Genomic DNA, 129,259 nt, shown 5'->3' on the forward strand with positions numbered 1-129,259 from the left:
TGTTCGCAAAAAAGATACTTCGGATGCATTTATTTTGTTTAGTACTGATCTTATTTAAATTAATCTGGTAAGTGTTGCCCCAACACATTTCACCATAATTAAGATAAGGGTAAATAAGTGCATAATACAGTTGTCTTGGCATCTTTAAATTTAGGTAATTCGGCAGTTGGTAGAAGATTCCATGGTTTTTTAGTCAGTTTGATTTGTACATGTGCTATTTGAGTATTCCAGTTCAAATGCTCATCTAAGTAAATGTCTAAATATTTGATACTAGCTTTGCGATCAATGTTTATAATATTAATATTTTGTATAGTTGGCTTCTGTGGAGATGTTATAATCATAAAATTTGTTTTCTTCATGTTAATAGACAGTTTATTGAGGTTACAGTAGTTAATTACTTTCTGAAGTTCTGAGTTCATAACTGCCTCAAGATGTTTTGATGTTTTAGTGGCATAGAAAATATTAGCATCATCAGCAAAAAGTCGAAAGGAAAGCATATCTGAAGCGTTGGCAAGATCATTTATGTAAAGAAGAAATAATAGTGGTCCAAGGGTTGATCCCTGAGGAACTCCACAAACAATCTGGAGATATTCGATTCAACATTACCTAGTTTCACATATTGAGTTCTATTAGTAAGGTAACTTGTGAACCAATCTAAAGCTTTTCCACGTACTCCATATTTATGTAATTTCCTTAGCAGTATCTCATGGTTGACAGTATCAAAGGCTTTGGAGAAATCTAGAAAGACCCCGCATGTTATGAGATTGTTATCAATTGAGGTTTTAAGAGTGTCAGTTATTTCTAAAATAGCAAGCTCATTGGAGTAGTCTTTTCTAGACCCAAACTGGTATTTGAACAAGATATTGTATTTGTCTAGAAATGAGGTGAGTAGATCATTAACAATTTTTTTACTAAATGGTGATAAAACTGCTATGGGTCTATAATTTGCAGGATCTGTTGCATCCCCAGATTTGAATATTGGAGTTAGTCTTGAGACCTAGTACATTAGGTACAATACCTTGTATTATTGACTGATTGTAAATGCATGAGAAAGGTTTCGATAATTCATGATTAGCAAGTTTTATTAACTTATTAGGAATATCTAATGAAGCCTTTCTTTCATTTAGATTTGAAAATAGCCGAATCACATATTCTTCAGTGACAGCTGATAAGTAGAAGCTATTTGTGGGGCTATTACGTATATATTTAGTGGGGTCGTCGTAAGTAGGATTAATTACACTAGGAAGATCAGGGCCAATTGTAGTGAAGTGCTGATTAAATTGGTTAGCAGTGTCGAGTTCATTAGTGTAAACCTTACTATTCTTATGATCCTAGAATGGTAATTTTATTGAGCTTTGGTTTTCCTTTTAATGATCACACCAATAAGCTTCCATGTTTCTTTCAGATTTTCTTTGTACAGCTGAAAATATTTGTTATCATATTTATCTTTGACTTTGGCCTTTATTTTGTTAGGTAGGTTGGAGTATTGTTTGTACTCTTTTATCTTCCTTGAATTCTTGCTGAGAAAATGCGATTTGTACATCTTTTGTTTCCTTTTAATTGATTTTAAAAGCCCATGTGTTAACCAAGGTTTATTGAATTGTTTCATTTTAGAATTGGTTACTTTTTTAAAGGGGCATGCTTATTGACAATATATTTCACTTTGTTTATACTTGCATTAGTTATCTCATGAAGATAAGTGGAGGTGGAATATAAGCCTGGCCAGTTAATTTGGCTGAGGTCAGCTAAATATTGCTCTTTGCAAAAACTAGTGTAATCTCTATAATATGTTATCTGCTTGTTCTTGGAGGTGAATACATTACAGATGCAGAAAACAGGCAAATGGTCAGATATGTCAGCCAGAGCTCTACCAGAAGTAGTATTTTGAATGGGAGCATTAGTATAAATATGATCAATTAAAGTAGAAGAGTGACTAACAGTGATCTGTGAATCTAGCGGGCTTAGTGATGAGTGGGAGAAAACTGTTAGAATACAGCATATTAAGATAATCTTCAGTGTTAGCATGCTCGTCGTACTTCAGGAAATTTATGTTTACATCTCCTGTTATATAGATATGTTGTATCCTATCGCTTAGGCTTTTAATTGTGTTTTTTAGTTCTTGTGTACAATCTAGTACATTAGCTAAAGGATTTCTATATATGTATCCTATAATAATATTCTGTTTGTTATTGCTAGTAATAATTTCTGTCCATATTTTCATCGCTAATCTCGCTTTGTGGACTTTCTCGGTGCATTCCTGAATAAAACGTTGTACATGAAAGAGAAAGGAGGTGTAGGTTCTAATAACTGGCATACCTGGTTCTTGGTATGCCAAAATTCTGATATTTCCTCAACTAGAAAACCATCGTAACATTAATATTCGTGTGAACATGAGTTTAATTTTCTGGTGAATGAGAACGTATAATCATATGAAAGTATGAGAAACAAGACTCGCTTCGAAAAATAGGCCGAAGGCCATTTAGAAATGGGCCATTGCCTACCGGCTCAGTTTACTTAGTTTTGCATTCTAATGATTTCCTTGGGACATTAATACGAATAGGTGTATCCACATAAAGGAGAATATCCAATGGAAATAAACAACAACTTAGGGTTGATACACATTTTCTGACTTTCTCTCGTTTTATATTTAGGTTGTGGATCACGACCAAAATCTCTTGCACTCGGAACCACTAATTTCTAGAGATAGATCATTTATTAGGACCTACACCTCCTTTCTCTTTCATGTACAACGTTTTATTCGTGAATGCACCGAGAAAGTCCAAAGCAGCGAGATTAGCGATGAAAATATTCTGTAAAAAGCGAGCAATGATCACAAGAACAAAACCATTGCCTAGTATGGAGACTTTAAATGGTTTTCAATACACTTACAATAACCTTGGCTGAAAATGTGTTTTTTGGTGACATCTTGACTGGTTAATATTAGTTAAAATGGCTCCTGCTAAATGGTAGAAGACTGAGTGCACAAAGAAACGTGTTCAAGGAAAAACGTGATTATAAAAAAAAAACCTTCATAAAATGTAAAGATGCGAAAAGAGAAAGGGAAGGCAACAAAAACCTGTGTCCGCTAATGGCGTGCATCACGTTTAAGTTTCTGACTGAAGATCATAAACTAGGGATTAAGCGTAATCACGTATTAGCGATGTCGGAAGGAAAATCAAAGAAAGTTCACCATGGTACTCGAAATTAGTTAAAAAGTGAGCGCAGCTAGATTTGTATTTTGTTACTAATAGTGACATGACAAAATGGTAATATGCTTGTGCATAAAACGAAACTGATGCCTTTTATTTTAAGCAAAATAATGAAAATAATTTCACACATTTGTTTTGCGTGTTGTAACAGAAGTAACCAATCTAAGACTTCTTAACGTACCGCCACCGATTCAGAACCATAATATAGGCGACCATTTAGTATGTGGCTATCAGCTTGACTAAAAGCGTGGGTTCTTGAAACGAATTATCTATAAAAGAAAAAAAAAAAGAAATTGCTCTGGTGGACTGCCGTAATCCCACGGTGAAATGGTGTAATAATCCGAATAACGAGCGGCTGATTCTCAAACATGCCCCCTAGTTCTTGAGACCATTCGTATCAAATAACGCAAAAAAGAGATGCGGTGAAAAACAAATCTTAGTCGTCTATACGGAATATTGATATTTGAAATCGATAAACAGGTAGCTCTTACACAGCCGCCTTTAATATGAGTCCGAGTGTAAGTTATTTGTACTGGGATTTGATGACAGAGTCAAATTGATGGAAAGTTGATTTTAAAAAAGAGTGTGCGTGACAGAGTCTAGAACAAGTTCGTCTGCTCACAAGTTCTTTTCGGCTGTTCTGCAGGAACACCTTATTACGAACTTCCTTTGAAGTCTAGGAGAATCGAACCTGGCACACTTTACTCGCCAGCTAGAGGTTGGCGAGTCAGGTAGCTTGTACACACTTCACTTTTACTTTTATTTTTCTTATGTTTGTGGATAAATGATTAGGAGGACATGCTGCTAAAAGTAGCTTCTGCGACCCATGTACACACAGCTCGAAGAGCTCCATAGAATAATGTATCCGTTCGTTTGATAAGTAGTCGCTTTTTGGGCATTATTCTTGGGACCATGTCATCACGATCGATTTGACATTCAGTATCAAATTGAGTAATGACTTTGACGCATTTCTGTCAAAAAATGAAAAATACAACAAAACAAATTGCGATGATGCCCCAAAACATTTAAAGTACACTTTCAGTTTTGGTGACCAGCATTGCATTCATTAAATAAGTACGAAATGCGTGTATGTGTGTCACCATTAAGGTCCTTTCGGATGGAAAGTATACTTCGTCGAGAACCTCGTTTCTTCAAGGATGGCAAGATCTTCATTTTTAACAATAATTCTACACGGATTGCGGCTTCTGCCTTGTGTTCTCTTGTTCTTTCCTTGGTGCTGTTCTGCCAAGACAAGTAGAAGGAACGTCTACGTGACGCAAACATTTCAATACTAGACTCTAATCAGAGAGGCAACTGTAAATTTCGAAAAAGTCATTTTCTATTCATTACCTCTAATTATAACTTATACTTATTTGTAAATCATGTTATGGTTGTATTCGGCGATTTACGGCTCGAAAATACATAGGCAGACAAAAAAGCGTGGCAGGTCTTTTCCTCATTGTAAGCCTTTGGTTAGATAGCTCTATTTAAATTTACTATGAACATTTCTGGTTTATTACGTGCACTGCAACTCAAATACAAAGCAAACATCTCACTATTACATAAGCGTCGTCTAGTTTCCTATATCACACTTTTCTCAGCTGGTCAAGTAAGTTCTTCTCTTGGAAACAGATTCTACAAGTTAGATATATGACGAAAAACTTGCCACGAAATTTTTATATATTTTCACTTTCTAGCAACGTCAATGAGAAATACACTGAACAATCATTATTTCCTAGAGAATAAGTTTTTCTGTGGATCTGTGACTTTTGGTCAAGTTCAATCTTTCATTTATGGAAGTTTTACGATTCCTGGTTCACAGTTATAGTCGTGTTAAATGACACTCAATACCATAGCTATAATCCAAGACAACGTATCCTAGTATATTTTCGAAAACGTCTTTGAACAAATCACAGGTTTAGTCTCGTCTTAAGTTAGTTTAGCTCAGAAAGTGTCAGAACCGTTTTCTTCCTCAGGGACTTGCCATGCCGCCTTCCGCACTTCATTTGGTAACGCCAGACTATTTGAAACGGTGGCTATTCTTCTTCCGGATAACTCTGGTCTTTTTTCTTCCTTTCTAAAGTGGTGAGCGGTTTCTTTTCGTTCTGCTCCACAAGAACCCTCAGCTGCAGCGTGCATTACAACCACTTCGTGAGAATGAACTCCAGATGATGAGCGCAACCGTTGCTGAATTTTTTGTCTTCTCGTCTTATCTAGTTCATCATGCCCTCCTTTCGCTTCCTCTTCGCTAAACTTATCCAAAGCTTGGACTCTACATTTAGACCTTTGTCCTGCCCCACTCAGCTGTTTTCCAGATGCATTATAAATGCCTGCATTTACGCTGTCAATTGATAGACTAACCATCGCATTTCTTTGTTTGCCTGCAAACGCTTCTCCTGTTGAGTACCCATCCATTTTTAGGTCAAGCCCATGTCTGTGTTCGACACTGTCTTTAGTTCCTTTGAGCGCTGGAGATTCATTAATGTTCGGCCTCTCTTTGTAGTCACCTGATCCAAATGGGTTTCTTAGTAACTGCTTGAAAGCTGAGCGGCAGCGCCTTGTTCGTGTAAAGTAGATAATTGGGTTCACTGTGCTCGAGAAGTCAAGGCTGTAAAGAGCAATAAATGTAAACCAATCATTGTAATTTATAGTTTTTTTCCTTATAAAGTACTGCTGCAAACGCAATGGAAGGAATAAAGCAGAAGACGTAGGCAGTTATTGTAATAGCGATGGTTTTGGTAGCTTTCACGTCCGCTCTGAGTCGTGCTTCATTTTGAGAGGAAGGCAAATGCATTTCTTCTCTCTGTAAATAAGTAGAGGATATAAGGTAAGTTTACCGTTTCCAGGTCACCTTTATATAAAATAATGGTTAAAATACCAAGAAGAGATACGCTAGGATGAGGTATCAACAAACTGTAGAATAAAGGGTAGAGTAGTCAAGGATGTGTTTTTCGACTGCCTGACTATGAGCTTTGGAGCAATGATCACCGACACAATCTGATTCTTTCCACCAAATGTTGTGTTATGAAATACACAAAGAAGGCGCACAGCTGAAAAACTCCATTTACTTCAAAAGCCTTTACCAGTTGTCGATAAAAACCATTGAAGTGGCTTCTCGGTTTTTTAATTTTCTTTGGGTCATTACTGATATGGATAAAATTCAATCTTGCCAGGAAATCCTGATAAACATCAAACCATCATTCAAATCCCGCATATCGTCAACTCCCCGAACATTTTAGCTCCTTGATCAGACAAAGCCTACCTAATATTTCCTATGACTACAAAACTTATATGGAAAACATTTATACCTTCATTCTCTCCCTCTTTATGGCGCAAGTTGTTAGAAATGAGACCAAAGCACAACAAACAAGGAGGATTGACGTGCCTGCAGCAACAAAATATTTTGTTTTTTCGAAGATCTCTGCTCTGTATTCGCTGACATGAGCATCACCAATATTAACATCGAGTAGAGGGAATGCGAACAAGATCGCCACTACGATACAGATGAACCAGATAAGAAACACACAGATCAGGGCTTTTGTCTTCGTCTTCCAGGCGAGATATCTCAAACCAAAAGAAATGCCCAGGTACATATTTGTCATCATGGTGAGCATGGAGACAAGGTTCAACACCAAGAAGAGCCGATTGAGACTGCTGCTGACGAGTGCCAGAGTCTTTCCTCTCAACCAACTGGCCTCCCAGGAGTTGCTAAGAATATGCACGGGAACGTTTATAGCTGCGCTGAGAAGGTCCACGACAGCGAGATTAGCGATGAGAATGTTTGGAACTGTTTGTAAGGATTTAAAGCGGCCAATGACTGCAAGAATAACCCTGGTAACTAGTGGTTTTTCTTCGTGTGTTTCGTCGTGCATTTTTACCGTTGTTGAGCAGGAGGTAGAAGGCTTGGTGCTGTGTAACAGGAAGATAAAGAGGTTCGATTACAAATGAACATGTAAAAATAATTTCCCGTGGAAATGTTATTTCCTGTGACAATAATAAAAAGAAAATAGAAGGCCGGTCTTTGTTAAAACCGATCTACCCAGATTAATTTTTCGTCCAAGATTAGTAACACCGAAAGATATTCATAGATTTAACCAAAATTCGATATCATATCACCATACTTAAAAGCAGCATTTTATCTTTTCTTGCCATGGTCTAAAAGCCACATGGTTTAATCAGTTGTTTTAAAAATCCTATCATGAGAACACTTGTAAGAGGAGAGGAGGATAATTACCATGACCTGAGTCGGCGTGAACGTTTCTTGAATTTAGTGGAAAGTCCAGTAATGACAGATGATGTTTATCTCATAAGTCCAAATGTGAACCACGCGATAAGGAACACTTGTTACTAGTGTAAAGAAAATTCGGGAAAAACGATAAACTTTTTAAAGCGTTAACTTAGGCGGAAAACATAGATAACAGCCCATGTTAAAAATGATGGGTTCGGCTGATTTAGCATTTCCTTTAATTATATTAAATTGCCTCTGACACGAACTGATTTTTTTACGTTTTCTGGTTAACAGCTGTATTTAAAATTTGAAATAATCGACTTGGCGAATTCGCCTTGATCATTTTTTGTACTTAAAAATATACGATTTGGCGGTCAAAAAGTATCCACATTTAGCGCGCGGCTATAACAATAATGGTACACGTCGGACGAAGAAAACTATGAGGACATGTCAGCAACTAAGGTAAAGAAAGGAGAAATCAAGAAGAGGGAACGAACATATTGCGTGGCTGCAGTGGCAAATGATGTGCGCAACATGAATGATACACCTACACAGGGTATTTCTACACACTAATTTCTAAAGGATGTAGCTATATGGCCAAAATAGACGCGTTTTGATGGTCGACATCGAGGAGATTTTACTCTTCAAAGTCGTCGGCCTTATTCTCCGTCCCGGCTTCAAAGACGGCTGTTACGAACACCCACCACTGTTTCCACACCGAACACGATTGTTTCACATTCCTTTCGGATAACATTTCGTAAGCGTAGAATGGTGAGCTTCTTATAGTTGTTTATTTCACACGCTTGCGATGAACTTATACTCCTCGTCTTTCCACATGACTTCATTTACACTTTTGAACTTACTTTGGTAGGTTAGCATGCAATCCTACTAACTTTTTGGGGATGGCAGGCTGAGGATTGCCTCAAATTCATCAAGTTTAATACCATCTTTGCCAGTTTTTTGGCTAATCATATCACAGTTTGCAATCGTAACGTTGCCTGCTTCACGTTTATGCGCCATAACAGTGATTTCACTCGTATTAACGGCGTTATGGAAAAATGTGCATCTAGATATAATTAAATCAGTATTACCACCTGTGTTCATAACTGCCAGGGTACCAGCCGCGGACCTACTGTTGTTTCTCCACGAAGAATCATTAATCACCACTTTGCCATTAATTAACATGAGGCTAACACTGTCGCATCTGTTTCCGTAGCCATAACAATCATGCACCCTGATATTTCGAAAGCTTGCAATCAGGTTAAAAGAGCCTGCTCTGTTTTTTTGATCTCCAACAAGTATTGCACAACCAAAAGTTTCTGCCGCACATTCTGTAAAGTTACAATTAGTGATCTCTAACTGCAGGGTTCCATCTTGACCGTGTGCAAACAGAGCCCCGCCGCCCTTAGCTATGTTGCGGTGAAACATGTTGTTGGAAAGAGTTAGAGAACCATGTACCGTTGAGTTAAAGAAAATCGCTCCCCCACGTTCGTTTGGAAATTGTAGTTCTATGAAGGTCGAATTCTGAATTTCCAATTGCGACTCATCAGACTGAATTTTGATGCATCGCAAAAAACGACTGTGAGAACACGTTAGGTTACGGAAGCTCACATGTGTTGTCTTAGTTAGAGAACTAAACAAGCTGTTTACCGTGCCGTACTTTTTCCCATCGAAACTTGGTTCAGTGACGGTATTGTTGATTAGCACGATATCAGTATACATTTCGCTCGTCACAGCTTGTAAAAGATTAAGATGTACGAAATACCCCTAGTTGTTTGTCACTGTGACGTGCATAAAAGGGATTTGGACGTGCAAATGAGGTGGATGCTTGAGTTCTGATTGGATGGTAACTAAACCCCCTGCAAGTTGTTTGTGGAGTCCGTTTCCCGAAAACATGACATGTTTCATATTTACGAATATAGTTTGATCATCCACCAGAGCAGGGTTTCGCCAAATGACATCCAAACAAGAAGTGTTGTTCTCGAAAGATGAAAAGCCATCTATGTTTCTACGAATAACACAATTACTTATTGCATAAACGCTTATCGCATTGAAGCTTTGTTCTTTGAAAGAGCAATTTGAAATCGTTAGATTATCACTGTCTTGGAAGGTTAGCGGCGTTTTCCGGAAGGCAATACCAGATAAAAAGATCCTTAACGGCTGACTGTCAGACTTGACGACATGAAAGCCATCGGGGCATGACACAAAGGGCCTGGAGTTTAAACCTTCAATTTTCAAACTCTTCAGCACAATGATACCGGAATGGTGTTTGGATACCCCTAACGACCCACAGTCGTAGGGTTTTTGCTCCGTGCCTGCGCCATCAAGATGAATGTATCCACCTGTGTCCACTATTTGAACAGCCTTAGCGATGGACTTGCATGGCTGAACGGATGTGCCACAGCGGTCGTAATCGCGTCCTTTCAGGGAAACGTAAACATGCTCATATCTTTGGTGTAGTGCACCTTAAATGAGATGATAACAAGAGTGATTATTTAGTCTAGGCTTTTTCAAAAACTCAGCCAAGCTGCAAGCAACACTCGGTTGGTGAATGTCTACCTCAACAAATTCCTCTTAATTCACAGCCAACGGGTTTTTTTCTCCTTTTGGTTTCGCTTTTCATCAGATTTTATGTGATGTATGCACCTCTTGGGAAAATTCGCATTAAAAAAACGTAGTTGTTGGACGACCCTTTTTTCCTTCTCACCCACTCCTTTCCATCGGACTGTAAGCTAGAAGTACTCGTTGTGAACGAGTCTGCGAGGCTCATGCTAATCATACAGCACGAGAATTTCAACCTTACACCACGACAATTCGTCAGCTTTAGCCTCCTCCATCTCTAAATTATAACAGTGAGCCAGTTCAAACATAAATTTTAAATTCCAGGTAAAGGGAATATAAACACGTAATTTTCTAAGCACAGATTTTCTGAAGTAAGAAATTTGGAAAAAAATCAAACTTTGCCTTGGTATAGTTACTAAGGTTAAAGCAAAGAATCGCCAACATCACCGAGCGGCTGTCCATGAACTAAGACCTACGGCTCAATCAACAATTTCAGTGACTCAATCGGCCATCACAATTTATATTTGTTTCAGTTAATTTCAAAACATTTTAATCGGTTTCTTTCAACTTGTTACTAAACAGTAAAAAATGAGCATGTTTGAGTCTACTTTTCCAGTTATCAGTGGTGAACGGTACCCTAATATTATGGTAACTCGCCCAAACAGCAGCACATATATCCCTCGAATGGTTAAGTAAACCATTTAAAAGTGGATTTATTTTTCAGAGAAGAAAACTTGTCAGCAGTATTTATGATTTCAATACAGTTGAGCCACACAAAAAGGCAATGGAAATTTCCATGTAATACTCATTCACGTATACTTAACATTATCAATCATTGTTAAACAGAATTGAACGGGTACATGGAAATTTCCATGTAATACCCATTTACGCGTAAAAAAATAATTTCAAACACTTTTGGCCAATAAACGGGTCCATGGAATTTTCCATGTACATGTAATACTTACTCGCGTATTCAAAACAGTATCAAACATTCTTAATCAAAACAGGTACATAGAAATTTCCATGTAATACTCATTTACTTATACAAACAGTATCAATCATTCAGAACCAATTTAAACAGTTACCGAGGAAATTTTCATGTAATACTTACACGATTTCATTGTGCCGGATAGTGCCTCACCAAAATGATCTGTGGAAATTTCCATGAAATAAATATCCTCGTATACAAACAGTCCTGACCAAAGCGGTACCGGTACGTGGAAATATCCATGTAATACTCTTTCACACGCAAAAATAATAATAATCTCAAACTTTCTTGGCCCAAAATGGGTGTATGGAATTTTATAGTGACAAGTTTATAGTGTCCAAAATTCCTTTTCAAAACAAGTTTATGGAAATTTTCATGTAATACTCATTCGAATATTCAAAATAGTATCTGTTTCATGTTTTGCTAAACAAATTCTCCACTCGTCGTTATCTTTGGACCCTGATCCCGGCTTGCATCTGAACGGCTCAGCGTGACAGCTTCTTTCCTAAAACCAGAAACAGGCTTCTCGTCCTTATATACGGATAATAAGTTCACGTTTGTTTGAACCGACAGTTTCAGGCAGAAACTCACTGAAACACATAAAAATAAGGGATAAACAAGTTATTACTTTTTGCAGCTATTGGCATTGTTTACAGATGTTTTGACTGCAGGTTACTGCAAGTCAGCAATTTTGTCTCACTTCTTTTAGCAATTTAGTAACTGTATTATGGCATAGAAAATAAAGGAGTCAATGTCTGTAAAATGTGCAACTTAAGTACATTTTGTGTCTTACCTAGAGTATACGAGTCTCCAAACAATAATACAATCCCTCTTAGAGGCACGAAAAGCTTTATGATGTGCTGCATGAGGCCCACCTCATTCTCAGCCACAAACCAATTTGTGGCACTTTTCGATGTGTGCCAACAATAATGACACTTGAAACATATGTATGAACTGCGGTTATGAGACGTATATGTGAACGATCCTATTGCTCAAATAGTGCTTCACTGCGAAGGATCGTTCACATATACGTCTCATAACCGCAGTTCATACATATGTTTCATATGTTTGTTGTTGTTTGACAGGCCTGAAATTTTTTTCAGGTCTGATTTTCACTATTGCTCAAATAGTGCTTCACTGCGAAGGATCGTTCACATATACGAATAATGACACTGGCTCTTACGTTTACGTTTATCGACGTAAACGTCGTAATCGACAAGGTCTCAGCATCAAAAGAAAATGGTTCACTTGGTTGTACGGAAATAGTGTTTGACTCATTCTCACCTCACCGTTTTTTTGGCTTGATTTTCCTCGCAGCCACTGGTAGAGGAACTATTTGCAGGTCGTTTGTCAGAACTTGACGTGGGGAACAATTCTACTTCTAGTAATTTTCTGACTTGTTTTCCAAATCTTGAAATGTCAGAAATTTCTCGGTACAAAAGTTTATTGAGGTCGTCGGTGGGATTTAAGAACAACTTGAAACGTCCGGGAGAAGACTTTTTCCGAGGTTTATTTTACCTAAGAAACAATTAATACCGTTTGAAATATCATAAAACCATTTTACCGTATCTTTTACGAAATACGTTGGTGTGAAAAGTAAATTCGATTGAAAATGCGGCATCGCCGGCTCCGTCCAAACACGTTTAGCGGAAACGGAGACCAGAAGCGGAACTTTCTTGCGGCATTTTTGAAAAGTGTAAAAGTGTTACAGAAAAGTGTTACAGATTGATTGCTATTGTGCTCGCATTGCGAAATGCTTTAGATTTGTGTGGGAAATTTCATGTAAAAGGTAGTAAAAATTGAGAGTGAATGGTCAGAGTAAGCTAAACGCCGAAAGGAGGGAAATCCATTGCCATAGACAGGTCAAGTTTACTCAGTGCGGACCTTTTTGGAAGCCAAATCAAATGCAGCTAATCCAAGACACAAGAACATTTTTTCCTCCAAACTTATTTTTCTATTGCACGATAGTAAATGATCCTTATCTCGTACAAACTCAAAATGATCTTTCTTAGAGCAAATTCTCTTTTCTTCTGACTGAAGCCTAAATTTTTCAGAATTCTCGAAACGAAACGTACCTTGAGTTTCCTTCGATCTTCACTCGCGGGCTTCATGTGAACAACAGACCCAGGATCAGTGCCATCCTGCGCTAGAATGGATGATTTATTGTAATGATGCAGTGTGCCGGCGCACCTCTCCGTTTTCTGCTTTCGCGAAGTACCACTTTCTGTCGGAATAGTGCCGCTTTTCCCTTTTTCCTTCTTTCGAGTACGGTAGCGAGGACCCTCTACCACGTGTTGTTGCCATATCTTTTCACTAACTGAATTTTTTGAGCCTGGCTTGTCAAATAGCTGACCTGCATGAACCCTGAAGAATGTGCGACCACCATTTTAAATTGAGATCATTTAAGCCGTATCGTTTGTTTATTGGTTAATATGCACACCCCATAAGAAATTCTTTTGTATGCCCGATGACGTAGGAGTTTTCAAATTTCCGACAGCCGCATCACGCTGTTGAGGAAATTGTCAGTTTTTTCAAACTCAAATAGGAATACATGAACGGCTATGGATATTATGGATTACTCTAGTTCGGTAGCAGAAGAGCCACTGTCACTCTCGATTCCTTCAAGTCTCGCCGAAGAGCCTTTGGTAGAAACATCAGTTACTGAAGAAAGCTTTGAGAGCCGAGCTACGAGAATAGAAGAGTCAGCCGTGAAGGTATTTCAACCTCTCTTAGCAAGCACGCCTGCTAAACGGAAAAGGGAAGCCTCGATCGAGTACCGAATCGTTAGACTCTTCAAGAGCTGAAACACCACTCTCGCCTGAGCACAGAGCTTCCAAAGAGTAAGAAGTAGAAACTTCTAGCGCTGCAGTTTGTGAGGACGATGACAATGTGGTCCTTTCTGAAAATGAAAGCTTCAGCGGTAACAAGGCGCAAAGCGGCAACCTTGAAGGTACATTTCTAATCAGCTCTTCCCTAACTTCAAAAAATGGAACGTTTTTCTTTCTGTTTGAGGATAATAATTCTCAATTCAGAAACACTGCAGTTGATACAGGGGGAAAAGTAGAGGAATTCTTTGATGTTCTCAAAGTAACAGATCTCGTTATGAATAGCCGGAAAACTGTTTGCCAGCTTATACCGTCCGTACAATTCAATACCTATTCACGCAGCCAAAGAGCAATTAAGGGCTCCTCCAAGTGTGTTTCCTCCAGTGTTTTAAGATGATGCTAAAATCGTGGACGTCGCTGAAAAAAAAGGATATCAGTGTATTCCAAAAGTTAATTTTTCCGACTTATCCAAAGTCAGTGAAAAACGAGATAGGAACGAACGGACCTCAAAAACCCAACGCCGGAAACGCGCAAAAATGAGAGTACTAAAACTTCATTTTATCAAAGTTGAAGATCAGTCCAGGAGGTTTTGCTCCATTTTGAAAGAATTTGACAAGTTTCCGACTTTACTGCGTAGAGGAAGACCGGGAATTCAATCGGGCTTTGGGCGGCGCATCCAAAGCAAGTAAAAAGGCTTATTGTGAACATTGTGAAGAACACGTATTAGTGAGCTGGATTTGCACTGCAAAGTGGACCGTCATAAATCCATAATACAACAACTAGGATAGTGGAACAATCTTGACGCCCTAATCTACAAACTACCGTCTATTGGGAAATTAGAGGATCAATAAAAAAGGCAGTTTTCATTTCGATGTATTTTGACAAATTTTTTGATGTAAACAAGAATTGTAACAGAAGAGCCGAGTTTACGTAATCTTTCTTATTTAGTCATATATTTTAAGCCTCTATTATGTGCGGGCAAGGTGGAAGGAATGTCTGACCTTATAATGTAAGATATTTCAAGTTCTGATTTGAAAATATCTGACAAAGACACATTGTCTGCAATTTAGAAAGTTTCATCATACTTCTTAGTTGTCATCTTAACCAAATTTAAAGAGGATAAGTTGATATTTCTAACCTAGTAAACAAAGAGACACGTATCTGTCGCAGGAAAAGTTCGCAAAGTGAAAAAACCTGGAGGTTGTGATCGCGAGAAGTGTCATGCTGCTTCTTTGAAAGAAGGAAAGGCTTTAAAATCGAAAGCAATAATTGTGGTAATTAGATAGGAAGTATCACGAACTCCCGCAGTGACATATCGTAACGCATTCCTTAGGCCTAGTTTATACGTCGCCCTACGGTCGAATTTAATTCAGACGAACTCGTCGTTCCGTCGACGTAAATCATGGCGGGGTTTTATGCGTCGAAATCAATTGGATGGAATGTATTTCTCTTCCCAAATGCAGTGCCTCTGGTCAGAGGTGTCATTTTGAAATAAATTGAAATACATCAAGAAAATGCATGTATTTCATTAGACGCGACTCTCGGTGCGACGTTAAAACTGAAGACGCGTTATCGATATTTTATCCGTCTTACCAAGACGGATAAAATGTCAAGGACGAATTTAATTTACTAGACGAATTTGATTCGTTTTAGACGTCGCGCTATCGTCGAATTTAATTGCTTGTGCGACCTTGAATTAAATTCGTCTGAATTAAATTCGACTGTAGCGCAACGTATAAACTATTGGTGTCGTTTATTAGAGAGACTGGGTTCGAAATAGCCATTACAGAGTGGACGTAAACACCAAAACAGCCAACAGCGTAACGACTTAAGAAAAAGAAAACAATCAGTCGATATTATTTTGTTGCTGGCTATGCCATATAGAGCAGAAGAAGTGGGGAAGAGTAAACGTTTTGGTCGTTTTTTGTAGAGAGAGGAAAAGAGGCTGCTTGGGTGATTTGTTTCCGATGTTCGCTGTTTTGCTGTTTCCGAGTTACAGTCCTTTACTTCAAGATGAAGGCACTAAGGCGATTATTTAGCCTGTTTCTCTGACGATCCAAGGCGCCCTTGCGATTTTGACGGATATTTGAGAAACTGGATTCAGACCGTCTGAGATTTAGGCTAATATCGACTCAAAGTTACGAAATATTCATCAATTCTGTGGGTTTCTGTATATTTAAGGCAACAAAATCTGGATGTGCTGAGAAATGCTTAGAAGCCGTGGATCTCGCAGAGATGTGCATGATACGTAGGAATCTTCAGGGCAATAACTCGCTGCAAACAAGAAAAATCGTACTTGATTGGGTATGGATGCACGCCAAACCAAATGAAAGGTACGGTACATCTTATGTTGTCCTTTAGTTGCACCAACAAGTTTCTTCTCGTATATAGTCTAAATCATAAATCAGACTAAATTAAATAAAACGAATTTGTAACCATTCCTTTTATAACGTGATTCATGAACAAAAAATTCCTTCAAATCTAATTTTTGTCTTTATAGGTAAAACTAAATTTGGACACACTCATGAAGCTGCTGACCAGATGTCTAACAAGTAAGAATCAGAGTTTCATTTTCATTGAATTCAGTTGAGAGGAAAACTCTCTTTGAGAATAGTTACATTGCAGAACCATCTTATTAATGCTGCCGATTTTAGTCAAAGTTTCACTGCTGGGATGCCTAATTGCCAGCTTCAAAATACTAAATGTTGTTGTTAATTGATAGTCATATTAAATTGTGTCTTACAGGCTTTCTGAATTTTTGGTAAAGAAGGACACAAGAACCTCTATAGGTACTGTTAGGAGGAATGCAATCAGTAAACTTCTAGCTTGGAAAATGAGTAGTAGTAGTAGTAGTAGTAGTAGTAGTAGTAGTAGTAGCAGTAGCAGCAGTAGTAGCAGTAGCAGAAGCAGTAGTAATAGTAGTAGTAGTAGTAGTAGCAGTAGCAGCAGTAGTAGCAGTAGCAGAAGCAGTAGTAATAGTAGTAGTAGTAGTAGTAAAACTTTATTGAAATTGTCATTGCATGAAGAGCCATCCTAAGCTAAGGAAAAATCCCTTACTAATTTGGGGACACTAAAAAAGAAAAAAGACCAGGAGCTATTTACAGTAGTATATATATTAATTAGTTAACTAAGAGAAAATCTATAGTTAACTAATTACAGATTTGTAATTAAAAATATATATAAAATTCAAGAGGAGCAGAGTAGATTTGTATAACTATTGAGATGGTCATGTAGTTATATTTTAAGCCTTCAATTGATTGATGTTTATCCTCTCCTGACAATATAGATGGATACAATATCTTAAAAATGTTTTCTCTTGTTAATTGATAAAGCTTGTGACCTCCCTTGAGAGTTGTTACACCCCAACTCCAAAGGCTGCCGAGGTTGAGCATGTTTTTGCTGTGAAGGAGGGGATGTCGCCCATTTCACTGGGGGAGTGGCAAAAAGGAAAACTGGAAACCGGTAAACCCTCATCCACTGAGAACAGTGGTTAACTGTAGTGAAAGTAAGTGGAAATATATGCTGTACCATGGAGAATAAATAGAAACAAAAAATCTCAACAATACTTTCCATTAACAATTATACTCTGTTCATACACTGAAGATATCTGTTTTGCTCAGTTGGATCGAGTGTGATGATCTTACATTTTAATTCTTAGCATTATACAAAACCAATAATGATAATAATAATTATAAATAACAATAATATTAGTAACAATGACAAGTACTATTAAAAAAATCACAAACTGATCTCTGTTACAGCTTGATGGTATTACAGCTGTAAGTTACTTAAATTAGAAGCTTATTTATTGTTGAGGTCATTTCATTCTCTACTGTTTGGTTCATGTCCTTCAAATATTAAATTTCTGGAATAAGCGTTTTTGCTACGGTTTTCTAAGCTTGCTTTTCTTTATTTATGTCAGGCTGATGCAGAAATAAATGTTGATGTCCCCCCCAGATTATGTTATTCCAGATACAGAGAAGCTTGAGCTTCAACGGCTCAGGTCAGAAATTGGAAAGTAGATTGTCAAAATATAAGATTTTCAGTTATAATCGATTCACACTTGTGAATGGAAATTTCCATAGATCTTCCAGTAGAATGGTAAAATATAAGATTTTCAGTTATAATCAATTCATACTTGTGCATGGAAATTTCCATAGATCTTCCATTGACATGGCAAGATTGAAGATGTTCAGCTATGATCAGTTCACACAAATGTACATGGAAATTTCCATAGATATTCCAGCAACATGGCTCAAATGAAAGAATTTTTCAGTCATGATCAATCCAAACAATATGCATGGAAATTTCCAAAGATCTTCTGTATGATAAAATGACGTATCTTAGATATTCAGTTGCAATCGACTCACACATGTGCATGAAAATTTTCATAGACCTTCTACTAACATGGTAAAATGTAAGATGTTCAGCTCTAATCGATCTAGGCACGTGCATGGAAATTTCCATAGACCTTCCATTAACATGGTATAATGTAAGATATTCAGCTATAAATCGATCTAGACATGTGCATGGAAATTTACTTAGACCTTCCATTAAGATGGTAGAATGTGAGATGTTCAGCTCTAATCGATCTAGACATGTGCATGGAAATTTCCATAGACCTTCCATTAACATGGTATAATATAAGATATTCAGCTGTAATCGATCTAGACGTGTGCATGGAAATTTCCATAGACCTTCTACTAACATGGTAAAATGTAACATGTTCAGCTCTAATCGATCTTGACATGTGCATGGAAATTTCTATAGACCTGACCCATTAACATGGTATAATGTAAGATATTCAGCATGGAAATTTTCATAGACCTTCCATTAAGATGGTATAATGTAAGGATGTTCAGCTCTAATCAATCTAGACATGTGCATGGAAATTTCCATAGACCTTCCATTAACACAGCAAAATTTAAGATGTACGGTTATAATTGATCCTGACATGGTGGAAATTTCCATAGACCTTCCATTAACATGGTATAATGTAAGATACTCAGCTATGATCGATCTAGACATGTGCATGGAAATTTCCATAGACCTTCCATTAACATGGTATAATGTTAGATGTTCAGCTCTAATCGATCTAGACATGTGCATGGAAATTTCCATAGACCTTCCATTAACATGGTATAATGTAAGATATTCATCTGTAATCGATCTAGACATGTGCATGGAAATTTCCATAGACCTTCTACCAACATGGTAAAATGTGAGATGTTCAGCTCTAATCGATCTTGACATGTACATGGAAATTTCCATAGACCTTCCATTAAGATGGTACAATGTAAGATGTTCAGCTCTAATCGATCTAGACATGTGCATGGAAATTTCCATAGACCTTCCATTAACATGGTATAATGTAAGATATTCAGCTGTAATCTATCGAGACATGTGCATGGAAATTTTCATAGACTTTCCATTAAGATGGTATAATGTAAGGATGTTCAGCTCTAATCAATCTAGACATGTGCATGGAAATTTCCATAGACCTGCCATTAACAACAGCAAAATTTAAGATGTACGGTTATAGTTGATCCTGACATGGTGGAAATTTCCATAGACCTTCCATTAACATGGTATAATGTAAGATGTTCAGCTCTAATCGATCTACACATGTGCATGGAAATTTCCCTGGACCTTCCATAACACAGCAAAATTTAAGATGTACGGTTATAATTGATCCTGACATGTATATGGAAATTTCCATAGATCTTCTATGGACATGGTAAAATGTAGATGTTCAGTAACGTTCTAATCGATCCAGAAATGTCCATGGAAATTTCCAAAGATTTGCTTAAGTGGCATGGTATAATGTAACATGATTTTTTTTAGTTCTTTTGGATTATCGTCTCTATGGTAATGTCTGCATATACATTTGTAAAAAAGATTCTCAGAAAAATCGCTGTCAGATATGCCACATCCTATTTTGTATATTTAAAGCACGGATGTATAAATTTCAGTAAATAGTTCTCAAAAGAAATTCTGTCTTTGTTGTAAAAGTTTTTGTAATCAATTCAACTGTGGAGTGGCTTTTATAGACTATTAAACTTCTTTTTCTTCAACGTAGTTGAGTGTCCTGGTCAAAATGATACATTGTAGAGCACAAGTTACCCAACATATACTGAAATGGCAAGGAAGCATCTCTTTCATTGTGGTTTTTACCAAATTTTCTTTACTTCAGAAAATCTGCACTTAAAAAATTGTGTTATATATTTTTTTCTTCTTTTCTTGGTGCCACTTGTGAAAAAAAAAAAAAAACAGCAATCTGCTTTCTACTTGTTTTGGACGACCGAGCTCAGAAATCGCCAGGCCGCCTTCTATATAAGTGCAGTGTGTTTGTCATAAATGTATCTAGTATAAAATTATGACCTTACTCCACAACGAGTCCTCTCAAGCATAGAGGGTATGGCTTCCAACCACAAATTCACACCGTATGAGGTAAGAGTTTTCGTTTATTCGTACCAAGTTCTGGTAAAAAAGTTGTAACTGCTCTCTTTACTCGATTATCGAGTTCAAAACTACCACACTTTACTATAACTTAAATTCTTGTCTGTAGATCGGAACAAGCGCCGATAGTAATTATATCAAAAGCTTTGATTGTCTTTTTTTTCCTAACTATCCATTCGATTACATAACATTTTTTAAAACTTAAGAGTGAGGTCATGCCACTCTCACTGAGGCTCTGCGCTTCAATGCTAAAGCTCAGATAAAAAAAAATTGTTTTTGCTCGATCGTTTGTTACTCCTACTGGTCATTTTCACACTCTATATATGTAGTTTCATTTTCGAGGAGTTTGAATTATAGGTTCCCACCAGGATGAAAACTATTTTTTACAAATTATCGAGTACCTTAACATTCTTTATCCCTTTTCTTGCCTGCATGTTGCTCCACGTCAACGGCTAAATTTATCAAAAGATCAAATGCATAACTAGTTCCCCGCACCAATCGCTAAATCAATATGAATTATTGATTCGCCTAACCCTAATCCACAATTTATTTGCTAATTACCACATGACTCTTGTTTCATTAATAGGCCATTTTACAGTTGTGTACTTAGTTGCCAAGCCTTTGATTCAGAGTGAGGCTGAAGGTGACCTTGTTGTGATAGAGACCTGTATCTACTTAGCATGATAACAAAGTGATTTACATTTGAAAGGCAGCAAGGTTTATATCATAACAAGCTCACCCCTAGCCTCACTCCCATTCAAAGGCTTGGCAACCAAGCACACAACTGTAAAATGGACTATTGTCCGTATAAACAAATGAAGCAGGCCTAAAACAGAGTAGCATACAGCCTTATTTCCTTTGAAGTTGAAACCTAACAGCTTTTTGTAAAAAATACGGCTCGACGAACATAGCAAATCCCTAATGTCGCGAGAAAGTTGTTTACAAAACGTAAACAACATTTCCTCTCCGGCAATTATCATGAAAACATAACAATGAATCTTAAGTTGGCTAAACATTTCATAAACGTCCAATATCGTAACATATCTAACGGCCCAAGGTAGGTCTGTGAATAATTCTATTTGATCTCGATATGAGACGCAATCGCCTTGTGTTTTAGCGAGGCAAGATAGCGGATCTGCTTTTGATTTTTTCCTCAAGATTCCTTGACAGTCATAACTCTTTTAAATTGCAATTATCTGACTTGTTGAAATGAAGAAATAAACGCAGCAGGGTCGCAGTAACAAGCCACCAAAGTTCCATATAGACGATTACCACTTGAAGGAAGCGCTCGAATTCTTGGAAGAATTTCTTTATTACCGACTGCTTGATATTTCCTCCGCGAATTTAGAAGAGTTTTCTCCGGTTGTTCGTGAAGTTGAAACCAAAATAACTTGGATGGAAAGCAGTCGTCTTTATAGCTCACGCATTTATTAAATCCGCTCTTGTTTACTTTCGAAAGATTAACTAAGTTTAAAAATATGAAATACTTGAAATGTAAACACTAAAACTCGTGCACTGCATAAAATTCAGAGGTCTAAAATACAAAATCGCGCATCATCTTCTTAGGTATCGTCTGAACAGATAGGCTGTTAAAATTAAGTTCCCTAAATGATGGGTCCAGTTTCACTTTTCTGATAAATTGTTTGAGATTATGAGAATCGTTTAAATAATCGGAAACAAAGTTTTACAGTACGGCGCCTCGAAAACGTATCGAGTGTTTCATGAATTGTGTTGAAAATCTTGGAACGATTGCCTTCTTATGTCCTCTTAGGTTATATCGACTGTCTCTCTGCGTAACTAAATCAGAAATCAAAGGGGGCGTTTTGTCGCTAATTATACTATAAAACAATTTGACAAGATTTTGTACATATCGTATATCGAGTCCCAGTTGCTAACTTCCATAACTGTTTTCGATGGCGTATCCCATGCATGGCAAGTTCTAAATCAGCCTTGCTGCTCTACAATGTAGTACTTGTAGGGATTTTATATGGTTTAAGTTATTGCAATTTCCCCAGATAGTGATCCCGTATGACACAGAAGGAAGGATCACTTTAAAATATAAATCCAGGAGTGATTTTGTAGTTAGAAAAGAGCACTTTTTTGGCAAATTTAGTTTGGTGACAAAGCTGTTCTTTAGATCCGTAAATTGCTTCGCTCACGTGAGTTTATGATCTATTGTAATCCCTAACAGTCTTGCGTGACCTACCCACCAAATTTCTGCTTTGCCTATGGTGATCAGAGGATAAGGTCCAATGAATGATCCCCTATACAATAGCATTGCTTAGTATTTTTCTGGGTGTGGTGTTAGCGAGCTGGCTACACACCATTTGTTAAGTTCGGCTAGCGCTTTGTTCAGAAGGCTGTATGCTTCATCCACAGTTGTTCCGATACAGTAAATTGTGGTGTCATCGGCGTACAGGTATAGTGTTCCAGATGTAACGCTGTCTGGCATGCCATTGGTATACAAACTAAATGAACACGGGCCCAGCACTGATCCTTGCGGAATTCGGCAATTCACATACAGTTCGCCTGATCGAGTACCGTTTACCACTGTAACCTGAGTCCTGTGATGCAGGTAATCTGTAAGCCAAGATAGAAGATTACATTCTATCTTGAATTTGTGCTTCAGTTTATGCAATAGTGTTTTATGCGGTACACAGTCAGAAGCTTTGTGAAAATCCACGAAAGTAGCGGCAACTACCAAATTAGTATCAATAGATTGCCTCCAACATTCCGTTAAGTAAGTAAGTAATAATTGGGTAGAGTAGCCCTTGCGGTATGCCCACTGCCTCTCTTTTAGCAGCTCGTTATCGACAACATGTTGTAGTATTGTGTCAAATACGCACGATTCGAGAATTTTACTTCGCACGCTAAGTAACGATATAGGTCTATAATTACTTCTGTCAGTTGGATCATCTTTTTTAAAACTGGGCACACGTGAGCTTTTTTCCAAAGGCTAAAAACTTCACCTTCTTTGGTGCTTAACGTATATAGCTTGGCGAGTAACGGAACAACTGCAGGCTCAGCCAATCGTAACAACTTGGGACTTATTCCATCAGGTCCCTCGGCCTTATTAATCTTTAAGGCCTTGGTTTTTCTAGATATCGAATTTTGCGAAATTAAAACGTCAGAGATTGCTTGTATTGGTGCATTAGCAATTCCCGCTTAGTCAGGCACACAGGTGGAGTTGCTTGAAAGGATAGCTCCTACAGTGGCAAAGAAGGTATTTATCAGATTTGCCTTTTCTTCGTCACGTACCGCTAGGGTGTTGTCATCCCGTTTTAGAGGGCCGATCAGGTGTCTTCTCTTTGGATTCGTAGCCCGATAACACTTTCCGGTACAAAGCAGTGGACTTAACAGCATCAATGTTTTCGCGGAAAAATGTAGCTTTCGCGCGTCTCACCTCGGCTGTTATTTCATTCCTGATCTTCTTATAATTCGCCCAGGCTATTTCATCTTTGATGCTCACAGCACACTTGAATAATTTGTACCTATAATTCATATTTCTCCTGATTTCATTTGTGATCCATGGGTCGCTCTTGTCACGGATTTTATCCTTTTGAATGGTGCGTGCTTATCACAAATTTGTTTAAACATCAAGTTCCATGCCCAATGTTCATCATCGTAATCTTCAAAAACATCTACTACATGGAACGGTGCACAAGAGAGATCCGCCTCAAAACACTTTGCGTTAAAATGCTTAAAATTTCTAGTCGTGATGATTCTTGGTGGTGGGCACCCTTTCCTTAGTTCGAGAGAGGCGTAAATTAGACAGTGATGTGAAATCCCTAGCGGTAACACGCCTTCTATATTAATAATTTCTGGTCAGGTGGTGACGATTAAGTCACTGAGTAAAGCGTCTTTCCGGTATTACCTTCTGAACTATGATCTTCCTTGGACTTGCCTCTTCTGCTCTATACCAAGGTTTAGTGACTCGTTCTTCGATGAATTGAACGGGGAGGATTTTGAAATCAATCAGCCGGCAGCCACAGAAATACCGGAAGGCGACGTAGCCGTTGTTGATGACCTCGCACAAACAGCATCAAAGCTCGCTTTGGCACCAAAAGATTTACGTGTGGTACATTTTAATATTTGCAGTATTCGAGATAAGATGGAGGAGCTATGGGCAATGCAGTTTGCGTGTAACTTTGATATTATTGGCATCACTGAAACGTACCTGGATAAATCGGTTCCTTATAAGGATGTTCCGACAAGACAGAGAGAAACGTAAAGGTGGGGGCTGCCTGATTTAAAGCAAAATTTACCTTCAAATCATACACAGAAAAAATCTGAGTACCAGAGATCTGGAAGCTATCTGGGTGCAGGTTAAATTCCCGACGGCCAACGTCCTGTTCTCTGTCATTTACAGGTCCGAGCTCGAATGCCCTAATTTCTTTCAAACTGCTTATGAAATGCTTGAAAAGGCGTTGTTGAAGACAGATCATTGATATTTTTGATGGGTGACTTTAACTGTGATCTTCTAACTACCCCCAGTAGTAGTAGAATAGTTAAGTGTTAAGTTTCCAAGATTTTCTGCCTTGGTTGAAATTTTAAAATCATTTTCTGATTATATTCATTATTTATTTTTTAAGGAGAAGCAAAGTTGTCCGAAATATGAACGAATAAAGAGGATAAAGAATGTAGTCAGGAGGCTGGAATTAATGACTGAATTTTGGGTGGGTACAGCAAGCTAGGATAAGAACCTTGCCATTATTGGGTGACAGTAGCAGAAATGGTGGCTTTTAACAAATCTAGCTAGTGTACGCCAATTGTCTGAATAAAACTGATTACTCTATCCCGGTGAGTGAATAGGTGGTTTGCAACCAATCTCTAGAGAAACAGGTAACAATGGTGAAAGGAACAAATGCTGGTAGACGAACAAAAGAAGCTAATGAGATATCTATTGTTAACGCTCACCAACAGGGTAGCGATGACGTAACGTGCAAACCACCTATAGTTTTGAATTTGCCACCATTTTTGAAATAGCTTGTTATGGTACGGATTATTATGCAGACCTGGAGCGATCTCGATATTTGTTTGAACTACTAGTCATAATTTGGCGGAGCAATGAACCTTGCTGAGATGATCTTATTACATCGAATTAACCAAAGTAGCTATTGGAAATTAAATCAATTCAGGCTACCGAGAAATCAAACTAAAACTGTTGATAAAAAAGCATTGTTCACCTATTGTTCAGTTTGCTTAACATTTTCGTATCACTGTTACATCCACGTTGATATCTTACAAAGGTGATGTGATTTGGGATGGCCCTCTAACAAAAGAACTCATAAACCAAGTAAGGTTAAAATCTGAAATTTTTTAAGAGTTGAATCTCATTGATCGCATTTCGGTTATGGCGAAAATTTGATTACTTTGCTGCGCACCATCGACTTATAAACCACTTTATTAGCTTTTCGATATTAGTACCGCTATCTCTGACGACTGACTTTGAAAAGCTAGTTCATTGACTTGTTGGTTCTCTACTCTGCTCCGAGAGGTTTTTCCCTGGTACTCCGGTTGTCCCCTCTCCTCAAAAACCATCATTATTTGAATTTATTTAGTTTAAGTTTATTTGTTGCACGGAGATATTAGCACTTGCGTGCTACCTTGAAATTCGAGGATAAATAAAGTTTTTGTCATTATTATTACGTGTATTTTAAAAGACTCCTCGATGCCACAGATGACACGACTTCACACCACCTTACTGCCAACACAATCACCAACGGACGAAAAAAAAAACCAACAAAACAATACCGACTGATAAAAACTGACTTATCAACTAACAGATACCACTTGATTCTGACAGACTGTGCTTTTATTGCAAAACTGAAGAGACTTTTTTTAGAACATAAAAACAATTCCTCACCTGACTCTTAAGGTCGGCACACACGAGGGGACTAGTCCCTGCGACTAGTCCGTGCGACTAGTCCCGGCGACGTCTTTGAAGGGTTTACACGAGGGGACCGGTAGCAGGGACTAGTCCCTTAAGGCGTTCACACAAGGGCACTCAATTGCACAAGAACATAGGAAATTAAGAGGCAAAAGATTTTTCTTAGTCTGGGGCGTTACACGAAAACAATGAAAATTTGGTAACTTTTCATTGTAGCACTATTAAACATGAACGCAAATAAACTACACTTATTCAGTGGGATTATTCATGCTTTTACGTGTTCCGTTTTTGTTTTGTTTTGTTTTGTTTTATTTTTAACAGACACAGAGTCAAATAGGGTAAAAATTCCATCAAAACGGCTCTGTATATGTTTACAAAACCAGAAATAGTTTTTTATTCTTCAGATGTAAAAATCTAGAATTCAGGGAAAATTCATAGAAACTGCAATGTTTAAAAATACCGGAAGTCACGCATCATACTGACCCGTGATTGGCTTATGTACCGTTTAGTCGCAGGGAGTGGCCGCACAAACAGTTCACACGAAGGGACAAACATTAGTTTCACGCGACAAGTCCTTGCGACTGGTCGCACGAATTCAAACCAGTTTGAATTCGTGCGACCAGTCGCAGGGACCAAATTTTGGTCCCTGCGACCACAGAAATGTGTAGTTCACACGAAGGGACTAGTCGCATGAAAATGGTCGCTGGGACTAGTCGCAGGGACTAGTCCCCTCGTGTGTGTCGACCTTTAAAACGAGTTAGGCTCAGGAGAGCAACTTATTTCGACAGTGCTTTCATGATTACTTTCACTTGCACGGATTGCACGCTGGAATGCAATCGAGGAAGAGGCTTGCGCGGCACATTTTGATGTACTTGAAAATTGATTCCTAGGATTAACCGAGTTATACTGTTAATTTAACCATTTTTTCAACGAAAAGAAAGGGTTTTTCTAGTCATACATGAAACAAACAACTAGTACATATAGTGCCATTTTGAATCTATATATTTCTTTGTGCCATGAGCTGAGGTCGGTGTTAGTCTCTAAGTTAATGTTTAAAAGTCAAATGCCTGGTTACGAGCTCTTTCAAGAAACCGATTTCTAAGCTTTGGAATTTATCGTCATTTGAACCAGTTTAATTGATACCTCTCTCTAAGGGAGAAATCAAGCTTTTTAATTTATCGAGAATATGTTAATAAATAGAATTGATGACGATAGAAAATCGTTTTGAAAATCGTTAAAGAATAACTCAAGCACTGGATAGCGTGATCATAAAACAATACTTTGACAAAAAGGCCAATTAATACGACTTAAATAGCAAAAGTTAGCTGTTATGATGAACATGAAAACTTACAAATTATAATTTTTATTTGCCCAGAACAGTTTAAAATTTGGTAAGGCAAGGTGATTTCTTTCAGGTAAACGTGTGAATCAGAAATACAAATTTAAATAGACTCAGTCAATTCAATCGATAGTTTGCCAAAATAAAATATATGAAATTCATATATTTCATTGTATCTCAAAATAAAATAGGTTAATCTGATTTTTTGAAAACTTTGTCCAAAAATTCGTGCCACCTTCTCTCGGCTTGCATTGGTCGTCGGCGTTTTTTAGCGCTTAAGGCAGTTTGGTTGTTTTTGCTTTGAGTTACCATTGGCTCTTCTCCTGTTTCAGTTCTATGACAAAAGCGCCCTATTTTGAGTTTCATCGAATGCTCGCTCTAAAAGGGTATTCTTGCTTTTTCATTTCTATCGCGCTATCGTTATCTTTCTGCTGGATTATAAAAAAATTGTTTTTTAAAACAAACTTTCTGGCTGATCCACAGAACTTGAAAATTCGGTTGCACCGAACAAAAAAGGAATCACTTCTTGCTCTTTAGACCAGGCATTTGGTTTTAAAATACATCGTAGTAGTTGTATTTACACTGTAGTATAAGTAGAGGTTGTATTTAATTTGTATTTTGATCTACATCGTATACTTACTATACAACCGAAATTAAACAAGTTTAACGACTAAATCTCTCAGAATAATTTGCTGCGGGAATTTTTGGTAGATTGCTTGGAGCCTGACTGTAATATCAAGCTCTTATTGCTAAATTCAGATTTGAAGAGTTTGCTCCAGAATTCGATACCATTTCTTTCTTCAATGTATGGATATCCACAAATTTTTTTTTGAGAAGTTGGAGCCTAATTGCATAATTTCTTAGCTTTTGTGGCTAAGTTCAATAAGCTCACACTAACATTTTATTCATAAATTACCTAATTTATTAAATTGCTTCACCAATGTAGCCTGGAGCTTAATTTGCAGTTCATGGTGAAGGCTAAGTTCGATAATTATGCTCCAATAGTTCATGATAGTTTTTTATTCACTCTAGTCCAAAGAAGTAATCTGAATCGATATGACTTAAGTCAAAACCTTGCATATATTTTCCGGCGCTTTTTCTTTCCGTCCCCTGTCTTACATTCGACAAGTGGCTGCTTTCAAGCTCATCATGGCAAGCTATAGACTTGAAAATGCGATTGTATATAAAAGAACCTTTGAATCAACAAATCAACGAAAACTTATGAGAACCGGATTATTTGTCACGTAGCTTGTCATATTGCTTTTTCGAACTTCCATCTATCGTCTCGTGCAAAGAGAAGAAAGGGTTGTGAAATAAGTCTTGGATTTTGTTTAGGCAACTAAACGGAATTTTCCAAATTATTTGTTTTACTGAACGAAAAAAATAGAGTCTACGTTAAGTTGTACGAGATGCTGTTTTAATGTTTTTTGGCGGGAAATTTTAAAGCAAGCTTTATTAAATTTTTTTTTCAAAAGATGCAAGGGGAAACTCTTCATATGGGTTCAAATTTTCCCGCCAAAAGTTTTGAAACACTTGTAGTTTACCTAGTGAATATTGTAAGACAAAAATTGGAATCGATCACCATAAAATTGATCACTTTACTTTGACTTGTCTTGTGGATGATATAAATTTAAGACAAAAGCAAGGAAAGAAACATGAAGCTTGTTGATACTGTGGTCAATTTTTTTGAAATGACTTTCATTAAAAGAAAAAACTTCGTCGCATGCGTATTTTTAGGCACCGTATTTTTTGAAGTTTTTTGGCGGGAAAATCCGCCACTTTTAACGGATGTTACAGAATAAGCAAGATGAACATAAAATTCAATGCATGCTTACTATAAGCATCTGTATCTAATTTTTGCAGAAGTTTTAAACAGCCCTCAACATGCATTGAGTTAGGGGGTAATTTTCGTAAGAACCTGTGGTGCTGCTTCGGTAATGTAAATTGGCCACCAAAGAGTTTCTAAGCTGACTTTCGAGCGTTAGTCCTTCTTTATTGAGCTGACAAAGTTTTATGTACAAAAAATCTTCGATTTTATCAAATGAATTCTAGCTCTGACTCGACGAATGGTTTTTAGATTTACGCCTGGCATATCCCTTTTATACTTCTAAATTAATAAACCTTGTCCTTAACTTGGTTTAAAGCCTTTCTTGCTGGGTTTTCGCTTCAAACACTATGGATTTCCACCGGTCAGTCTGCAAGAAAGCGATAAGAAACCGTTTAAAAATACATAACCAAATTCTTGCTTTCTTAAACGATAACGGAAATCATTTGAATATTGAAGCAATGTGATACCACACAAATGTACATACAAAATGAACATAACCTGGATTTAACGACAAATCGATGCAATGGCGCACGCTGAAAAATACTTTAACGAATTCGAAGAGTTTTGTTAATGTTAGGGTTTTTGACTAAGGCCCAGTTCAGACGCCGTACTTCAGCCGAGCCGAATCGAATTCAATAGTTTGGCCGACCTAAATTAGTTAATCCTGGCTGAATTGATTCAGACGACGAACTTCTATCGGTCGAAATTAACTGAAGAAGATTTGTGGCTGGGGCCGGTGCAGTTTAAAGTAGCAAATTCGATAAGTGTTATCATAGTTAATAGAGGGGACTGGTTCACTATGCATAAGTAACTATGCATAATCCAATCAGAAATTGTTTTTACATGTGAGCATGTGCGAAGGAGTGTTGCAGAAGAAAAATGACGGCTTGAAAGGCCGAGCAAAACAATGCTGACAGATATTGAATGGGCGCCCTATTCTACGCCTTTGGAACTGACACTGATACTCTGCTCTGTCGGTTCTTTGGGCATTATTATGTAGAAGTCCTCTGCGTCAACAACGTCCTTTCCTGCCTCTTTTGTGTATCGCTCGCCAAAAGCGGCGCTTTTACCAGCATGGTAATCTTTGTTTTCTACAAAAAGTGAACATTTACTTCATACTGGAATTTCACATTTGAAGCAAGTATATATGGTCGCGCCGAAACTCATCATGATACTGATCAACTGCCGGTCTTCATTTAGGTAATTCTTTAAAGAAGTGACCAAATAAAATACTTCCTTACAACGACCACACAAATCACTTTCGTTCTTTATAACACCACAGTTAATAGAGGGACGTCACAGTGCAGTGCAACAACAAATACGAAAACAATACGCCGCACCTTTGATGTTCGCCGGGTCTCCTAACCAGTCCCCTCTATTAACTATGATCGGAACTATTTCAACATGGCGTCAGACATGGGGGGAAAGGTGAGTTCGAGTGCTGTGCAGAACTTCTTGTAAATGTTGTAAATGGAATGTTATCGAGAACTTTTTTCGCATATTTACATCTTGACGAGCTTTTAGAAATTCTTGTGTGTATTCATGGTCGAAAAAAATAGTTTACGAGCGAAGCCACCGCAAGACTTCTTTTATTTCGTTGATATTTGCGATCGACTGTTTCCGCAGGGTTTTCACAGTGCCGTTTGTTCATTTTCAGGATTCCTCGTCAAATAGAACAATCTTATTGGACTTCAGAAATGGACTTCTAATTTGAACAATGATGCGCGCCTTTTCAAAACGGATACGGCTATCGGGTTCAATATTCAAAAAATCAATTCATTATTGCATTCGTGAAACGGCTAGCGGGTTAAATAATCAAATAATCAATTCATTATTGCATTATTGAAACGACTGGCGGGTTCAATACCCAAATGATCAATTCATGAATGTAATATTGGGAAGTACGCTTCACTTAGTTTGACTGTAAGTACATGATAAACAAAGGTTATTCCGCATGCTCTACACTCTCATAAGACACGCTTAAAAAGCCAATCAGAATCCTTATTAGAATGGTTCAAACAATATGATTGGTTACATAAGACCAAAGCTCTCAAAAATGTCAAAACATCAGAGTTTACAAACCCTCTAAGTTCGCAATCTGCATTAGTTCACAGACTGAACAAGTTCGGCAGGTCAAAAGCTTTTTTTCAGTCTCAATTCAGAATTTGAAAGTTAAATGTTAAGTGAAATCTGGCCATGGCTTTTGTCTGGCTCTTAAAAAGAAGCAAGTTTTTTCTGCATGACAATTAGTAAATAAACTGCTCAAAACATGCGTTTTATGGAGTAACGACAGCCGAATTTAGAGGCACGTGAAAATTGCGGGAGACGAGTTACATGGGTTTGCTTAAGTCTGTGCAGTTTTTGGGTCTGTGTTTTAGAGAAAACCCAGGGGGTTTCTCGAAAACGCAGAACCCGAAAATTTGCTTACGACATTTCAAAGAGAACCATGGTTGTGAAGCGATTTTGTTTTCTTCGGCGGCGCCGAAATCTGAAGATCGTAGCAAAGGAGACGAAGATGTTACATAATCTGCGGCATCTAAAGGTCGCTGTGTCCTAAACCGATCGCTGTAATGCCCGAATTCCCAATAAAACATCAATTAATGTTAATGACCCTCCACGTCTTTCTACTCAAACTTACCACCCACAATTTTCAATCAAGCTCCCTTTATGTCAATAAAAACAAACAATACATCAACGGAAACTGAGTAATGGAAAATACTTTGATGACCAAGACAACGATGGGCTGGAGCACAATTTTTAATTTTTGTTTAACTCGACTATTTGAATGACCGACAAGTTCGAAAGTAATTAGTAGTTTTAACCATTTTTCGGATTCTCACGCTCAGAAGAGAAATTTGACAGTCGTAGCCTTGGGCAAGGTTTGCTTTCGAGCGTGAGGGCGATGAGCAATGGCACTTAATAGGTCTGAAATGACATCGAGTTCCAGTTACCTAAGGTCCAGTGTTTATAATCAGGATGACGATATAAGCAGATTCTTTCTGTAAAATAACACATTATTAGAAACAAGACTTAACTTCATGACAGGACGGAAAATGCGTGAGCTGTAATTACCTCCCGTTGTCCCATATAACAAAGCCATTGTATAGGACAACAGGAGGTACTTACAGTGCACGCTTTTCCGTCCTGTCATGTGTGTTCCGTGAAGAAAAGTTAAAAATAGTAGTTGCTGATATGACATCGACTTCCCGTGACCCAAGGTTTAGTGTTTATCATCAGGATGACAATATGAGCAGATTCTTTCTTTAAAATAATGTATTATTGGAAACAAGCCTCAATGTGTGTTTAATATGGAAAATTTAAAAATAGTAATTGGAATGTTTGAGTCCAGACCGTCGAAATGGAAAAGGTTTTGAAATTCTGAACCAAAACTTTGTTGATTATCAGATGTTCTACATGTGTATCAGTAAAATAGTCCATTTTATAGTTGTGCGCTTGGTTGACAAGCCTTTGAGCGGGAGTGAGGCTAGGGGTGACCTTGTTATGATACAAACCTTGCTACCTTTCAAATGTAAATCACTTTGTTATCATGCTAACTAGGTACAGGTCTCTGTCACAACAAGGTCATCTTCAGCCTCACTCTGAATCAAAGGCTTGGCAACTAAGTACACGACTGTAAAATGGCCTAATCGTCACCACAGTTGTCAGCTTTGTAGAACTTTTGATTCACGCTAAAATTAGTGTAAATACTATGATTGACAACTTTATCTTAACTATACGAAACAGGCCCTATCCCTGCAATATATCGGTGAGTGTCTTCATGATGTCCTCCCGGTTATCTCAATGGATAGAGCGCTGGACTGTTGTGGGAGTTCGAGAGTTCGAGCCCAGGCCTGACCAACACTCAGGGTCTTAAAATAATTGAGAAGAATTTGCTACCTTTCTATGACATCAAGAAATGGTTAGATATTCTAGTCTTCTCGGATAGGGACGAATAAATGGAGGTCCTGTCTCCTGCAGGGTTGGGGTAGGACACGTTAATTTCCCACACACGACATTACTGTGTGATGGATGTCCTCCCCTGGGGTGGGATAGGTGGGTTAATAGAGGGCCACAGGATTATCAGTTTAACTTACTGTCATGTGCTGCCCTCTTGAAATTAAAGTCTCCCTCTCTCTCATGTCCCATTCCCACTTACATAATACAGTTGTAAAAACTGTCATCATTAAAAGCTCTCAATCTAATAATAGTCTTTCACAATAGCGGGCATGATTATTATTCTTTTATGCTGTCGACGTTGGTAGGGGTAATTTACATGAATTTGGAGGAAATTTTTAATTTTACAATTTAGTCAAGTTCATGTTTCTAAGAAGTATTTTGTTGTTATCACACATAATTATGCTAGATGGTGAAAAGCTCGACCATGCATATTCACGAGAAACTGACATGCATGTTGAAAATAAAATGGTCGAGATAAAGGAATAGATAAGTGATAGCCAATTATATAATGGAGAGATCTGCGAATCAGTTAGCGAATCAGTTATTTGCGCAAACACTGCAACAAGGTCCGACTAGATTAAATTGCTGATATAAAGCATGGCTGGCGAACGAGTTGATGGAGTCCTGAGATGAAAATTGAACATTTTCGTTTCATGCAACATCTGGCCTTGTTAGCTTTGGCTTAATTACTATGCATTCATTAACAAGCGGAGGACTTTATCTCAATTGTAAGTCAGATTTTCTACAACGCGATGCTTTTAATTTTGTGTACGAGCAGATGGTCCTTTTATCTCTTAGAAAATATTAATTTCTTGTTATTTTGTTACGCTCAAGTCTGAATAGTAACCCGTTGAAATAAAGTACTTCGCGTCTCTTTCGTGGAGGTAAATTATAGGTCAACTTAAGTGGCCTATGAACAGGTCTGCCATATATACTTACAAATCATAATGTACATCATCGTAAAGCTTTATCCTTGTATTTTAATTCCTCCGATTCTCTATCTTGGCCCGCTATAAGCGGCACTTCCAGGTTTACAAGAGTTTGGGCTATTTTGTCAAAAATGCAATGCGAACCGCTGAACAGCTGTCATGACCCATTTAAGGCCTTTTAAAGGTCTTGTATGATATATTTACAAATCAAAATATATATCTTCTTAAAACTTTATCCTTGTAGCTTAAGTCCTTTAAGTTTCTTTCTTGGCCCGCCATAGGCGGCGCGTCCAGCTTGAAAAGAGTTCGGGCTAAAATGACAAAAAATGTAATGCGATCCGTTGAACGGCTGTCACGCAAGAGGTTATGTATTTGGTACATTCCTGGCCAAGTTGAAAGATTTGCTTTGACCTCTTCCGTGACAACCATTCAACGTACTTTATTTGAAAGGGTTACTATTCAGACTTGAACGTAACAAAATAACAAGAAATTAATATTATCTAAGAGATAAAAGGACCATCTGCTAGTACACAAAATTTAAAAGCGGGTTGCATCGCGTTGTAGCGTACGAAGTTGCCAAAGTTGTATCATTTTTCATTGCTTTACGGAGAGGACAACGGCCATTTAGGCGTATTTCGAACTTTTCGATTTTTCGGAGAAAAAAAACGCCATAGAACTTTTTGATATAATTTTCGAAAAAGGTTCATTAAAAGAGTCCTTTAGAAAAAATAAAACGAACTACGAAATTTTGCTGTCGGCGACACCACGGAAATACGTTTTGGTGACGTCACAGTGGTCAGTGGTCATCAACTTTAGGCTGCCAAATGCTTTCAGGTGTTTGTAGAATGAGTTCGATGAAAACATCGGCCTTTTGCGTGGTTTTAAGTCGGAAAATATCCATGATGCTTCCTCTTGTTCATATATTTGATCCTTTGAATGGGTTTTTACTACTAAAACCACGTCTTAGCAAATAGCGCTACAGGGGAGTCATTTTGTTTGGAGTTGTGTGCTGTTTGTTTTGACTTTAGCTGGCCGATCGTGGGTCTTCAGTCATGGTTCTTCCAGATCGTGGTTCTTCAGTCGCCCTCGCCTTCAAAATTGTCAAAAACAGCGATAGTTATCCAGAGAAAGTAGGAGATTAGTTCTGTAAGATACTTTTCCAGCGAGCCTGAAGACTGGTTGGATTTTTAAGTGTTTAATTAGCATAAAGCGATACGGGTGATTATTGTGTTGTGAAAATATTCACACTCACTTTGGGCGACGTGCGGTGCCTTTTCATTTTGGAAATCATTCGCTTGGATGAGAATATTACTTTTATAGACGGAGTTTTTGCCATTTCACCTTTCGGATTTTCTGTGCCTTTAAGAACGGGTGTCCGTAATCAAAATATGAAAACATTTGTTCATTTCATATACTTGCAGTTTTAACAACCAGTTATCTCTCGTGAACAGACTAACGCTTGTTTATGGTGATGTTTACAAAGGGAGCGGAAATCGAGGAAATTGTGAATTTTTTGCTGCGCCAAGGCTCGACAAAGATTATATAGGCGATTGATTGAGGGCGCTGAAAATATGTAATATTTGAGACCGTCCAACATGATCGGTTCATTTACAATTTATCTTAAATTAAGTCTTTATTGATAGCAATTGATTGTAGATCTCTATTACATGTCTTTAGAACGTTTCCTTGTAACTGTTGCTACAACTGCTACTTTAACTTCCCCACATGAAACAGTTCTAATTGTTTTATACGAACGCCATTTTCAATGAAACCCACTTTTTTATTATTACTACCGAATCCACCGTAGTGTGGAATGGGCACGAATTTTTGTATCGCTGCCCCGCCCACTTTTGTTGACAAATAACTGAAATTCCTTTAAGGCCGCCATCTTTGCTGTTCACCTGTTTGAGATGGAGCGTTTTCAGTTTAAGGTGCAAGGACCCAGAGGAAAATGGGTAAAACTGTTTTTTTCGTCTCACGAAGTCAAATTTCTAACGTTAGAAAGTTTAACCGAACGCATTTTAACAAGATTCTCAAATATAAACAGTGGATTCACTCTGAAATACTTGGACGATGGGTCGGATTGGATCGAGCTGCCGAGTAATGACTTAGATTCCTTCATAGATATGATCGAAACAGCCAACGATTCAGGAAAAGAAAATCAAAAAAGGATAACCCTAAAGGTAGTAGAGCTGGCCCATACTCCACCTCCGAATACTAGTCGTACATCACAATCGCAGAAGCGTTTACGTAGCCCTTATTCTCCATCTCCCGAAGGCGGGAAAATTAAGATTCATCAAGACAAGAAGAAAACTAAGATCAGCGGAGTAAATCGACCACTCGAAAGTTTATTCAACTCGGATACTTGTACTGCCGGTAGTACTTGTTCAAAGCAGCAAGATGATGTGTATATTTATGAAACGCCAACGCAAAAATTTTTCAAAAAGATGGAAGAAGATGTACTGGCTCAAAAGAAAGTACTGACCATGAAAGAGAAAGAATTAGCAGAGCTAGAAGCAAGTTTTCAGCCGCCATTTCGTAATAAGAAACCGCTCTGTTCAAATTGCCATACTTCAGGCCACAACCGAGTTATGTGTTCGTTTGCACCTTGTGTTTCAGCGACGATATGCAAAGATGTAAAGAAACATCAAGACGAAGAAAAGTACTACAAGTCGTTACAGATGCAATTAAAGAGCGAAAAAAGCAAGTTGAAAAGATTGGAAGATGATAAGAACTCCAAGCAAGAAAGTTGTCAAGCCAGCATAAACACTTTTGCAGGTGAAGTCCAGACGGACTTAATTAACAGCAATCCTTCGAAGTATTTGCGTTCTACATTGCCCGGAACTTCAATTCCAAACTGATTATTAGTGCAAACTGACATAAGGAAACTTGAAAAAATATGTGGTGGAAAGGTCCCACAAAAAGGAGATATTCCAGATTTATTAAAGCAGTACGATAAAGAATTGGCAGGAGCAACAAACAGACAAGATGTCTCGAAACATGTAAACCCCGTCAAGCGTTTGTGGGAACAAAAAGGGATTACTTTTCCCGGGAGAGGAGTGCTTCCAAATTCAGGTGGGCCATTTTTCTCTGAACAACCAAAGTCATTAATTGAAGAACAGTACCAACTAGAATTGGGTATCAAAGAAAGCCTCAAATCTACGGCGACCACTGCCAGTACTAGTACAACGACGGTTTTAAGTAACGTGAAAGACTCGGATTACGGTCTGTCTTTATTGTTTGCCGCCACCGAATTACTTGAAAAGTGAATTACATGTAAACACTTTGTCAAAAGTTGACTGAAACGTTGTGTTTATATACTCCTGAAAACCTGGATTTTACGTTGTAACACCTACGATAGACTCATCAGTAAATTATAAAGATTTCGCTCTTTCTTCGCCGACATTGATTTAATCTTGATAATTACTATGTTGAGATTTTTAATGTGTATTAAAAGCATTCAAGGAACGTTGCGTTTATAAATCAAATACTACCAGATCTGTTCATCAAGAAGTCAATATACGAGGTTCTTATTACGTTCTAGGAAGAGAAATAAAACTTGATCACTAATAAATGTGGTTTATTTACTGAGTTGATTTCATTTTCGAATTAATTACGATTAGCGTAATGAAGCCATAGAAATTACAAAAGTATTTCAGTGATTCTTTCATTTTAATCCAAATAGTTAGTAAGCTTAAAAAATCCACGCATATCGTCTGGAGTTATTTCCTTGAGAGCTTCCAGAACAGCAACGTGCAGGTTGTTTCGCAAAAGATTGCGAAATTCATATCTTTTAAGAATTGTTTTGAGCTTGTTAATAACGTTCTCTGCAGGATTGAGTTCTGGTGAATGTGTAGGCAAATAGACCAATGAGCACCCTATATTATCGAGCCATTCTCCGAGAGCTTGACCTGCCCCATGATGATGGATAGATGCGTTATCTACAATGACGTGGTCGCCATACGGAAACGGAGGTCGTCCATCGGGTAAGAACGCGTGAACAGCATCTTGAAAAAAGTTTGAAAAGGTGAATGTGTTACTTGCTCCATTGACAGTATTCGCGTATATTAGACCATCAAGTCCACACATGAGGTTCAATGTGATTGTTGGAGAGGTCATGTGCCGCATGATCTCCACGGCCGGAGTTCCCACTAAGCTGTGTCCGTATCTGGGGTTTCCCACGTCAGGAAGTTTGATTCCAGACTCATCAAAAAACTTCAGTTTATGAGGATTCACTGAATATATGTAATCAATATAATTCTGACAATAGTTTATATTGGGTACCGTAAACTTTTCAGCAGCAGGTCGCGTCATCTTCTTCCATGTCCACTTTCCGTTTCCCATATCGTTTTGTACAGCTCGTATTAAGGCGGTGAAAGATGTGCCGCCGGCAACATTACAAAAAGTGTCCACATGTTTGTATAGCTCACCTGTGGTCATCGATGCTCGCTGAGTCTTTAAAAATCTTATGAACTCATTATCGTCGGGTTGAAGATGTTTCACACCACCGCTTTTGGCTTTTTCCTCTAGCTCGATGAAACTACTAGTAAAGTTGATCCATATTTTTTTCACAGTGTCATACTTGACCTTGCATTTTACAGCGACGTTAGAAAAATTTCCTGAAAAATACCCAGTTACAATATCTCCACCCTGTTCAACTATATCTTGAATAATGGTCATTTTCATGTCTTCGGATAAAGCCTTTCCTCTGATATAAACTCTTCCCGCTTTACTGCTCGTATACTTTTCCATTATCACACCGCGACGAAGGAGAAAGGAATTTCAGGTATTTATCAACAAAAGTGGGCGGGGCAGCAACGTGAAAATTCGTGCCCATTCCACACTACGGTGGATTCGGTAGTAGTATTATTTTTTATGACCCATTCATTTGAAACTTTTACAGGCACATGTATGTTTACCTGAAGTATATTCCACTTTCTTGCATGTGCATTGCATTGATTTATGCAAATAATCAACTACTCTTCTTCTTCCATCCATTTTTTTAGATTAGCTTAGCTTTGCTTTGCTTTACATGGTTTCTATGTGCTTAAGGAATCATACACATCACATGCTCTGAACATAGTAGAGGGGATTACTAACTATGCTCTGAACCACTGTAAGGATCATTATGATCCCCATCAGTAATATTACATCGTATTCCCATTGAACATCATTATGAAACATTCCTATTTGACTTGTTACCATTTTTTTTTTCAAGGTGGCTGCATTTATGAATATTGCTGAAACTAGTTGAGAATTTCTTATTAACTACAACTAGTGTAGCCATACCAGTGCTCTCCTCCCCAGTAATAAGTTGGGAAAAAGACATCTGTATGGTGTTATCATTGTTCATGTTTGTGAATATGTCATCCCTGATTTTTATTTGACTAGATAGGCACAGCAGTACACAGGATAATTACAAGCTTCTGGTTTCTCCTCATGACTTGGTGTTAAACTGGGAATTGACAGCTGACTTAATCTAATCAATTTTCTCCTGAACATTTTTAACAAACAACTTTGACTTCAGAAATACTTCTGATACTTTCCCACTGACATTTCTAATTTGGAAAATTAATCAACATAATCATTATGTTCTTTACACCTCCATGAACACCCAATAAGAGTTCTTCTTTTATAACTCAGCAGGCAGCTTCTGAAGATAAGAAATAAAGTTTGGAAAATAGTTGATTCATTCAAGGCTGTTGTAATACGAGAAAAGACAATACAGTGCTTTAACTATTCACATAAATTGATTAAATTATATTTAACAATTATTCGCCGACGGCGAGGTGAATATCGTTGAATAATCCCCGAGACGAAGTCGAGGGGATTATTCGACAATATTCACCGAACCTGAGGCGAATAATTGTTTTAGTATAAATCAGAGCTGAACAACAGAGAAATCTCTGATACAATGAAATATATGAAGTTCATATATTTTTAACTGCGGTATTAGAAACGTATGATGCACGATCCTCGCAGTAGATAGCGCCATTTAAGCAATAGCGAAAATCAGACCTGAAAAAAAGATCAGGCCTGTTCGGGATTCGAACCACTGACCTCTGCGATACTAGTGCAGCGCTCTACCAATTGAGCTAACAAGCCAACTGGGAGCAGGCCGTTAAGTTGATTCGTAATAAACCCGTGAAAGTGATAAATCAGATACAATGAAATATATGAAGTTCATATATTTTGAACTGCGGTATTAGAAACGTATGATGCACGATCCTCGCAGTAGATAGCGCTATTTGAGCAATAGCGAAAATCATACCTGAAAAAAATCAGGCCTGTACGGGATTCGAACCACTGACCTCTGCGATACTAGTGCACCGCTCTACCAATTGAGCTGATTTTCGCTATTGCTTAAATAGCGCTATCCACTGCGAGGATCGTGCATCACACGTTTCTAATACCGCAGTTCAAAATATATGAACTTCATATATTTCATTGTATCTGATTTATCACTTTCACGGGTTTGTTACGAATCAACTTAACGGCCTGCTCCCAGTTGGCTTGTTAGCTCAATTGGTAGAGCGCTGCACTGGTATCGCAGAGGTCAGTGGTTCGAAGCCCGTACAGGCCTGATTTTTTTCAGGTATGATTTTCGCTATTACTTAAATAGCGCTATCTACTGCGAGGATCGTGCATCATAAGAGAAATCTCTAAAATCATAACATTTTAGTAACATTAACATTTTAGTTGAACATTTTACATAAACTACATAAACCGCGCGGAGCGGTTTATATAGCGTCATATAAGGAACCGCTCGACCAGTCAGATTGCTGGAAACTCTTGCTCAACTCTGAAATTATACTAATATAAATTATAATTATTTTATCTTACAGTACTTTGTTTTTTAAAAATTTTTTTTCTAGTAGTACGAAGATGTTAGTTACTTTGTGAATCAGGGAGCTAAATAAACCAGAAGTACTCTGTTAGCTCAGTACATTTTATGTTACAGATGGCATTAACAGACCAATCACGACCGACTTACGTCACTTGAGTCTTACAGTCAATAACATCGCGGCAAAACCAACCGATCATTTTACACGAACTGGAATAAGAACATTCTACTGACAACAATCATTCACTTGACTCGGATGATGACTTCCGCACAGGTTGTCGAAACGTCAGTCACTACCACCGACAACAGTCCTTCTCAGGACTACACTCGCCCGGACGATCAGACTACACCTTCACATGTTACCCCCGGGTTCAAGCCATTTACTGCTGTATCGTGCCCTAAAAAACGTATTTCCGCGGTGTCGCTGTCGGCGGATTCTCGATATTTACATAGTTAATTTCCGGTCAGTAAACAGACTGGTCACCAGGCAAGAATAAATTTTCTTTGAGAAGGAATCGGGAGAATAAATTATAATGTTTAACTCAGGTTCCACTCGGTTCGTCGGAAAAATAGAATAGAAATTGAGACATCGTCAATTTCCGTTCTGTTTCGCCAATTTCTATTTCGCTTTGTTGGGGTGTTCTAAATTCCGTTTTGTTCACTCAATTTCTGTTCTAACTTCCTAAATTCTAATCTTTTGGTCCAATTTCGGTTTTATTTTTATGAGAAAAGAATTTGATAAAAAGCAATAGCATACAGGTTCTTCATAACAGAATTTGAAACAGGATATTGGCGGAGAAAACCCCTCATAGTCAATTTAATCGATGCTAGTTAGCCATAGCACAGATAACAGTCGTCGCGCTTCACACAAGAATACTATTTTTTCCCGTGTATTTTCTCGGAATTATTTTTATGGCTGTAAGTCTATATCAAACATTTCGAAAATAGATTCGCAAACCCTGACAGGTATTAAAGCTTATGTTGACACACCGATATGAAAAACTCTTCGCTGTTTAAAGCATCTCGATTGAAAAACAACAACACGCAAAATTTTTTAATAGCAATAATCCGGCAGATCCACACACTGACAGCTTTTGACCGAACGCAGAGGTATATTGTACTGCCATTTGAAACTTTTCATTCAATAAGAATGATAAACAGCACTCTTTCATAAAAAAATAACTCAAATAAATTTAAACTTACGTGGTCGCTTTCACCACCTGACTTGACATCTGCTGTGGAGAGGAAGGAAACTTACGTGGTCGCTTTCACCGCTTGACTTGACATCTGCTGTGGAGAGGAAGGAAACTTACGTGGTCGCTTTCATCGCTTGACTTGACATCTGCTGTGGAAAGGAAGGAAACTTACGTGGTCGCTTTCACCGCTTGACTTGACATCTGCTGTGGAGAGGAAATAAACTTACGTGGTCGCTTTCACCGCTTGACTTGACATCTGCTGTGGAGAGGAAATAAACTTACGTGGTCGCTTTCCCCGCTTGACTTGACATCTGCTGTGGAGAGGAAATAAACTTACGTGGTCGCTTTCACCGCTTAACTTGACATCTGCTGTGGAGAGGAAGGAAACTTACGTGGTCGCTTTCACCGCTTGACTTGACATCTGCTGTGGGGAGGAAGGAAACTTAGGTGGTCACTTTCACCACTTGACTTGACATCTGCTGTGGAGAGGAAATAAACTTACGTGGTCGCTTTCACCGCTTGACTTGACATCTGCTGTGGAGAGGAAATAAGCTTACGTGGTCGCTTTCACCGCTTGACTTGACATCTGCTGTGGAAAGGAAGGAAACTTACGTGGTTGCTTTCACCGCTTGACTCGACATCTGCTGTGGAAAGGAAGGAAAATGAGTTAAGAGGTATGACATTTACCAGTTGAGCTCCAAGGCTTTTATCGAGCGACTTAAAAAAAATGTAATTGTAAAACATTATTAGTAGTATACGGGGCCTATATGGGGATTCCGTTTAGGTCTGAGCGCGAGTGACTCGGCCGAGGCTAATTTATTCACGTCGCGTAGGTGTACAAGGGATTTCAAGGGTATGGAGGATAATATATTCATATGGCGTAGGTATACGAGGGGTTTTTAGGGTTAATTGTTCATGTGGCGTAGGTGTACGAAGGGTTTTTTAGGGTTAGGGCTTGTAAATTTGAAAAGTAACGGAACAATAAAATACAAGATGGCGTCGGAAACAAAGGAGACAAAAGAATCCAAGATGGTGGAGGGATTAATCACAATCAAAATAATTAATTTTCAAATCAAAATGTTTATTACGTTTGTATACAGTAGTGCGAAAAAAATTAAGAGTTTAATTTAATGGCAATTAAATGTTCTGGAAATGGTTCAGGTGAATAGGGTTTCTTAATGTCTTTTTTAGTCTCTTTAGGTGGCACAATCACTTCATCCTCGTCGCTGCTGTGTTCATCGTCTAACTTTTTGAGGTAGAGTAGTTTACAATGTTGGGTATAAGCGAGGAAAGCTTTCATGACCTCTCTGTGCAGTTTAAGCAATTGATCTTCATCGTCTTCTACTTGTGCACGATCAGTTTCTTGAATGTACTGTTTGGTATATCTTAGCATTCGGCAGTAATCATCATAGTCTGCATTTCTCTCTACATTGTGTAACAAATCCTCTAAAGCCACGGCACACCATTTAGGATTATCGTCCAAATGTTCAAACATGCTGCTGTCTGTGTTGTAAATGATAAAAAGGAATGAAAGTAAAAGTCTTTTAATAAGAGTTTGTGGTGACAGCTGTCAATCTTCGTCATCAGAAGTTCCGTAATCAGAAGAATCGCAGGGTGAAGGTTTGTCTTCGCAATAACGTACAAATGCCATGAATGACTCCATCACACCATTGTAGACTTTGTTAAAGTGTTTCTGCTCACGAGTGGCTCCTGGTATATCATCCCGGATGGAAAAACGGATGCGAGTTTTGATTTTTTTCCAAATCATACCATCTGGTGCGTTCGTCTACACAGGATAGGACTTCGTCGAGTATCACACAGGCCTTGGACGGTTGGTCTTGCAAGTCTTTAGTTACTCCCAGGAGGTTTGGAATAAAATGATGAAAAGGTGTAAGAAGGAACAAAATGATGAAAAGGTGTAAGAAGGTCAAGTGTTTTATAGTAGTAAGCTGTCAATCACTTTTTGATTGGCGTCTGTTCATCATCCGTGAGTAGGAGACGTTTCTTACAAGAAAAAATGGTACCATCGTGATGATATCGAACAAATTCCAAGAATGCTCGCAAGACTTGACAGCATAATTCCCACGTTCTTCTATCGTAATCGTTCTCGTAGGGTGCAAGGTCAATTAAATACTGCTCCACATCTCCAATCACTCTTCTCAAGGAATCGTCGTCAGAGTGATATTCCATCGTATCTAAAAGTTCATCCAAGGCTATCGCACCTAGTTTAGGGTTCGTTTCCAAAGTAGGGTTCATGGTGAATGATACATGTGTCATGTCAGTAACGGTTCATATATAGAAGAAATGTCAATCAAAGTAAAAACAATGTCTGTCAATCAAAGTGGGCGTAGCGTCCCTTTTTAGTTAGCGTCGCGTCTTTTTTTAGCTTGGCGTCGATTGTAGTCGGCGTCGCGTCTATTGTAAAACAAGGGCTGTCAATCAAAGTGAGCGTCGCGTCTCTTTTTAGCGTCGCGTCTCTTGTAAAACAAGGGCTGTCAATCAAAGTGAGCGTCGAGGCTCTTTTTAGCGTCGCGTCTCTTGTAAAACAATGGCTGTCAATCAAAGTATAGGGTATTGTTCTCGAGTGTATAAAGCTAGAACGGTTTCACTACTTTTCACAGTTTACGAGGAGCAGCAGCAGCAGAATGGAGACACCGATGAAGAAACCTACCAAAGGAGTCAAAGGCAAGAGACATCACCCCTACGACAAGGGTGTGCCTCAACAACCCAAGAAAAACTGGCTCAAAAAGAAAAATATCAAAAACCTGTGATTTGAATTCTCATGTGCCTGTCATGCAGACCCCAGTGAAAGTGGTGTATCCCTCAGATATCTCTGAGATAACAACAGAGGAACCGTTGAAACAGCTGACTCATTTGGTGGAATCTATTAAGCCCGATGTACCACAGCCCATACAACAGCAACCCATTCCACAGCCACCACCATCAGAGGAAGTGAATGTCTTGGAAGAAGGCGAGATACCTAAAGAAGGTAATTATCAATACGCTACTCTGGAGGAGTTACTGGCCAGTGTAGGAGCCGGCTACCCTTGCCCCATTCATAATTCGGGTATGAATGAAGTGCATTCGTAGAAAGAATGGGTACAAGATGTGTTTCTCACCTGTTCCGTCGATAATTGTCCGGTGTTTACCAGTTTGAAGGAATACACTACCTATTACGACGGATGTCGCAGACAGGGTCACGAATGGTTTACCCTGGATAGGATGGCAACGATGAAGTGCGAGTGTGGCGAGACTCCTACATTGACCATGTCCAAGTCAGAGTACAATTACAATCAATTGTATCTGCGCGGTCGAAGGAATTATTGTAAATTATTTCAGTGGTGGCGATTCCTTCCCAAAGAAAGAAACATGGCTATTCTCACGCGTTAATTTCATTTTTTTCTTTAGACTCTGACGCCACTGAAGATTTGATCACCATAAGAGTGCAAGTAGGAGAATATTTTTGTGTCGGATTGTTAACAGTATTACGCGAAGTATTTTTATTCGGTTTAGAAGTAATCGAGGATCAATTTATTTCGTAGATTTTCAAGAAGGACTCCAAATAGCTCACGCCATGGGAAACGCAACTAAGCTGGAAGAACTCTCTAAGGAGGACATCTTTTAAATAGCATAGTTGATTGGATTTGACAAGTTTAAGAAAGTATCGTCAAGATTAAATGTCACCGAAGACGAATTACAATGTATTAAACGTGATCTAGAATTGTACGAGTATGCTATGGATAAGTAAATAAAAATGTGTGATGCAAAGAGGTGTCTGTCATTTATATTACAATCATGGGGAAACGTAGAAGAAGAAGGAAAGCTAAGAAAAATCAACGAGGAGGTGCTTCTATTAGAAAAGTCAATCGACGGCTTAGAAAAGGCCCTTCACTCACAGATAAGATAGCTTATACAGCCAGTATGTTTTTATCGGGTCCCGCCCCCGGATTTGGAGGTTTAGGCAGACTCTTAGGAAAACAAGCTTTGAAAGAAATCGTCGATAATGTGAAACATTATAAGAAAAGACGCTGATAAACTGCTTCAGTGTGAGCCATGTCTCTGTGGTCGAAACTACTTTACGTTCACTACTCTGTAGTCTCCTTCTTTTGTCGGAGAATAGAGAATATCGTCTACTCGTCAGAACACAGTCGTGTACCGTATGATTGGATTCCTCGTGGTTGTGAACTTACCTTGTTCACATACGTAGTGAGACCTTCTACCTTTTCCCTGTCGCAAAGAGTCTTTCATGTCATGTTATTCATGAAATGGTATCGGGGAAAATATACATATAGAGTCTATTCTTCATTTGCAACCACGTGACAAAAATACGTTACGTCATCGAAGTCGGCCATGTTGGACGATATGCAAATCATAAATTTACAAGCGAACATGGCGTCTTCAAGTGATACATTGGTTTTTTCGGAATATTTTTATACTTTAGATGGTCCTACTAGGGAAAGGTACAAGCAAAAAGCTAACTTAGTGGGTTTTGACCCTTTTGATTTAAGAAAATGTGATTTGAGCGAAGATTTAGGGCTAATTCCTGGCGTCGAATACCCTGATATAGTGAACTATTTGATCCTTCAAACATCGTGGGCAACCAATTCTGAGATGAAGGCTTACAAGTCTTTGGATGCCTTTAATTTCTTCATTTCTGGATGGGTGAATACACTGATGATGAAGGAAGTTACTGAAACTACAGTTGTCGTATTAACAAGGGTAAGTTAAGGTTTGACTAAGTTATTCTATAGCTTCGGTTGTACAACAACAAATTACTGGTAGTTTATTATTGTAGGTACGTATGTTAAAAATACTGCTTCTAATTATTTTCAGGTAAATCACTCTCAAAGAGCGAGTGAAAAGCCATTAAAAGCCTGGATATTGGCAGAATACTCAGGAAAGGTTATTACAGCACATTGTGACTGTATGTCTGGAAAAAGTGAGTGCTGTTCTCACGTTGCTGCTATATTGTTTGCTTCAGAAGCTGCGTGTCGAATGCATTCATCAACAACCTGCACCCAAACCAAAAGTCAATGGCTGATGCCAGGTTATGTTAAAGAAATACCTTATGCAGCTATAGAGGAAATCGATTTCACCTCAGCAAAGAAAAAACACTCACAACTCCTTGAAGACAAAAAAGTACCAACAGCTCTACGAAACAGTGACGAAGTAGTTCAAAGACCACTAACCATAACGAGTTATGAAGAACAGTTGAACTTTTTTCAAAAGATTTCATTGTCCGACAGCAAGCCTGCCATCTTATCTCTAATATCCCCATACAATACCAAGTATATCCCTAAAGAAGCAGCTTTACCCCAACCATTGACCCACCTCTATGATGCAAATGCTACAGAACTAAACTATGATGAACTTCTTAGTAAGTGCATAGACATAAGCTTACAGATTTCAATAACAGATGAAGAAATAAAGGCTATTGAGGAGGGTACTAGAGAGCAGGCATCAACTAATGTATGGTACAAGCAGAGGGCAGGAAGGATAACAGCCTCAAACTTTAAATCTGCATGCCACACAAACATCAGCAGGCCCTCCCCAAGCCTTATTAAGAGAATTTGCTACCCAGAGTCTACTAAGTTTAGTAGTGCAGCAACAGCATGGGGCTGTAAAAATGAGACCAATGCCCGTAAGGCCTATTTAGAAAAAACGAACAGATGCCATGATGACTTTAGTATTTGTGATAGTGGACTGCAAATAAATAAGCAGTGGCCTCATATTGGAGCATCACCAGATGGATTGGTCAATTGCAAATGCTGTGGGGCAGGTGTTTGTGAAATTAAATGTCCGTACAGTGCTAAAGATCTCAGCCCAACTGATCCACATGTAATAAGTGACAAAAACTATTGTCTGCAGAATGACAGTGATAGCATCTATCTTAATAGAACACATGCATATTACTACCAAGTACAATGCCAAATGTTCATTTGCAATGTGGAATATTGTGATTTCATCGTATGGACACCACATGGACTTTATGTTGAAAGGATAATGCCAGATGTGGAGTTTTGGAGTGCTTCTGTTGCCAAGGTAACAGAATTCTTTAAAATAGGTATTCTACCTGAGATTGTTGGAAAGCTTTATACCCGTCCCTCACTACCCTCAACACTCGTAGCACCTAGTCCTGATGATGATAGCGCAGAGTGGTGCATCTGCCAGCGATATATTGAAGACAGCACTCTAGTTGGATGCGATAATGATGATTGTAAAGTTAAATGGTTTCACCTTCAGTGTCTAAGACTAAAGAATCCCCCAAAAGGTAGATGGCTGTGTATGGACTGTCAAAAATTGGACTAGATGCAATAGTCATATATTTTTCGTACCAAATTAAGGCAGAGAATTACAAGTACAAAACAGTGTTTACTATGTTCATGATATCACTAGTAATAGAAAGAAGTCATTCAATCCATACCCATTTACGTCAATTGGAATATTGAGTACTGCACTGTATGTTCTGCCACATATAATAATAGAAAATTGACAGGGTGCTCACACCTAAGTACTAAATTGTGTTTACTAAATGGTGTTTAGTGATTTGCAAAGTTATAACCACTTTGTTTACATTGTTAAATCATGAAATAAACTGTTTATTTCACTGCTATATTGTTGTTAAAATATTGCTTTCTATTTACTGATATTTTTGAAAGGACTAGACCAACTATGTATTAAATACTTTGACTACTCAAAAGGCACAATTGAATCTGACAAGTTAGTCAGGGCACAACATAATTTTGCAATTCTATCAATGGATGCTTGCTTGCCACTTTTTGCTTTCAACAAGGTAATTGGCAGAATACTTTGTAAAATTGTATATTTACGCCGGGCAAGTCCGATCACTCTTTCCACATGTATCCGGACATTTGCTATTTTCCTGGTAGTTTCCACTTCAATGGCTGACAACTGTTTCTTTCCTCTGGTAAATGCTGGTATATGCAGTTTGGCTTGCTGTAAGGCAACACTATCTGCGATATCAAAACCTCTGTCTGCAAGCACAATGTCACCAGGAAGTAATTTCCTCAAGATTCCACAATTTTCTGTCAGGTATTTATCACTTACTCGACCACCCCATGCTTTAGATATAAATGATATAGAGCCTTGGGGAGTAATACCTATTAAAAATTTTACAGTGTTGTGGTGTTTATAATTTGACCATGTCATTGCTCGAGCAATCAAGCTAGATGGTCTTTCAATAAACACCTCAAAACAATCAATAATCACTGACACCTTGTTCCCGAAGTTTTTTTGAAAGACTGATGGCATTGTGGCTCTAAGTTGATCTCTGTCAGGCCAATGTATAAGAAAACCAAGACGGTCAGACAACACTTCACTCCAACGATCAAAAATGCGCCTTGCAGTGGAAGAGGCTATCTGAAATCTATAAGCCAGATCTTGTAGTGGGACATTAAGCCTTACTCTTATAAGAACAAGCAACAGCTCTTGAAATGGTGTCAATGCATTAGTACTCGTTGACTTGATATATGGTAGAACTAAATGATATACTTGAATTAACATAAAAAAGTTTGGAAGACCAGTGTAAAATTGGGTTTTCTCGTTGTTATTTTGAAATGTTTCCATGTTAAGCTGAGCATCAAGGAGCTTTTGCTTGAGCTCAGAAAGCTCACACTGTAGGTTGCGAGTGTACTCGTCTTTATTGTGTAGGTCAATAATTGTCTCTGTGGTCTGCACAGATGCTTCTAGTGTAGCAACATGAAACTGACATCCCTTGTCTAAATCAGAGTCTTGACTAACATACTCTGTAATATTAAATAAGAAATGTTAGAATAAGAATTCATATACAGAAAATATTGACATCCAGTTATATACCCACTCCAACAAGCTATAGAAAAATGGTTTTTAAGAACAAATTCTACTGGAAATATTAATAGTGAACCATATTAATAACATATGACTTTAAATATAAATACCTTGGAGTGGAATATCATGAAAGTAGTTGTCAAAGTCGTGAGAGCTCGCTGAACTTGTGTCAGTTGACTCAGTTGTCACCTCAGACTTCTTCTTAGCCCGCTTGTTCTTGACCGGTTGGATCGATATTTTTGCCCTTTTCTCAGCTCTTGATCCTCGGGATGCGGCAGCAGCAGGGTCCTTTATGTTTGAATGTCCCATATTTACTGTAGGAGCCCAATCCACATTATTTTTATCGTAAAGATCCGATGGCTTTCCTAAACAAACACATGTGATTTGATGTTTACAGTGTTTCGCGCGAAATATTTTACCCGAGTTTTTTGTTACTTTAATAGCTAAACAAAGCCCAGAACTTCTACAGGAATATCTGACTTACCTGAAACAAAATGTGCGCTACAAACTCGGGTTGTTTCGGCTTTTTTCTCGGTCAGATCTTTGTCAGATCGGTAAATATTCTTGAACCATCGTTTCCTTCTTTCAGTGCTTAATCGTTCTGTTTCTTCACCATTATGACTTATAATTTTCGGAATTCGAAAAAAACTGTATTTTCCTTTGTCGCGAACATTGTTGTGGCCACAACCAACTACAGCACATAGAGTTGGCATGGCAAACTTAGATAACTTACATATTCACTACTGTGACCGTGCCCTAAAACACGCTTACATATCGTCCAACATGGCCGACTTCCGGTTTTCTTAATTATGCGTGACGTAACGTGCAAATGAAGAATCACCGGCTTTACTCGCAGTACCTTGGCAAGTATTGGATGACTTACTACTGCGTCAAAGTGTGGATGACGCTGATACTCCTCAAAGCCTATTACGGAATGTAATGTCCAAGACGAAAACTCAACGCCATGAATACGAATCACCTGGACATATTGGGAGTTTAGAAAGATCATTTTAAAAAAACAGCAACATATGATTTAACAACACACAAGTGAATAATTTTTCAATAACAGTACACGCAACAGTAAAGTGAATAACGAAAGATCATTAAAAAAAAAAACAACATATGATTTAACAACACACATGTGAATCACATCATGTAATTTTTCAATAACAGTACACGCGTGGGTAAAGGTATATAATTCAAAAACAACGGTCAAATAACAACATTGATTATTCGCCGGTAAAGTAAGAGACATTTGAATATCCTAAACGCGTTTCAATTCTCAGAGGATGTCTTAGAAGAATAAAGCTTTCTTCTATAAACACTTACGTTATTGTTAGGCATGATAGTAGTGGATAGACTTTTGTGACTTCTGACTTTCTTGTTGCCTTTAGCTCTTTCTTCTGGCTGGAGGAATCAACTACTGTACTGAAGCTAGAACTTCGGCTACTTATATAGGAAAAAATATAGCGTCACCACGTGAGGACACTGCGTGGGTATATATCCAATGATATTTGAAAATTTTTTAACGGTAGACTATACATTTTACTGCGTCCTTTGGGTGATTGACAGCTTGCGAACTTTGCTTACCTTGATTGACAGGTCATTGTTTATTTACTTACCTTGCGAATGAATGATTGACAGGTAATTGTTTTTTACTTACCTTGCGAATGAATGATTGACAGGTACTTGTTTTTTGCTTTCCTTGCAAATGAATGATTGACAGGTCCTTGTTTTTTCCTCGAATTTGTGACACCTGTCACTCATGACCCAGTGTAGTATATATAGAAGACGCTAACTTTCGCATCAGTTCATTTCCGACTGGTCTTCTCTTCGCGTCGCATCAATATTTTTCGATACTCGCTGCGAGTTAGCCACCTCGCGGCTTATGGAAATTTTTCATATTTTTCACCTAATCCTCTCTAAACCCGCATTGTTACCATGAGCCATTACTTCCCATTCACCTCATATGCAATTACGCTTGTTTCATTACCTTTTGTTTTTTATTACACTCATCCGCACGGAATAGAACCGTTTTGAATTTTTATTTCAGAGTTACTTTTTTTACACAGTTTTGTTTGCATATATACTTTGACGATGCATGGAGTTTAAATGATATCATTTCGATCTACAATTTACAATCCATTCATCCTTATCTATCTCAATTTTTTTGGTAAAGGATGTGTTTCGAATTTGGTTAGGCAATATAACTAGTAACGGTTGACGCAATATTCGCTTTTCTTCATTTCCTTTATAAACCTTTTTTCAGCACACAACTACACGGATTAATTTTGTAGTGCTTGGGAATACAGGAAACTATTTTATTTTGCAAAGTATTTCTTACAAATCGTGAACTTTTCTGTATTTCGTTCTAAAGTATTTAATAAACACATTCAGTTCAATATGTCTTTATTGAGTCTTTGACGCCTATTTGTACAGCACATGTCGTACCAATGTTTAGAATATTTCACTTCTGTCCACGCTTCTACCTCCCCCATGAGTACGTTTGTTTTTTGCTCCGAATCTTGCCATGTTTCATAGACTTTTATGACATCCTCGAACGTAAAACAATTATCCTGTATTTTCTTGCCGACTCTCGCAAATTCGTACCAATGCGTAAATAAGTACAACTGCATGTGGGCTCCTTGGGGAATACCGAACCCCCTTAGTTTTTCAGTAACCGTATGGTCCATGAGTTGACACCACTCCTTAAAATTCGTTAATTCCATTTCGCTTCGGCGTGGGGGAATAAACGGTTCATCTTGTTTTAAAATCTCGCGCACGAGTACCAGAAATATCCACACATCTCTATAATCAGCGATGCGAGAAATAAGACGATGACATATTTCTAAAGTCGGAGTGGTTTCAATTCCTAAGATGGCATGTAACAAGACGCGAGCACGGCCAGTTTTGGTACAGGCATGTGTATCAAATTTATAAATTTTGTAAGGGAAAAGATAGGATTGATAATATACTTCTTTGGGATACGATTCGGAAAGTTCTTTACAACACTCCATCGGTAAATAAATGCCTACACACATTTCCTGACAATCATATTTATTTGCAATGCTCACTGTAATATCGTTACACACTACCAGTCTTTAATGAATCTGTGCGACTCTGCTGTTTTTTTAAACCACTCTGGGGAATATTTTTTACATGACAATGTCACCATTTCACTCATGACCTCTGCATGGCTTAACATGGGATTACGAGACGACGCAAAGACTTCTGTCGCATCATCGATAAAAAACTCATTCATCCTTAATCGTTCCCCCAACTGTTCAAACGTATCCCAATGTTTGAACATGTACAGCTGCATGTGTCCTCCTATAGGGTTAGGCCATTCGTTCACTTCTCTCACGGTGTCGTCAATTACTTTTTCACAGGCATCCATGAATCTATACTTGCTAGATGGGTCTTTCATCTCGAGATCTGGGAATTTCTTTTCAAACACGGCTTGTAAATACCGCAAAAAATAATACACCTTCATAGAATAACGCGATGTATAAATGATCTCGTGGCGTCTCTTTGAAGATAAGAGGGTGTTGAAATATCCCAATATTCCACGTATGACTTCTCGCGGTCCACTTACTTTTTTAGTGACATTCAAATAAAACAGATACTTGTTCTGGTATAGTAATTCACAATCGTTCAATATTCTCACGTCGCTCATGATGTGACTGCTTTACCGTCTTCACACGAAATGATGAATCAGTGTCTATCGCATAAGTTTTTTATGGAATATCCATCGGTCTTTCGTTGACCAGTATTCGTACTGGTAAATGACATCTCAGACAATAACTGCAATAATGAGGTGTATAATACCAACAGATTGTACATTGGAACCATCTTTCACTCTAACTGAGGTATTTAGGCATCATTCAATTTTAAGTAAAGCCAACTTTTCTGTAATGTCTTCAATCCACTTTGGCAAATATACTTTTCTAAATTCTCTGATGTCAACTCTGTGCCACGCTTCTTTCTCCATCTCTTCAGTCAATAGACAAGTATCACAATGACCGCATTCGCATGATACCTCTTTCTCAGAAAGCATCGCAAAAATGATTCAAGTGAGTAGCAAACGAACGATTTATATAAAATATTTTTATGACAGCTTGTCAATCAAAAAGTGACTCTTTTTTTTTACGAGTATAACCTTCAACATACATTTCAACATTTCATTTCAAACACCATGTCGTACGAAAAACATCTGTGTCTTACGCATTTAAGTGGTGAGATTGAACAGAATCCTCAATGGGCCGGAACGGTACTGGATGAATTATTTGCTATCGTTAACAAAAAAGCTACTACACAAGATCTTTGTAAAATACGTCGACAAGTAACAAGATACATTGACGAGATTGAAGATTCGCAAGTGGGAGACTATTCTATATCCCAACAATTGTACAAGGACACGATGACTGCTTTTCTAGCTTATGTGACTTATTTACAAGTCAAATATCGACCAGAGTGATATTTAAAGCCGTGCTGGAATATTCAAAACTAGTATACGCTAGCAAAGGATGGCGATGAATACAGTCGATAGACGACTTTACATTGTGGACAATCCAAAAGTAGCCGTTATCGAGTTAGAAAGTATCTTGGATATTATCTCTTTTGCCGATCGGGAATCTTTTGAGAAGAATGATGCGACATGCAAGAGCTTATATGAAACCTCATAATTTTGATTATGTGATTAGAGATTCTAAGGAGACAACAGCAAACGAACAATTTAAAAGTGATGAAACATTTCAAGAACACAGGAACCAAATCATGAAGGCAATTTATAATTACGCGAAACACATATTAAATAATTGTAGAAATTAATTTTTTTCGCACAGGTCTGTATTCAAGCGTGTGAGATGATAATAAACGTTTTGATTTGAAAATTAACTCATTTGTCTGTGATTAATCCCTCCACCATCTTGGATTCTTTTGTCTCCTTTGTTTCCGACGCCATATTGTATTTAATTAACCGTTACTTTTCAAATTTACCAACCCTAACCCTAAAAAACCCTTCGTACACCTACGCCACATGAATAATTTACCCTAAAAACCCCTCGTACACCTACGCCATATGAATATATTATCCTCTCTACCCTTAAAACCCCTCGTTCACCTACGCCACATGAATAATTCACCCTAAAAACTCCTCGTACACCTACGCCATATGAATATATTATCCTCTCTACCTTTAAAACCCCTCGTACACCTATGCAACGTGAATAAATTAACCTCGGCCGAGTCACTCGGGCCCAGACCTCAACGGAATCCCCATATAGGTCCCGTATACTACTATTATTAGAACAACAACCTAATTGAAAATCTAAATGGATTTACTTTTAAATAAAATAAAATGATTGAGCATACTGAGTTTCGTCTGGCCTCAAGCTAAGAGCTAAGAGCTAAGACGTTTAGCTCCCAAGTTAATAAGAATCCACCAGTGTATGCTAATGCTAATTATCCCTCCATGATGTTACCGCAGCAACAGGATACCTCGTGAGAACCAACCCCTTCCCCTCCCCCCCCCCCCCCCCACACACTCACAAACTGTTATGAATGCTCTATCGCTGATCACTCGGAGTTTTTTTTTAATCAAATTAATGTTTCGTACTTTCTTGTATCTTGCCAAAATAAAACATCCCCCTCCCCCCAAAAATCAAGCCATCTTGTCATCGTGGCCTAGAGCAATATTACATTTATGTAAAAGTTATACAATTGCAAATCCTTGAGAGAAACCAAATCAGTAGCCGAACGTCTGCACATGTGCGAATGCTGTCGGAACTAAGTTGTTATAGGGGAGCCAGTAATTTACGTTGTTTTAAAACCACAGAGGCTTTGAAACAAAGTTCAGAAAAAATAATTCATGAACAAGAAACACGCAGCAAAATGTCCGACAAGAGTACCATTATGTTGTTCAATGAAAACAATAGCGATAACAATAGAACTCCGCAGAGACTAGTAGTAGTTTTTCAAAATTTAGATTTTTATTGTCTTTTTTGAAACAGGGTAAACTCGGCGCGTTTTGGCTTTGCAAAACGAGAAATTTAAGACATTTTCCAGAGGCTTTTAACCCTTTGCATACTAAGAAAACACATATGTCCAGATAATACCGTTACTACTTTTGATACTTGTTTCTTGTCGAACTTAAGGCATAACATTATGTAAGTGTGTAAATTGTACCGGCTCGTTGATGTGACACCTATTGCAATGCCTACAATGATTCCTGATTTTCATTGCAGTGAACCGTTCGTATGGCAACAAACCCCAAAGTCCAGCATTTTGCTCCAAGAGCAACACCAAAAACATGTCGATCTTTTAAGATAAAAACTTGCTAAAAAAATCAAAAGTTTACGTTCAAATCACACTTCAGGGCCAGATCTTGGAGTTTGGCAAGAAAATTCCTTCTCACTTTATCTGCCAGCCCTTGTTTCTCCATTTGGTGAAAGCCAGTGCCGCGAACACAACCGTTGCCTTGTTCATGCCCGAAAGATTTCTGGGTAATTCCGCCATAACTCGAAAAGGCAACTCTATCATTTCCATTTCAAAGAATTATTATAAGTGTCGGGCCATCCAGTCCTACCAGCAAAATATCGCATCCGAGAGACAACTTCACTTGTGAACTCGCCAAGCTGGCAGTAAAGCATCTTTGGCGGTCCAGTCTGCATGAAACCATCTCTCGCCTCTGTTTTCCTTCAGAGGCTTGCCTCTACCCACATTCCAGCTTAATGATGCCGTCGTGAGGGCTTCTGTAGAGGGAAAATGGCTCGAAAAACACTTATAAACGGCCAGAAAAGCGAGAAACCGAATCGATTTGAACGCATCCAAACACGAACTATTGATCTAGGTCATGTGACCCCAAGGTCTGAGCCCATGGTGTCTCAAAACCGCAAATATTGTAACGGATGATCCACATAAGAACCAACGAAGTGAAGTTAAGTTTGTAACGCCAAATTACAACTGAAAAAAATATGGTCTTTTTCGTATTCAAAGGGTTAATTTGAAATATAATTTAATGTTCAGTTTCGCGTTAAAAGCTTATGGGTGGCTATCGTCAGGCTGTAAAGTTTGTCAATGCAAACTTTAAATAAATGTTGTATCTTACCTGTTCTTGTGGTTTTGGTTGATTCTTTCATTAACTTTTCGTGCCCGAGTGATGAAAGTAGATCACGAAGGCCGGTGCCTACGGTGATGCAAAGAAACCTTTATTAATCTAGTATTTCTGGCCTTCATAAAGGTAGGCGAGATGTTCGATAATGATTCCAAAGGGATCTTTTCCGTAGTGCTGACGCCACATATAATCTTGTAGGTAGCCATCAAAACGTCCTTTGGATGTTCCTGTTTGGGGCAAACCTCGCTTGATTCCCTAACATGTATTTCCGATGCCCTTTGTGTGGGCACCAGTGTTTGGGTCAACAAAGTTTAGGCTGTGGTTTACTGTGAGATGATCATAGCCCTCGTCATTTAGGCAATTGTAAGCTCTCCATAAGTCGCTCATCACGCGTGTCCCTGGCAGTATTTGAGCGCGTATGATGGGCAATAGTGTATCTTTGTCCCAACACTCTACCGGAACAAAGAAGAAGGCCTTGGTTTCTCGTTAAATGCCACCGAATACCCACTTTCCTTCGATAGCGCGACCTAGGTGATACCGATGAATAAATTTTGTTTTTTATGTGGTATTTTGCCAATCGTAGAAAAGAAGAAATGTATTCTTTAGTGCAAAGGGGACCTTTTGGGCATTATATCAATGCATATATTGTTATGAAAATTTTTTCAGTGAAAGGTAAAACAAAAAGTAATTTTTGGACGATATCTCCTAACTTATTTGTGTAGCATAGTGGATAAAGCAATAGGCTGGTAATGGCCTGGTAATAACGTGTTGACTAAAGAGCAATGGTTCAAGGCTCAGCAGGGCTGCTCAGAAGGTAAAAAAGAAAACAAAAGGAGAAATTAGTGGGAATAAAGGGGAGAAGGGAGACGAATGTGAGACAAGCATAGAGAAGGAAAAGCCACTCTCAATCAATTTCTCTTTTATTAAAGCAGTAAGTACTTATTAGTCATGTATATATGCTAAACCCTTGGGAATAAGTCATTGTCTTGAAAAACAATAACGCGCATACATAATTATGTGAAATGCATAATTAATGTTGGAGTTATATGGAACTTTTTCCAAATGTCCTTTCTGCTCAATCTCCATGAACGTTTTAATTATTTTTTTTTCGCACTTTTTTGCGACAGCAACTGTTTCTCAAGGGACTCGATGTGGTTAACAGCCGCCATGGTAGTTCTTCTTAAAGAAATTGTACTTTGGATCTGGTTGGTACATTGGTCCTATAAGCACTGCGCTGCCATAAACTGCTTTCCGTTCCTTCTTACATTCAACTTTGTAAATTAATCTTATAAGAGAAACAACGGGAAAACACGAACGCTGAGCTTCCATTCAAAACATACATGGAAATATGCCAGAAAGAATATTGACCTCAAGATAAGTCGTAACTAAATTAAATCAATCAATTCTTGACGTCAAATCTGAACCACTCGATTCAACAGAATACCTCTCAAAGGCCCTGACAGAGCTGACCATATCACGGGAAAAAGGAAGGAAATTACTTTTTTTCTATGAGCACAAATATTAATATTAATGTTTTAAAATAATTTGTGATTTAAATGACTTTTCGGATCGTGAAACGCAGACCGAAAGTTTCGGAAACCGAGCTCCTCTTCCAGCTTCCGTCAACTAACAAACGAAGCAAGATGATCAGGTTTAGGCTGATTTTACACTCAGTGAAGTTCAGTTGAAAGGCTCAATTGTCGTTCTAATTAAAGAAAAATTACCTCTAACTTAGATGAACCTGAAGTTTCAAGAACACTTTTGAGTTATTTTCTATCGACTTAAAAGCATCTTTGGTGACTGGATTGGCTTTTCTGTCCAATCCTCAGTTTAATTCAGCAAAGCTTTACTGTACCTGTAATGGTCCCAAGAGCAATAAAGTATCCAAACAAAAAGATTTAACTCAACTAGTTTCATTGCAAACGTAACATGGCCGCCGCTATCAAAAGCAAAGGTTTCCTTCTATCCCAGCATACTTAGCGGCTTAATACATTACAGTACCCCAGTATATATCAGGATAAAATGTATCATTAGGTGCAAGAGATTTTATTGTCTTGGTGTGTGACAATACGTTTTTCGGCTCATGATGTGAACACTTTAGACCACTAGTAAGGCCAGTTAAGGGCAGAAAACATTGAAGTCAAACGCAGATCAATTTTCTGGTCATTCATAACATCCCTTAATTTTATTGCTGTTTCTACTTTATTTCTGTATTAATCCAATTATTCATCTAAATATCTACTTATTCATTCATTAATTCATCAATTGATCAAAGGCTATTTTCTGCATCAGGAATTCTTTGCGCAGGGGATTATTCTTTTCAAGCATCTGCTCTGTTAGCTCGGTCGGTAGAGCGTGGTGCTGATAACGCTAAGGTGGTGAGTTCAACTTTAACGGACCACTTTCAAAGTATCGGTCTTGAAAGAATTTTTATTAGGATTAAATGCATTCCCTGCGAGTGGAATTCTTTCCCTTTTCTCTTTAAAGGAATATTGAAGGTTCTAAAAGGGATCAAAATCTCTGGGAATATGACCCTTTATATACATATGACAAAGAATATTCGTGACAGCCTTTTTCTAGTGGAAATCCTTGCTTTAGTAAGATTTGTTAAAGAATCATGGTTATATTTTCGAGGCAGTCAATTATCATTTGAACATTATAAACAAAAGCAGGAGGTTAAACACTTTTATTAAATGAATGTTCCAACAGTCATTAGCTGTTGGAAGTAATACGTAAAAATAATTTGACATGAAATCATCAAATTTACCGTGAGCTACAGGGTGTCTCTTCGGAAGTTCTAAAATCAAGCCGAACTCTAGCCCTTGCTTTAAAGTGAAGTTGACAATGAACGTCTAATCTGAATATAATCCCTTTCCGCCGAACATTGCTGCGGAGTTCCTCTGCCTAATTTTGGCGTATTATCAATGAGGGTGCATTTCCCCTTACATCGTTGATTATATATAATTAGAAACCAATAACCTCACTATCTCAGGGTTTTATGTATTATTTTCTTTTAAGCAAGATTTTTATGAAAATCGAAGATATATAACAAGTACAGAGCAAACGTTTCTATATCAATTTTGCTTCACGCTAGAGTAAGCCTTGATCCTACAAGTTGATCATAACTTTCTTCTAAATGCATGATGGTGGCCGATACATTGACTGGCATTATCCGTTCATGTATAAAAAAAAACCCATGAAAAGGTCAATTAATAGGGAATCAAACCTATGTGTAACATTGTAATTTGAACGCAACAATTGCAACGACAACAAAGATATAATAGTGGCTTTATCAGCCATGTATTTTACATGTAATTGCTTGCATCGATTGGCAAGTTTTCCGGCTCAAAAAAAAATGGCAAATTACTCGACTCTATTTCCTTCGGATGTTGGGGCTATGAAAAACATTGTATCAATGCAAAAGAAATTCATGGATTTTAGGTGAAGGAAAAGGAAGCTGAGTCTGGGACAAAGCGCTACGAAAATATTTGAAGTAAGCGTTGATACATATAAGAAATGATTTCGTAGGGTTTTATATTTCTGCACACCCTTAGTTGGTGAGAAAATTTCTCATCGCATATCCGAGTAGTTGGACAGAAACCTTAAACCTTTAAAACACCGTTGAAATAATCTATAAACATAGCTATAATTTATTAGCATATCTTTACAACAATCGTACTGCTTCACTTACATTATAGCTATAATAATAATAAAGTGTTTCTTTATGTTCGAACTAAACTAAAAGTTTCAGTAGAACTCCAAAACCGGACACATTTACATCTGCATCAGCAGCCTATTTGAAAGCATTATTCTCTGCTAATATTTTTAAGCTAAAGGCACATGTTTCTTCGCTAAGACCTAATCTTTCTTTTACACTAAATGTGATGTCTCACGTCTGTAAAGAGTTTCTTTGATCCTTCAAATTCTACGTTTCAGTGCTTGTATAGGAAAAAATAATATTGCCATAAAAGTTGGAAAGAAATTACCTTAAAACTTGTATCCTTAACAATCATTTCTCCAAAAGTGTGTGATGAAAATTATCAAACAAAATAGGCCTTTCAAGTTCTCACTCAGCAGTACTCAATAGTGATATTCTCTGTTCGTTCCTGGAAAAAAGAGCGCTGTCATACCGACAACAAAGCCTGCCAGCTTGCCCAAAAAGAAATAACAAAGCCCGGACGAATTGGGAAACAATGGCACCCATGACAAGAACAGACACTGATATCGGTACAACTGCCAATGCACCAACTTCAAACCATTCCATAACATCAAGAAAACGTCCGTAAGGCCCTGTGATCGTGATACCAAATGATATCAGGGTTGCTTCGCTAAGATTTATTATGGATATTATCAACAAAGCAGAAAGGGAAATTGTCTCAGCCCTGTTGGCCATTCGTTCTCGAAAAGGATTCTTGGATACGTGGTGGAGTGCTATCAGAGAGCAAACTGTAGCCATGGCGATCATTCGCAGCATCGGGCTTGTTATAAACGAATGACAAGCAAGGAGAATGAATCTTCGGCCAATCAGTACGCTCTCCCAGTAGAGTGTCCCTTTATCGTCGTTCTTAGGTGGACGGAAAGGACCGTGAAGAACTTCCAAGACATCTTTGTCACCAGCTTGTACTCCAACAGATATATTCCCTGGTCGCTTCTTCATTTTCTTAAGAAACCAGTAGAAAAGAAACGGCAATGGAAGCACGCAGCAAGAAATTCAGGTGCAGTTATTGAAGCCTTGTGCAGCTTGGATGATCCGAGGTAAACAACGACAATGAAAGGGACAATAAACACTGCAATATAGGCTAGAACAAGATACTGCCACCATTGCATGCACGTGACATTTCCATCAATAAAAAGCCGTCTTTCAGATCCGATTGAGACACAGGTTATCAATTTGAGGCACGTTTCTGCCAGCCTTTCGTAACCTAACAGCAACACTTCCATGATGACGGCCATGTAATGGAAGATGGATGGCCTCTTGTTGCACCTTATCATGTTGATAACACAGTGGAAGAAATAAATGAGTGCGATGTCAGCCATTGTCAAGAGAACAGTGCCAGAAAGAGCCAATTGCTTTGTCACCGATGTTAGCCCAGGGAAAGGACAACCGAGCCCTTCATTAAGGGTACGTAGCTTAAAGTTAAACGCGGCGATAACTGCAGCGATACATGGCACCTTTTGCAGAAGGTTTTCTTTTGAATTGACCATCAACAGTTCAGCAGCTTGGTAGAAATAAAAAGTTATTTTTATGTAGGCGTTATCCCTGTGGTGGTCAACTTCATGAACCGTGCTGTCTTCCCGGTTGCTTTCCTTCTTTCTAAACCAAATTATCCTATAGAGAAGAAAACTTAAAGTTGGTGGTTTTCTTAACAGATATAACGAAAGAACCATCGTTAACAAGACAGTCAATACCCAGAACAAATAGTTGTCACATTCTTCATCCTTACGACATTGTGTTGAGAACAGAGTTGCACTGTATCCTGGAATGCATTCACCACAAAGAATTCCTGTTCTGTTCTCTGAGCAACTGTTGTAACCATTTGTGTTTGGGCCTGGTTTTCGGCAATAATGTTCTGGACAGGCAAAGAACGTCAGTGATGGTGGGACTGATGATCTATTTAGATGACCCCAAAAGTTAGGTTTGGCCACTATATTTCTTTCGACACAACTTGCCCCGAACGGGCATGGAAGACACTTTACTGCGTTGTTTAACAATAAACCACGAGAAGTTCCACGTATTATGCTGTAATACTCTAGAGAGCAGCGCAGACAAGAGTACTTCAGGACCGTAACATTTATCCTGCAAAAGCTTTTATTGTATTCAGTGTAAACAAAGTGCGTGGCATTATCAAACAGAAGCTTGCTGCCAATAGGGCATTGTATGGCTGAATTATCATCCATGTAGACGTAACTCCCGCTGGAGATGTAAAACACAGGATACAGAGTACTTTCTGGATTGAAAGAGGACAAGGTTGTGTTTCGAAGTCTAATGAGTCCATTACTGTCCGACAGCACGAAGGCTGACCTTCGAAAAGTCGTCACATTCGATGTCACCTTTTTTGCTGTCGAGTTGAATATACAGTCGATAAAATCTGCTTTTCCAGTTCCATAGTCTAGATAAACATGACCAGATTGTTCGATTCCAAAGTTATTCTTGAAAAAACATCTTTTAAAGGTTGTGTGACCATTGCACAAATGTACTCCACCAGCATCAAGCCCTCCATTACCCTCGAATAACGTATCTGCGAATTCAACATGAGTCAGATAACTCCAAGTAGGATGAGTATCGTTGTGGTTCTTATCTTTAACACATCCTGGGCTTGACATGCTATCATAAACTGAGAAAACTGAAATGGCTCCAGTAGAAAATTGGTACACACTGTAATCAGTTCTTAGGTTATACCAAACCCATATATTCGTACAAAAGCAGTTAGTAAATTGAGACTTTCTGATGCGAATGTGTTTGTTTCCTTTAAATAGAAAAGCCAAGAGGTTGCACGGCGAAGAGGTAAATGTAACATTGTCTATTTCGACCATGACTTTTGAGTTGTGGATCTTTTTCAAAGGTAGTATGAAGAAGTGAAGTCCAAATGAGTCCGAGGTAGACTCTTTGGTGATGAAAATAGTATTCTCAATTGTTAATTCCACCTGAGTAGGGTCGGGTGAACTTGCATTAATGGCCCTGACATTATCCTGGAAGGTGCAATTGAAAATTGACAAGTAAAAGGGATAAGCATCGGATGAGGTGTTAAGTATATAATAATCCGAACCACTGATATACAGCGCGTAGAAGTACGACCTTACTACAACGTCAAACAGTCTGGTCCTAAAGTTTGAAGTTATGTACACCGCCCGACTTTTGCCAGTTTCTTGGCTAATCATATCACAATTTGCAATCGTAACGTTGCCTGCTTCACTTTTATGCGCCATAACAGTGATTTCCTTCGCATTAACAGCGTTATGGGAAAATGTGCATCCAGAAATAATTAAATCAGTATTACCACCTGTGTTCATAACTGCCAGGGTACCAGCCGTGGACCTACTGTTGTTTCTCAAAGAAGAATCATCAATCATCACTTTTCCATTAATTAACATGAGGCTAACACTGTCGCATCTGTTTTGGTAGCCATAAGAATCATGCACTCTGATATTTCTAAAGTTCGCAATCAGGTTAAAACAGCCTGCTCTGTTTGTTTGATCTCCAACAAGTATTGCACATCCAAAAGTTTCTGCAGCACATTCCGTAAAGGTACAATTGGTGATTTCTAACTGCAGGGTTCCATCTTGACTGTGTGCAAACAGAGCCCCGCCGCCTTTAGCTGTATTCCGGTGAAACGTGCTGTTGTAAAGAATTAGGGAACCATTTACTCTTGAGTTAAAGAAAATCGCTCCCCCGCGCTTGTTTGGAATTTGTAGTTCTACGAACGTCGAATTTTGAATTTCCACTTGCGACTCATCAGACTGAATTTTGATACATCGCAAAAAACGGCTTTGGGAACACTTTACGTTACGGAAGGTCGCATGTGTTGTCTTAGTTAGAGAACTAACTAAGCTGTTTACCGTGCCGTACTTTTTCCCATCAGAACTTGGTTCAGGGACGGTATTGTTGATTAGCACGATATCGGTATACATTTCACTCGTCATAGCTTCTGAGAGGTTAAGATTTACGAAATACCCATAGTTGTTTGTCGCTGTGACGTGCATACAAGAGAGTTGGACGTGCAAATGAGGTGGATGCTTGAGTTCTGATCGGATGGTAACTAAACCCCCCGCAAGTTGTTTTTGGAGTCCGTTTCCCGAAAACACAACATGTTTCATATTTACGAATATAGTTTGATCATCCACCAGATCAGGGTTTCGCCAAATGACATCCAAACAAGAAGTGTTGTTCTCGAAATATGAAAAGCCATCTATGTTTATACGAATAACACAATTACTTATTGCATAAACGCTTATCGCAGTGAAGCTTTGTTCTTTGAAAGAACAATTTGAAATCGTTAGATTATCCCCGTCTTGGAAGGTTAGCGGCGTTTGCCTGAAGACAATACCAGACAAAAAGATCCTCAACGGCTGACTATCAGACTTGACGACATGAAAGCCATCGGCGCATGACACAAAAGGCCTGGAGTTTAAACCTTCAATTTTCAAACTCTTCTGGACAATGATGCCGGAATGGTGTGTGGATACCCCTGACAACCCACAGTCGTAGGGTTTTCGCTCCGTGCCTGCGCCATCAAGATGAATGTATCCACCTGTGTCCACTATTTGAACAGCCTTAGCGATGGACTTGCATGGCTGAACGGATGTGCCACAGTCGTTGGAATCGCTTCCTTTCAGGGAAACGTAAACATGCTCATATCCTTGGTATAGTGCACCTTAAACGAGAGGATAACAAAAGTGATTATTTAGTCTAAGGTTTTTCACAAACTCAGCCAAGCTGCAAGCAGCACTCGGTTGATGAATGTCTTAATTCATAGCCAACGGGTCTTTTTTTTTTCCTTTTGGTAATGTTTCGTTTTTCATCTTCTTTACATGAACGATCTTGCCAACTCTTCAGGTATGCTTTCCTTTCGACTTTTTGCTTAGGATGCTAATATTTTCTATGCCACTAAAACATCAAAAGACCTTGAGGCAGTGATGAACTCAGAACTTCGGAAAGTAATTAACCTCTGTAACCTTAATAAACTGTCTATTAACATGAAGAAACAAACTTTATGATAATAACATTTCCACAGAAGCCAACTATACACAATATTAATATTTCAAACATTGATCGTAAAGCTAGTATCAAATATTTAAGCATTTATTTAGATGAGCATTTGAATTGGAAAACTCAAATAGCACATGTACAAAGCAAACTGACTAAAAACCTTGGAATCCTCTACCAATTGCGCAATTGCCTAAATTTAAGGATGCTAAGACAACTGTATTATGCACTTATTTACGCTTATCTTAATTATGGTTTCAATGTGTTGGGGCAACACTTATCAGACTAATTTAAAGAACTCAGTACTAGACAAAATAAATGCATCCGAAGTATCTTTTTTGCAAACAGACGGGAACAAACGGGAACCCTCTTCCCCTTACTATCAAATCCTTGAAATTTTAAAATTTGACAATGTTGTGAGATTCAAAATCTGCTTACTTGCATTTAGACTATATAACAATCCAACAACTTTTCCTGCAATTTTCCATAATTTTTTAATACCTATAACAGCTGTCCACTCCTATAACACCAGACAATCCGCCAAACTTAATTTTCACCGACCACAAGTCAGAACAAACATAGGCAAATTTACTTTTAAGTACTCTGCTTCAGCTATATGGGAAACTGTCCCCTTGGCATTAAAAAAAATAAAAACATGTAACGGGTTTAAGAAACTTTATATGGCCCACCTGATCTCTCATCAATGAAATAAAATAGGAAAATTGATTACCTGACGAGGGAGTTCCTTGTTAAATTGTACACGAAAACCGATATCGCACGAATCGCTTCGCGATTCGTGCGATATCGGTTTTCAAGTGCAATTTAACGCGGAATTCACGAGTCAGGTAATGAATTTTCCTTGAATCGCATAACTGAATGAAAATAAGAAAACAAGAAATTAAATCGGCAATGTTATTGTTTGTTTTTATCCCATCGCCCAGAATGCTGTTGTCTTTCGCGACATGTACTTGCAGCGCCTATTTAATCAGCGGGCAGCATAACAATTTGCATATCCTGAACCAGTCAGTTGTGATTGGTCAGCAGGTAAAGCTTTGGGAATGCATGAGTCTCTTTGCAGATTTCAGCTGCTGTCAATCAAACGGTTGGATGAGTAAAGTAAATCCCAGGGTGATATAAAGTGAACAACAGCAATAATTAACAATAGCCACGCTCTTAACAAAAACGTTTAGCAAATTCGTTTGCAGCGAATTCTTAGATAGACTGACAGACTCCCGTAGGTTAAAATGTTTTCGGAATTATAAAAATTAGTATCATGAGAATAGAAAAATTTAGAAAACAGTATCGTGAAGAATGGGCGGTTTAAAAAGCGTAAGTTGCGATCAGGCGGTTTTCGAGGGCGAAATGCTTGCGGTTGCGGACTGACAACAAAGAAACGCCTAATTGAAGGCTATAAAAAGCGGTGCTCAGAAAGCTAGGTAATCTATGGTCAAGTGAAATTTTATTTTCATTCAATCTTTTTCTTAAATGTGGTTTTGGCGCGCGCCCGTATTAAAGAGAATAAGGAGCGCGAAAAATGGCTTATTCACAGTTTTATAGAGAGCGCGATGCGTGGGTCACTCGCTTTTACTTGACACTTGCGTTGTCATACTCAACAAAAAAATTTTGATGGCTGAACAGAGCTTTTCTTCCTTTTTTACCCCTCAAGAAGAAGACTTACGCGATGACAAAAAAGGACAACAACAATTCGACAATTCCATTAATACCTCGTGCTTGATTTTACATTAATTTTCGAACTTTTTAAACAAGCTTCACACTAAATAAGGATAATAGTGGTATTTCACTGAATTTACAAGCCGTTTACCGTTCTTTCTTCGGCGTAATTCCAAATAATTTGCTCGAGAAGGAAAATAATTTACACCTATTACATCTTTGGTGGCAAACTAAGAGAAATGAAGTGTGCAAGCGAAAGCAATGATTTCAAGTGCAATAACATCAAGATTAATGTAAGGTAAGTGCCTTAAAGTGTAAATACGTGTATTGATCGATACTTTATTCCTTTAAAAACAAAGAAGTGTTTCATGAAAAGACCAAAAACTTTAATCTTTTTATTTGTAGAAATTCACTTCAGGCGACTGCCATTAGCTGAATCATTGGGATGAGCATTAGACTGAAAGTTGATGGAAATATTCACTGGAGAGTTGTTGAACGATACATTGGTGAACAATCCACCTAGAACTCTTGCTGCTAAATCATCAATGCCATTATTTATTGATGTTGTGTTATTAATGCCAACTACTGATGGAAGTGCAAGGCTGCTGACATAAATTTCTTGCAAAGATTTAGTGCGTGGACCATTGCTGGCGTTGGCAGCTATGACAGTCGTAGTGGTGCGACTGAAACCCAGCCAATTTGCTTGACATCCTTTGTCGTTTTTCTAAAAGATTATGGCTGTAGATGAATATAGAACCTAGGTTGGCGTGACCTGTTTGCTCGGAGATTGTTTTATCTGGGCCATGTTCAAATGATTTTCTCCCTTTCGGGTTGTCGCGAGCGAAAAAGGTTTTTCATGCCTCTCCAAGAATTTGAAGTTCAGTTCAAAACAAGGAAGAACCTCAGGCTCACTTTGAAAACGCTTTGTTTTGTTTTGCTCTTTAGAACGTGACAATGGTTTTGAAAACATTTTAAATTGACTTAGAAACCAAACTTTGTAACAATTTGACGATAGTTGTTGTGCTTAGTGACGTATATGCGAAACAATTTCACTTAGCCTCGTTTTCAACCCGCAATTCCACGCTAAATACCTCGCTTCGTTAACCAATCAGAATGCAAGATTTGATTCAATGAAGCGATTGTATATAACATCTGTTTAGTGATCACATATATAGTATGTAACAATTCATATGTAAATAACTATAGTAATAACAGTTAATAATAATAATAATAATAGTAATAATAATTGTCCGCTTATATGTAAGTCTTTGTTGCTGCTGCCGCTGCTATTGTTGCTGATGATGCGTTGTTCTTTTCCTCTCCTTAGTCTCTGTCTCTGCTTTCGTCCATTGTTGTTGCTGTTGTTTGTTTGTCTGTATGTGTGTCTGTTCTTCTCTTTTTAAGCTCTTCCTATATAGATTCTTGCCTGGTTCAATATTTATCTAAAAGTAGGTGGTGGCCAACTAGAAAACCTTTGCTACTTTGGCCACCACATACATTTTTATAATCTGCACTTTATTTATTTTATTCTGTAATCATTTCTTGCAACTTTACTTTTCTATCTATGTTAATTTTATGTAAATAGTGTGAAATAAATGAACCAATGAACCAATGAACCAATCATCAGATTTTATATGGCGTTAAGAGTCACGCACCTCTGGACTTGAAATTCGCATTAAAAAAAATTATTGTTAGACGACCCTGTTTTCCCCTTCTCACTCTCTCCTTTCCATAGGACTTTAAGTCAGAATATTCAATGTGAACGAGTCTGAGAGGCTTATGCTAATCATACAGCTTGAGCTTTCGGAAAATAATTCTCGGTGATTTCAACCTTAAACCGCGTCAATTCGTGTTTAAGATGCTCCACCTCTAAATTAGAACAGCGAGCCAGTCCAAACACCAATTTTAAATTCCAGGTTAGGCAACCAAAGTTTTTTTTTTTCTTTTCTTGGTGCCATTTGGGAAAAAACTAACAATATGCTTTCTACTTGTTTTGGACGACCGAGCTAAGAAATCGTCAGGCCGCCTTCTGTATAAGCGCAGTGTGCTTTTCTAAATGTAGCTGCTATAAAATCATGACCTGATTCCACAACGAGTCCTCTTGAGCACAGAGGGTAGGGCTTCGAACCACAAACTCAGACCGTGTGATGTAAGAATTTTCGTTCATTTGCACCAAGCTGTTGTAAAAAAAATGTTGTAACTGCTCTCTTCACTAGACCATTGGGTTTAAAGTTAACACATTTCACTATTACTTAAACTCTTTTTCGTAGATCAGAACAAGCGTCGGTAAGATTTGATAAGTCTGTCTTTAAATGTTTCATCATGAAACATTTAAAGATCATATTTTGATCTTCCCAGTGCGGATTCAAGTTCAAAGGTGACCAGCCTTAGCATGACTTCATGAAATTGAATTTTAAGAATGAAAATTAGAATTGACAATGATTACTGTTGACAGCTTCAAATACACAACTACATTTGGCTCTGCTGAATTAAAATATTTCTTATGATTTTAAGTCTTGATTTCCTATGTCTTTTCCTTATTGGACAGGCCACTGCAATCTAGATGATGAGAATGCAACGTAACACACTTTTATTTGGCAAACTCAACGCTTCAGGTACATAACTAACTCACACAAGGACTAAACTGTGCCCGTTATTTCGACTGTATTTTTCGGTTTCTGAAATAACTCATACGCTACAATGCTATCTCATTAACAAAGGGTTTTGTTAATAAACGAGAAGGGGTGTACGACTAACAGTAATGTGAAAAAAAAGCAACAGTTCTTGGCTAATTAATGATCCGGTTAAACATCCTTTAGCCACACTTTCGGTCAACAGCGTTTTGAGGAAAGACTGTTAGAAATGAACCGCTCAAGGTGCAGGATGGCCTCTGTTCTTACAGTCTTCACTCCTATGTCTTCACTGTAGTATCACGTAGCGACTCATACAAATAGTTATATCCAAAGCTTTGACTGCTGTTTTTTTTCCTATTTATCCATTCAATCACATTACCTTTTTTAAAACTTAAGAGTGAGGTCATGGCACTCTCATTGAGGCTCCTCGGATCAATGCTAAAGCTCAGATGAACAAAAAAAATTTGTTCTTGCTCGATCAGCTTGTCATTCCTACTGGTCACTTTTCAGTCTATATATGTAGTTTAATTTTCGAGGAGTTTGAGTTATAGGTTCACACTAGAATGAAAATTCTTTTTGTGATAAACACAGCACGACGAACATACCAAATCCCCAATGTCACAAGAAAGCGAGCTGGGGCGATGGCCCTGTGCGTGGAAAATGGGAGAGTGGACGCCAGTGTTTAAAAAAGGTGACAGACAACTGGCGAAGAACTATCGTCCCATCACGTCCCTTGTTACCGTAAATAAGACATTTGAGCATATGCTCAGAAAGCAAATCACCGGGCACTATGATCCAACTCTCTATCAGAGAATGACAGCTTATAGAAGACATCATAGCTGTCAGACCACTCTACTTAGACGCGTGGAAGACTGGAAATCAGCTGTTGACAGAAAGGAGCTGGTGTACATACTGTCTACTGACTTGAGTAAAGCCTTTGACTCTCTTAGCCATTCTCTAATCGTAAAGAAACTCGAGGCCTATGGCCTTGCTTGGACAAAATTCTCTCCACCTTCTTAGATCATACTTTGACAATAGGCTCGATAGAGTGAAAATAAAAGGAGAGACAAGTGACTGGAAAAGGATGGTGCTTGGCTGCCCGCAAGGCTCGTCCTTTGGCCCCCTTTTGTGGAAGTTGTTCCAAAATGATATGTCATTTCATATAAATAATGCTAATTTGAGCATGTATGCCGACGACCATCAGATGTATGTCACGGGGAAAAAGCATGACCTTGTCGCACAAAGTATCAAGATACATGGAGAGAGAGCTCTATCCTGGTACAAGAACAACTATCTCTCAACCAACCCAGAAAAGTTCCAGCTATTAACGATCAACCCGAGAAATGTTGAAAAAGACAACGATAATCAAAATTTTTCTGTTGATGGTCATACTGTTAAGAGAATGGGGGAAATACGGCTTTTAGGAGTTCAAATCGGTGAAAAATTGAATTTTACTAGTCATATCAGTGATCTATGCTCTAAGGCCAGTCAAAAAGTAGGGTTCCTAGTGTGGCTACGCAATTTGATACCCTGTAATGCTAAACTATCACTTTACAGGTCTTTAATTCTGCCCCACCTAACCTACTGTCATCTAGTATGGCACTTTTGTAATTCATCGGATCGGAGAAAGCTTTAGCGGATTCAGGAGCGAGCACTTAGGGCGGTGTACAAAACTAGATCAGCTTCCTATCAAGAACTGCTAAGTCGCGCCAAACTACCGACGTTGAACAATCGGCGCGTACAAGACATTGCGACTTTGATGTTTAAAGTTAAGCACAGTCTCGTACCTGAGAATATTTCTGACTTATTTAATATAGAAAACACTCAATATAATTTACAGAACAGTGACTTCGAACTGCCAAGATTCGAAACTGTAAGATTTGGTAGGAATTCTATTAAATATATGGGACCTAACATCTGCTCGAAGTTACCAAGACACTTAAGAACGATAGAAACTCTAAATTCGTTCAAGAAGAACATAACAATAGTCGACCTTTCAACTCTCGTTGAAATTTAAAACTTAACTAAATAACTTTAAAATCTTTTTAATTATCTGCTGTAAATAACTATCATCTACATATGTAAATGTATTTGACTTTTAAATATTTTTAGTGTCCTCCATTAGCTTATAGCTAAAAACATAGACACTTCAATAAATTTTTTCATTTTTTCAAAGCTGTTTACAAAACGTAAACAATATTTCCTTTCAATTATCATGAAATCGTAACGATGAACCTTAAGTTAGCTAAAATTTCAAGAACGTCCAACATCGTGACATGTATAACAGCCCAAGGAAGGTCTGTGAACAATTATATTAGATCTCGATATGAGAAGCAATTGCTTTGTTTTTTAGCGAAGCAAGATAGGGGATCTGTCTTTGAGTTTTTTCTCAAGATTCGTTAACAGTCATGACTTATTGAAATTGCAATTACCTGATCTGCTTAAATGGAGAGATAAACACAGCAGGGTCGCAGTAACAAGCCACCAAAGTTCCATAGAAGATTACCACTTTAAGGAAGTGCTCAAATTCCTAGAAGAAGTTCTATTTTACTGATTCCTTGATATTTCCTCCGCGAGTTTAGAAGAGTTTTCTCCAGCGATTCGTTAAGTTTAAATCGAAATAGATTGGATGGAAACCGAAAAGCAGTCGTCATGCTTTAAAGCTGACGCATTTATTAAATCCCTTCTTGTTTACTTTCGAAAGTTCTCCGAGAAAGCGATATTGTGAAGTACATGACTGTCACGAAGCTAGGAGAAGATTCTTATTTTCCACTTTATTGGTCTGTGACCTAACTTTTACTGGTTTCTTAAACTTCTGAAAAACCTTATTTATAATAGCCGATTACATCATACTTATATTTAAAACACTATTTTTACCAACAAGAACATTCTAGATGCTCATGATGACATATCCTTAAAATAACTCAATAGACTGTTCTGGAATATGGAGAAGTTTCTAGTAAGGCTTATCAAAATTGCGATGCGGTAAATCAATGTTCTAAATTGTTCCCTTGTTTTCTGGAAACTTCGTTACAATGACTGTTAAGTTATACTTAGCCAATGAATATAGTTTGCATGTTGGCGTGCCTCTTCTCTGTAACACCGTGACATCACAGATGACGTGAACATGTGGTAAAAACAACAAAGTGGCCCAGCCAAGAGTGCATTTTGTTGGCATCATGCATACCGATAGGAGAAGTTAGTTAAGGTCTCGATAGTATGATCCAAAAGCTATTAGCAGAGACCGCAAATCGCGAATACTTGTCACAGTAGCAATGGCTGATTTATCGTCCCTCGATAAAAACTGCAAATACAAGATATAGATCTCTTTTATAGGGTGTATGACTAGGCAGTTTACAGAATCAATGTCTAAAGCAAAAATATTCTCATGAATGGAACAAAAACAAAACAATTTTCCTCATTCTTTTGTTTGAAAAATAAAAAAGACAAAAACATTGATCGTGAATCTACATTCCCTCGACAACATGCGTGCCACAGATATCATTTGCGGCCACATGGACCCTTTTCTTCTCGCCATGTTCCCTGAGACGTCCCTCAAATGGTTAGAACATTCTTCATGGCAACTTGGAGGACTCTAGGAAGGGTTGATAAGAGAGTTATGAAGCGATATCTTCAATTGAAGTTTTCCTTGGTAAGATTCAGCACACAGCCGCATATTATTGAAGCTGGAGTCCCAGAGGCTGTATATTATTTATGCCATTGTTCTCTTTATCCAGAAACAGCATACAAGATGGAGTATGGGGTTGTACAGAAATTTTGCAAAATTTTTATTCAGTCATCAATACAATCTCGAAAGAATGCTTTGCAGCTATAAGGCAAGTTAATCTTATTTTCTGCTCTTTTTTAAGCTCGTATTTAGAACACACAACGCCTTTTATTGATCTTTATTCATGTTAACCTGATGGGCGTGCATAGAGAAATCCGCACCAAATCTGTGACGCATCAGTCGATTATTGGCTGCAATTGTTTCTACATATTCATTAAAAACTGTTCTACTTTCAGAAAAACACGCTGGCTGCCGGAGGATACAGATTTCCTGTTTATGATGCCGAACAGAAAGTTCCACTATGAAACAGGGAGACAATGAACCTGCAATAGAAAACCAGTCTTATGTTTCTTATGTTATCAAAAGATGAGCATTCCCTTTGGTTGACTTCGCCGTCAGCTCTATCGGAAAGCCAGACGAGTCTACAAGTTAGTACGAATAGGTGGTTTGCAAGTTACGTCATTGCCGCCATGCTGGTGGACATAAACAACAGATATCTCATTACCTTCTTTTGTTCGTCCACCAGCATTTGTTCCTTTCACCATTGCTACCTGTGTCTCTAGAGATTGGTTGCAAACCACCGATAGATTGCTCGGTCTGAGCGGCACTTCAAGGTATAGTCCGACTGAACTATGTCTAGGAGAAAACCTAAACCAAAGATTCCAAATATTTTCCAAGAAAATTCGTGGAAAGAGTTCCATGTAACCCCACACATTAATTATGCATTCCATTTCATGAAGACTAAATGTAAAGGTTTCTTTGCAACATTCTATGCATAATTAATGTATGGGTTTCTATGGAACTCTTGCCAAATTCGTTTCTATCGTCAGGAGGGACGCTGAATTTTTTAATTGTGAGATATATTGAGGACTTCATTCTGCAGCTTAATGCAGCCACGTGGACGTGACGCAACTTTCCTACCAAATAACCTTGTGGTCTTTACCGGCTTCAATGTGAACATAATTCGGAAACGTTTTGGTATTTGCTTGTGGAGCTAAGTAGTAGTATAATAGTTAAATGTTAAGTTCCCAAGATTTACTGGCTTAGTTGAAATTTTAAAAGCATTTCTGATTACATTTATCATTAATTTTTTCAGGAGAAGCAAAGTTGTTCGAAATACAAACGAATAAAGAGGATAAAGAATGTAGTCAGGAGAAGACTCTGGAATGGTTGAGTTTTGGGTGGGTACAGTAAGCTAGGATAAGAATAGGATAAGAACCTTGCCATTATTGCCAATAGTAGCAAAAATGGTGGCTTTTAAAAAATCTAGCTAGTGTACGCCAGTAGTCTGGATAAAGCTGGTTACTCTACCCGGTGAGTGAATAGTTTTGAATTTGCCACCATGTTTAGAATAGCAGTATGGGTTAATTGTTCATCATCTCAATTAGAATCTTTAAATTCTACTCATAAAAGAGCTTGTCGGCTGATGAATAACAGCAATACATCCTCGAAAGACTCCGAATGGTTACCAATAGACTACTTTTAGAAGAGGCGCTTACTTATTTTGATGTTTAAAGTACTTTATGGCCTGGAACCTAAACCTATATTTGGATCTTTTTACAAAGAAAGTCTGCACTCAAGCATCTAGAATAGTCAATCAAATAACTATTAAGAGGATTAAAACTGATTTTGGCAGACAATCAGCTCAATATAGAGGCCCTCATATTTGGATATATTTGAATAGCAAAGTTAAAATTTCCGAACTAAACACAGATGCCTTCAAAAACATTCTAAGAAAGTCTGTTGTGGATATTAATAACTTTACTTTTGACAAGGAAGCTATTTTATATAAGAATAAAGACGTGCAATGATTTTATTTATATTAAGACTATCATTATGAAAGAACTTCATAAGTGAATCATTTAATAAATTTACTTTATATATTTTATTTTTATATATTTTATATTGTATTATTAAAATATTTTCATCAATGTAATTTTGTAATAATCTTTGTACTATTTTATAACAAGAATTGTATTATATTGTAGGTCCACATCAGCCCTATGGGCTTCCCTAATTTAACCTACATTAATAAATAAAATGATGATGATGATGAGCTTGTTATGGTACGGATCGTTATGTGATCTCGATATAAGTTTGAACAAATAGTCATAATTAACTAGTCATAAGTAACTATTGTTTGCACGACCCCACCAGCAATGCTGATTTTACTTATCGCGCTAAAATAAAGTTCTCACTCATAATTTGGCGGAGCAATAAATCCTACTGAGATAATCTTATTACATCGAACTAACCAAAGTAGCTATTGGAAATTAAATATATTCAGGCTACCGAGAAACAAAACTAGACTTATTGATTTAAAAGCATTGTACACCCATTGTTCGGTTTGCTGAACATTCTGTATCACGTTTACATCCGTGTTGATATCTCACAAAGGTGGTGTGATTTAAACACGAAGGCGCGCTATAAAAGGAGCCTTAGTTCCCACTGGACCATTTGTCAATCAACCGTAGTGTGATGTACAACTCTTAGAGTCAAGTCAGCTTGAGCTACAGCTACTCCAAAGCAGTGAGCAGCGGGCGCATTCCTCAAAAATGTTTTGTCTTCATCTCAATACAAGAATTTTTGAGATTTGTATTTCCTTTCTCCAATGGAAACTGTCTTTATTTGTGGCGATAAATTTGAGATCGAAGTAGGTGGTTCGCACGTTACCTCATGCCACCATGCTGGTGGAAGTAAACAATAGATATCTCATTTAATTTAGCTCCTTTTGTTCGTCTACCAGCATTTAAATCTGACCCGCACAAGTCAACGGTGAGTGACAAATGAGCCTAGGTCTTCCCAGGGAAGACTTCCTTATATAGCGCGCCTTCGCGGTTAAGGTGGCACTCTAACAAAAGAACTCGTAAACCAAGCAAGGTTAAAAACTGAAAAATTTACTTGCTTTGCTGCGAAGTATCGACTTGTAAACCACTTTATTGGTTTCGATACCAAAACCGCTGTCTCCAACGACTGACTTTGAAAGCTACTTAACTAACTTAGAAAAGGCTCCTCAAAGCCACAGATGACAAAACTTCACACAACCTTACTGCCAACACAGTCACCAACAGACGAAAAAAGTACGAACAATTAAACAATACCGACCGATCAAAACTGACTTATCAACTAACAGATAACATTTGATTCTGACAGGCTGTGCTTCTGTTGCAAAACTGAACAGTCTTTTTTTACAACATGTAAGCAATAACTCACCTGACTCTTCTGACGAGTTTGGCTTAGGACAGTCACTAATTTCGACAGTGCTTTCATAATTACTCACACTTGCACGATTGCACTCTGAAATGGTATTGAGGAATACGTTTCCCCGGCAAATTTTGATGTACTTGAAAATTTATTCCTAGCATTAACCGAGTTATACCGCAAATTTCACCATTTTTTCACAGAAAGTAAGGTTTTTTTCTTGAGACATGAAAAAAACAACTAGTACATATAGTGTCATTTTGAATTTATATTCTCCTTTGTACCATGAGCTGAGGTCGGTGGTATTCTATAACTTTACGAGCTCTTTCAAGAAACTGATTTTTTCTTTTGGAATTTATCGTCATATGAACTAGTTTAATTGACACCTATTTCCAAGGAAGTGATCAAGCCTTTATTTTATCGTTATCGAGATCATGTTAATAAATAGAATTGATGACGATAGATTGTTTTTGAGAACCGTCAAAGAATAACTCACGGACTGGATAGCGTGAACATAAGACAATATTTTGACAAAAAGGCCAATTAATACGACTTTCTTGGCAAAAGTTAGCTCTTATGACGAGCAAGAAAATTTACAAATTATAATTTTAAAACGGTTTGAAATTTGGTAAGGGAAGTTGAATTTTTTCAGGTGAGCGAGTGAATCAGAAATGCAAATTAAAACAGACTCAGTTAATTCAATCGATAATTTACTAAAATAAGTTTAAAATCGGTTTATCTTTTTTTTAAAACTCTGTCCAAAACTTCGTGGCACTTTCGCAGCCAATCAGATGCAAAACCAAAACCTATCACGGCTTGGTCGCCAGCGCGGTTTTTCAGCGCTTAAGGCAGCTTGGTTGTTTTTGCTTCGAGTTATCATTGGCTCTTTAAGGTATTTTCCCTTCTTCTGTTTTTTTTTTAAGACAAAAGCGCTCTATTTTAAGTTTCAAAGAATGCTCTCTCTAAAAGGGTATTCTTGCTTTTTCATTTCTATCGCGCTATGGTTATCTTTCTGCTTGATCATAGAAAATTGTTTTTTAAAAACAAACTTTCTGGCTGATCCACAAAACTTGAAAATTAAGTTGCAGTAAACAAAGAGAAATCAGTTCTTGCTCTTTAGACCAGGCCTTTGATTTAAAATTCTTCGTAGTAGTTTTATTTACTCCCTATTATAAGTAAAGGTTGATCTTTGGTGCAGCCACTCGGTGTAACACAGGAATATAGCAAAAAGAGTTATCAAAAATTTGTAGTTTCGATCTACATCGTATTCTTACTGTACAACCGAAATTAAACAAGTTTAACGACTAAATCTCTCAGTAAAATTTGCAGCGGGAATTTTTGGTAGATTGCTTGGAGGCTGACTGTGTAATGTCAAGCTTTTTTATCTCCTAAATTTAGATTTGAAGAGTCTGCTCCAGAATTCGATACCATTTCTTTCTTTAATTTATCAACAAAATTTTTTTTGAGAAGTTGAAGCCTAATTGTTTAATTTTTTAGCTTTTGTGGCTAAATTCAAAGAGCTCACACCAACATTTTATTCATCAAATTACTTGATAAACAGATAATAACTTGAACTTGGAGCCTAGAATTTTGGACTAAAATCAAATCAGAATAGCTCTCTACACAATTCAGTTCTCTTTCATTAGTTAAATTGCTTCACCAATGTAGCTTGGAGCTTAATTCGCAATTAATGGTGGAAACTAAATTCAAGAATCATGCTCCAATAGCTCATAATAGTTTTTTATTTACTTTTAGTCCAAAGAAGATATTTGAATTGATAAGACTTACGTCAAAACCTTGCATATATTTTCCGGCGCTTTTTCTTTCCGTCCTCTGTGTTATATATATTCGACACTTGGCTGCGTACAAGCTCGTTTATTGCGAGAAAACATCATGGCAAGCTATAGGCTTGAAAATATGATTAGATGTAAAAGAACCTTTGAATTAACAAATCAACCAAAATTTATGAGAACCGAAATATTTGTCTTTAGTACTGATTTTTCCAATAAAGGAAATAAGACCTTCATTTTTAAGCAAAGTCAAGAAAGACATTATTGTACTTTTGTGAATTAACATCCAAAGTGGTCCATTTAGTCTCAGCCTTTGCAGCTCGTTGGTTGTACTCTTCGAAAAGCTTGAACTCAACATTTATTTGTCATTTATCTCTGTGGTAAACAGATCCCGACAATGCTGTCTGAGAACTTCCTCAATGACACAAAATGGAACAATAAAAATGGCTTAACATTGTTGAATCAAACAAACCAATAGGTTTCTTTAGCTTGTATGTTTTGTTCACCCATCTAAGATCTCAAGGAAATTTCCAGCATTATCTTTGTAAATTATGCATACGTATGCACGTCAATAAGAGAAAATTTTAAAGAAACAGTTGTTTAGAGTTTTGTCTCATTAACTGAATTGGGTTGAAAATCAATAATAGCATGATAACATAGCAGCGCACAGTCAAGGCTTCTTCATTTGTTTTATGATAAAGAATTCGTCGAACTCCCAACGCATTACTCACTACTTTTAAACTGGACAAATATTCATTTTCGAAGCGCTAAGAGTTAAACTCCTTAAGGAGCGAGTTTTCATTACCGATTTGTGCTTTGGTAAAGAAGTACTGCCAACAAAAGAAATTCGTTAACAAATTTCTAAACTCCTTTAGAATCTCGGTGTTATGATCTATATGGTTTTCGCGTTTCCTTATCCAAAAGAGCTCACTAGACGGACTATCCAATATTTAAAACTAAATGAAATCTGTAAAAGGATTGAGAAATATTAATGATTGGTAGCGTACTGTATCAATTTCTTTTGAGCTTAAGCATTCAGCTCTACCGTTTAACTATATATGGGCAAATGGTAGACACTGATTTGACCAATCAGACTCGTGCTTTACTTTGGTCATGTTATAAATAGCGTTGAGTTCTTAAACCGAAGTCTAATAACAATAATAATAATAATACTTTATTTACTCACGTATTACCTAAGAGCTAATAGCTCGTTTAAAACATGAACGTCTAACAAAAAACAAAAAAAAAATAATGAAGCATAAGGTTACCTTTGGTTTTGCTTTCCTTTTATTGCCGTAAAAGGTATGACATTTACCAGTTGGGCTCCTAGGCTTTTATCGAATGAGTTAAAAAAAATGTGTATTTGTAAAACATTATTAGACCACCAACCTAATTAGAAATCTGAAGCAAAAATCTGGGATTTACTTTTTTTGTAAAATAAAATTATTTGAGTATATTGAGTTGTGTTTGGCCTTAAGAGCTAAGACGTTTAGCTCCCAGTTGATAGGAATCCTCCGGTGTATGCTAACGCTAATCATCTTGCCATGATGTTACTACAGCAACAGGATACCTCGTGAGAACCCCCTGATTTTTACACTTAGTGAAGTTCAGTTGAAAGGATCTAACTTAGATGAACTTGAAGTTTATAGAGCACTTTTGAGTCATTTTCCATCGACTCAAAAGCATCTTTGGTAACTGGATTGGCTTTTCTGTCCAATCGTCAGTATTCAACAGGAGTCTGATGTACCTCAGTATATATCGGGATAAAATGTATTAGTTGGTGCAAGAGATTATATTTTCTTGGTGTGTGACAATACGTTTTTCGGGCTATGTGGACACTTGACCTCTGGTAAGGCCAGTTAAGGACAGAAAACAGTGGAGACAAACGTAGATCAATTTCCTTGTTGTTCATAAGATCCTCTAATATCACCGCTGTTTCTCCTTTATTTCTGTATGAGTCCAATTATTTATCGAAATATCTACTTATTTATTCATTAATTTATCAATTTATCAACGGCTATTTTTTTTTTGCAATAGGAATTCTTTGCAAAGGGGATTTTTCTTTTCAAGCATCTGGTCCGTTAGCTCAGTCGGAAGAGCGTGGTGCTGATAACGCCAAGGTCGTGAGTTCAAGCCTCACACGGACCACTTTCAAAGTATCGGTCTTGGAAAAAATGTTTTAGGATTAAATACATTCATTGCGAGTGGGATTCTTTCCCTTTTTTTCTTTTGAAGAAATATTGAAGGTTCTAAAAGGGGTCAAAATTTCTGGTAATATGACCCTTTATATACATATAACAAAGAATATACGTGACAACCTTTTTCTAATGGAAATACTTGCTTATTTTCTAAATCACTTTTTACTTCTAACAGAAAAGCTGATTAATTCTGTCTGCTGACACATTTAAATTCAAAAATTGAATTTAATTATAACGCTTGTAACATAGAACTAACCAAGGAAAAGCGCGCAAAAAAACTCCAAGATATATCATTTCTTCTATCAAAATATGGGCTAACGTAGAAAGTAGAAGGGCTTATCCGGGAGTCGAACCCGGGACCTCTCGCACCCTAAGCGAGAATCATGCCACTAGACCAACAAGCCTTATCTATTCGTTGTAAGTGAAACATATATCCTCTAAATGCTTGTCCATAAAAAGCGGGTGGTAAAAACACGGGACGGGTGACATTACCTGTTCTACGTTACCTACTCTATATTACCTGTTCTACATTGTCTTAAAGTAACTTGTCTTTTTATCGCTATTAATAGTAATTTAACCACACCAAATCATATTCTCGTTGATTAGCTCTTTGAAATCCGTAGTGTTATCTTCAAAGCCTTTCAAATGATGACTAATAAAACGAAGACATTAAATTTTAATTTTATCTATGGAGAGAAGCAAAGGTTTCTGAATATAAAACAAAAATTAAAGAGACCAAGACAAGCAGCTTTTCTTTTGGAAATTGCAAGGGAAATCATTTTTTTCGAGTAGCTTCACTTTTGAAAATTATTTGGAAAACACTGAGCCTTGTAGCGCGGACGAGATTTATCATTCACACAAATCATTTGGAAGACTTTATATCAACTCGTCAATCTACACGGTTAGCTGTTGTCAACATTGCGGGGAACTGTTTTGGAAGAGCACTCATAAACAACTGAGATTTATCATTCTCATAGTAGGCGAAGACAAATTTTTCGTCTCAGCCTCCTCTAGAGGATAAACTTTATGCACTAGTCGCCGTCGTCTCCGAAAATTTTTCTCATCTTCTAACCTCGTTACTTTCTTCATTCCACCTCATCTTTACTCGAGTCCACATCTTGGACTCGACATTAAGACCTTCGCCTTCGAGGGCGCAGGCGCTAACCACTTATGGCATCAGCGCCCTCAGTAAATGTTAGACTTTCAATTAACAGAATAGCCACTGCATTTCTTCATTGGGCATGCATACGCTTCTCTTGTCGAATTTCAATCTATTTGGAAGTCAAGATCATTTTCGTGTCCAACACAATCTCTTGTTCCCTCGTGCATTTGAGCAGTGTTAAGAGTGCTTCTCTTCTCTTTAAAGTCACTTGATCCGAAAGGGTTTCTCAGGAAATGCTTGAAAGCGGAGCGGCAGCGACCTGTTCAAGTATAGTAGATGGTCAGGTTCTCTACGTTCGAGAATTCGAAATTGTTACGAGTGATCAACTAAAACCAACGATTATCTAGAAGACTTTTTTCATTAAGTATCACTGATGCAAAAATGATGGTCGGAATGCAAAACAGAACGAAGGCGGTTCTGGCAATGGTTTTGGTTACTTTCAAGTCCTGTCTAAATCGAACCTTGAGAGGAAAGGAGGTCAATTTTTTTTCTCTCTGCGACAAACCACCGATTACTTTGATTGAAAGTGAAGATTATGATCAGAGTTGTGAAATCCACTCTAAAACAAATTTAATTTAATTTAACTTACTTTTCCAGCCAAAAACAGTCAATAATTATCTCAACGCGTAAAATTATTTCAAACAATCCATGCTCCATTTCGGCTGTAACTGAAAACTAGTCAAGGAACTAGAGTGGTAATTGGGAATTGGTCTATTGCCCAGGCGGCACAGGGTAATTTTGCATGCATGTGAATTCCTTACAACATAAATGCAAATAGTTTATCCACTTCAAATAGAATATCATATGCGAGTAAACAGTAATTTGGGGGTGACACACAATTGAAGAAATTTTCTGACTTTCCGTCGTTTCATATTTAAGTTGTGGAACACGCTTTGGCACAATTTATAAGCTTGGAAATGGTGACACTATTTTAACGACAAGATTTCCATGACGACAGATGAACCAGATGAGAAGCAAACAGATCAGTGCCTTTGTCTTTGGCTTCCAGGCGAGATACCTCAAACCAAGAGAAATAGCCAGGTACATATTTGTCATCATGGTGAGCATGGAGACAAGGTTCAACATGAAGAAGAACTGATTTGAGACTACTGCTGAGGAGGACCAAAGTTTTACCTCTGAACCAACTGGTTTACCACACGTAGCGAATTACGTGGAATGGAGCATTCATGAATGCGCTGAAAAAGTCCACGACAACGAGACTGGCGATGACAATGTTCTGCAGTAATCGTAACGACTTAAACCAAGCAATGATCGCGAGAAAAAAAACATTATCTAGTATGGAAACTGTCAAGGAAATGCATCTCAATACACTCACAATAACCTTGGCTAAAAATGGTTTTTCTGGTAACATCTTGACTGCTAATTAAAAAATGGGTTGGAATGGCCCATGTTAAAAGAAATCTCCACTCTTTTAACAAATGGCGCTGAAACTGTTCCAAATTTACTTCTCGATAGATCTCACATTAAGAAAAAAAGTGCTTTACCAAGCAATCTCAATTTTTTGTCATTTCCAAAGAAGGGTCTTACAGCCCCTTCGCCCTTCGAATTCCCCTTGGCCGCCATCTTGAATAGTACGTAATGCACTGATGACAGGTAACGGTTGCTCGGTGCACTCGCGGTGTATTGTTTCACTCTGGTTGATGCTACATTGCTGCCGTCTGAAGAAAATTAGTGAAAGTGTCACAGATCTTCCCTATCAGTCGGAGCGGGAACACTGGAGCTCTTCAAGTGAAGAGAGACAGAAAGTAAAGTAGTGAAGTGAAGAATACTGAGAAGCGCCAGTTTTTAATTCTGAAAATGTCGACCGGCGATCAAACACTTCATGGGGAAGGTCTGTAACTTTTTCACCAAAATTGTCTTGATGTCCAATTTTTTGGCGATGCCAAAACATCAAAAGTACAATTTCATTTTTGGCGACCAGCTTTGCAGTTATGAAATAAGTACGAATTGCGCATGTGTGTCTAACTGCTAAGGTCATATGGGATGGAAACTTTATTTCGTTTCTTTAAGGATGGAAAGATCTCCATTTTTAACCTTAGTCCTAGACGATTAGCGGCTTCTACGTTTTACTACAATTACTAAGTTTGTGATTTCCTTAAAGAAAAAGTGTTTTTTTGATTGCCTAATTGTAAGCTTTGGAGCAATGATCACCAATACATTCTGAATCGTTCTGCCAAAGTGCGTTTTAAACCACCTTAGATATGGCCCAAAATTTCATCCGCATGGTGTTTTGAAACCAAAAAAACCCAAAGAAGGCTTACCCCTGAGAAAACCTCATTTCCTTCAAAAGCCCTTACATAATACAGTTTCAGTTTTGACGAGAAGTTTTTTATCTATGAAATAAATAAGAAATGCGCAGATGTGTCTCACTTCTAAGGTCATATGGGGTGGAAACTTTATTTCGTCCTAAAGTTCGTTTCTTGAAGGATACCAAGATTTTCTTTTAAACATTAATTAGAGAAGAAGTGACGGATTCCAGAATAGATAAAGTTTATTTCTTGATAATGCTGATTGCAGATGGGGAGAATCATACGTGTCGACTTCCTGTACACGCGAGTGGTAAGGGGTCCATCAGGTTTTCTTAAGCTTGTGGCTGCGATGTCTAGGAAGGCGAGTTTGATGTCGCTTTCCGTCTTCAAAGAGATGCGTAGACTCTAGGGAGCTGTTTGTGTCATGGTCTGATCTTGATGTGGATAACCTCTGATAAATATCCTCTTCAGACAACTTCTTCAGACAACTTCTTCGTCAGAGGGTCTGTCGCATCTTTGTTCATGCGCTGATACGATCCGTTTTACAAAAGCAACAACGAGAAGCACGGACGCTTAACTTCTATGCAAAAGGTATTTATCCCAAGGCTATTCAACTCAAGAAAAGTAGTGACTAAATTACATGGGCAGAACAATAACTTGCAAAGGCTCCAACAGAACTGACCATATCGAAGTCAAAAGGAAGGAAAGTGGTTTGTACGCTTCTTCCACGTGCAAGACTGGAGGCAAATCTGAAAATTAATTTTCTAAAAAAGTTGTGATCCAAATCACTTTTCCGGTTGTAAAACGCAGGCCGAAAATCACCGACACCGAGCTCCGTGAAAGCGCGCTGCTGATAACACCAAGGCTATAAGAAAGACATACTTTATAAATTCTTCGATGTATCATTTCTCCTATCGAACTCTTGGCTGACAAATCTGTAGGGCTTGTCCGGGAGTCGAACACGGGACCTCTCGCACCCTAAGCGAGAATCATGCCACTAGACCAACAAGCCTCACATATTCTGTTTGTGGTGAGACATATTTATATTCTTATTCATGAATAGCGGGTAGTAAAAAAATGTGACGTGTGATATTACCTGTTCTACATTGTCTTAGAGCTACTTGCTTTTTAATCGTTATATAATAATAATTTAACTTCACCAAATCAGAGTCTCGTGTATCAGCTCTTTGACATCTGACTAATAAAAACTTACATACCCCAAGACAAGCCGTTTTTCTTTTAAAAAAGGCAAATTGAAATTGAGTACTGTATACTTTGAGTTGCATTCTTTTTTGTTTCTAACTTGGTTAAACGGTAATCGGCCGTTGGGGATCATGGGAAAATAATACCTCAGAATTCATTCAGTCAAAGCTTGCGCAGCTTCACGGGCAAAGATGGCAGTAATTAACAAATTGATACATTTCATCGTGAGGAAGGTTTTGAGTTACGTTCGTATGCACAACGCATTAAAACGATGTCACCTTAATTTTTATATCAGGGAACTGCAAGGAGGATTTATGTAGATGATACTCAAATCTACCGTACAATCAGTTCGCCAGATGTTGATATCCCTGCTCTGCAGAGTGATCTAGATCGATTGAGCATATGGGAAGATAAATGGCAAATGCACTTTAATCCTGATAAATGCGAGGTCATGCGTATTACACATAGAAATGATTAAACTAAACCAATTTACTCGCTTGGGGGGGGGGGGGGGAGAATTTAGGTCGGTAGAGAACACTAAGGACCTCGGAGTAGCCATCTCTTCTGACCTGTCCTGGGGCATGCATGTATCTGCAACAGTAAATAAGGCAAATATGGCACTAGGTATCGTAAAGCGGTCCATCGGAAGTAATAGCCAGTACGTGTTTTCACAGCTCTAAAAGCCACTGGTCAGGCCCATACTGGAGTATGCGGCTCTTGTCTGGATTCCGTATTTGATCTAGGATATTACGGCTCTAGAAAAGGTTCAACGAAGAGCTTTGCGACTAGCTTTAAGGCAGAAACGCGGCGAAATGAGTTACGAACACCGTTGTAGCTTACTAAAATGGCAAACGCTAGAAAAGCGGAGAGAATTTCTATCTCTGGTTCAATGTTATAAGATAGTTTTTGGTATTGATCACCTCTCTTTCCCAGATTTCTTTGTGTTTGCCAATAAGCGTACAAGAGCTAACCACGACCACAAACTTTACCTGAGAAGAGCGGTTTGTAATTGTTACAAATATTCTTTCTTCATTCGCATTGTGGGGAAATGGAATGGCTTGCCAGGATACACTGCACACGCCGAATCATTGTTTGTGTTTAAGAGTAGATTTAAAATTTATTTGAATATTTACTGAATATTTATTGAATTTGTAGTCATTAAATTTTATCTTTTGTATGTTTTTAGTCAGGGAAATTGTTTTCATACAGGGCTAACCTTACGATTTTCCCAATTCAGGATGTTATTTTTTTTTTATTTGCGTTGTAACTTCCTGAATAAATGTTATGTTATGATTGCAGGACGATTTCTTTCCAGAAAAATCTCCTCCAGAGAATAAACCTTATAAAGTGGTCGCCATCGTCACCGAAAAATTTTCTTCTCTTATAACCTCGTTATTTTTCATCGTTTCTTCCTCTCCCTTCGCCAGGTTTACATCGTAGACTCGACTTTTAATTTGTAGGCCCAGTTGCTTTCCACTCATAGAATCAGCGCCCAAATAAATTAGGCTTGATAGAATAAACGTTGCATTCTTCTTTTGCCCACATACGCTTCTCTTGTTGAGTTTCCATCCATCATTTTCGCGTTTAACACGATATCTTGTTCCCTTGTGCATTTGAGCAGTGTTAAGGATACTTCTCTTCTCTTTGAAGTCATTTGATCCAAAAGGGTCTTTCAGGAACTGCTTGAGAGCGGAGCAGCAGTTTCCTGTTCGAGTACAATAGACAATAGATGATCGGGTTCACTGTGTTCGAGAGGTCAAGGCTGTAAAGAGCGATCAAAGAAAACCAACGATTTTCTTGGATACTTTTTTCTTTAAACATTACTGTTTCAAACAGGATAGTCGGAATGTAGCAGAGGACAAAGGTGGTTATTGTTATGCCGACGGTTTTGGTAGCTTTCAAGTCCTGTCTAAATCGAACTTCGCCTTGAGAAGAAGGAAGGTTCATTTCTTCTCTCTGCTACAAACCGAAAGACAACATTGATTTTTTTTAATGAAAGTGATGATTATATCAGCCCAAAGAGCCAATAATTATTAGCCCAAAAAGGTCAATATTTATCTCAGTACGCAAAATTATTCAAACAATCCATGCACAATTTCGGCAGTTAGGGAAAGCTAGCAAAGAAACTAGCAAGATACACAACAGAATAAACAGAAATATCAAGGCCAAGAAAATGACACAGTTTGTATGATTTGATGGACGGAAAACGGCAGACAATTCACCATGATCGAAAATACTTTTCAAGAACTCTGTGGAAATAAAAAAATGACCGGCGAGAGTCATCAGTAGAAATGATCCATACAGGGGCCAATTATGCGCAAAACATCCTGCAGCTACAAAGCAAAGTTGAGATTATTGAATGGCAGGTATCATTTGGAGTATTAATTATATATTAAAAAAGAGGAACAACAACCATTGAAGTTATCTTTAAATTTCAGGAATGAATCATGGTCGTCCGAATAAAATAAGTAAAGTACAGATGATAAAAATGTGTTTGGTGGTCAAAGTAGCGAAGGCTTTCTAGTTGGCCACCACCTACTTTTAGATAAACAAAGAAATGGCACTGAGCTAGGATCGATGTGCAAGAGAGAATTACGTGTGTATGATTTAAAGTATGTTAGAGATATACTGAACCAAGCAAGATATCTATACAGGACAAGCTTAATAAGAGAAAAACAGACACACATACAAACAAACAACAGCAAAAACACTGAACGAATGCAGAAACAGTCAGGCAAAGGACAGGAAGAGAACAACACATCATCAGCAACAACGGCAGCAGCAGCGGCAACAATATAAGCGGACAATTATTATTATTATTATTATTATTATTAACTCTGTTATCATTATAGTTATTTACATATGGATATCTATTTACTATTTATTTGATCAGTAAACAGATCATATATTATTCAATTGACGAGAGATCAGGTGGGCCATGTAAAGTTCCTTAAATCTGTTTAATGTTTTTATTTTTTTCAATGCCAAGGGGACCGTTTCCCATAAAACACAAGCAGAGTACTTAAAAGTAAATTTGCCTATGTTAGTTCTGACTTGTGGTCGGTGGAAATTAAGCTTGGCGGATTTTCTGGTGTTATAGGAGTGGACAGCTGCAATAGGTAGTAAAAATTATGGAAAATTGCTGGTACAGTTGTTAGATTGTTATATATAATTTAAACGCGAGTGAGCAGATTTTGAATCTAACAACATTTTCAAATTTTAAAATTTCAAGTATTTTGTAGTAAGGGAAAGAGGGTTCCCGTTTGTTTGCGGAAAAGATACTTCGGATGCATTTATTTTGTTTAGTACTGATCTTATTTAAATTAATCTGGTAAGTGTTGCCCCAACACATTTCACCATAATTAAGATAAGGGTAAATAAGTGCATAATACAGTTGTGTTAGCATCTTGAAATTTAGGTAAGTCGGCAGTTGGTAGAAGATTCCATGGTTTTTTTAGTCATTTTGATTTGTACATGTGCTATTTGAGTATACCAGTTCAAATGCTTATCTAAGTAAATGCCTGAATATTTGATACTAGCTTTGCGATCAATGTTTATAATATTAATAATTGTATAGTTGGCTTCTGTGGAGATGTTACTATCATAAAATTTGTTTTCTTCATGTTAATAGACAGTTTATTGAGGTTACAGTGGTTAATTACTTTCTGAAGTTCTGAGTTCATAACTACCTCAAGATCTTTTGATGTTTTAGTGGCATAGAAAATATTAGCATCATCAGCAAAAAGTCGAAAGGAAAGCATATCTGAAGCATTGGCAAGAACATTCATGTAAAGAAGAAATGATAGCGGTCCAAGGGTTGATCCCTGAGGAACTCCACAAACAATCTGGAGATAATTCGATTCAACATTACCTAGTTTCACATATTGAGTTCTATTAGTAAGGTAACTTGTGAACCAATCTAAAGCTTTTCCACGTACTCCATTTTTATGTAATTTCCGTAGCAGTATCTCATGGTTGACAGTATCAAAGGCTTTGGAGAAATCTAGAAAGACCCCGCATGTTATGAGATTGTTACCAATTGAGGTTTTAAGAGTGTCAGTTATTTCTAAAATAGCAAGTTCAGTGGAATAGTCTTTTCTAGACCCAAACTGGTATTTGAACAAGATATTGTATTTGTCTAGAAATGAGGTGAGTAGATCATTAACAATTTTTTTACTAAATGGTGATAAAACTGCCTTGGGTCTATAATTTGCAGGATCCGTTGCATCCCCAGATTTGAATATTGGAGTTACTCTCGAGACTTTAAGTACATTAGGTACTATACCTTGTATGATTGACTGATTGTAAATGTATGTAAAAGGTTTAGATAATTTATGATTAGCAAGTTTTATTAACTTATTAGGAATATCTAATGAAGCCTTTCTTTCAATTAGATTTGAAAATAGCCGAATCACATATTCTTCAGTGACAGCTGATAAGTAGAAGCTATTTGTGGGGCTATTACGTATATATTTAGTGGGTTCGTCGTAAGTAGGATTAATTACACTAGACTAGCGAGATCAGGGCCAATTGTAGTGAAGTGCTGATTAAATTGGTTAGCAATGTCGAGTTCATTAGTGTAAACGTTACTATTCTTATGATCCTAAAATGGTAATTTGATTGAGCTTTGGTTTTCCTTTTAATGATCGCACCAATAAGCTTCCATGTTTCTTTCAGATTTTCTTTGTACAGCTGAAAATATTTGTTATCATATTTATCTTTGGCTTTGGCCTTTATTTTGTTAGGTAGGTTGGAGTATTGTTTCTACTCTTTTAGCTTCCTTGAATTCTTGCTGAGAAAATGCGATTTGTACATCTTTTGTTTCCTTTTAATTGATTTTAATAGCCCATGTGTCAACCAAGGCTTGTTCAATTGTTTCATTTTAGAATTGGTTACTTTTTTAAAGAGGCATGCTTATTGACAATATATTTCACTTTGTTTATGCATGCATTAGTTATCTCATGAAGATAAGTGGAGGTGGAATACAAACCTGGCCAGTTAATTTGGCTGTGGTCAGCTAAATATTGCTCTTTGCAAAAACTAGTGTAATCTCTATAATATGTTATCTGCTTGTTCTTAGAGGTGAATACATTACAGATGCAGAAAACAGGCAAATGGTCAGATATGTCAGCCAGAGCTCTACCAGAAGTAGTATTTTGAATGGGAGCATTAGTATAAATATGATCAATTAAAGTAGAAGAGTGACTAACAGTGATCTGTGAATCTAGTGGGCTTAGTGATGAGTGGGAGAAAATTGTTAGAATACAGCATATTAAGGTAATCTTCAGTGTTAGCATGCTCGTCGTACTTCAGGAAATTTATGTTTACATCTCCTGTTATATAGATATGTTGTTTCCTATCGCTTAGGCTTTTAATTGTGTTTTTTAGTTCTTGTGTACAATCTAGTACATTAGCTAAAGGATGTCTATATATGTATCCTATAATAATATTCGGTTTGTCATTGCTAGTAATAATATCTGTCCATATTTTCATCGCTAATCTCGCTTTGTGGACTTTCTCGGTACATTCCTGAATAAAACGTTGTACATGAAAGAGAAAGGAGGTGTAGGTTCTAATAACTGGCATACCTGGTTCTTGGTATGCCAAAATTCTGATATTTCCTCAACTAGAAAACCATCGTAACATTAATATTCGTGTGAACATGAGTTTAATTTTCTGGTGAATGAGAACGTATAATCATATGAAAGTATGAGAAACAAGGCTCGCTTCGAAAAATAGGCCGAAGGCCATTTAGAAATGGGCCATTGCCTACCGGCTCAGTTTACTTAGTTTTGCATTCTAATGATTTCCTTGGGACATTAATACGAATAGGTGTATCCACATAAAGGAGAATATCCAATGGAAATAAACAACAACTTAGGGTTGATACACATTTTCTGACTTTCTCTCGTTTTATATTTAGGTTGTGGATCACGACCAAAATCTCTTGCACTCGGAACCACTAATTTCTAGAGATAGATCATTTATTAGGACCTACACCTCCTTTCTCTTTCATGTACAACGTTTTATTCGTGAATGCACCGAGAAAGTCCAAAACAGCGAGATTAGCGATGAAAATATTCTGTAAAAAGCGAGCAATGATAACAAGAACAAAACCATTGCCTAGTATGGAGACTTTAAATGGTTTTCAATACACTTACAATAACCTTGGCTGAAAATGTGTTTTTTGGTGACATCTTGACTGGTTAATATTAGTTAAAATGGCTCCTGCTAAATGGTAGAAGACTGAGTGCACAAAGAAACGTGTTCAAGGAAAAACGTGATTATAAAAAAAAAACTTCATAAAATGTAAAGATGCGAAAAGAGAAAGGGAAGGCAACAAAAACCTGTGTCCGCTAATGGCGTGCATCATGTTTAAGTTTCTGACTGAACATTACAAACTAGGGATTAAGCGTAATCACGTATTGGCGATGTCGGAAGGAAAATCAAAGAAAGTTCACCATGGTACTCGAAACTAGTTAAAAAGTGAGCGCAGCTAGATTTGTATTTTGTTACTAATAGTGACATGACAATATGGTAATATGCTTGTGCATAAAACGAAACTGATGCCTTTTATTTTAAGCAAAATAATGAAAATAATTTCACACATTTGTTTTGCGTGTTGTAACAGAAGTAACCAATCTAAGACTTCTTAACGTACCGCCACCGATTCAAAACCATAATATAGGCGACCATTTAGAATGTGGCTATCAGTTTGACTAAAAGCGTGGGTTCTTGAAACGAATTATCTATAAAAAAAAAAAAAGAAATTGCTCTGGTGGACTGCCGTAATCCCACGGTGAAATGGTGTAATAATCCGAATAACGAGCGGCTAATTCTCAAACATGCCCCCTAGTTCTTGAGACCATTCGTATCAAATAACGCAAAAAAGAGATGCGGTGAAAAACAAATCTTAGTCGTCTATACGGAACATTGATATTTGAAATCGATAAACAGGTAGCTCTTACACAGCCGCGTTTAATATGAGTCCGAGTGTAAGTTATTTGTACTGGGATTTGATGACTGACAGAGTCAAATTGATGGAAAGTTGATTTAAAAAAAAGAGTGTGCGTGACAGAGTCTAGAACAAGTTCGTCTGCTCACAACTTCTTTTCGGCTGTTCTGCATGAACACCTTATTACGAACTTCCTTTGAAGTCTAGGAGAATCGAACCGGCACACTTTACTCGCCAGCTAGAGGTTGGCGAGTCAGGCAGCTCGTACACATTTCACTTTTACTTTTTTTTTCTTATGTTTGTGGATAAATGATTGGGAGGACGTGCTGCTAAAAGTAGCTTCTGCGACCCACGCACACACAGCTCGAAGAGCTCCATAGAATAATGTATCCGTTCGTTTGATAAGTAGTCGCTTTTTGGGCATTATTCTTGGGACCATGTGATTTGACATTCAGCATCAAACTGAGTAATGACTTTGAAGCATTTCTGTCAAAAAATGAAAAATACAACAAAACAAATTGCGATGATGCTCCAAAACATTTAAAGTACACTTTCAGTTTTGGTGACCAGCATTGCATTCATTATATAAGTACGAAATGCGTGTATGTGTGTCACCATTAAGGTCCTTTCGGATGGAAAGTATACTTCGTCGAGAACCTCGTTTCTTCAAGGATGGCAAAATCTTCATTTTTAACGATAATTCTACACGGATTGCGGCTTCTGCCTCGTGGTCTCTTGTTCTTTTCCTTGGTGCTGTTCTGCCAAAACAAGTAGAAGGAACGTCTACATGACGCAAACATTTCAATACTAGACTCTAATCAGAGAGGCAACTGTAAATTTCGAAAAAGTCATTTTCTATTCATTACCTCTAATTATAACTTATACTTATTTGTAAACCATGTTATGGTTGTATTCGGCGATTTACGGCTCGAAAATACATAGGCAGACAAAAAAGCGTGGCAGGTCTTTTCCTCATTGTGAGCCTTTGGTTGGATAGCTCTATTTAAATTTAGTATGAATATTTCTGGTTTATTACGTGCACTGCAACTCAAATACGAAGTTCAAGGTCAAGTTCAACCTTTCATTTATGGAAGTTCTACGAATCCTGGGTCACAGTCATAGTCATGTTAGATGACACTCAATACCATAGCTATAATCCAAGACAACGTATCCTAGTATATTTTCGAAAACGTCTTTGAACAAATCACAGGTTTAGTCTCGTCTTAAGTTAGTTTAGCTCAGAAAGCGTCAGAACCGTTTTCTTCCTCAGGGACTTGCCCTGCCGCCTTCCGCACTTCATTTGGTAACGCCAGACTATTTGAAACGGTGGCTATTCTTCTTCCGGATAACTCTGGTCTTTTTTCTTCCTTTCTAAAGTGGTGAGCGGTTTCTTTTCGTTCTGCTCCACAAGAACCCTCAGCTGCAGCGTGTATTACAACCACTTCGTGAGAATGAACTTTAGATGATGAGCGCAACCGTTCCTGAATTTTTTGACTTCTCGTCTTATCTAGCTCATCATGCCCTCCTTTCGCTTCCTCTTCGCTAAACTTATCCAAAGCTTGGACTCTACATTTAGACCTTTGTCCTGCCCCACTCAGCTGTTTTCCAGATGCATTATATGGCAACCGTTTTTCTCACACTATCTGCGATATCTTCTCCTTCGCCGAAGTGATAAGGGAAACACCACTCAACCCGAATGACATTCTCGTGTCGTATGACGTATGTGCTTTATTTACCAACGTGCCACTCGACGAGACTATTGAGATCATCGCTGAAAAAGCCTTTAAAAACAACTGGTTTAATGAAACACATGGTCTCAACCTCACAAAGACAGGTCTTACCGAACTTTTAAGAATAGCAACCAAAGATCAGCTATTTCAGTTCGACGGTCAACTTTATGAGCAGGTGGACGGTGTGGCCATGGGCTCGCCCCTGGGACCCCTTATGGCAAACGTTTTCCTGTGCTCCATTGAAGAACAACTGGATCGCAACAACAAGTTACCAAGTTTCTACAAAAGGTACGTCGACGACACATTAGCCACGATGCCAAATATTCAAGCCGCAACAGCTTTCCTTTCAACATTGAACGAATGCCATCCTGCCATACAGTTCACAATGGAAATTGCTGAAAACAACAAGCTTCCATTCCTCGGTATGATGATTGAGAAAAACGGTTGCCACCTGACAACAAGCGTATATCATAAACCAACTGATACAGGACTGCTCCTACATTACCAGAGCCATGTCGATCAGCGTTACAAAAGATCTCTGCTGAATACAATGCTGAACCGAGCTTACCGCCTGTAATCAACGAAAGAATCTTTTACGAAGGAATGCCAGCATCTCAAGCGGATGTTTACTAAGCTTAAGTACCCAGTGAAACTCATCAACTCAGCTATCGCCTGGTACACAAGTTCTACGATCCAAAGCCGTCACGAAACCCCAACTGAACTTGACGCGGCTACACAAAAACCTGTCAGAATAACTTTACCATTTAAAGACCAAAAATCGGCCGACACAGTAAGACATCAGCTGAAAGATCTTGGCCGAAAAATCGGAACTGACCTACAACCAGTTTTCACGAGTCGTAAGATCGAGGGAAAGCTCAAGATACAAGAAGAGAAGCCCGCTTTAATTAACCACCAATGCGTTGTTTACACTTTTAAATGTGATTCGTGCGATGCGGATTATATCGGTTATACCACACGCCATCTTCATCAACGCATAGAAGAACATAAAGCCTCTGTCATTGGCAAGCATCTGAAAGAAGCCCACAGTGTAGCGTCCACTAGCCTAGAGGAAATGTTTTCCGTTCTCAAGAAATGCCGCGGGAAAATGGACTGCCTAATTCACGAAATGTTATTCATTCGCGAACAAAAACCAAAGCTAAACACGCAGTCTGACTCAATACGTGCAAAAGTATTTATTTAAACATATACTGCACGATCTGACATGCTAAACACCAATAACAATGAACGCTCATTATCCTAATGAAGTTATCACATTTTATTTGTATATAATCTCTGAGCTACAATTTTACATCAGTTTTAACATTTTACTTGATAATGAGGTCATGCAGACTTCGAAACGTCGTAGTTTTTTACCGTTAATTTTTATTATCAAATGTATTTCTAAACATTCTTTGATTAAAAATAATTTCCCGTAGAAATGTTACTTCCTGTGACAATAATAAAAAGAAAATAGAAGGCCGGTCTTTGTTAAAACCGATCTACCCAGATTAATTTTTCGTCTAAGATTAGTAACACCGAAATATAATTATTCATAGATTTAACCGAAATTCGATATCATATCACTATACTTAAAAGCGGCATTTTATCTTTTCTTGCCATGGTCTAAAAGCCACATGGTTTAATCAGTTGTTTTAAAAAATCCTATCATGAGAACACTTGTAAGAGGAGAGGAGGATAATTACCATGACATGAGTCGGCCTGAACGTTTCTTGAATTTAATGGAAAGTCCAGTAATGACAGATGATGTTTATCTCATAAGTCCAAAATGTGAACCACGCGATATGGAACACTTGTTACTAGTGTAAAGAAAATTCGGGAAAAACGATAAAATTTTTAAAGCGTTAACTTAGGCGGAAAACATAGATAACAGCCCATGTTAAAAATGATGGGTTCGGCTGATTTAGCATTTCCTTTAATTATATTAAATTGCCTATGACACGAACTGATCTTTTTTGCGTTTTCTGGTTAACGCGTCGGTTCACTTCAACCCCAGTCTCCACAAATTTGATTTAGGATAAATTCTTCCAGCATACACAGATTTTTCTACCAATATCGTTACTTGGTAAGATGACATGAAAACGCAAATTACGGAAAAATAGTTTTCAATGTTGACTCAGTCAGAATAATTTCCCTCCCAAAACCACTGCTAACGCGGGCTTCACATCAGTTAGCCCACGTTAAGCCCTCGTGTTATGCTTAACTTTGACCTCGCGGTGCACCGCACCTGGATACCATATTCGAGTATGTACACTTGATCACGCTGCTCATTTGTTAACTAGCGCAAGCCCACCCGATTTCTTAGACACACACATAAGGACACATGCGTATTACCTTCTCCTTCTTCCTAAGAGGTGCCTTCCGCATGATTAATTTCAAGATTTTTGCCTGCAATTCAAATGTTCGTGCATGCTAAAAGTAGCACCTTAAGTACGGACGGTTGGTACGGTCACGTGAAAACCAAATTTTTTCCATTTGATGGGTTACCAATTTTAATAATAATAGTGCTTCTCTGCGCGCGCTATGATCTCCGCTACTATTTTTCAAGTGTTTATATTTCTTTAAAGTATTGTTCAATTTTGGCTTCTGAGCATAAAATATATAACTCTGTGGCACTAAATAAAGCTTTGGTCTCGAAATAATTTTGGTTGTTTTGCCTTGTCATTTATTCATAGTTTTCGGAAAGAACACGATAAATTGGTTAACCCGACACACGTCCATGTGCAAGAAACTCTTTTTCTTCGCGTACAACTTGAATCGGCATGCTGGTTCATGCTTTAAACTGGGCGCATATCGAGTTATGGATATCCTTGGGAAATGGACCAGAAAGTTTGAGCACTTTACCCAGATGCCCTATAATAGACATTATCCAAGAAACACATTTACATTCATTAAGAGATGTGTGTGTCTCCAGTCAGATTAGCTTTCAATATTTTGGTCCCGCCTACTACTCAGATGATTGAACAATTTGACTCTGAGCCGCTCACCCACCAATGGTTTCTGTCTGATAATAGTTTTACTTCCGCACGAAGGCTACGAGAGACATATTACAGCGAAATCTATAAAAAGGAAAGCGGAGGCTGCAAAAGCGCGATCTCCAATTGTTTCATTGTAATCATCAATCAGTACTGTGCAAAACCAAGACACGACCAAAAGAAGGATTTTCGTCTTTCACGTCGTTCGAAGTAAATTGCTCTTTAGGGTTTGAAGGTTTCCAATTCTAGTTCAACTATTTAACAATTATTTGCCGAAGGCGAGGTGAATATCGTCGAATATTCCCCGAGGCGAAGTCGAGGGGATTATTCGACAACCTTCACCGAACCTGAGGCGAATAATTGTTTTAGTATAATTTCAGAGCTGAACAACTGAGAAATTTCTAAAATCAGAACATTTTGGTAACATTTATTATATTAACATTTTATTTTAACATTTTATATAAACCGAGTGGAGCGGTTTATATAGTGTCATATAAGGAACTGCTCCACCAATCAGATTGCTGGAAACTCTTTGCTCGGCTCTGAAATTATACTAATAATCATTATGAAAAAATTCCTGCACTTTTTTAATATCCTTTTTGGGTTTTTTTCAGTTCTAGTTCAATTATTTTTGTCTGCCGTAGGAAACTGAATTTGTTAATGCTTTTCGAATTGCGGAAACGAAGCCCGACTGTGTAACACCTCAGTTGACATCACTTTCATTTTCCAATAAATTTTACATATAGTTATGTTAATATAATTCAAGAAAATGCTAGACCAGCTGGACCCATCATCTGAAGCATAAGCCATTATCAATATTTTCCGTCTAATTTAACGGTCAAAGAGGTATATCGTTCCTCTCGACTATTTTTATCACTACTAATAAGTGTTCCATAAACCAGGCTTCGCATTTGGACATATGAAATGAACATCAAATGTCATGATGTGGACTTTCGACTTAATTCAGGAAACGTTCACGCTGACTCAGATCCTTTTAGTAATCCTCCTTTCACAAAATTTTAAAAACACTGAGTTAAACCAAAACTCAGAACCTTGTGGTTTTATTTAGTTGTTTGGTTAAAGCTATAAATAGATTTTAGTTTTACTGGTCTCTGACAAAATATCAATCTGGAAAATTGAGGATGGTGATAGCATATCGAATTTTTATTAAATCTAAAAAGAAAAAACACCAAAAAATTAATCAGGAAAAGATCGCTTTTAACAGATGTTGGTCTTTTCTTTTCTTTTTATTATTGTCAGAGGAAATAAAATTTCAATGGGCAGTTAGGTTTAGATGTTTATTTGTCATTGAACTTCATTCTCCTGTTTCACAGCATCAAGCGTTCTATCTCCTGTTCAACCACGGTAAAAATGCGCAAAGAAACGCACGAAGAAATACCACTAATTACCAGGGTTACTATGAGTTTGTTATTAAACCTTCTGGCTTTAACCGCCTTGCTTGGTAATGGAGTTGTTCTCGCGGTCATTGATCGTTTTTAATCCTTACGAACATACGAACAGTTCCAAACAGAGCGCGATAAAGAGGAAGAGAATGAATTTTTCCTTAAGTTTTGTTTTCATAGGCGGCGTTGACGATCTGCTGGATTTGAATGATAACTAAATGTTTATCATAACCCCGAAAATTAAAAAAAAAAAGATTATCATTTTACTTGTTTTTATCGACAATTGTGTGCAGAAATTGAAGCAACCAAAAGCCCTTTAGCTTCGGATTTAAGCAATCAATGGACTGCTATATTTTTTTATGTAAGGGCTTTGTAAAGGAAATGGAGTTTTTCACCTGTAAGTCTTCTTTGCATATTTCTTTACAGCAGTATATGGATGAAATTTTGAGCCATAAGATAGTTTAAAACGCAGTTTGGCTAAAACGATTCAGATTGCATCGACGACCACAGCTCCATATTCGGGCAGTCAAAGAGAATTTCTTCTTTACTGCCTAATAATACCCTTTCTACTGCAGTTCACTCATGTCTCATGTTAGGTTATTTCTTCGTGCTATTTCGAATACATTATCTGCACCATCATTTTATATAAAGGTGACTTGAAAACGGCAAACTTATATCATCGTTTACTTATTTACAAAGAGAAGAAATGAATTTGCCTTCCTTTCAAACTGAAGCCCGACTCAGAGATGAAGTGAAAGCGACAAAAACCATAGCTATTACAATAGCTGCCTCTGTCTTCTGCTATATTTCTGCCCTCATGTTTGCAGCAGTGGTTTGTAACCAAAAGAGTATTAAAGACGATTACTGGTTTGCATTTATTGTTCGTTTGAGCATCGAATCCTCGAGCACAGTGAACCCGATTATCTACTATACACGAACAAGAAGCTTTCAAACAGTTCCTAAAAAACCTTTTGGATCAAGTGACTACGAAGAGAGGCCAAACATTAATGAGTCTCGAGTGGTCGAAGGAACGAAAAATCTGGCACTAAACCAAAATGGCCTTGACGTCAAAATGGATGGAAACTCAACAGGAGAAGCGTATGTAAGAAATCAAAGAATTGCAATGGCTATTCTATCAGTTGATACTGCAAAGGATAACGCAGGCAACTATTATGCAGATGAAAAACAGCTCAGCAGGGTAGGACAAAGGTCTGAATGTCGAGTTAATTCAAGCCTTGAGTCAGTTAGAACTGAAAAAGACGAGGAGAGAAAAAATTCAGGAATGCTTGGGTCCATTATTTGGAGTTCATTCTCACGAAGTGGTTGTAATACACACACTCCAGCTGAGGATTCTGGTGGAGCAGAACGAAAAGAAAGGGCTCACCACATTAGAAGGAAAGGAAAAAAGACAAGAGTTTTCCGGAAAAAGAAGAGCCGCCGTTTCAAGCAGTCTGGTGTTACCAACTGAAGTGCGGAGGGCGGCATGGCAAGTCACTAAGGAGGAAGACATTTCTGACAATGTGTGAGCTAAACTTATTTACGACGAGACTAAGACTTTAATTTGTTCAAGGACGTTTTCCAAGATATACCAGGATAAGTTTTCTTGGATTTTAGCTATGGTATTGATTGTCAGTTTTACATGACTCTCTTTGACTATGAACCAGGAATCGTGAAACTTCTTCAAATGCAAAGTTGAACTTAATCAGTGGTTACGTATGTACAGAAAAACTTATTCCCCTTGAAATAGTGATTGTTCAGTGTATTTTTGATTGACGTTTCTAGAATCTGAATGTATAGAAAAAGTCGTGGCGGGTTTTTCGTGATATATCTAACCTGTAATTTATGTTTCCAAGATAAGGACTCACTTGGCCAGTCTGAAAAAAGTGTGATATAGGAAACTAGGTGACCTTAGGTAGTGAGATTTTTCTTTTGTGTGAGCTCCAATGCACGTAATAAACCAAATATGTGCACACTAACTTTGATTAAATCTATCGTACCATAGGCTTACAACAAGGAAGCTGTCCGCTTTTTTTAAATTTACAGTTATCGCTCTGATTATAGTATGATATTGAAAGGTTCACATCACGTAGTTGTCTTGATATATGTATTACGTCAATAATTACGTGATCTTTATCAAACAGGGCATGGTCTTAGAAGTGGTAGATCTCAAACATAGTTTGAACTACGAAAATCTAACTCAGAATGCGTGCAAAACAGCAACAAGGGAAAGACTATAAAGTTTCTACCCCATATAATCAAAGCAATGAGACACATTTCCTACTAATTTTATAAATGCAAAACTGCTCACCAAAACTGAAACTGTACTTTTTAATGTTTTGTTTACGCGAAAGAGGGGGGCATCATTAAAATTTTGGTAAAAATGTCACAGACCCTCCCCATGAACTGTTCGATCGGCGATATTTTCAGAGTTTAAACTTGACTCTTTTCAATTTTTTTCCCTTTTACTACTTCACTTTCCTATCTCTCTTCAATTGAAGAGTGCTCAGACTCCAACTGATAGGGAAGATCTTTGACACATTCACTAAACTTTTCTTCAGACGACGGTAATATAGCACCAACAGAAGTGAAACACTACACCGCGGGTGTAACGAGCAGCCAGTACACGTCATTAGCGTAGAGGTCATCGTGCGCTATTCAAGATGGCGGCCGCGGGAAATTCGAAGTGGTTGTAAGACACTTCTTTGGAAAATGATAAAAAAAAAAAAAAAAATTTCTTAGTACGGCAATTTTTTTATGCCAGATCTATTGAGAAGTGCATTTGTGTTAATTTTCCTTTTCTTTCTTAGTTTCTCTTTACTTATCGTCCTCCACTCACGGCCACCGATACCAAAGACGTTGACAATATTATTGGACCCTTCCTATCTACTTATCATATTTCACTTGGGCAGCAAACAGTCACCTTTTTTAGACTGAGAAGGGATGCGTCCCACAGTCCCCTTTGCCAGGACCGGGTAGCTATTTACAGCGCTTCACTCTATAATAATAATAATAATGATAATAATAATAATAATAATAATAATAATAAACTTTATTTAAAGAGCATTCAATCATCAAATTGTAAACAAATGGAATTAAAGTGAATTTAATTTTAAAGCTTTCAGGGAAAATTATCTTAAAACGGCTTTTGAACGGAGAAATATAGAAATCTGGATTAACATTTAACCCTGGGTTAGCGCTAATCGGTCTTCAAACAACTGGGCCCAGGTTGCTTAGTTTGCTGCGAAAATTTTCGTCGCTTCTCCGGAGAATTATTGGAGTGTCAAATGTTCATGAATTATGACCTATTAGAACTGTACAAGATTCTTTCTGGGATGAACATTTTACTTGACTAAGAAAACAGACAGTGGACCTGGAAACCAAATTTGTTTGTTTATCATTTCACTTTCTTTTGGTTTAAGTAGTTTTAATGCCTCCCGGTTAGCTCAATGGATAGAGCGCTGGACTGTTGCGCGGGAGGTCGAGCGTTCGAGCCCCGGCCGGACCAACACTCGGGGTCTTAAAATAATTGAGAAGAATTTGCTACCATTCTATAACATCAAGAAATGGTTAGATATTCTAGTCTTCTCGGATAGGGACGAATAATTGGAGGTCCCGTCTCCTGCAGGGTTGGAGTAGGAGACGTTAATCTCCCACACACGAGATTACTGTGTGATGGATGTCCTCCCCTGGAGTGGGGTGGGTTGGTGTTTTAGAGGGCCACAAGGGAGAATACTTTCAAAGTAACTGGTGTCACCCTCTTAAAATAAAGGTTATTTTTATTATTATTATTATTATTATTATTATTATTACTGGAGGCAGGGTAAAACAGTAGACTGGTTCAGACTAGTTAATAAGTCTGATTTGAATAACAAATCTTAACTAAATTGGAGGAGAGAGATGATGAGAAATGTCTAATCCCACACCTAAAACAGACCATTCAATACAGAGTGTAGAAAGGTTCATATACTTGGCAAGTTTTGCCATACATTTGTCAAAAATTTGAAATGAGTAGCAAACAAATTTCAAAGTATTTATTTTGCACCTTGACAATAAGGCATATGATTACATTTTATAATAAAAAAGAGTATGCTGTACAATATTTTCTTACAATAATTTGATAAGTAAATTTTTAGTTTTCTATTGTCTGAAAACATTGTTATAAATCTAAGAAAAGGTAAATACAACTTTAAAGCCAAAGATAAATAGTATTTCTGTTCGTGTGCCTGATAACATTTGAGCGTCCTCTTCCTCTATGTTTTGCTATGAATTGAGAATCAACACTTTTGAACTCTTCGAAAGAAACTGCAATATCTTCAGTTTTATTTATTACAATTTACTGGTCCGAAAAAGAACTTACCTTTTTTTGACCAAGTCACTGTTTTCCTGGGGGGCTCAATGTCCTCTGCCTCTGTATCATTTTGTTTTTCCTGGGATTTTTTCTCACTTACCCTTGCAAGGTTTTTCAACGCGCTCAAGCGTCTTTTCGACGCAAAACGACCTTTATGGCGACCAGAATTGGCACAGACAGAGTTTTCGTCATTTTCTCCAGCATAGGCCACCGATGGATTAAGTAAACTAAAGCCACATACAAAGCTGCCCCAGGAAAGATAAAGAAGTAAAAGTGTGCTTGGTTTGGTCTCGGGAATTTCGTAGTCCACTCCAGGTTCTTCGCGATCGATCACAGCGCGTACATAAAAACTATAAAATTTTCTTCTCGGCACCACATATGCCGATCGACAAGCATTATTTTCTTTAGCTAATAGTACAACTAAAGACTTTTGGTGGCTAAAAAATTCGTGAAAACGCGATTTACCCTGAAAACTAGACGTGAATAGAGTTCGGCAAAAAAAAATTGCGCGCCGCCATGTTTGTTTACCTTCTCCATGGCTTTTAAAAATTCCGCGCGTGATTCGCGCAGCTAGAACCCAGTCCTAAAACTATTGTGAGCCACCTTAAATTATCTTAAAAGTGGCCCAAATTTCAAACTTGCTTTCAAAAATTAAGCAAAAAAGACTTAAAGCTGAAAAACTCCATTCCCCATAAGAAGCCCTCATTTATTCCGTTTGAAGAACCAGGCTTCTGTGTTGCTTCAATTCAACGCACAATTGTCAATAAAATTTTTGGTCATTATTGATATGGATAAAATTCAACCCTTAGTTTTGTCATTATTTACGAATTTGCCAAATCGCAAATCTCCTTGATCAGACAGAGCCTACTTAATATTTTTAATGACTGCAAAACTTATGGAAAAAATCCCTACCTTCATTCTCTTCCTCTTTATCGCGCAAGCTGTCAGAAAAGAGACCAAACCACCAAAGAGAATGAGGATCTACATGCCTGCCGCAACAAAATATTTTGCTCGTTCGAAGATCTCTGGTCAGTATTCGCGGACTTCGGCATCACCAAGATCGATATCGAGTAGAGGCAAGGCAAACAAGACCACCATCAGGGTACAGGTGAACCATATGAGAAACACACAGATCAAGGCTTTTTTTTTTGTCTTCAATGCGAGATACCTCAAACCAAAAGAAATGGTGAAGTGCAGGTTTGTCATCATGGTGAGCATGGAGACAAGGTTCAACATCAAAAAGAGTCGATTGAGACTACTGCTGATGATCGCCAGTCTTTCCTCAGAACCAACTGGTTTACCACACGTAGCTCATCGTGTACAATGGTATATTAATGACTGGGCTGAGAAAGTCCCCGACAGCGATATTGGCGATGAGAATGTTCGGAACTGTTCGTAAGGATTTAAAGCGACCAATGATCGCGAGATTAAAACCCTTACCAAGCAAGGCGGTTATAGCCAGAAGGGCTAATAACAAACTCTTAGTAACCCCGGCAATCAGCGTTTTTTTCTTCGTACGTTTCTCTGTGTATTTTTACCGTGGTTGAACACGAGGTAGAACGTTTGATGTCGTGTGACAGGAAAATGAAGGGGTTCAGTGACAAATGAGCATGTAAAACAAACTGCCCATTGAAAAGTCATTTCCTGTGACAATAAAAGAGGGAAAAGAAAAGGCCAACCTTTGTTAGAATCGATCTTTTCCAGATAAATATTTTTCAAAGAACAGTAGCACAGTAATATATTTTTAGAAGACTATCGCCATCATCAAAAGGAATCTTTTTCATGCTCAAGTTAAAGATGATGGATCCAGCTTCTTCAGCATTTCCTAGATTTATTTTAAGATATCATTATATCAATAGTAGTAATACTTTGAAATAGCGCGTTAGAGGAAGAAACTTTTTGATCATGGCTAATAGTTAAAATAGAATTGGAATTTATTTCGAACGATGTGAAAGATAAAAATCCTTTTTTTGGTTGTCTCTGTTGAGCACAATACTGATTTGTGATTACAATATAACAACCGCAGATCGCGCTTTTGCAGCCTCAGGTATCCGTTTTATAGTATTGGCTATAATACTTCTGTATAGCCTTCGCACGGAATCAAAACTTTAATCGGACAGAAACCTTTCAATAGGTTGTCAAAATTCAATCTTTTAATAACTTCGATCCATATAATAAAAAAAGCAAGGAAATAGCAGTTAACAATCTAATTCAGTGTTAAATCATCCGAGGTGGAGGCAGGACCAACATAATGAGGCTGGAGGTCTCAAAGAGGTGAACATTTCGTTTACACCTTGCTGCTTCCGTAAGCTTATTCGGTTCCTGGACTGCAGACAAACGCCTATTGTAATGAATGTAAATGTGCTTCTTGAATTATGTCTTTTATCGGGCATTTAAATAAAGTGCGCAGATCTTCTGGTCCATTTGAGCCGCTCCTAGTGACGCCAGAAGACGAATGTTTCCCTTTGCTGCGCTTTGACAACAGCAGCTTACAGTAAAATTTGTCTAGGGCATCAGAAAAGCAATTTTTAATTATTTCACACTTCCACTTGAGTCAGCAATCGTGGTTTTCTCCTGGGTCTTGAGACTAAACACTAAAATATTCTTAATGATTGAAAAAGGCTTCTTGAGCCCCTAGCTAGATGTATTGACTGTGCGTGAGGGTCAAAGAGGCTGTATGTTGGCCAAGCTCACTAATTTCCATCTTAGTTTGTACTTTTAAACATATACTTCATTTGTAAGCCCGAAATGCGTAGTTTAAGCTTGTTCTTTATTATTAGATTGTTTTCAGGTGCTCTACGAGCTTGTTTTTGATTTTGTTCCAGATGAAGTAAAGATGTCAAAATAAGGGGGGGAGCCTTTGAGTAAACGTTCTGATGTGATAACTCATAAATAGGTCTCCTCCAAACGGCTTCTGAGCGGAGAGAGACCTTACCAAGGTCAAATTTTCGTACGCGAGCAGATGGACCTGTAACTAGGGAATTAGTAGGGTGATTATTTTACGCTGAGCACAAAGACTTAGCTCCTTATGATGGCAGCATTTCCCAAGACCAATAGGAAACCGGAAATAACAGTTTTTAAGTTGAAGATTTTTAGTCCTCATCCTCTTTTAAAGGAGGATGAGGTCATTGAATCAAACGATCACAACATTGGCTTCGAATTGCTCTTTTTCACTTTGAATGTCACTCCTCGCTCGCTCCTTCCATCGCATCCTTTTTAAAACTTTTTATTAAATTCACTCTCCATAAAATAAGGCTTTCGCTATTCAGTATACAAAAAAACAGTATAAACAATATCCTGCGTATTACAAATTTCCGTTTGAAAAATCTTCAATGCGATGATCATATGTTACAGGGTTTTCTCCCTGCTTCTAATAATCATTATTATGCCTCGAAACAATATACTCTTGTTACCACAAGTGTTTTCACCGATAGAAATTAAAGATTTTAAGGCGGTAGATTCAATGAGTTTTTTTTCATTTCAGGAAATCTCAGGATTGTTTGCAGGAGGTCATCGAATTTGATAAATCAGCTAATAAACTTTAACTTTAATCCAAGGTCAGATCGTAAACCATCGAAGTAATTTTGTGTATAAACTCGATTTTTTATTTAGCTCCAACGGTAGCATTTAAAGGCCCGTTTAATCGGCTTCAGCATTTAACCAACATTCGTGCAACAAAAGTTTAACGGATGTTGGGCAAATGTTGGACGCAAAAACAAATTTGTGCGCAGGCCTTACAACGGCTATACAAAGGCCTCACAAAGGAAAAGTTGAATCCATGTTCAATGAAAGTTTAAACCGATTTAGACTTGAATCAACACGCTTTCAACAAGCCTTCAACAAGCCTTCAACATTATTATCTTTTCAACAATGCTGGACGACCTGTTCAAACGCAATTAACATTTGGCTCAACAAAGTGTTGAACTGTAAAAGTCAACTCTTAAAATAAAGATATTTATGTTAAAGGTGAAAACTCGGTTAATCCCGAGGTGTTTTTGGTCTCACTTCGTGAGGTTTCTTGGAAAAGGATAAGATTGAACCGATGATTTGAGTAATTTCTCGGCAGGCTCGAGTGAATTTGTACTGGGCCGGTAACGACACTGTGCCTAAGTGAAATGAAGTCAGCAGTTCCTGCTTATGATGCTGTAAACTGCTAACGCTTGAGGGACTCGAGTTGACAAAACTCATACGCTAAGCGAACATCTATTACGACCCTCAACAGGGGTCTTATTTCATTAAGCTTCGCCGAAAGAGTACAACAGCGCACAAGACCAAACTTCCCATTTTTCCCTAACGAAAACTCAAAACGCTCTTCATATTACTCAAACAGAAAAAAAAGTTTCCCAGGACTGAACCCATCGACCAATTAATTCAAACGAATTCGGTTCAGTTGCCAACATCAACACTTTTTCGATTCGTAATACACTTTCTGGGTTGAGTGGCTCACAGCCACTTTGATTATTAGAAGGGAAACGCTCTTCATATTACTCAAACAGAAAAAAAAGTTTCCCAGGACTGAACCCATCGACCAATTAATTCAAACGAATTCGGTTCAGTTGCCAACATCAACACTCTTTCGATTCGTAATACACTTTCTGGGTTGAGTGGCTCACAGCCACTTTGATTATTAGAAGGGAAAGTGCCCTTCGTAAAAAAATCATACAAACACAAAGCATTATAAAGGGCTAAACTGACCATTAGAGATGGTTATCTACAAAAGAGGATTCAAGACACAGTCGGTGGTGCTTTTATCTATATTGTCATTTATTGAAATACCGCTACGATCAATAATATTTAAACATCCGTTAGCACATCAACTGAATGTCGTTTCCAACGAAACACGTAGCTTATTCTGGCCGGCAACCATACAGCTCCATCTTTACAGCTATTCCATGCCTCCATGTCTTCGGATACAAGCGGACATAACGGGTATAAACGGGGTTATCAAGCTCAACCTTTACCACTTTGTAAGGGTCTGTGTTTCCTTTAAATATCTGTTCGAGGAAGACAATTGATTATTGATTTTGAAAAAATTATAGATGAATAGATACAACGGCACTGATAGTCCTTAAACTAATGTGATATACTCGTATAACGACATTGCATCAGCAATCTAACAACACCCTCTCCTTGAACAATTACTGGATGAGGCTGAGCATGACATCATGACTATCAAAGCCGAGGTCTAAGTTATCAACCGAAGCCAAAGGCTGAGGCTGACAACACAGATACGAGGTTTGACAATTCATAATATCATGCAAAAACTGATTTCAAAAATGATTTCATCATACATCTTTTGAACAATCTCTGAGATTGCAGAAGTTTGAGAATACTACACGGACGAGGGGCTTGGAAACTAGGCACACTTCAGACTCGACAAGAAAACCCAATATCGATTGCAGGTATTGGGTTATCGTATCAACTCTACACGGTATTGTATATTGACTGAATACTCTCGACCAATCAGCGTTTCCATACTAAATCTGCTGTATAATAAGACGACTTTTGGCTGCCATTTCAAGCTTCTCTCTGAGTAGATTATGAAAAGTTCTGTATATTCCCCAAAAGCCGAAAGATTTAAATGGCACACTGCCAACTTAATTTCTCTGGCTAAAGTACCTCCTTTGCGCCCCTTTGGAGGTAACTATTTTCCTCTTCCTGTGAGGATGTGATTAGAGATATCAAATAGTTTACCAGCACAGGGAAAGCCGAATAGTGTAAATCGATTTACGGAAAGGGAAAACGTCCTAGAAACAAACAAAGGAATAAATTGCAATAACATGGAATGAATTCGTGACCTCTTCCGAAGACAGGGTTAAATATGCGAAGAACAAAAGTGGGATGAGGGAAAAAAATATTAAACAATCGAAATGAATGAAGATGTTCAATTAACAATTAAATACAAAGTGCTCACCATTTCCCTTTCTTCGATCGCCTTCTTATAGGTACTCCAATGAATCCCGTCCGAGGAATATGCCAACTTATATGTTTTGACAAACAGGGAGAACCTTTTGCCCTGAGTCGCCACTCCTTTCAACCAAGTAGGCGTGTCGAGATCAACCTGAATCCACGGATTTGGGTCACTGGGGAGTGCGTACCAGCTTACCGCGGTTCCACTATTGAGTCGGGCGTGCCAAGGCGGATATCTATGGTAATTTGAACTGGCTGTGATGGACTGGTTGCTTATGTGACCGTTCTCCATTCCCAGAGGTATGGAAATGTTGCATCGTTTGGCTATGAAAAAATGAATTATAGTCAGTAATTGAACAATTGCGCACGTACTCCTTCCCTAACAAAACGACAGTCAACTAATAACAAGTTAGGGTTAATGCAGGTTTAGGGGAGGGGTAGATGCGCAGTTCCTCAGACACTTACATCGATCCCAACAAATAGACGGACACCGTTATAAATACGTTATATTCACACTCAACCTTCAATGTTTTAGTGGGTCACTCCTGTTCCATATCATTTGGTGATCTTTTGCCACAGTCAAAAAGAAATATATGAAAATCATATTAATTTTTTACCGTTGCATTTATAGGATGATAGTCCAGGTTCGTATCCATCTTTACACTTGCAACCATAACTTCCAAAATTGTTTTTGCAGTTGGTGCTCTTTTTCTCGCACTTGTGGTTTCCTGTAATGCACTCGTTTACATCTGTAGATTGAACTCAGTAACGTAATTAAACTTTTCTTGTAACAAACAGGAAAAAAGATCGTCAGGAATTTTCACTATGGACGATAACTTTTAAGGAATGAGCAATCAAACCATAATTGATTAAGTTTCTATGGAAGTTTCTAGGGTAGACATTACTAACTGATCGTGCATTTCTCTGCAAACAACAACAACGTGAAATCACCAGAATTTTTTGGGGCTAAGAATGGAAACCCGGACGTGAAATTCTTTTAAGTTTTCATTTTTGAACTCAAAGCCGTTCACATACGTTAAACTGGAGGTGGGGGTGTGGTGCCGTGGGAGACGGGAAACATATCCAGCCATTCACAAAATTCTAACTAAAAATAATAATTAATTATTTTTAGGCTTCATTTTCTTCGCGGCCGCTTAGGGTCCCTAGGGAACAAACTCCTCGGGGGGAAAAAGGGAACAGTGTGCCATCAGCAGAACTCAACAACACGTCTAATTCACCGTAAACTCAAAAAGACGCGGAAACAGGTGATAACTGTTAATCATGTTTCGATTGACAGTGATCGTGCTTGCTTTGTCGATGTAACCGTAATTCGCGAACTTACCTCTGCACTTATAGCGGCCTTCGAGCTTAAATCCCATGCGACATGCGCAATTGTAGCCTGGTCCCGTGTCGATACAGAGATGCTGGCACAATGCTAGACCAGTACGACATTCATTTTGCTCTGGAAATATGTCACGTACAAAGAAAGTCAGTTTAATCTTATCATGATGCAAAATAAAAGTAGTGGTGCTCATTAAGTAAGTAGTAGACAATGATATTCGATCTGATAAAGAACGAGAGGTTGTTCGGAAAAGATCTAAACTGATTTTAATTTATTCGTAAGCAAATAACTAGAAAATGATCATAACACATAATGTTTGTCTTAAATTAATAATAGTGTAAGTTTGGACACTTTCTTACAGCGAAGTAGCGAGTTTTGCAATATTAATCGTCCCTGATATGAATGACAATTCTGTGTTACCTTTGAAAATATTTAATGATTATTCTCAGAAGTGGAGAAAGATATCCCGCACCACTTTCACCGACACTGGGGTGAATAATTTTTTTCTAGTTTATACCACAGAGACACTAGAAAAAAAAAGTTTTTCAATGTACCGAAAAATTTTCGCAAATTAATTAAACTCTAAGCTCGCGATTTTGTCTCATCGGCTGCTCGGAGGTGAATAGTACTTGATATTCATTTCCGAGCTAGCCAGTCAGCGCGCAAGAAAAGAAGTTTTCACTCTCCTCTGTGTTATATACTAATAAAGTTTACAATTAGCTTGTCCTTTTCTAAGGCCTGTAATGTACGCATCGCTGATTCAAAAAGTACTTTCAATTAGAGTGATTGGCATTTTAACCTTGACACTTGGAAAAGCTAATACTTTACGTTCCAGATTCTGCTCGGACACTCTGTCTTACCGTTGGCTGTAACCCATTGCACTGCAGGTATCCACCTATTGAAGTAAAACGTATACAGAGGCGAGCGGTTGAAACGCACGGTGATCTAGAGAAAACAAACAAACATAAATTTTCATAGTCAGTGATAGTCTCTCCCCATTCACGCCTTAATTTTGAAAAAATTAGTTTTCATTGGACATGGAGTGGTTAGAGCGCCACACTGCTCAAGATCACGAATTTATTTTCCTTAATCGATGGAGTAAATAAACAAGATTCACAAAGTCCTTTCCTAGTCTTTCTATGAACATCCTGTCTGTACTTTTCCATTTGACGGTAACGTCGTTAAAATTTAGGAACACTGCATAACACAGTTGCTCCTCAAAAGTTTAATCTTAATCTGGGCTTGATAAATACGTTGCCCAATATTTATAATGGGCCGAAAATGATTTTTAGTGTGCACTAATAAACAGAGTCTCAAATTAGCTGGGAAATTCCATGATAACTTTAAACAGCTTACCCGAACTAGTTTCCAAGCGGGTAAAAATCCTGAGTTGTCACGATGCACTTTTATAGACTTCAGATGTCCCACTGGGCTTGCATCTCGATAAAAAGTGTCCGTTCTAGAAAATAAAAGAAAACATATAAATCATTTGCTGCTTTAGTAAAGGTAACGGAAGCTAGTCAGGGCTTTAACACCTCCGCAGATTTCTAGTTATTCATCGTACAAGCTGATTTAATGTTCTCAGCACCCAACTATACACGATCCTTACTTTTTGCTTTTGTCTGTTGTGGCTAAATGATATTTAATCTTTTACAAATTTCTTTTCATTATTAGCTATTCCTTTTTGATCGGGTATCTTCAACTAAAACCCCAATAGTGGCAATTAACAATTAGAAGGAAGGAAATTACCTCTACAAATCCATAAGAACTCAAAGCAAAAACAAGGAATCCGCCCAAAGCACGGGAAGACGTAGATGACCAAGTCGTGATTGGGTTTTAGGTTCTGCATCTGATCGATTGAAAGATTGGTGCGAGTTTTTTTTTTTTTTTTTTTTTTTGGACAAATTAACAAGCAAAGCAAAGCAAAACCGATGCGACTCTGGATAACTTTCGACACTCAATTACTAGTTGTTCTAATGGGCTTTTGTGACTTACATGCAGCTCATTTTTAAAACTATTAACGAATTTTATGGAGGAAAAAAAAGAAAGTATTTAAAATGCCAGAAAAGACTAATTTAGCCGTCTACATGTCTACTTCCGAGATACCAGATGGAGTACATGACAGACAAATTGACAAAAATTGCCCAAAATAATATAAAGAAAGTATGAAATTGGATATTTTTGGATCAGGATTGAGTTCTCAGACTCTCCGATTACCATTTTTACCCTTCCTTACCGAGCTATATCAAGTCCATGGCGAGGCCAGACAAACCATATACTCCACACAATTTAAGTATCCTATGTGTTCCTATGCAGCTAGTACTTTACCTTCCCCTGTCGAAGTCCTGAGCTGACTTATGCAAGTTTATGGATCCAGTCGAAGCACCATTCACTCCAATTAGATTAACGTGCACACTTGCATCAGTACCAGCAAACATGTCGTCCGATGTCGTCACCTTTATCTCATATTCTGTAGGCAAAAGAGATTCCTATCGCCCTTTGTACGCGAATATTACGATCCTTGATTACGAAGGAAACCCACAGGAACTTAGCGGAAAGGGCATTCTCTTTAAACTTCCCTTTACTGGGATTTTCTTTCCAACAATAATGTAGCATTGGCAAGATTAGTAACGAGCATAATTGATGACCAAAATATTTTGAATAAAGCATGAATTCGCTTTTAACATTAATGTTGAGACGTGCTGGCCGCACTGAGCCTCCGATATCCCGGTTATTTCTTCTATAGTATACATTGGCTAAGCAAGGTCTTTGACCTGCGGAGCTCAGCCTCCTTCTTCATAAGTTCAAGTACAGAAGTGAAGCTCTTTTGAACAAAAACCTTGCTTGGAGGAGCCAGTCAGTGTACAAATGGAAAATTCTACTTTTCTTGATACTCCCTCATATTTTCAAGACACATTTTCAATTCAAATGAAAAAGGCCAGTAAGACTCACTAGTCACGCCGTAGACTTGAGATCCTGTTAAAATCATTAGCAGTGGTAGAAATCGAAGCAACAACATTCCGTAGTCAGCAGCTTGTTGTCGGACTGTTTCAGTGAATATCAGAATAAATCGACTCACTCTCGATATGCTGAGAGCTTCTACCTTTGAGAGAGAGGTAATCTGTTAGCTATGACTAGGAATTTGCGTAGCTGGATGGAATGTTTATGCAATAGTTTTGGTTTGATTGACGACGTAATTATTTTTCTTTAATGTTTGCTCATGGCAAAATCAATTAACCCAGAATAAAAAGGACATTTAAATCTTTTTCTTTAAACTCAGCCCTCTTCAATATAAAAATTGATTTGCTTTCACATGGCACTGATAATATGGGCTACTGTTAAGTTAAAATATTGAAATAGCTGAAAATTATTATCACTTCTTCGGTCGCAGCTGGAAAATCTGTCTCATAAAGATAATACAACGACATTCTAAACTAACAAAAACGGCCTTTAAATTGAACATTTTTCATAGCATAATTTCTCGAATTTTTGGAGCAAAATTGCTAAGTTTACATTTGTGTTTCATATAACTTAATCCCTAATTTGAGTCCTCATACTGTTTTATGAATGCGTGTGGCCAATTTCCTTGTTGATGTTTATTAATTTGATATATTAATTTTGTTTAAATATCATTTTCTATGGATGTTAATCAGAACCTTGTTTTAGTCAACTCTAATTTATTTAGCTAATCCAATAATGACTGAGCTGATACAAATTTTCTAAACTTTTGTAAGCTAGTCGTTCCAACAACCATCACATGAAATATATAGTTGGAAGGTCAAAGCTCTGTATGTATAATCTAAATGGAACACTATATAAGGCAGTTCTACTTTGTGACACTCAGACTTGTTTTTTTTTTTTTTTTTTTATCCATTTCAACATTTTTTGAAATACCATGAAAACGAAAACCAACGACATGATACATACACACGAATTTGTTCGTTTCCATAGTAACAAGCGGCTTTTTCTGATCTGCAACCACACAGCTATTCTTTCCTTACTGGTTTTTTGATACAAGCGGGCGTAGGGTTTATAAATAGGGCAAGCTCAACCTTTAAAAATTTCTAAAGATCTGTGTTTCCTTTCAGGATCTGTTCCATGAGGACATTTTGATTTTAAAACAGATGTGAGAGACATCGATGGTTATATGAGAAACAAATAAAACGTCCAACTTTACGAGCAACACGTAAGAGAAAATTAATCGGAATTTTTAAGACTGTCCTGATTTTACACTTCATCCTAACGATACCGTGAATGCCTCTATCCTTCACTCGTATAACGTTTTCAACCTAACCGCTACACTGTAGACACAATCCTTTGTTCATAGTCCGTATTCACCTGAAATTTGTTTTTTTCTGACCTTCGTCGGATTTTTTCCAGTGTACATGGGAAATTGGAAAAGCATGAAGTGAAAAAAATAAGAACTTTTCGTTTTCGACCCAAAATGTTCATCCTTCTATTACAAACCAAGCAATTCTGACCTCGTGTGCCATTTTCATTCTTACCCTAAAATTGACAAATTATCACATGAACCTAAAGAGGATTTTCTTTGAGAATCTCTTGATCAAGTGTAAAAATGGAAATAAAAGGATTTAAAGCTAAATACGGATAGAAAGAAAGAGCCTTTATAACGGAATGGAAAAGAATAGAATGAGTTTCTTGCATTACAGCAACTCTATCCAGGTATTAGAAACTGGGTGATTTGACACAGTCTTAATTATGAAATTTTAACGTGAGCGAATTTTGGTCAAGTTAAACCTTTGAATTTTTAAGCGGATGCAAGAAAGCGGTTCATTAATATGATGACTTTAATTAGCAATTACATCAAAGGTTCTTGGAAACTACGCCTGACGCCACTGAGTTTAAGAGTATTCGAAGAAAATTCTGTATCTGTTGTCATGATTTGCCTAAGAGCTTCCTTTTACTTGAGCAATCGCTCTCGGAAATGTCCCTCGATCTAAGTGACCACTCGTTCTAAATTTCGGGTAGTTCGTATGAAGAAAAGCCAGCCCGTATTTCGTAGCACACAGCCACTCAACTGACGATTAACAGCCAAACACATTTTCAGTAGCAAGAAAGTGCTCTTGACCATGACATTGTGTTTGCGTACGATGGCTTTCTTCCAACGAACTCCAGACACTTTTAAACTCTCCAGTTCACGTGGGTGAAAACTGATAATCCACTCAATTAAGGAATCGTCTTCTGCCTGGTAATGAAAGCATAGAAATTAATCCATTAACATAATTTGGACAATAGGGAAAGGCCCTCTCTTGGCACAGCCTAACAAAATGGCAAGGGTAAGTAACTTTACGACCTATCATTCCCACAACGGTAGCAGGGACTTTCTTCTACAAAATTTCGTAAAGTTCACCTTCGTCCTCAACAATCTACTGAAGATGCTCTTTTGCCTGATACGCCCTAGTCTGAGCAAAATATGGCAATTGTGTGTTTTAATTCATAACATGAACCTCAAAATTCTGGGGTTTTCCGAGTATGTCTCACATGACAATAGACCATTTCCGAAATGCTTCACGCCTTTAAGCCTTTAAGACCTTTTAAATGAAAATATTCCTTTTAGAGTTCATGCCACTACAACTCATTTTCACAAGGAGGTTCTTGCACATGGTCTCATTTAAAATTGAGAGAGGTTTCGGAACTCGGAAATAGAGCAATTGAAGTCATCATTAGAGACCTAAGTCTTAAAGGAAGAGTCAAAATTTACATCGCATATGTATATCTCCATATTTATTTTTGCAAACTTTTGAGAAAAATTTACAAATGAATTTTTGTCTTTACAAATAGTCTTACTTCGTAAAACATTAATTTACCCAGCGCCCTTTAATTTATTGCGCAAACATATTCCTGACGCAATTTCTTAAGTGGAAAACGCTTTGGCAGTAAATTTCAAGGCGCTTCTACCAACCTCTAGAGATCCTGAACAACGAAAAATTTTAAAAAATACCTAACCCTGCGGACATAATAACGACGTGAATACATTCATTAAGAAAAACCTGATGGAGCCGTTAGCAACGTTTCGTGCTCTTTGCGAGACGTGTAAAATACTGTCTTCGTTGGACGACAAGGTAGACTCCCATATTGAACATATTGGAACGGATACTGTAATTTATGGACCAATACCTATTATCAGGCAAACAGGACCCTACAAGCAGTCACAAAAAACAAGCTTTGGCCGCCAATTTGAATTCACTTTTTACGAGGGTCTTGGCGAATAAAAGAAGGCAGGTGGAGAGAGAGCTTATACGTCAAAAGAGCTTGCTGACACTGAGACAGTTTCGTTTAAGGGCACTGAGGCAGGAAGACAGTGTTAAAAATTCAAATTGAAAAAGGTGCGAGGAGCACAAATGGCTGATGCAATTGAAATATACTTTTTGGTGAAAGATAAAAGTCCTGAAATCATCGTTATCCTAAACAGTGTTCTCAATGCACCCCTTATACTTATGTCCGTAATTGGCAACACTTTGTTGCTCGTCGCTGATTGAGAACACCTTCGATCCGCTCGCCAAGCACTATTTCTCTCTGCAGTTTGGCTGTGTCCGACCTTCTCGTTGGCTTGGCAGTTCAACCACTGTACCTTGCTTCTTTCTTAACGAAAAACCATTATATACTTAACGCATCAAGAACAACGTCTTTCATTGCAAGTGGCGCTTCTCTGTTCACTATGACAGCTATAGCAGTAGATCGGTTCTTGGCGCTTCATTATCACATGCGGTATGCAGTGTTGATGACCACGAGGCGTGCCATATATTCTTTCGCAACCCTTTGGACCTTTGCCGTCTTGTTATCAATCTCAGGTTTCCTGAATAGGAGGGTCTACGAATACATTATCGCCATTTCAATCGCTATTTTCCTTTTTATTAGCACCATTTGCTACATTAAAATCTATAGCATTGCTCGACGACATCAACTACAGATTCAATTTCAACAACATGCGGTGGAAAGAATGAATATCCAACGGTCGAAAAAAGTACCAAGAACTCGTTTATCTATTACATTGTGATGATTCTGTGTTACTTTCCTTCATTCATTAACATGTCACTTCCATCTGAGCTGCTGGGATTGGAGTGGATCCTAGCAGATACTTTAGTGTTTTTAAACTCATCCATTAATCCGTTTCTTTCCTGCTAGCGTCACCGCGAGCTTCGAGCAGCTGTGATACAGACAACAAAGACGTGTTTCTGAATACCGACAAAACAAAACTAGCTCATTTGGTATATAAGTGGGAAAAACATTGAACAGCCTTACATATGGTGAAACTGAATGCGAACTCACTATGATAACCATAATTATCTTTTTATACCTACCACCAACACAATGCCTTTGTTATTTTATCAGATACAATTTTTTTGTTGTTGGTCCTAAGTCAGGTGAAAAACAGCTCAAAGATTATTCCGTCACCAAAAAGCAGCGTTGTATCCCTAGGTTGACAAATGAAACTAGAAAGAGTCTTTGTTCTTCTGTTTTCTTAGAAGGTATTGAAAATTTTCTTTAAGAGCATTGTCGGTAATGATTATACTGTACTTTTTGAGACTAACTGTTAACCAAGTGATGTATTGCAAGGAAGCACGATAATGTAATAGAGGTTTCCTTTTTCTGTTACAATTATACTCAATTCTAGGGTCTATTGTTGTTTAAGTGAAACAAATAAAACCAACATAAATAAAATTAAAAGAAAAGAGGGTAGTCAAAATTAGCGAACTAGTGCTTTCATGGCAAGTCATATATTATAAATGAATTTGAGGCCTTTGTTGTAATGATCTCGATCATAGGTAAAGTAATACTAATGCAGGTAGTGAAGAGTAACTGACGTATGTCGAATGACTATTTTTCTTTAAGTTATGTGTTGTTAGGAATTTATTGTTGGGGAGTTTATGAAAGACAAGTATTTAATCATAAATAATCAAAACAAGCTAATCTATACCAAATTGCGAATATGCACTTAAATTACGAATATGGGGGATTCACAAGGCTCGTGGTCTTTTATTCGGGTTTTATTTGCTTTCTGATATGAAATCGATTGTAATCTTCCTGTAAATTAAAAATCGTTTTGACTACAAAACTATCCCAATTGACCTCCATTTGGAAAGTGGGAGTTTTTTCAAATCTGCAATTACCGATTCAAATGAATATAGTGAAACATGGACATGCTTCCAAATAACGAGCTGCAGCTTTTCAGAGAGACAAATACCGCAATTGTCCCGAACAATACAACAATAATCAAAATGTGTCTCAATTTTCTATTCTACACATTTAATAATACAAAGCAAAGGCAATCTTTTCACAAATGCTCTGTTTATGAAATTCCCAGCCTAAGCTTTGGTCAATACGCATTCCAATCGATTTCGCCGATGGAAGCTGCATCACTGGGTGGTTGTTTACTATGAAAGGGGGAGTTTCTGAAAGAGTAGATAGCCTCTGGCTCAACGCAGTTAACTTAAACTGATCTAAACTGGGTTTTGGTCAAAGGGACGTTGTCAAGGTTGGGCATGCGCTTAGAAACACATCATGATGGCTCACTCTACTTTACGAAACGAAACGAAATGAAACAAGACGAGATGACAAAACCAAGGAAATAAAGCAGTATATTATCGTATAAGGTAAGGATAACCTTAAAAAAAGATTTTGGAGTAATTTTTAATCCATACGAAGGATTTTCACTCCAATCTGTGAACAAAACGACAGATATACTCGAGAAACGAGAGGTTGAGGTAGCGAAAACCACTGATAAATTGGCTGATCGAACCAACGGCATGGAAGAATCCATGTATCAAGTTGAATGTGTAATTGATGAAATGCAACAATACTCCAGAAGAGACTGCCTTGAAATAACAGGCATCCCTGTGTTATCAGATGACAGCCCTAAACAACTTGTAAAAAAGACTGGATCCCTGACTGATGTCGAAATCAATGATAATAATATTGCTGCAGCTCATCGACTACCGGACACTGCGAAAGCTAAACATCGAATGTTCGTTAAATTGTGCACAGAGCTAAAAGGGAAGAAATGTACAAGAAACGTAGAAATTTAGCTGGAAAGAATATCACCCATCTGCCATCAGCGCAAAACGACCCAGTTCATATCGCTGCTAGCAACAACAAAATCCATATCAACGAATCCCTCACCAGTTATCGGAAACGGTTATTTGGACGCATCAATGAATTCAAACGAAGGAACAATTTTAAATATCTCTGGACTGCAAATGGAAGAATCCTACTGAAGGCCAACGAATCCTCAAGAACGGAAGCATTTAATACCACGAAGAGTTTCAAGACTTCCTCGATAAGATAAGCAACTCATGAATTTTGCATCTTTTCTTTTTATTAACTCTCATGCACTTATTCATTATTATACATTATTGTAACATTTATTTGCAAGAATAATCTGAGGGCATCTTGGAAGTTAATTGATACAATAATAAACCGCAACCATAAGGGGAAGAACCCCATTTCAAAAATCGTGCACAGTAATAGAGTCTACTCAGATAAAACAGATATTGCAGATCAATGTAACAAACATTTTGTTAATATAGGTCCAAATCTAGCCCACAAGATTGGACACTGTGAAGGAAATCCTACCCAGTACATTAAATCAACCCCGGTAGACAACTTTGTTCTATCTTGTGTTACTGAAACCCAAGTCTGCTCATTATTTAAAAGCTTAAAGGACCACAAGTCATCCCTAGATATCCCTAACAAATTAATCAAAATAGCTGCTCAACCATTGTCAATACCCCTAACATATATTTACAACCAGTCTCTAGAAACTGGTATTGTTCCTGATATATTAAAAGTCTCTCAGGTGTATCCAGTATATAAAAGTGGAGATGCTACAAACCCCAGCAATTATCGCCCTATAGCAACTCTCTCACCATTCACTAAAATAGTTGAACGACTAGTCTGCAATCAACTAGATTCCTTCATAGAAAAACATCAAATCCTATATAAATATCAATTTGGATTCGGGAAAGGATACTCCACTGAACAGGCTATTCTTGAAATTACAAACAATTTAAAGCTAGCAATCGATAGACAACAAATCGCATGTGGTCTATTTCTTGATTTGTCAAAGGCCTTTGACACAGTAAATCACAGCATTCTACTGTCCAAGCTCTCTTTATATGGCGTTCGAGGGGTCTCACATAAATGGTTTGAGAGTTATTTTCAAAATCGTAACCAATATGTCAAAATTGATTCCACTAGATCTGCCAATGAAAATATAACATGTGGTATACCTCAAGGCTCAACTCTAGGTCCACTTTTATTTCTACTCTATGTTAATGATTTAACAAATTGCACTAATAAACTCTCAGTGCGGATCTTTGCTGATGATACTAACTTGTCTTTTACTAGTGACAAGCCACATCATCTAGAATCTGTTATGAATCATGAACTTAAACAAATTTATAGATAATGTGCACTAAATAAGTTATCTATTAATTTTTTTCAAAACTAATTACATGTTAATTTCATCTTCTAGATACCACCCCACGATAAATATTGAAAACATTGAATCAAAGAATTATATAAAATACCTGGGAGTCTATATCGATAAGCACCTAAATTGGCAACTGCAAATACAACATATAAACAATAAAATAGCTAGAAACATTGGAATTCTTACTATATTGAGACATTATGTCGAATTTAATATGTTAAAGCAATTATACTATGCTTTAATATGTCCCTATTTAAGCTATGGTATAACTACCTGGGGCTGTGCCACCAATACTAACTTAAAATGCCTCTGTATTAAGCAGAACAAATGTCTTCGTAGCATCTTCTTTGCAAATGTTAGAAAGAATGCCAATCCCTATTATAAACTATTAGGAATTCTAAAGTTGGAAGCTGTTTATATATTCAGAATATGCTGTCTTACGTATAAGATTAATATTAAAAGTGATAGCATTCCAGATATCTTCCTTGATATCCTGACCCCAGCACCTGAAAAACATAATCATAATACAAGATTTGCCACTAATAATAACTTTTTTAGACCAACAGTATTCACCAACATGGGGAAATCACCTTTTATATTCTCTGCTTCAAAGATATGGGAAACTGTACCCACTCATCTTAAATATATGCCTTACAATCATTTCAAAAGAGAATGGAAACATCAACTTTTACTCAACCAAACCTGATCATTTTACTTTGCTGCTAATCTACTCTTTGGGAAAAATGTAAAGTTCAAAAAACTTCAACTTTTGTTGAACAAAACCTAATCAGTTTATTTAATTTACAGCTGATATACTTTCATTATAGGCTGCTATCTATTTATCTAATTATATGACCATTACGGTGTCCAACTAGAAAGCCTTTGCTACTTTGGACACCGTGCACCTCTCAAACTTATCTTTATAGCCAAATATTACCATTATTCTTCCCTCTTTCTCTTACTTTTCAATGTATGTTAACTTCTATTAATAGTGTGAAATAAATAAAGTTCAAAGTTCAAGTTCAAGTTATTCATTTCGCAAAGTAATATTTTAGGAAGAGTTACTTCTATAGTGGCCCATTTAAATTTCGTTTTATTTATTCGTGCTTGAGCTCTTTGTCAATAAAGTGATGAAAGGACTTTTCGCCGCCATATGAGTAGACATTAAGACATGAATTCATTAAAAAACATCTTTATGGACATTTAACAAAATCAAACTTAAGTAAAAGGATCTCTTATACTTCCATCTGGACCAGAAAGATCCCAAAAGATTTTCCTGCTGATTTGTGCATGATCTTCATATAACGAATTTTTGCCCCAAAGGGAACGTAGAAGAAGCTATCCACGAACAAAGGCAACAGGTGAGTCTAGATTAAAATAAAAAGAGAAACAGAGACAGCATTTACTGTTTTTCTCTGGAAGTTAATATCTTTCCTTTGTTTTAATCATATTTTAAGGTTTCATAGAGTTCGCTGCATTGTTTGTGGTTTTCTGATCTGGTTCATTTTGTTTTCTACTTCTTTTAATTGATAGTACAAACCTCTTCCTTAAATGGGGACGTAAAAGATATTCCTTTATATTCGTGTAAATTAGTGTTTTCGGCCTCGAAAGCATAATAAGAATAATAATCATGCTCTTTATTATGAAAAATGTTTATTGGTGGATAAAGGGCTTTTAATAATAACAGTTTTCACTATATAAGATTTTGCAAGCGCCCAAAGTGACACCATAATGAAATAAAATTTACCATAACTTATTAAATTTAACCAATCAGAATACGGGAACTCCAATATGTATCTGATGCTATTTGACTAAGCCTTCCCATCGTGCGCTGTGATCTTATTTATGATCTTATTTATTTGCATTATTTATATTCCTCATATGCTCAGCCATTATATTTTGCCATAAAATATCCTAACAGTACTTATTGTCGTGAACTACAACTCACTTTGAAGAGGAGCGAACATCGTAAATGTAGTGTGTTACTCGCAGATGCAAATCGTGTAGAAAACACCCACTCTGACATGACAGCAGGCCTTATTTCAATCTAAAACGTCTCATGAATATTTACTCTTTAACTCGAGGTCATATGATGATGAATAATCATTATCCGTACATACGATATTCCATAGAACACCAAAGCGAAGCTGTCAGTTGAGGAAAGGTGAAAACGCATGATAATGACAAGCAAATTTGAAGCAAACTATTCTAGCAACACAGACCCTTACCCAAATAGTGGCTTTGAGACAGTGGTAATTGCAAACTGCATCCTCAATGCACTTTTGATGTTGCCATCCATCCTTGGTAATGTTCTTGTGTTAGTCGCCATATTGAGGGCACCATCGATTCGTTCACCTTCCGTCATTTTTCTCAGCAATTTGGCTGTTTCAGATCTTCTTGTTGGATTGGTGGTACAACCAGTTTACATCGCTGCTAAAATGGCAAGAACCGTCCCCGAATTACAACAAGCAGTAACGATCTTAAGATTTGCTGGGTTAGGTGTCTCTTTCGCGACAATGACAGCCATAACACTGGATCGTTTCGTAGCTCTTCATTATCACCTGCAGTATCCAAATTTAATTACAACGAGCCGGGCGATCTATGAATTAGTAACTATTTGGTACATTAGTGCTTTATTCTCATTTTCAATGTTTTGGTCGCGGAATACTTATCATTATATTACGACTGTTGGCATCACAATTCTTCTTTTAGTTTGTTTGGTTTGTTTCATCAACATTCATCGAATTGTTCGTCGGCATCAGCTGCAAATTCACATTCAACGATAAGCAGTGGAAAATTCAACTGATGCGAATAACCAGCTCATCCGTCAATCAACCAGGAGTGCAAAAAGTATTTTCATATATTTCCTCGCGATGATTTTCTGCTATTCTCCATTATTCATTGTCCTTTAATTTCAGGTATGACTAACGAAAAATCAATGATTCTACGGACCTTCCCTTCCACCATAGCGTTCATGAACTCGTCTATTAATCCATTTTAATATTGCTGGCGTATGGCCGAGCTCTGTATGGCCGAGCTCCGAAGGGCAGTTTTTAAGACAGCAAGGCTTTTATCTTGTAGAGAAACGGATGGAAGTGCTCCAACCTAAAGCAAGTTGCTGTACAAAATCGAAGTTTTCTGTAGAAAGTTTTCTCTGATTGTGGTAACAAACACAGTTAGGACAATTGGAATCCTCGAGTTGATCAACTACACCGACGAAGACAGATGAAAGCGACATGTAGCGAATTATAGATACCTTGGACAAAAGCAAAAAGGCTGGATTATGATGGAGTGGGGAAAGAAACGAATGATTTCCTGTTTTGCAATGATATGAAAGTGTAACGATATTAAACACTTTAGCCCTAAAAATTGTTGTGAGAAGAAAATTTTGCTTCAATCTCTTAATAAGTAGATAAGTATGCCAACAAATTCGTCACGTCTAATTCTCATCATTTCAATTTCGGCAAGCTCAGCCTTCAACTGTGCTTCGCCGTGTTTCTGTTCCTTTTGCACATAATCTCTTTGTACTGTCAACTCTGATGGTTTTTAACATTGTCTGACCATATTGACGAAAACCTGACTTACAATTGAGTTGTGCAACTCAGCCAGATGTTGCTTAAAACGAAAACGATATTGCTTAATACGAAAAAGTCCTATTTTTGTCTCAGGACTCTATCAATTCCTTCACCAGCCAAGCTTTTACTCAGCAATTTAACCCGGTCGGACCTTTTCGTACTATTTGCGCAATCATTTGGTTCGCCGATTCCTATTGTACATAATTAGCCATCGAATATCTATTGTCTCATCTCAACCATTTTGGTTTTAGTATGCCTGTCAGTTTCTCGTGAATATGCATGGCCGAGCTTTTCACCATCTAGCACAGTTATGTCTTGTAACGTCAAAATATTGCATCAGAAACATGAACTCGTCATGGGTCAAAGCCCACAATATCACAACCAACGCTTTGCAAGCTATTTTGTGTTTTCCAAAATAGCCTATTTTTTGATAAAGGCCAACATTATGACAAAAGCGTAATGTGATTTTATCTCGAGGCCCATCATATAGAGCTAAGTATTTAGGTGTGCCTTTGCATGGGGCAAGGAGCGTTGTCAATCACAGATCTTAAGCCAATCAAATGAGGTCAGATCAAATAGCACCAAGGTTATAGGCAAGGTCAGTTTCTCTCCTGGTCCTTCTCGCCTTCACTTCCATCGTGTTAACATCCGAGATTAGTTTTCCTCCGCACGTTTAGGAAAAAATACCAAAATTAATCAAATTTTGCGGAGAAAATCTTAAAAAAATTAAAAAATCTTATTTTCCCCTGCAAGATTGAGCATGTCCGTAAAAAACTATGTGTTGAGAATAAACCATGGAAAGATGCAGAGATAATCTGCAACAATTCAGTAAATGGATATTCTAGAAATTCTGCAACCAGTCACCTGATGGCAGAGAAATTCGGCAACCACTCAGTCACTAAATGTCGCAGAAATTCTGCGACCACTCAGCCACTAGATGTAACAGAAGTTCTGCAACCACTCAGTTACTAGATGTCGCAAAAATTCTACAAGCTCTCAGTCACTAGATGTCGCAGAAATTCTGCGATCACTCAGTACCATGTTGTCGCAGAAATTCTGCAACCACTCAACCACTGGATGTCGCAAAAATTCTGTGATCATTCGCAGTTACAAGTTGTCACAGAATTTCTGTGATCACTCAGCCACTGGATGTCAGAAATTCTGGAAACCCTTATCAAGTGATGAATACAGCCATTTAGCAATCTTACTAATATCAAATCAATAAAAAATTTCACAACATTTGGTCAGTGATTCTTGATCCCTCTATGATTTATCATAATTAAACAAACAAATGGCACAAGCCACACAATTAAAGAGGTGGAATCTACATAAATTTTGTAGTTATGCTCATCTGTTAAGAAAGTAAGAAATACAATAAAACAGTTCAAGTCACATCCCTCTATTGCATGATCAGATAAATGAAAAGATAAAATATAATAAATCCAATGACATAAAATTTTGAGATCTATCAAACAAACTATTTGGTTCCACTTTAAAAGAGGAAACTAATATACTGCCATTCCTTTGAACTATCTCAAAAAAATATGGAAAAAATATAACTATTAAAAAATGTCATATTTTTTAATCTTGCATTTGCCCTACCCTGTAACGAAAGCTCTTAAGGCCTAGTGGATGGAGAGTTAAGTTACAATAAATCCATGCTACATTTTGGTGGTTTCAATCCACGGTGGCTTAGAAAATTCGACATCGAAGGACGAAATTGTTGGTTTCTGAGTAAACCAAAAGTTCTTACTATCTCTATAAACATATATATGTCCTACCTACGGCCTCGAGGTGAGAGACTCGGGTTGAAATCGATTGCTGACTAACCATCCATAAATAAATATATCAGTTTTCCTCACAGACAGTGGTATCTGCAAACGACTCGATCTATTAGAGACTTCAGATCATCAGTGTAGGTGGATTCATGTAGTACATGCTCTAACAAGATGTGAACGTTCATATACACTAAGAAAAATTTTAAACAGTGTCAAAGCAAAAAGAATACCTAGCTTTGAACTGAACTCGACTCTATAACTTTTTATAGAGAATTATTTGTAAAATCCACGTGGGTAGAAGCCAGCGAGCGACAACACAATTTCAGTACATGCGTCTTCAAAAGCAACGTTACTACGCATGTGTCGTCACACTCTATGTAACTTTACACAAAGAGCTAAGCCTCGGTTGTTGAAATGGTTAAATAAAAGCATTATTAGTTCCTATGCTTTCCTGTTTGAGCGTATTTCCACGGAACATTAAATACTTTTACCCGGGAGGCTGCATTAACTGAGAGTATTCGACACCAACCGAGCCTGGTGCTTACCGTGGCAAATATTTCCGCTGGAAACTATCCGTGGGTGTTTCAGAGAGATCAAAGGAAGCGAGGCGGTTTTACTTGTTTTGCTTTCGTTCGCAGGTTTCGTTCACCCCATTTCTCGCCTCTAAATTTTGTTTTAATAACCAGAAGAGGCATGTAGGCGCTGTCGAGCACGGTATACTTCAATAGTAGACCTAGGTTTGATTCTCTGCGTGATGACCAACTGAAAATGTCATTTACTTTTGTGTGTTTAGCCGCACCGGTAATCGTCAGATGAAGAAAGGAAATGAAACACTTTTCTTGCTTGAGAATAAACGTAAAGAGAGACCGGCACATTATCGTCTTCAAATTATATTTTTGCTCTCACAAGCATATCTTTTAAGAGATTCTTACCTTTTTTGTAAGCGATGATCGGAGGTTTTGTAAAAATTGTTTTCAGCAGGGGCTGATTGTGTATCAGACTCCAAAGTTTCATCAGTATTTTTATTACATTTCTGACTGCCAGTTGGCACCTTATGACTCAAGAATATTCCTTTACGAAACAGGCTTGTAGGGATGAACTTGTAGTTTAGTTGTCTTTTTCCTCCCACAATATATACTTCGCTCTACTTCTATGTATCGAGCACTGTTCTACGAAAATCAAGTCACACTTTATAGATATATATATATATATATATATATGAACCTCATATATTCATTGTATCTGATTTATCATCACGGGTTTATTACGAATCAACTTAACGGCCTGCTCCTAGTTGGCTTGTTAGCTCAATTGGTAGAGCGATGCACTAGTATCGCAGAGGTCAGTGGTTCGAATCCTGTACAGGCCTGACTTTTTTCAGGTCTGATTTTCGCTATTGCATGAATAGCGCTCTCTACTGCGAAGATCGTGCATCATACGTATCTAATACCGCAGTTCAAAATATATGAACTTCATATATTCATTGTATCTGATTTATCATCACGGGTTTATTACGAATCAACTTAACGGCCTGCTCCCAGTTGGCTTGTTAGCTCAATTGGTAGAGCGCTGCACTAGTATCGCAGAGGTCAGTGGTTCGAGTCTCGAACAGGTGTGATTTTTCCCATTGCATAAATAGCGCTCTCTACTGCGAGGATCGTGCATCACACGTAAGATGTAGTTCACCAGGTTATATGGAACAATAAAAATATCACTGTCCAAAAGATCTCATTCTTTAAAAAACACTGGTTTCCTAAAGGAATTGTTACGATCAGTGATCTCATTTCTGACACTGGAATCTTCTTAAAGGGTGTTGAAGGTGTTACATGCAAATTCATCTCCGCTACAATATTTTAAATTAATGAGCGTCGTGGACGCCATTCCTCGTGACTGGAGATATATTATTAGACAAAGCGCTCAACATCACCCCTCTCATACAGATGACGTAATCTATTTGAATTTGGAAAATTCTGAGGTAATGTTAGCAAAAATCACATCCAAATCGCTTACAACGCGTTTAAAAGCAAAAAGCAAATCCCTCCAACTGCGCAAAAAAAGTTCAGGGAAAAATTTCCACAATTTCCGTTCGACTGGAAGAAAATATACTCCTTGCCTTTTACCGTCACAATTGAAACTAAAATTAGAGAATTCCAATATAAAGTATTAAATAACATAGTATTTACGAACGAAAGATTGTTTAAGTGGGGAATGGCAGATTCGCCCTCATGTACTTTTTGTAAACAAGAGGTTGAATCCTTCGAACATATCTTTTTCTACTGCAATGTTACCAAGGTTTTCTAGGAAGCTTTCTGTTCTTGGCCCGGTGAATGTCAAGTTAGTTTTCAAACCTACATATAATGGATATAATTTTTGGAGCTTTCAATGTGGAAGAGGACTTTACTATTCTAAATCACCTAATACTGACAGCTAAATTTTATAGATACAGGTGTAAATTGAATTCTAAAAACCCTTCTATACGAGTTTATAAGACCAAGATCGGGGAGATATGCCAGGTAGAAATGAAGATAGCAACAAAGCGGAATGAATTAGCTAAACATTTTCAGTAATGGAATAAGCTTTTGCCACATATCGTTTTGTGGGATGGGCGTTGTCCAAACAGTGTAGAGTAGCATACGAAGTCAATTTTATTGTAAAGCACACAACTTCGCTATATACTATTATTAAGGTACTGTAAGTAATGTATGTAACATATTGAAAGGAGTGTACTATGTCGTTAAGTGATGTAAATGTAGAGTATCGTGTAGGTAGTGGAAGTAATCGATAGTAAGTCATCTGCTGTAATCAAGTTTATTGTAAGCTATACTTTGTTTGTGGTGTATTCTCAGTAAACTATTGTAAGCAACGTACTGTAACTGAGTCCTGTAGTGTATTGTAAGTAGGGTAATGTTTCGTAAAATGCCAAAAAAAATAAAAAAATTTCAAAAAAAAATCTTAGGC

At 37.7% G+C, this 129,259-nt stretch overlaps 4 protein-coding genes, 3 long non-coding RNA genes, 3 other non-coding genes and 5 pseudogenes across 12 annotated transcripts; 7 read left to right on the forward strand and 8 right to left on the reverse strand.

The window, feature by feature from the left end:
• The first annotated feature begins 15,596 nt into the window (after window positions 1–15,596).
• LOC148723108 (uncharacterized) lies at window positions 15,597–17,069 on the forward strand. The gene is made up of 4 exons (XR_015992059.1): window positions 15,597–16,145; window positions 16,313–16,364; window positions 16,558–16,769; window positions 17,059–17,069. It is a non-coding gene; the product is annotated as an uncharacterized LOC148723108 (long non-coding RNA).
• A 75-nt stretch (window positions 17,070–17,144) lies between these two features.
• LOC148723109 (uncharacterized) lies at window positions 17,145–19,886 on the forward strand. Its single transcript, XR_015991317.1, has 2 exons — window positions 17,145–17,317; window positions 17,735–19,886. It is a non-coding gene; the product is annotated as an uncharacterized LOC148723109 (long non-coding RNA).
• Window positions 19,887–37,886: 18,000 nt separating this feature from the next.
• On the reverse strand, window positions 37,887–38,966 carry LOC148723110 (uncharacterized). The gene has a single exon (XM_088734400.1). The coding sequence runs from the start codon at window positions 38,964–38,966 to the stop codon at window positions 37,887–37,889; it is 1,080 nt and encodes a 359-aa protein (XP_088590526.1).
• Window positions 38,967–39,072: 106 nt separating this feature from the next.
• Window positions 39,073–51,568, reverse strand: LOC148723111 (uncharacterized). 2 transcript variants are annotated; one of them, XR_015991936.1, is made up of 4 exons: window positions 51,411–51,568; window positions 42,757–42,898; window positions 42,262–42,678; window positions 39,073–39,867 (listed from the first exon to the last, which is right to left on the reverse strand). It is a non-coding gene; the product is annotated as an uncharacterized LOC148723111 (long non-coding RNA). The 2 variants fall into 2 exon arrangements; XR_015991935.1 differs by having other exon boundaries at window positions 42,262–42,898.
• LOC148723112 (uncharacterized) lies at window positions 46,555–48,867 on the forward strand. The gene is made up of 2 exons (XM_088733678.1): window positions 46,555–46,973; window positions 47,088–48,867. The coding sequence occupies exons 1-2, from the start codon at window positions 46,605–46,607 to the stop codon at window positions 48,561–48,563; spliced, it is 1,845 nt and encodes a 614-aa protein (XP_088589804.1). The 5' UTR covers window positions 46,555–46,604; the 3' UTR covers window positions 48,564–48,867.
• LOC148723113 (uncharacterized) lies at window positions 48,560–50,889 on the reverse strand. Its single transcript, XM_088733679.1, has 3 exons — window positions 50,566–50,889; window positions 50,192–50,446; window positions 48,560–50,020 (listed from the first exon to the last, which is right to left on the reverse strand). The coding sequence occupies exons 1-3, from the start codon at window positions 50,792–50,794 to the stop codon at window positions 48,945–48,947; spliced, it is 1,560 nt and encodes a 519-aa protein (XP_088589805.1). The 5' UTR covers window positions 50,795–50,889; the 3' UTR covers window positions 48,560–48,944.
• Window positions 51,569–60,699: 9,131 nt separating the features above from the next.
• LOC111347123 (uncharacterized) lies at window positions 60,700–72,817 on the reverse strand (annotated as a pseudogene). Its single transcript, XR_015991955.1, has 2 exons — window positions 72,636–72,817; window positions 60,700–65,567 (listed from the first exon to the last, which is right to left on the reverse strand). The product of XR_015991955.1 is annotated as an uncharacterized LOC111347123 (transcript).
• Window positions 72,818–81,056: 8,239 nt separating this feature from the next.
• Trnai-gau (transfer RNA isoleucine (anticodon GAU)) lies at window positions 81,057–81,129 on the forward strand. The gene has a single exon. It is a non-coding gene; the product is annotated as a tRNA-Ile (tRNA).
• A 382-nt stretch (window positions 81,130–81,511) lies between these two features.
• Trnap-agg (transfer RNA proline (anticodon AGG)) lies at window positions 81,512–81,583 on the reverse strand. Its single transcript has one exon. It is a non-coding gene; the product is annotated as a tRNA-Pro (tRNA).
• An 862-nt stretch (window positions 81,584–82,445) lies between these two features.
• LOC148723116 (uncharacterized) lies at window positions 82,446–83,925 on the reverse strand (annotated as a pseudogene).
• A 1,626-nt stretch (window positions 83,926–85,551) lies between these two features.
• Window positions 85,552–85,623, reverse strand: Trnap-agg (transfer RNA proline (anticodon AGG)). The gene has a single exon. It is a non-coding gene; the product is annotated as a tRNA-Pro (tRNA).
• Window positions 85,624–89,958: 4,335 nt separating this feature from the next.
• Window positions 89,959–95,919, forward strand: LOC148723117 (uncharacterized; annotated as a pseudogene).
• Window positions 95,920–107,986: 12,067 nt separating this feature from the next.
• Window positions 107,987–113,610, reverse strand: LOC111346123 (EGF-like repeat and discoidin I-like domain-containing protein 3). The gene is made up of 8 exons (XM_088732030.1): window positions 113,448–113,610; window positions 112,824–112,965; window positions 111,852–111,954; window positions 111,356–111,440; window positions 110,496–110,615; window positions 109,771–109,902; window positions 109,158–109,477; window positions 107,987–108,237 (listed from the first exon to the last, which is right to left on the reverse strand). The coding sequence occupies exons 1-8, from the start codon at window positions 113,512–113,514 to the stop codon at window positions 108,091–108,093; spliced, it is 1,116 nt and encodes a 371-aa protein (XP_088588156.1). The 5' UTR covers window positions 113,515–113,610; the 3' UTR covers window positions 107,987–108,090.
• A 3,247-nt stretch (window positions 113,611–116,857) lies between these two features.
• On the forward strand, window positions 116,858–117,695 carry LOC148723118 (melanocortin receptor 5-like; annotated as a pseudogene).
• A 1,568-nt stretch (window positions 117,696–119,263) lies between these two features.
• On the forward strand, window positions 119,264–119,813 carry LOC111346122 (uncharacterized; annotated as a pseudogene).
• Window positions 119,814–129,259: the final 9,446 nt, after the last annotated feature.

Source organism: Stylophora pistillata, chromosome 9, assembly GCF_964205215.1.
Source record: "Stylophora pistillata chromosome 9, jaStyPist1.2, whole genome shotgun sequence".
NCBI classification, from domain to species: domain Eukaryota; kingdom Metazoa; phylum Cnidaria; class Anthozoa; order Scleractinia; family Pocilloporidae; genus Stylophora; species Stylophora pistillata.

Excerpts from the sequence above, each read along its gene's own strand:
- LOC148723110 (XM_088734400.1), bottom strand. The coding sequence starts at position 38,966 with ATGGAAAAGTATACGAGCAGTAAAGCGGGAAGAGTTTATATCAGAGGA.
- LOC148723112 (XM_088733678.1), top strand. The coding sequence starts at position 46,605 with ATGTTGGACGATATGCAAATCATAAATTTACAAGCGAACATGGCGTCT. Across the intron at positions 46,974-47,087 it reads CAGTTGTCGTATTAACAAGG|GTAAATCACTCTCAAAGAGC; the intron begins GTAAGTTAAGGT and ends AATTATTTTCAG.
- LOC148723113 (XM_088733679.1), bottom strand. The coding sequence starts at position 50,794 with ATGCCAACTCTATGTGCTGTAGTTGGTTGTGGCCACAACAATGTTCGC. Across the intron at positions 50,447-50,565 it reads TAGCGCACATTTTGTTTCAG|GAAAGCCATCGGATCTTTAC; the intron begins GTAAGTCAGATA and ends GTGTTTGTTTAG. Across the intron at positions 50,021-50,191 it reads TCATGATATTCCACTCCAAG|AGTATGTTAGTCAAGACTCT; the intron begins GTATTTATATTT and ends TTAATATTACAG.
- LOC111346123 (XM_088732030.1), bottom strand. The coding sequence starts at position 113,514 with ATGTTGTTGCTTCGATTTCTACCACTGCTAATGATTTTAACAGGATCT. Across the intron at positions 112,966-113,447 it reads TCAAGTCTACGGCGTGACTA|AATATGAGATAAAGGTGACG; the intron begins GTGAGTCTTACT and ends TTTTGCCTACAG. Across the intron at positions 108,238-109,157 it reads CGATCGAAGAAAGGGAAATG|ATATTTAAAGGAAACACAGA; the intron begins GTGAGCACTTTG and ends TTCCTCGAACAG.